At 36.7% G+C, this 144179-nt stretch overlaps 1 pseudogene; it reads right to left on the bottom strand.

Moving 5' to 3' along the window:
- Nucleotides 1–40394: 40394 nt before the first annotated feature.
- Hspa8-ps11 (heat shock protein family A (Hsp70) member 8, pseudogene 11) lies at nucleotides 40395–42540 on the bottom strand (annotated as a pseudogene).
- Nucleotides 42541–144179: the final 101639 nt, after the last annotated feature.

The raw sequence follows: 144179 nt of genomic DNA, 5'->3' as shown, positions 1-144179 counted from the left end.
ATAATTGCAGGTATCTTGCAGACTAACTGTGAAATTAAATGGAGCCAAATTTTGTGATGGCACTTGGTGTAAATATGGATAATTACACGTATATGGGATGGTAGTATTAAAGCTAATTTTACTCTCAGGTATTGTGTAAGTGCATTTAAGTTGTCATGTTAATATGTTAATTCTGCAATGTGAGATAGAAAAAGAACATTGAGAATTAAATCAAAATGTGACTACAAAATATTGCTTTGTGGGAAACAAGAAGTTCAAAATTTGGAAAAGTCAATAATCAAAATACTAAAATATCACTACCCTGTGGAAAATTCAAGCTCTGCGAATGTAGGCCATATTGAAATCCTAGAAGTTCTTTATCTGATCTACAGCAGCAAAGCAGTTTCTATTTCTTGATGAATAGTTTGTCCTTTATAAAATCCAATATACTCTACAATGCATTTTGTTCTCCTTTTTATAACAAGGTTTTATCAGGTCGAACATGTAAGGATTAAACAAAAGGATTTCTTTCAGAAGTAATGAAAATATTCTAAAGTCAATGATTATGGTAGTTGCCCAACTCTGCCCTTATAGAAAAGCCACTGTCATGATAGCGGTGTTTCTAGATACTGGTATCCTAGTACTCATCACCCAACTCTATGCAAGTCATTGTCCTTTTGTTGTTCTCTTTATAATTAAGCATGCTATGTGACTTCTTTTGTTCAATAAATTATGAATGGGAATCCTGTATGCCACATAAATTTCATGAGTTAATATGATATTCAATGTATGCTTAGGCCCTCATTGTAAAAACACAACAAAACAGAACAAACAAACAAACAAAAACACTACACCATCTTTATTAGGCTAAAACTATTGGACACTCAGTATCTCTGGGATAAATTCACTGGCTTGTTTCTATTGCTTGGGACCTAGAATTATCTAGTCAGTTCTTACAACTCAGTGTGTAGAATTACAAACTATGGTGGAATTTTATAAATTTTTGCCATAGAAAGTTTTCAAAAAGGTTCATAACACATCCTGAAATAGGGTCAATGTATAGCCATCACTGGTAAGAATCACAACAAGTATTAAAGACAAGAAGTATCTGTTTCTTCTTCAAAATGTACCAATTAAAAAAGCTACTTCCTCCTGAAAGGGGAAGAGGGTAGAGAAACACCAAATCTGTCAAGTAAAGGTTGCATCACAGATACCAGCCTCCAGGGAAATCTGTTTCTCCTCAATAAATAGCTAGTTTGCCTATAACTTATTAAGGATTTGGGTACCTCAGAGGCATTATGAAAGCCCTCCACCCTCTCATTACTTTCTATCACTTTTCCTTTCTGCTTCTCATTTTCCTAGGGTTTAAATGAGATGATTTGCAAGAGTTAGGTCACAGTCAATAGGGTACAAAGAGATTTATTAATATTAGTTATTACCTTTAATACTTTCAAACTAATCTAACATTATCTGTCTGGTTTGCATTCCAGAATAATACTGAATTCCATCAAAATATGGTAGCAAAATTACCTCATAAATTTTAAATACCTTAACTCATTACTACTAATTTATTATGTGTTCTTATTAATAGTAGATGTGTCTATTTCTTACCATACCCTATAACTTACTGAATTTCTAACACTGAACTTGTTATTTCTCTGCTGAGAATTGTCTTCCTTTCCTGAAACATGGTAAGGAATATGGAGCCTGTATATTACTAAATGAGAGATAACCTTTAAGTTTTTCATAGGATCTCTCCTTTTATCCTTTCTCTTGAAGCAGCATCTTTCAAACTCAACTAAACTTTTCATACAAAATTATTTGATTAGTTGAGATAAAACAGCACAATTAAATTTGGAAAAGACTATCATGGATAACCTCTCAGTGAGCATCTTGTAGAAGTAACTACAAAGAGCTGCTCTTGCCATCTGTTGAGTTATGCTCCTATCTTTTCATTTGTTTTAAAATTCATTGTTAGATCAGGTATCTGAATGCAGTATGTTTCTTCCAGTTGTTTTTGGGCATGTTATAAGTAACACTGAGTTGTTAGTGTCATTTAGTATCCAACACAACACTTAAACATACATCTGGACATGGAACAAGATGACTTTGTCAAGTAGAACACAGGAAAGATGTTGATTGAACCCATAAATTTCTAGTATACTAGTTAATAGAGAAGACTAAAATGACATAGCTTTTATTTGGACATTTTAAACTACCTTTTTTAACAAAATTGTGGCTGGACTTCTTAGGAAATGTAATGACAAACAAAAGAAAACAAAAAACAATGGGACAGAGAAAATAAATGAAGCCTGGGAATTTCAAAGCTGATCTGTATGTGAGCTTGTTTCCATTCTATCTATGATATTTGGCATCCACAGGTAGCACTAAATGAAGCTGCATTTCTCTGCAACAAAGGGAAATAAAACCAGCACTAAAAAAATTGTAGAAAGCCCTCCTGCCACCAAATAAAAGAAATCAGGCTGACGAATCCAAAGCTCCTTTCAGGTTTAACATCACTGGTTTGATTTTTAATTTAAATCTGGGCAAGGGTCAGGAAGAATGCTGCATTTTCATCTCTTTCTTTTGAAGTTTTCATAAGAAAACCTTGCAATTTTAAAGGATCAGGGGAAAAACAACCCTTCCACATAAAGGGAATTCTTTACTTATAGAAATATCAGGTAAGTTTGGACACAAAACTAAAATATGATTGAAGCACTCATACCAGACAGGCAATGAAACAATTCATATGAACATATTTATTAAATATAAGACTTAAAGAAGGTACTTGAAATTTTTGTCAATTAAAGTCAGCTTATATTTACTGATGAGCAAAAAATGGAGGTATATAACACTTTGTGAGAAGCTGCTCTGTGGTAGAATATATTTATATGAGAACTATTCAATAAACTTTCTTTAAATATTTTTATGATCATTCATGAAGCTGATTTTTACAACTCATATTTTCTTTTTTGTCTTGCTAAATTTTTGAGTTTATATTTTAGGCTTTCTAATATTTAATTGTCAAACTAAAATTATATCTACTTAAGATATAGTACATGTCATCCTGATACACACTGTACGATTACTACTGTAAGGTAATTAACTGATCAATATACCTGTCCCCTCCCATAATTGCCATTTTCCAATGGTAACATTTCCTAACTTATACTTTCTATAAAATTTCAAGTAAAAAAAAGTATTGTAAATAGTTAACAATATGCATAAGATCTTCAGAATATATTCACTTTAAAATGGCATGTTTGTATCTTTTTAATCAACAAGACTTCCCATGTTCTTCAGTTTTATGACCTGTGTGTAGATCTGAGGGCAACTTGTGGGAAGTGATTGTTCTCCCTCACACTCTGTATGTCCCAGGAATTGGACTCAGGCTCCAAGTTTGGGAGTAACTTCCTTTATTTACTGAGCTATCGTTCTGCTTTTAACTCTATCCCTGGGAGTAAGACATGTCATAATTCTCTTGTTGTCTGTGTCTCCTTTTACATAACACTATGTCCTTCATGTTATGCATAATAAAGTTCCACTAGAACTTTACACAAAAATTAAGAACAAAATGTTAAAAGTCTGTGAAATGCTTAGAAACCCCAGGTAGTCAAAATAATCTAAAAAAGAAGAGTTAAGCCATACAATTAGCACAATTGTCTTCTTTATGTCTGTCAGTTTGGGGGGATGAAATCCCCAATAAAAGCAACCTAAGGGGCAAAGAGTGTATAAAACAACATGTCACTGGAATAAAAAATGCATATAATACAGTTGAACAGGGTAGTCCTGATGTAAATTTATGCATATATTATCAAGTGATCTTCAACAAACAATATACATAATAAAATGTATCCTATTTTTGGTACGTTTGGCTTTATTTGGTGCCATTTTGAACTCTGCCTAACTCATTATTGTAGACTTCATTAGTATCCTCTTCACATATTTTAGAAAGTCTCTAGTGCACTAGATGTTTATATCACTCTTAAGTAAATGTTCCTTAATTCTAGGTGTTTCTTCCCACATTCTCTCCCTCAAATTCTATCTCTGCCTATTCCCCACCTGAATCCTTAAACATCCCAGGCTATTGACAAGACAATAGTTTGCCATCCACAAACTGACACCAAGATCTTCTTGGTGAAGACAACCACAGAACTCATTGAACATGGAAAGGTGGAACATTCACTCCTACATTTTATTATCTTTGGTATGGGAAAGTACTCTAAAGGCAATACAAAGCACCAACCCAGCATCAACTCTTTTTATCTACAATGCTGTTCTGCTGTAAACTATGTTAGGGCATTGGCGGCAGTAATTCTGAGGGAGTAACCAATCATTGTTTGATTTGATTTGAGACCTACACTGTGTGAAGGAACTTATAACTGACTCTGATGGGTGACCAAGAAACAAAGAATAGATAGCTCAGAGACCTATGATAAAACCAAATATTATTGGTCCTGAAAAAAATTAGGCAATGATAAAATAATTCCTTGTGATATATTGTTATACTCACAGATTACTTATTCATTCAGCCATCATCAGAGAAGCTTCTTTGATCTTCAACAGATGAGAACAAATATAGATAACCATAACCACAGTCAGATATTACAGAGAGAGAGAGAGAGAGAGAGAGAGAGAGAGAGAGAGAGAGAGAGAGAATTTCAGGAGCAGAAAATTCCATAGAAATCATTGATACAATGGTCAAAGATAATGTAAAACAGAAAAAGCTACTGGTCCAAAACATACAGGATATCCAAGACTCAATGAGAAGATCAAACCTAAGGATAATAGGTATAGAAGAGAGTGAAGACTCCCAGCTCAAAGGACCAGTAAATCTTCAACAAAATCATAGAAGAAAACTTCCCTAACCTAAAGAAAGAGATGCCCTTAAACATACAAGAAGCCTACAGAACTCCAAATAGATAGAACCAGAAAAGAAAATCCTCCCGTCACATAATAGTCAAAACACCAAATGCACAAAACGAAGAAAGAATATTAAAAGCAGTAAGGAAAAAGGTCAAGTAACATATAATGCAGGCCTATCAGAATTACACCAGATTTCTCACCAGAGACTATGAAAGCCAGAAGATCCTGGACAGATGTCATACAGATTCTAAGGGAATACAAATGCCAGCCCAGGTTACTGTATCCTGCAAAACTCTCAATTAACATAGATGGAGAAACCAAGATATTTCATGAAAAACCAAATTTACACAATATCTTTCTACAAATCCAGTGCTACAAAAGATAATGAGTGGTAAAGCCGAACATAAGGAGACAAGCTTCACCCTAGAAAAAGCAAAATAAACTAATCATCTTGGCAAAAAAAACAAAGAGAAGAAAAGCGCACAAACAAAATCTCACATCCAAATACGAAGGTAACAGGAAGGAACAACCACTATTCCTTAATATCTCTCAACTTCAATGGCCTCAACTCCCCAATAAAAAGACATATATTGACAAACTGGATACTCAATGAGGACCCTGCATTCTGCTGCCTACAAGAAACACAACTCAGAGACAAAGACAGACACTACCTCAGAGTGAAAGACTGGAAAATCACTTTCGAAGCAAATGGTCTGAAGAAGCGGTAGTAGCCATTCTAATATCGCATAATATCGATTTTCAATCAAAAGTCATCAAAAATATAAGAAAGGACATTACATATTCATCAAAGGAAAAATCCATCAAGATGAACTCCCAATCCTAAATGTCTATGCTCCAAATAAAAGGGCACCTACATACATAATAGAAACCTTACTAAATCTCAAAGCACACATTACACTTGACACAATAATAGTAGGAGATTTTAACACCCAACTCTCATCAATGGACAGATCATGGAAACAGAAATTAAACATAGACATAGAAAGACTAAGAGAAGTCATGAAACAAATGGACTTAACAGATGTTTATAGAACATTCTATCCTAAAACAAAAGGATAAACCTTCTTCTCAGCTCCTCATGGTACTTTCTCCAAAATTGACCATATAATTGGTCATAAAACAGGCCTCAATAGATACAGAAAGATAAAAATAATCCCATGCATACTATCACACTACTATGGGCTAAAGCTGGTCTTCAACAACCTTAAGGGAAGAACCCCCACATATACGTAGAAGTTGAGCAATGCACTACTCATTGATAACCTGGTCAAGGAAGAAATAAGAAAGAAATTAAAGACTTCTTAGAATTTAATGAAAATGAAGGTACAACATACCCAAACTTATAGGACACAATGAAAGCTGTACTAAGAGGAAATCTCATAGCTCTGAGTACCTGCAGAAAGAAACAGGAGAGAGCACATATCAGCATCTTGACAGCACATCTAAACGCTCTAGAACAAAAAGAAGCAAATAAACCCAGGAGGAGTAGAAGGCAGGAAATAATCAAACTCAGAGCTGAAATCAACCAAGTAGAAACAAAAAGGACCGTAGAAAGAATCAACAGAACCAAAGGTTGGTTCTTTGAGAAAGTAAACAAGATAGATAAACCCTTAGCCAGATTAACAAGAGGACACAGAGAGTGTGTCCAGATTAACAAAATCAGAAATGAAAAGGGAGACATAACTACAGATTCAGAGGAAATTAAAAAAATCATCAGATCTTACTACAAAAGCCTACATTCAACAAAACTTGAAAATCTGTAAGAAATAGACAAATTCTTAAACAGATATCAGGTACTGAAGTTAAATCAGGAACAGATAAACCATTTAAACAACCCCATAATTCCTAAAGTATTAGAAGCAGTCATTAAAGTTCTCCCAACCAAAAAGAGCCCAGGTCCAGATGGATTCAGTGCAGAATTCTATCAGACCTTCATAGAAGACCTCATACCAATACTATACAAACTATTCCACAAAATTGAAACAGATGGAGCACTACCAAATTCCTTCTGTGAAGCCACAATTAGTCTTATATCTAAACCACACAAAGACCCAACAAAGAAAGAGAACTTCAGACCAATTTCTCTTATGAATATCAATGTAAAAATACTCAATAAAATTCTTGCAAACCAAATCCAAGAGCACATCAAAACAGTCATCCACCATGATCAAGTAGGCTTCATCCCAGGTATGCAAGGATGGTTTAATATATGAAAAACCATCAACGTGATCCATTATGTAAACAAACTGAAAGAACAAAATCACATGATCATTTCATTAGATGCTGAGAAAGCATTTGACAAAATTCAACACCCCTTCATGAAAAAAGTCCTGGAAAGAATAGGAATTCAAGCCCATACCTAAACATAGTAAAAAGCCATATACAGCAAACCAGTAGGTAACATTAAACTAAATGGATAGAACCTTGAAGCAATCCCACTAAAATCAGGGATTAGACAAGGCTGCCCACTCTCTCCCTACTTATTCAATATAGTTCTTGAAGTTCTAGCCAGAGCAATCAGACAACAAAAGGAGATCAAAAGGTTAAAGATTGGAAAAGAAGAAGTCAAAATATCACTATTTGCAGATGATATGATAATATATTTAAGTGATCCCAAAAGTTCCACCAGAGAACTACTACTAACTGATAAACAACTTCAGCATAGTGGTTGGGTATAAAGTAACTCAAATAAATCAGTAGCCTTCTTCTACACAAAAGAGAAACAAGCTGAGAAAGAAATTAGGGAAATGACAACCTTCATAACATTCCCAAGTAATACAAAATACCTCAGTGTGATTTTAACCAAGTAAGTGAAAGATCTGCATGATAACAACTTCAAGCCTCAGAAGAAAGATATTGAAGAAGACTTCAGAAGATGAAAAGATCTCCCATGCTCAGGGATTGGCCGGATTATTATAGTAAAAATGGCCATTTTACCAAAAGCGATCTACAGATTCAATGCAATCCCCATCAAAATACCGATCCAATTCTTCATAGAGTTAGACAGAACAATTTGCAAATTCATCTGGAATAACAAAAAATCAAGGATAGATAAAACTATCCAGAACAAGAAAAGGACTTCTGGGGCAATCACTGTCTCTGAACTCAAGCACTATCATAGAGCAATAGTGATAAAAACTTCATAGTATTGGTACAGAGACAGACAGACAGACCAGTGGAATAGAATTGTAGACCCAAAAATGAACCCACACACCTATGATCACTTGATTTTTGACAAAGGAGCCAAAACCATCCAATGGAAGAAAGATAGCATTTTCAGCAAATGGTGCTGGTTCAACTGGAGGTCAGCATGTAGAAGAATGCAGATCGAGCCATGCTTATCACCCTGTACAAAGCTTAAGTCCAAGTGGATCAAGGACCTCGACATCAAACCAGATACACTTAAAGTAATAGAAGAAAAAGTGGGGAAGCATCTGGAACACATGGGCACTGGAAAAATTTCCTGAACAAAATACCAATGCTCTAAGATCAAGAATCTACAAAAGGATCTCATAAAGCTGCAAAGCTTCTGTAAGGCAAAGGACACTGTTGTTTGGACAAAACAACAACAGCAGATTGGGAAAAGATCTTTACCAATCCTACAACTGAGAGAGGGCTTATAGCCAAAATATACAAAGAATTCAAGTAGTTTGACTGCAGGGAGAAAAAAATAACCCTATTAAAAATGGAATTCAGAGCTAAACAAAGAATTCACAGGCAAGGAATGCCGAATGACTGAGAAACACCTAAAGAAATGTTCAACATCTTTAGTCATAAGGGAAATGCAAATCAAAACAACCCTGAGCTTTCACCTCATGCCAGTGAGAATGGCTAAGTTCAAAACCTCAGGTGACAGCAAATGCTGGCGAAAATGTGTAGAAAGCAGAAAGCTCCTCCATTGTTGGTGGGATTGCAGACTGGTACAACCATTCTGGAAGTCAGTCTGGAGGTTTCTCAGAAAATTGGACATTGAACTACCGGAGGACCCAGCTACAGCTCTCTTGGGCATATACACAAAAGATGCCCCAACATATAACATAGACACATACTCCACTATGTTCATAGAAGCCTTATTTATAATAGGTAGAACCTGGAAAGAACCCAGATGCCCTTCAGCAGAGGAATGGATACAGAAATTGTAGTACATCTATACAATGGAATATTACTCAGCTATGAAAAAAACAACGACTTTATGAAATTCATAGGCAAATGGAAGGAACTCAAAAATATCATCCTGAGTGAGGTAACCCAATCACAGAAAAACACACATAGTATGCACTCAGTGATAAGTGGATATTAGCCCAAATGCTCGAATTACCCTAGGTGCACAGAACAGATGAAACTCAAGAAGGATGACCAAAATGCAAATGCTTCACTCCTTCTTTAAAAGGGGAACAAGAATACCATTGGGAGGGAATAGGGAGGCAACGTTTAGAACAGAGGCAGAAGAAACACCCCTTCAGAGCCTGCCCCACATGTGTCCCATATATACAGTCACCAAACTAAATAAGATGTATGAAGCAAAGAAGTGCAGGCTGACAGGAACCGGATGTAGATCTCTCCTGAGAGACACAGTCAGAATACAGTCAATATATAAGCGAATGTCATCATTAAACTTCTGAACTGAGAATGGAACCCCTGTTGAAGGAATCTTAGAAAGGATTGAAAGAGCTTGAAGGGGCTTGAGACCCCATATGAACAACAATGCCAAGCAAACAGAACTTCCAGGGACTAAGCCACTATCCAAAAACGATACATGCACTGACCTTGGAGTCCAACTGCATATGTAGCAAATGAATAGCCTAGTAAGAGCACCAGTGGAAGGGGAAGCCCTTGGTCCTGCCAAGACTGAACCTCCAGTGAATGTGATTGTTGGGGGGAGGATGGTAATGGGGGGAGGATGGGGAGGGGAACACCCATAGCGAAGGGGAGGGGGAGGAGTTAGTGGGATGTTGGCCTGGAAACTGGGAATGGGAATAACAATCAAAATGTAAATAAGAAATACTCAAGTTAATAAAGATTAAAAAAAAAACACCAAGGGGGGAGCTTCTTTAACAAGTAATGTTTAGAAATTTGAATATATTTATGCAAAACAGAAAACAAATGAAGTGAGTCTTTACTTGTGCCTTTCACAAAGAGTCAAAATCAAAGTCTAAAGACTTGAATTTAGGGGTTGGGGATTTAGCTCAATGGTAGAGCGCTTGCCTACAAGTGCAGGGCCCTGGGTTCCGTCCCCAGCTCCGAAAAAAAGAAAAGAAAGAAAAGAAAAAAAAAGAGTTGAATTTAAAGCCAGAAGCAGAATTTTTTCTTAAAAAAATTAGCAAAAATACCCATATGTTAATACATTCTTACTTATGTTAATATGTAAGAATGGTCAGGGAATAAGGCCCAAATAAATAAACAGGACCACACAGAACTTCATGTTTTTCACAGTAACAAAAACAATAAACAGAAAGAAACCTCAACTTAATGCTGCGAATACCAAAAATTCCAATTTTTGCCAAACTTAAAACGATTAAGAGGCATGGTAGAGAAAATGTGTTGTGTTAGCATTAAGGTGATTAAGGAAGAGGAATCATAAGTTTGAGTCCAGCCAAGGCTACATAATGAGACCCTCTCTCAAATAAGCAAATGGTATCAAGAATATACAAAATTTTGAAGTGCCTTAACCTTTAGCAAAACCACAATATGGTATCTTCTCACACTTATATTGAAGTTGCTTTCAGTCTCCGAATTTGGCAGTCTGAATGTAAATTTCTTTAGCCCTTACAGAACTTCAACCCAGTATATGAATATCAGAATGACTGATGACATCAATGGGATTCCATGAACTTTCAAAGTTGAAAGGTATTTAACTTTAAAAGCTCCACTATGTTCACAGCAACTTTATCTGTAATAGCTAGAAACTGGAAACAACCTGATTGTCCTACAACCCAGATGTCCCACAACCTAGATGTCACACTATGGAAGAATGGAAACAGAATATATGGTTCATTTACACAATGGAATACTACTCAACTATTAAGAATGAGAACATCTGGAGTTCTGAAGACGAATAGATGCGCCAAGAGAATATCATCCTGAGTGAGATAACTCAGACCCAAAAGAACATGCATAATATGTACTCACTAATAAGTGGATATTAGCCAAAATGTACAGAATACCCAGGATACAAGCCACAGAACTCAAGAAAGTTAACAAGCTGAAGGGCCCAAGTGAGGATACCTCAATCTTACTTAGAAGGGAGAAGAAAGCAATTACAGGAGCAGAGGGAAGGAGGAACCTGTGTGGGAGAGGGAGAGGAAAGGGAGAACATGATCAGGTACTCTTGCCAGCAAACTCTGAGAGCCAGCAGAAAGAATGAAATTAGGCAACCTCCAAAGTTAGGAGAGGAGGTGTTGGTGGTATGGAGGGGACTTCCAGAATATAGCAGAGACTTTGGAGATGAAAGAAACTCAGGAATCAAAGGGAGGGACCTTACCTGAAATTTCTAACAGTGGGGAGAGGGAACTTGTGGAGTCTACATCCAGGGGAAGGACAGGGCATCAAATGGAAGGATTTGGTTGCCATCCCACAATCAATAGCTCTGACTCAGAGTTTTTCCCATCAAAAAGTACTGTCCAGACAGAGATGGAGAGGATTCTGAGGGAGAGAAGTTTTACTGACCTGCCCAAATTGGAATCTAACTTAGTGGGAGGCTCTGAAGTCTGACACTGTTTCTGATGCTGTGGTGTGCTTACAGACAGGAGCCTAGTGTGGCTAACCTCTGAGAGGCCACAACAGGGAGCTAAAGGAGTCAGATGTAGATACTTACACCCAACCAATGAATTGAAGCCAGGGGCCTCTGTGATTGAATTGAGAAAGGGCTAGAAGAAGCTGAGGACGAAGGTAACCCCATGGGAGCACCAACAGACTCAACTAACCTAGACCCCCAAGATCTCTCAGACACTGAACCACCAACAGGCAACATGAGCCAGCTAATATGAGGCCCCGACACATATACAGCAGAGGACTGGTTGGTCTGGCTCCAGTGAGAGAAGAAGCAACTAACCCTTGAGAGACTTGAGGTCTCAAGGAGTGGGGATGTGTGGTGTAGTGGGGGTGGAGGTTAGGGGTGGGTATGTCCTCTTGGTAACGGGGGAGCTGTCAGGGAGCATACTGGGAGGAGGATGGTAACTGGATAGTGAAAAAAGACTAAATAATAATAATAATAATGATATAATTAATAATAATAATAATAATAATAATAATAATATAAAGTCTCCAGATCTTACTTGCAAGTTTTTGTAGTGGTAGTCATAGGTATAAGCACATACTCATAAATGCATATAAAATAAATAAAAAGGATCAAAATAGCTGACATTACCCGTGATTTCAATTACAGGTATGGAATGGATAAATCAAGATAAATTAAATACACACATGCCTACAGGATGCAGTACAATTCACCTTTTTTAGAAAAAGAAACCTTTGTCTTATTTCATTGCAATTATGTATCTGAGATGTCCTTCTACTTTCAGGGAAGGAAATATGACCTTTCAAAAATACAAATGAATCCTAATCAATCTAATAAGATTTGAATCTTACTCTGGTTAATATACAACCAGGACAATATCCAGTTTTCAAATGTTTGTACTCTCATCTAATGGTAGAATAGGATTTTCCTAGGGACCTTCTGCTAGCATACCACTACTACTAAGGGGAATAAGAAACAGGCAGAGCTAAATTCCAAAGAGTGTTTTCCTAACATTGGAAGAAAATAATTTGTTTTGTAGCAGCAGCCACTTGTGCTAATGGAATCATTCAGAACAATACAGAAAAATAATTCTAGACTGAAAAGTACAAAATAGCTATTGGTCATTCTTCCCTTGGATATTTCCTTACCCCTTCAATCATTAGTTAAATGTTCCTTTAAACATGATGGCTGAGAAGGGACCACTCTCCTTTGTATACCAAAATGGGCCTATTTAGTATTCAATCTTTCCTTGAGGAAAGCATTCAAATTCTGAACTTCGCTATAGGATTCACAAAGCAAATTCTATACTACTTAAGACTTCTCTGTTTATAGCCATCTGCATTTCCCAATTTGCCAAAGAAGTGATATAAGTTTTCTTGGGAAAAAATGACATTTTGTTGACACACAGTGGACAATAAAATGACATAATTATGTCCAAGGCACATGAATATTTTAGAACTATGCCCAGAGAATGTTAAATAAATCTCTTAAAATTCTGCAACTGCAGCAAGCTTGTAATTCACCCATTTCATTCTGCTTTCTGCTTGGTGACTCTTTAAATTAATTTTGTCACTAGAATCATGCGGGCCATTCTGTATATTTAGTCATTTATTTCACTTCTCTCATTCTCTAAGGAGCTCTATGTATTTATCCTTTTGACACTCATGGATTATTTATTAAACACAATTTTTCAGATTGTGACTTTTAATGTTTACAATTTGGATATTTTATTCAGATTGTGGAAAATTATAGCTTAAAGGCTGGGCAGAAAGAGATTTCTTTCTTTTTCTAAACATCATTACTCTGTATACCTCAAGTGCCCATTAATACTCAAAAGATATTTCTGCAATTACATCTCTTCTCTTAGACTTCCTTACATGTAGGAGACAGCTTTCAATAAATACTAAGTGAAACAAAGTTATGAGCAGTCCGATCAATGAAGAAAATCTTGAATAAAGAAATGGCAGAAATACAGATTAAGTCTTTAATTTTCACTGTTCTCTCATTTTCAGAAGGCTGGATCTTAAAGTATATCAGTAAGTCCAGCAAGATTTTCAATATGTTAACATTTCCAAAACCTAGAATGAACTTTCCTTTGTCTTCATTCTACCCATTTTCATATGACATCTTCCAAATCAGAGTCACTTTTCTTATTGAAACTCCAGGATTGATGGAGTTTGTACACGTGAGAAATGTCCATATTCAGTCTTACTTGGAGTACTTTTTCCTCATAAAGCTTAACATCTTACCATAAACACTTATTTGTCCCACTTTCCCATGGGACTGCATGGTTCCTTATCCAAAGACACAGAGAACATAAGAGCTAATGATGAAGTTCATTTTAAGTGTGACTGATGTTTGGAATAGCATCTTCAGGTGGGTAAAGCCGCTTTGGCCATCTGACTTAATGGTCTACTCTTAATGATATGAGATCCTAGTGCTCTATCAGTCCTAAACAATTTTCAACAACCTTTATGACTCTCTTAGTATGATTGCTTGGTGGTAACATTTCCTCCTATCTTTTTTTGTGTTTGTAAATCTTTTTCTTTGTGAATCAAGGAGATTGAGTTGAATAAAATAACCAAGAACTAGTTTCTGTGTTTGCCTTTAAATCCAGACCTTGCTAACCTGGAAGCTGATTCTTTATCATATCATATTGACTGCTACAGATGCTGAATTGAAAGAAATTTTAAAAAGAAAATTTACAAAACAATATACAGTGAAGTAACTTTACTCAGGATTTCTGCAATAAAAATATCAAAACACTAACAGGGGCAACACTATTAATGATGTATAGCAACTCAATGAACAGATATAACAAAGCCCTTGGAAGCATTCCCATGACATCGACATTCCTACTTTTCCTGGGTTAGACTTTCAGAACTTAATTTTTTGTTATTATCTATGTTTATAGAGCTATCATCCTATCCTCTGGAATTCTTCAATTTCCATTAATCTTACTGATCACATCCAAAACTGGTATTAAAGAACATGCCCAGAGAAAGAACTGGAAGAGCTTGAAGGGGCTCGAGACCCCAAAAGTACAACAATGCCAAGCAACCAGAGCTTCCAGGGACTAAGCCACTACCTAAAGACTATACATGGACTGACCCTGGACTCTGACCTCATAGGTAGTAATGAATATCCTAGTAAGAGCACCAGTGGAAGGGGAAGCCCTGGGTCCTGCTAAGACTGAACCCCCAGTGAACTAGTCTATGGGGGGAGGGCGGCAATGGGGGGAGGGTTGGGAGGGGAACACCCATAAGGAAGGGGAGGGGGGAGGGGGATGTTTGCCCGGAAACCGGGAAAGGGAATAACACTCGAAATGTATATAAGAAATACTCAAGTTAATAAAAAAAAAAAAAAAAAAAAGAACATGCCCTATTCATAGCTGAGCAAATTTGGTGATCTCCTTCTGCTTAAAGGTTTAAGATTTCTTGTATTGTTTCAAATTGCACACAGTCACAGAGGGCATCCTCTTTGCAATATTCTTCACTTAAAATATTAGTAGATTTCATATCTCTTTTGTCATGTCATATTTAAACACCTTCATAGTTTATCACTCTCTGTCTCTGCCTCCTTCTCTCTCTCTCTCTCTCTCTCTCTCTCTCTCTCTCTCTCTCTCTCTCTCTCTCTTGCTTTCTCGCTCTCTCTCCATTGACTTTGAATAATATTTCAAATGCTTGCTTCCTCTCTCTCCATCTCCAACAATCTTAATTACAGGAAATTAAATGTATAAAACTTCCATAGGGAAGCCAAGATTTGTCTTTTGTATAATAAAGTTCAGTTATTAGATACCAAGTTTTTAATTATACCTTTTCTCTGGGACACATTAATTGATTCAGAGACTAACAATAGTCATGACGTTTGTTCCTTTCCTTTGGTCCTCGTAACAATCCTAACTTTGGCTATTGTTAAATTTGGTGATGTTCTCAATTAAATCTTTTTATAGATTGTTTAAAAAAACTTTCTCTTTCAATCTTAAAAATTTCTAAAATTATTTACAATATTCTTTTTTACTTCAAGTTGATCCTTTACTGGAATTATGCGTTTTGTGATATCTTTGCAAATATTGTGAACTATACCAATGTTACCCATCAAACACCATTAGAATAATAAGACAAATAATTGTCACAAAACTCTTTAAATCTCAATGTCTAAACATAAATCCAGAATAACTTTGTGCAGTCTTCTACTTACTGTACTCTTTTGAAGTCTAGCCACCTGAAAATTCATGTATACACCTCTGACACAGTTTCCATTGTCATTGAATAAAGCAGAATAGCCTTAAAGACAGACAGGCAAACTATAAAAGCCTGCATCTAGAGGAGATACATAATGCTTCCTTCACATTCCACAGATGTACAAGTACAAGAAGAGACATGGTGTTAAAATATGTTCTCATAAGTAAAAGACATATTTAGGGATCAGCCTAATGACCTCAATACCTGATAAAACTAAAGCACATTATGTATTTCCTTTATTTTCCATTCTTTTTTTTCCCCTCTGGCTTAACATAGCTTGACAGGATATTGACCTGAGGAGGGCAGTGGACCATTCACTGAGTTAGTGTCTTCATGCCTACAGAGGTAAAATAAAAATGTACTTAAACAACATGATTATTAGTGTCTTCATGCCTACAGAGGTAAAATAAAAATGTACTTAAACAACATGATTATCGTTTAAAGATTGAGTAACTTTTGAGGATTTTTCAGGTAAAGGTGAGTGAACCGGCTATGTACAAGCATTGAGAACTGATAACCATGCTAACTGAAAACCAACAAGTGCCACACTGGAATTAGCTTCATGAACTGGATTTCCGCTTTCTTTCTGGATAAGCGGAGTACTTTGAACTACCTTGGCCAGGCTGAATTGTTACAAAGGTTGAGTTCTGCTGAGGGATGTTATTTTGTATAAGATGGGCAGGTGAGTCAAGATGTTTGGGTTTAGGTCAATTGCTAGGGAATATTTTACCTGTCACAGGTGTGTGTGTGTGTGTGTGTGTGTGTGTGTGTGTGTGTGTGTGTGTGTGTGTGTTCAGATGAGACTGGAATTTGACCACGGGTCTTGGCACTGTTCTAATCCTCAAACCTGAAATAAAAGAATACTGAGATTTTGACCAATAAGAATGAAAATTACATATCTTTTTATAAGATATGTAATTTTAATATACATTATTACATTTTAATATAACTACATTTTAATGTAATTATAGACTTTATAATCTAAATAATGAAGTAGATAACAATAAAAAATACAATTGTCACCTGAAAATAAAAAAAATGATGGACACTGCTGAAATTTTATAGTCAAATGGTGCATAAAAATCATACTATAAATCACTGTCCCTTTTTTCATATTATATAATTAATTCCATGTATTTCACAACATAATACATGAAGATAGGAGATAATAATTGAATCTCCTCTGTTTGCATTAGAAAGCATAGTTGTTTAAATAGTTAAAATAATTGTGTGTTTCCCTCAGAGAAATCCATTAGAGAAATTGTATGGAATATATGAGGAAAATTAATATGTTTCGAATCAGTACACTGTCTATTTATGTATGAGTAGCAACATATATCTTTGCTTCGCCTTTAGAGATCCATTAACAGAATTTATTTTGACAGTATGGGTTGGTGATGATATTCATTGTTTCAGAATATTTTGCAAAATTCTACACAAGCAACACATGAAAAGATGTTCTATCAGTGATTGCTGGTAATATGGAACAGGTTCTTGGGGAAAAAACTTTCTGGCTCAGGAAAAAGTTCGATATAACAACTGGATGTGATGTAAATTGAAGCTTTCCTGGAAATATGACGAGTAGTTTAGCTGCCGGATGAACACAGATGGATTCCTTTAGGCTTGCTCAATTCCAAAATGATCAGAAAAACTGCTAACTTCAATGCATTGCAGAGTTGAGTTCGACGAATTCATTCACACTGACAGTCTTGTCAGTTCCTAGCCATGTGACCTGGGACTTTTCATTTAACTTCTACTTTGTCTTTAACTCTCTGAAATCATTAAGTTTTCTGCTTCATTCAGAATTCTATCGAGCGACAAAACACAATGCCTCAAAAGCTGCAACAGGTTAGGAAAGTTGGCCTCTACTTTTAATCGATTCGTTCTTACATAAAATATTTATGCAACTGCATATCTTCAATTTTTATACTGTGAATTATCTAGAATTTAAAAAAATGTGTTTTGTCCAGTCCACAAAATGATTTATGAAACCAACACTGTTGGTTTTGAATGGGCTTATTAAGGACAAAGCAGGTCACTGTCAAAGAATATATAACAAGTAACGGTAAGGAGATTGATAAACATATATGAATAATACATGATAGATGGGTTGATAGGTAGACATACACAGGCATACAGACAGACAGACAGACCGACAGACAGATAGATAAATGTTAGATGATAGATGATAGATAACTAGATAGCTGATAGAAAAACATCATAGATTCAAATGCTCAAAACATCCAAGAGAAAGTTAACTAGAGAAGCCCTGTTGCAGCAGCCAGCTGGAGTTCTGGCTCAAGAGAAGCTCAGACAAAGAGTGTTCCCTGTCCAGAGATAAAAAACAAGTGGCATGCCAGTCAAGGAAAGAGTTAGGCATTAATTCCAAAGGAAAAAAGGAAGCCACGAAGCAATTGATTTTGTAAGTCAAGCTCAGACATGCCAATTTCCCTGAGAATATTGAGTATCATGGCAGACAGAGAAAAGAGAGTATGCAAAGAGATAGAGACATGCATAGTAGGAGTTTAATAACTTCATTTGAAGGCTAGCTGAGACATCTATTTCTGAATATTTGTATAATTTGTATAATATACATGTTTTGCGTATTTTGAATAAAGATTTTCTTGCACATGTTGAATAATAAGCATATAAGGATTTTCTGAATGAAGTGTTTGTAAGTTATTAAACTCAGAATGACGAAGAAAAAAATCCTTAAAATACTTGATCATCACAGGCAAAAGCAAAAGAAAACAAGCTGACAACAGTCACAGATAGCAACTAAAATAAACAGCATCATCACAATCCAGGCGTGCAACGTCTAGTAAAACCAATTTGGGCAGAGGAGGCAATCTGCTGGGGTTCTGCACTGAGCTTCCTCTCCTCTCATGAACTCCCAGCTTCACTTTCCACTGTGTGCACATTTATGTCATTGGATAATCAGTAGTAACAACTAAAAAAAATATTTTCTTTTCTAGCTCTTTTTATGTATGCCATATTTTTACTCCTGTACTGCCCTGTTATCTACTCCTTGTATCAGAATGAGGTGGGGGGCAGTCCATTCTAAGAAAAAGGGGCATTGGATGACACATTGGGACAAACATTTTTAAATCTGACATAAGTTAGGGATCAACCTGGATTGCAGAGCCAAATTTTTGGTAAACTCAAACAGTATATGGTAATTTATCAATATAATGTAACCTAAAGGTATAATTCAGGACTACTATAAAAAACAATAAAAGAAGCAATATGAAGGCTGACATTGAATAAACACCTATTACATCTTGGCTTGTTGAGGCAGTATATCGTGCACTCACAATTTTAATTAATAAAGAAAATATCAGAATCCTGTGCAGATAAGAAACATCAGTGCTTGATAATGAACTTTGCTCACTAGTTATAAATTTGAGGCTCATAGCAATATGATAAATGTTCAACAGTATATCGCCTCTGATTTGATAGCTCCAGAATAATTAATATTTACTAAATATACAATATATATGAATAGTTTTAGTGACTGATGAGTGAGTACATTTCCTTAAAATTGGGCTTTTAGGTATTTTTTTTTGTTTGTTAATTTGTTTTGAGACAAATTCTTGTGATGTTCGAACTGTTGAGTTTAGGCTGGAATCAAAATTGTGGAAAGTTGCTGACTTTAGCCTCCCAACTGCTACTGTTACAGGCATAGAACTCATCTGGCAGTTTTTGAGCAACTTTTAAAGATTTCTTTTAATTCTCTCTCTCTCTCTCTCTCTCTCTCTTTCTCTCTCTCTCTCTATCATGTGTGTGTACGAGAGTGTGTACATGTGAGTGCATGTGGCTACAGAGGTTAGAACAGGGATTGTAATATCTAGGAGCTAGAATTACAGACAGAAAGAACTGACTGACTTTGGTACATGGAACCAACCTTGGTTCCTCTACAGTAGCAGAACACATTCTTCATTGCTCAACTGTCTCTCCAGCCGCTTTGAATACATTTCTAATATTTAATTTCTACTTCTCCAATATATATCTCTTTAAAATTTCTCATTACATTGTATTATTTTATTACCAAATGTCATTAATATCATACTTATTTAGTTTAGAATTTCATAGTCTCAACCTCAGTTTTAACTTGTTAAACATGTATTACATTTAATCTCCACATACTCAGTATCTAAGCAAGCTGCTATACACTAATTCTTAATATCATTTGCATTATTTCTGTTATATACACGTAATAACTGAGCTATCAAGTCCTACATAAACTTGAATAAATTCACGTAATTAGTAAGTGATGGGACAGAGATTCAGTCTCAAGGAAAGTGACTTTAACATTCATAAATTGGACATTAAGTGACACTGTTTAGTTTGAGATGGAAAAATTTATTATGACACCAAATATTTTTGTTAAATCAGGGAAAGTTCTTTGATGAGTTACACTAAAAGAATCATTTCTATCAATTCATAAGAGAGAATATGCAGAAACATAATTCTTTTCACACAGATAAATTTTCATGGGTAGTAGAGAAATGTAAAAAGAGAGACAGAAAGACAGAGATTGCAGAAAGTTTTGTAAAATTAATAAAGATAATGAAAAGGCAATTAATTTTTAAAGGTAAGATTATTACCATGTTGAAGTTACTTTGATAATGACTCCTAGAGGTTGGGGTCAAAAAGTCTGGAAGTAGGCAGACCAAAAATGAAGCCATGGCAGAAAGTCTCAGACAATCTAGAGGAGGATGAAGGTTCCTGGGTAATGAGCTGTGAACCAGGGGATGCCCAGAAGGATGAAAATGGAATGATACAAAGTATAACAGGCAAGAATAGAGATGGGGAGAAAAAGAACTAAAGAAACAATGACTGCTACTTTGCATATCTGAGCAGCTGTTTATTAACATACTGAAAAGGTTGTGGTTGGAAATGAGTAGTGTGCTGTGAGATAAAGGTGGTTTCTACAAATCGAGTTGGTAGTGCTTCAAAATGACCATTTAGAGATTTCTATTAAGTACTAGTTCCCATTTTCCTCCCTTCAGCAGAACAGGCTTTTAGGGATAGCACAATGGCTCAGTAGGACAATTGCTTGGCTATCAGATATCAGGATTTGAATTCAGATACTTAGAATTTATGCAAAAGACTATTTTGAGAATGGATATTCATTTGTAATTCTAGGGGTGGCAGTCAGAAGTAGGAAGATACTAGGGGCTTGCTGGCCAAGCAGTAACCTGTAATTAGATGTCTTCATTGACAGATTTTTCTCAAAATATGAAGTGACAAAATATTGATGATACTTAGCATCACAATCTGGCCTCTCCGTTATGTGATTGCTGTGTGTATGCAACATGTGTACATGAGGATGTGTACACACATACATACAGGCACACACACACACACACACACACACACACAACTATTCCTCTTTGCTACTGCATTTCATTAGACTCTATAGTACAGGAGCTCCATTATGATATGTGCATGACCACTACTTCAAGGAAGAAAATTTCTCAGACCTTGTCTATCAAAATTTTACCAGAATGTGAAACTGCATTTCCTTTATTGATACAGTTCTCACTGACATCTGTAATTGTTGAAAAATAAAGCCTTTCCTCCCTCTAAATCATAACTATCATAACACCTTACAGTTGCAATCAAGATGTATAGATTGATTTACAGAGTACAGATACATAGGCATCTCCAAAGTTCAGATGGCCACCATTGGTTAAAGAGGTTTGCAAGTTATTCCTGAATCATTATGTCTTTGAAGTTCACATTGCCTACCCTGAATCACCAGTTCTGTTCTAAAGTTCGATTGTCTGGCCAGAGTTAGTGACTACTACCCTCTAATTATATGAGAGTCAGATACTAAATTGCATTTGACTTTGTAACCTATGGGAGCAAGATTATTTCTCAGGTGTAAGTACCCTTCAAGATTTTAGAAACATCTGTAGTTGAAGTATGCTCAGTGTTTATCTTTTGAGATATTTTTGAAATGTTTTTACTAAAATGCATGCAAGAAGAAAATGCATTTCTGTATTAATGATGTTCTCTGAATCTCTCAGCGTGTCATCAAAATAGCCTGCTAAATTCACATTGTGTAAAGAAAAAAACCTACTGTTATAATTTTCAGTGGGGATGGTGAATGCCTTTGTATTTGACAAAATGATCTGAGTCATCTTTGTCTGTGTCTTCTAACAGCCCAGCCTCTATAATCTCCCAGCTGCCACTTCACCTCTTGAACCTTCCAGATCTGGCTCCCTTCCTGACATCATTTACATTTATGTTTTGCTGAGACAGAAAGGCACAAATTCAGTTACAGCAGAAAGCACAGATAGAGAACCATAGTGACATTTCAGTTGAATAAATTGAGTGTCATATGGCCTAGGACTTTGGTCAGGCATCTGCACAACTGAGACTTCTATTGAATTAAAATATACTGAAGTGAGGTCAGCAAGGAAAGATGATATCAGATATTATACCAGAATGGGGAAACTGGACTGGCCAGAAACTTCCATGAGGTAGTGTCCAGTGTCTGTCGAACAATTGACTTCTTTGATTTTGTACAATATTTTTGTACAAAAGAGATATATTTGCAGCCTGTGGGATTATTAAGTATCATTAATAATATTGTCATGTTGATCAGATAAAACTTATCAATGATAGCAATTACCTGGAGATGACGAGCACTAGTTATATTGTTTTAGATATCAAAAACAGCTATGATTATAACTTAGTCCTTGTCTAGCTCCTCCCTTGGAGACCCCATTCTTAGTTCAATGGTTGGCTGTGAGCATCCCCCTCTGTGTATGTTAGATTCTGGCAAAGTCTCTCAGCAGACAGCTATATAAGGCTCCTGTCAGCATGCTCTTCTTGGCATCCACAATATTGTCTGGGTTTGATGTCTGTATATAGGATGGATCACCCAAGTGGGGCTGTCTATGAATGGCCTTTCCTTCATCTCTGCTCTACTCTTGTCTCCAAATTTTCTCCTGTGATTATTTTTATTCCCCCTTCTAAGGAGGCCTGTTGCATTCACACTTTGGTTTTCCTTCTTCTTGAGTGTCATGTGGTTTATGAAAATTTTCTAAATAATGAATGTAATGGTTAATTACAAACTGTCTTATTTCTGTTCTAAGTCTTTTATGTAAAGCTTAACAAAGACATGTCAAGGCCATGTGTACCTATATACTATACGAATACAAATATATTCTACTAAATATGTGAAATTTATATTACATTATATATAGACTATACTTGATATTTGTTTATACATATGTATCCTAATTCATGTATAATGAATCAAAATGTGTGGGTGTTATATGTAGATGAAACACTGGTTATATGACCAATGTATATTTTATTCCTTTTCAGTCACTATAACAAATTTCTTAGATTAACTTATGAAGAGTAAATGGTTTACTTTTTATCATTTGGTTTTAACCTATGACTTGTTTGCTTTGTTGCTTTGAAAAAGGCAGAACATCAGGTGCCAGTGCAAGATGGAGAATACCCTCACTGTATGACAAAGAAGTAGAAAGGAAAAACATAAATTCTGTGATGTCATTGCTTTTAATAGCTGTGTAGTACTCCATTGTGTAAATGTACCACACATCTGAGAATTCTTAGGCAAATGGAAGGGACTAAAAAATATCATCTTGAGTGAGGTAACCAAATCACAAAAGAACACACATGGTATGAATTCACTGATAAGTGGATAGTAGCCCCAAAACTTAAAATATACAAGGTATAATTTATGGACCACTTGAAGCTCAAGAAGAAGAAAGACAAATATTTGGATAATACAATCCTTCTTAGAAGGAGTAACAAAATACTCACAGGAGTAAATAAGGAGACAAAGTGTGGAGCAGAGACTAAAGGAAAGGCCACGCAGAGACTGCCTGACCTGGGGATCCATTGCACATGCAGTCACCAAACCAGTCACTATTGAGGATGCCAAGTGGTACTTACTTACACCAGCCTGATACAATTGTCTCCTGAGAGGCTCTGCCAGAGTCTGAGAAATACATAGTTAAATGCCCACAGACAACCTTTGGATTGTGCATGGGGTCACCAATGAAGGAGTTAAAGAAAGGACTGAAGGAGCTAAATGGATTTGCAACTTCATAAAAAGAACAACACTATAAACCCGCATGGCTCCCAGAGCTTTCAGGGACTAAACCACCAACCAAAGAGTATACATGGTGTGACTCATGTTTCCAGTCACATATGTAGCAGAAGATGGGCCTTGTTGGGCATCAATGAGAAGAGAGGCCCTTGGTCCTGTGAAGGCTGGATGCCTCAGTTTAAGGGAATGACAAGGTGGAGAGGCAAGAGGGATTGGGTAAAATTTTATATCAACTCAACTAACATCTGAGCACAGTTCTGTGAATTCAAGACCCTAAGAATTATTTCACAGCTTTTGGAAGCCTGCTTAAACTGCTTGATTTCATAGCAATTCTTTTTGATTTGTCTCTCTGTGTCTTCGTGATTTAGAAACTGAAGGAATTTGGGCATGAATTAGTGTGGGAGAAACAAGGAAAAAATTAAAACAACCAGCAAGGTCTTTACTAGTGAAGTTTGTTATATTGAAAAAGTCTAAGTCTTTGTTTTAATGTAGAGATTTGTAAAGTGAGTAAGGAGATACCAAGAGAAAATGGCATCATGTAAGATTTTAAACTGGAGCTGTAAATTAAACACGATGTCTGAATTCCATAGAAAGAGTTTTAGATAGTGATATTGGATTTGCCTGCTCCTGGGAACAATGAGGATAGAAATTTATCCTATTGAACATTATGTCTTGAGTACTCTTAAGTTTTTCAGACATTATTTCTAATAATTATTAATTAATTAATCACTTCTGAGAGAGTGTCTTGATTTGTCATCCAGAGTTATGGCTTGAATGTAAAATACACACAGTAAGAATTCTGTGTTTAAGCTCTTGTTTACTTGCTCTTAGCATGTTATGAGGATTGTTGAACATCCTGATTTGCACAAACATGAGGAAACTCTGCCATGCATCCTGTAAAAGAAATCATTCTTGCCTTAAATTTCTTCTGTCTTCTGTCCACTCATTTGTCACAATGATGAAGGCATTAATAAACAATATACCTAGACTGGCATCAAATTCATTTCTATATCCCAAGTTGGATTCAAAATTCTGTTTTCTTTCTGGTTTTGCAGAAATGCAACCCCATGTCCAGGACCATTAACCTCACATCTTAGTACAAAGACAAATACAGTTGTAATTATTCTTATCTCCTGAGCAGAAATGTCAATAGTCAAGAACACTTTAATTTGAGAGAAACATATATGTTTATGGAAAGTGAGATATTGATGTCAATCTTGAAAATCATAAATATCTGAGCATGAGACTATAAAGGAGACACACTAAGGCAGCAACCATAAAGAAAATATGGAAACCCAGAGCTAATAAGGTACCGAAGAGTTTGGGGCTGGTGGCAATCTAATATGTAACCCTCAAATCTTGTTTTAAGGTGAACTGAAAGTTGAAAAGTTGCTCAAACGTATTCTGCTATATCTATATGTATTTCCTCTTGCAATCTTGAAGTTTCAGCTCCACAGAGGAATTTAAACAAGGTTTTCTGTCACTGAATTGGAAGAACATCTTATAAAACAGCTGTATCTTTATCAAAAGACAACATAATATTAATTTCTCCCTGGTCCTAGGAGCTCATGTAAAATGTATGGGCTGGTTTTTAATTTTCTCTAGTGCAGGTGGCATGCTGTGGTGAGGGGAGGGAGTGGATGCAAAGGAAGTCTCTAGCAGAATCAGTGAAGTCACGCAAACCCATGCATGGAATGACCTTGCTTGCGTGCCAAACTTCAGGCGGAACAATAATGAGAAGGTAGCAGAACTAATCAATTTGGAACAGGGCCCATTCCCTCCATCACTAGGGCCACTTAGAATGCAGGCAGTGTCCTAAGCTTTTCCTCAAGCTTGCCCTTTGATCACAAATACAATGCATTCTCTTACATACCTCAACAGAAAATGAAGATTTGCCAGGTAAAATGAAGCAGGAATTATGTCCTTGTTATTATTACATTTGTGTCTCTTAATCTCCTTCAACTTTTTCCTTTCTCAGACTTCATGGAAATTTTACCTCATCTTCCTATCTTCCTATCCCTAGCACCATTGCCTTAGTGATTTAACAAAATATAAGTTTTAAATGTGCTGTTATAATATACTTGTACAAATTCCATGGATGAGTATCAAATTTCTCTGGATCTCTACTCATCTACAAAATAGGGAAAAACATCAGAGCCATTTTTTAAAAGTATTGGAGTACAATGGGATCTGTTTATATATATATATATATATATATATATATATATTACCTATCTATCTATCTATCTTTCATCTACCTATCAATCATCTATCTAACTTTCATCTATTTATCACATATCTACCATCTATCTATTATCTACATAATTGTATCTGTGTCTGTCTATCATCTATCTATATTTATCTATGTTTCTTTCTATCTATTCATTCATACACAAACACATTTACACTTATATACATACACACACATATCTATATAATTTATAATTATGATGTAATTTTCCCTCCAGGCATATACATGTTTGGCATATAAATTTTATACTCATTTACTAATCTTTGGTAAATTTACCAATTATTCCAAGCACTTATTTTTGCCTTTTATAACAACTGTGTCAATCTTTAAAATTGTTGTGTAGATTAATTGGAGCTTGTGTAAATTAAGTGGTGATATAAATATTTATTCAATTATTAATAATTTCTATAATTTTAACAACTATTTTAAGAGCACATATTCTTAGTTCAGATTTAAAGTACTAAATTAAAAAAAATAATTCAACAGTCCTCAGTTAAGGCCTCAGTTAATGCCTGAAGATGTCTTATTAATGTATTCCATTTCATTGCTGTTGCAGAAAAATATATATTTTTACTCACATGAGTGCTTTTGTCATTGACTGCATGGACAGAAGCCCAAGAGACCCTTCCTCTTTGGGATTGCTAGAACAGAAGGCTTAAAGCTGACTAATCTCTTGTAGTCAGAGGACAGTGAGTGTCTGGTCGATGGCTCTGCTCTGTCATGTTCAGACAACTACTGTGGAAAACACAAAGATTTGCAAAGAATACAAATTAGATTTTAAATACAGAATATTTTCTGCTTAGAGACCTTCAAAGACTGGCATTTCTAGATAGGGACAAATGTTTGCATTAAAATAAAACATGAAGCCTCTGTCCAAACTAATATTACAGTGCTGGCCTACACAGTGTCAAACCAGGGTATGAACAAAAGAGTGCTACAACAGTCATTTTGAACATGACATGGCCTTTGTTTAAAAAAATTCAGTAAACTTTCAGGGAGTCATGTTCAGTAGCTACATCTCAGTCATGCAGGAAAAAGAATGAGTATGACATGAGGGTTCTTTATTTTTAATACTCAATTCTGGACTATTTTGCACTAATTTTAGGTACGATAATGCCATTTAGGTGATTGACAGGAAACTGTGGAGAAAGATAGGTTGGAGTATGCTTGCCACACAAGGTTAAAGATTCTACCTTGCTCTTTAGCATACAAATAAAAAGTATATTTTGGTGATGGACAGCTGTGATCTTAGCACTGAAGAAATGGAGACGGTAGATTCCTGAGCTCAAATGGCAGTCAGGCTAAATACAGTTTCAGGATTCAGTGAAAACAACATCTAAAAAGCAAAACAAACAGACAAAAAACAAGATGCTCATTCTCTATAGAGACCTCTAAAATCTATACATATGCAGGTACATAAGCATGTACACCCCATGTATATGAACTTGCACACACACAAATACAAACACATACACACACACACATTTATGCACATGCACATGTAAAAATACACATACATACATGCACTCCCCCCACAAACAGAGACACCAAATATCCTCCTCTATATTACTGTAAACATTATGAATCACCATAAAGAAGGAAATACAGAGAGAGCTTCAATGAAACTATTACATGTTGTATGGGAGAAAGATCCTTTTTCTATATGTTCCCTTATAGCAACTATATAAGGTAAATATTTTTGGAGCATCTTTTAATGATGGTTTGGATAATTGAAGATTAGGTTAATGATGATTTGACACAGTGTGATTTGCTGGTCAGGCATAAATATATAATATGCACAGGATGCATTTTCTAAGGATGGGAGGTTCTGCTAATTAGATAACCCTTTGTTTAGCTGAACAACTGTGATTATTTTGAATAAGCACAATTTGAAGAAGGAAATATTTTGTAACAAAAATTATGGTTTCTAATAGAGGGAAAAAGAATTTGAAATGCATAGAATAAAAGAATTGCAAAGAAAAGTAGAAAATAAAAATGAATCTGTTCTTCCTCATACTAAGAAAAATAAAAATTAAAAAATTCAGGCCAAGAGTAGTTATTAGTATTATCTTGTTGTAACTCTGGCATGTGAAATTTAGAGGTCAGTAACTTCTTAACTTTGAGACCCCACCCCCACCAACCCCCGGGCATACATTGTAAATTCCAGGCCATCATAGGCTACATGAAAGCATAGGAATTTTTAGTCTTGAATTAAACACAGAAAGAAAGAAAGAACTAAAAAAGTACTCAATCAAAGCCTAAAGGGATGCTATCTAAGTGCACATTGAGGTCCTCATTTCTTTTTTAGTGAAATAGGATTCTTAGGTATACTCATTTTTACAAAGTCCAATTGTGTCCAATTCTGTTCTTACACCAATACACTATGGCATATATTGAAATGCCAGCAAGTCTGCTCATCTAAGAGTCCAGTCTATTGGGGCAGCCAAGAAACAAGAGCCCTCTAATCTCTAAAGATTTTATGTTAGTATTTCCAATATGTATCATACTCCTTATCTTGACAGATCAGTTCTTTGGTTCCTGAGACACTTGCCAAAGGTTGAACCTGTTTTTACTCTGTGACATTATTAAGATATGAACTGTGCTCCCTCAACTTTCTAATGCATTTTAAAAGCAATGTTGCCACAGAATAGCAAGCCTCATAAAAGGAATGTTGTCATGGGAAATAATACTTAGCATTTTGTCTGAAAATAAAGTCAAACAACTAAATCATTTGCATATTTCTCTGTCTTACCAAACATTTTTTAGGCTAAAAGAGACACATTTCCTGACCATTAAAGTAAAAAAAAAAAAACACTACCTCTTTCATTTTATTTCTTAAGTCTTAAAAAGATAATAGACAAAAATAATCAAATAATAGCAACCCAGGGCAGTGGGAAATGGTTTGAGTCAATGACTTATACAGTCATAGCAAACAGACAATCCAAGCACAGATCAAAGTGTCAGGTAATTTACAAGGAAGATAGTGGCACTGAGTGTTGAGAACATTAAAAGTTATTTATCCTGGATATGTCATAGATCTGGTGAGAAGAATTGAATAAAAACATGAGAGAAAAGGTCAGACTTTGGGAACCATTTTAAGATATTGGACTCGATCTCATAAGCACTTAGCAATTATTGAAAGGTTTCAACAATGGAAAAAATACTACAATATGGAATTTCAAAAGTTCATCTTGCCAAACTCTAAAAAAATGTTTTGAATGACAACAAAAGTAGAGATCTGGTAAGAAGAAAGAATGCTGCTGTATATCAGCATATATAGATACCAAGCCAATTTCAGGAACATTGTTGTTTAGACTTGTAGTTTCCCTCAATGCTTCCCATATCATTAAGGCTTGATATGCTAATGGTAGCATTTTTCACATGTGATTGGATCATGAGGGAAATGACTCTATCAATAGATTAACACACTTATGAGCTCATCAGTTTATGAGATATTAGGGTTAGAACCTATTTGAAAATACTAGGATACTTTGCACATTCCCTTGAAGATTTATCTTATTATTAGTCTCTTCTTTCTTTTTATCTGTTCCATGGATGCTATGAGCTATGCAGCCTTATTCAGCCTTGCTATTCCATATCAGAATATCTCACTCAGAAACACTGGACCTAGTGAAACTTCTGAAAACGAACACCAAAATATTTTATCCTTTATTTTATCAATCATTAGACATAGAGAAGATACAATTAACACAAAATAAAATGTATATTCTACATGTGAGTTTGGTCATCTTACTAAAATCCTCCATTCTCTTCAATAAGAGAATAAATTATTGATTCTGTATTTACAAAATTACGCTTTTTATAATTATGCTATTATGCCAGACAAAAATAAAGATATTTGTTTATATTGTATATTCATTGCATTTTTTGGTCTTAATAATCTAGTTAAATTAATCATTTTTATAAAGATTGTATACTTTTGAGTTCCAAATTTTAGTAGATATATATGTAGGTTGATGTCTATATGCAGGTAAGGCCTGGTACCAGTTAGTTCATGGGCATGATTGAAAAGTAAAAAAGTAAGATAGGGACAAAGTTTTTATAAGGTGGGAAAGAAGCAGAAGGAAGGAGAATCAGGATGGAGACAGAGAAAGATGAGCCAGCTCTGGGTGGTCTTGTATTGCCAAGGTATTTGACATGGATTTTTGTAGGCAAATTTATCTTATCTAGGTGAGTGCTTTACATCCTTATCAACTGATTTATTGTGTGGATGTATTGTGATTTGAGAATTTAATGTATAAATCTGGTTGTTGGATTCTAGTTTGTTGAGTCTTGATTTTAACTGGTTTTGGGGGGTTTATACCATAAATATTAGGGATCAGATGTTGGGAATGTAAACAGAGGAGTGCTAGGGTTAGGAAAATGTAGCTGCTTCTGGGAACAGGAGGTAGATGCTGGGAATCTGAACAGAGTCCATAGTAAGAGAGTCATGAGATAGGCGGTATCTCTTTGAAACTGGAGAGGCAGCAACCGGATTGGTTGGTCAGAGAGTACTTGGCGGCAGCATGGAGCCACTGAGATAAATTAGCGATAGATCCAATGGTCCTGTAGTTCTAACAGTAAAAAAATACCAATCAACCAGAGCTCCCTAGGACTAAATCACCATCCAAAGAGTAAACATGGAGCGTCCCATGGCTCCAGCTGCATAGGTAGCAGAGCGTGATCTTCTTGGGCACCAATGGCAGGAGAAGCCCTTGGTCCTGCAAAGGCTGGAGCCCCCATTGTATGGGAATGTCAGGGTCCTGTGGTGGAAAGGGGTGGGAATGGGTGGGGGAGCATCCTCATAAAAGAAGGGAGAGAGGGGTTGGGGGTTTATGAGTGGGAAACTAGGAAAGAGAATAACATTTTAAATGTAAAGAAAAAAATCCGATAAAAATAAAAAGGACATTCCAACAGTAAATTAAGGACATTGGTCTTATGAAGCCTACCATCTATGATAGTAAATACAAAATAAAGAACAAATGAATAAATATGTATATGAATGAATACAAGAATGAATAAAATATATTCTTAGGATTGAGTATCATCATAAAAGAAGATAAAATAGAGAATTTCACATTGGGGAATTCTATAAGAAACTTTGTAAGGCTTCTCAGAGAGTTGGCATGAAGATGAGACTTAAATTCTGAAAACCTTACACAAATATCTGGGTGAAAGGTATTTTATCAGACTGAACAGTAAGGGAAAATTCATTAAGCATAATAGGTCTCCTAACAATATTTATTTCACACTTAGCACTCTCTGAAATTTAAACCGGAGTCCATTAGTGCTAGCTGTATTTTTATTCTCTTTCTGAAAGAAGTTGTCAACACTCTTTATTGGATATTTTTTGTATTTACATTCCACATGTGATCCTCTTTCCTCCCTCTCCCATCCCTCTTTCTCTGCTTCCATGAAGATGTTCTCACTCCCACCCACCCACTACCACCTCAACACCCTGCCATTCCCCTATACTGGGGGAAGGGGGCTTCACAGGACCAAGGAAGGGTTTCTCTTCCTAATGATGTCAGACAATGCTATTGTCTGCTACATATGAGCTACGGCTGTGGGTGCCTCCATGTATACAAATTCTGATATTGCTTATTTTTCACATTCATTTCCTTGATTACTTACCTGCTACTGAACATAAGTTACCAAGGGCTTCCTTTAGAGACATTAATCTAATACCTAAGTGAGCTCTAAAATAATTGCTGCTCTGTATTCATTGTTTCAATGCATAAAGAATCAATAATAAGTGATGAGAAATAACATCACTTTGGAAATAGATAGACAATATGATAAAAACATTCCAAGTGTTGGGATATGTGATTATATCAATATCAAAACATCAGGATCTAGAATAATCCTGGAGATAAATTTCTTGGTGTTTTTGTGAAGGCTTTTCTATATTAGGTTACTAAAGTTAGGAAATTCCACTCTAACTTCTAGATTACATATAAACAAGAAAGCTAGCTGATCCCTAACATTTAGCAACTTTTGTTTCTTGACACAATACACATTGTGTCTAGTTACTCCAAGCTCCTGCCACTCTGATCTTGATCCCATGATATAGTGTATCTTTGAATTGTGATCCAAAATAAACCCTCCTTCCATTAAGTTGATCTTTTGAAGTGTTGGATCACAGCAACAAGAAATCTAAGTAATGCAAGAAGTAAGGATAATGAAAAATGGAAACAAACATGGGTCATGAAAATTTGTGTAGACCATATTGTAGTCTTGTTCTTATTTTAAATGTGTTCAGGCTCCACTGGAGGGCTTGTGGTGAGAAACCGAAAATACTGGATTTAGAAAATATTAACAGATGACTTTGACAATTGGCTGAGGACCGAGAGAGATGACAGGAGAAGAGATATCTTTGTGAAAGTGAGATTTCATATCCTCAGCCCTAATGTATTGCCTGATGTTCTTTCTCCCTCAAAGAGAGTTTACATTAGCTTTACAACCATGCTTTATAGGGGATCTGCCAACTTCCTTTCTGCTGGCATAGCCAAAGGTAACAACAGCCTGGAGCCCAGTACAAAATTAATTTGTGGGAGCATCTTAATGCCAAGAAAACATAAACATGCTTCAGAGATGCAGCCTTGATTAAAAATACATGGATTCTCTGTGGATCTGAGCTGAAGACATATGGCCTTTGATTGCTTGGCATTTTCAATTCTTACAGGATCATTATGTGGCTGCATTATAGATGAGAAGACACATTTCACTCTCTTATACATGGGATCATTAGGTGTTTTCATTTCCCCTCCCTATCCTCCATATTCTGTCTCACTCTTGACTCAGAGATTGAACTCTTCAATTAAGTCCTGATTAGCAGTATTTCCAATTTTATTATTGAATGACTTCCATGCCTTACTTAGCTACTTTTTCCACAGATAAGAACTTCTTTAATCCAAAAATAAAGAAAGCCCATTCTACATGCCTTTTTTTTATTGAAAAGGTCTCTTCAAAGTTACTTACTGTTCTGTAAAAGAGTCAGGTGTTATTCAAACTTCAAAAAAGTGAATTAGCTAAATTTAATATGAAGTATACTTACTTTCTATGTCTGCATGTGTTTACCCAAGTCTTGCCATATATTTTACTACTTTCCTAATTATTGAGGCCAAGGCAGCATAGAGGATATGAATATAGTCTCAATCATGGTTAAACACCTATACATCTATACTCATACTTACATAAACAGAGATGTAGATTAAAATATTGATCTGTTCCAAGTTATCTGGGAGATTCTAGATCATGGTGATGGATATTGCTGGGCATTAATATATTTTCTGTGAAGAAAAGAATTATATTCTTGTTGTATATAACCCATGATTTCACATTTTATAAGGGCCAGAAGTACAATAATATAAGTCCTGGTCAGTGAGATTTCTGTGTTTCCTATGAACCTATTTGATGCCTGTTAAACAAAGTCATGATCAATTATAGTTTCATGCTTTAAATCAATTATCTTTCTCAAGATCTTCTTTCCCTATTGCACCAAATAGAGACCTTTCTTCTTGTCTAACTTGTGTCTGCATCCTTCATTCAAAGCTTAGAAATTAATACCAAAACAACAGAAATCAGATTGTGTTGATTTAAAGTACATTTAAAAATAAATGTGTCTCTGAATATTTATTTACTTACAAAATTATATGATTGAACCTCATTCTCCAATACAGAGGTAAGACTTTGCATATTTGGAATGAGATTAGTTCCTGAAGATTCCACATTAATAGATAGAATTAATTCTTGAACAAAGAAACCTATGGAATCTTGTTCTTTCCTTGTGCTGTGCAACCATGCATCTAGGTGCCATTATTGAGAAAGAAGAAAGAACTCTGCAGACATTTAGTTTGCTAACACTTTGAGTTTGGACTTCCAAACCTTCAGATTTGTGAGCAATTATTTCTATTTCTATTGTTTATAAATTATCCATCTAAGATATTCATTACAGCACCTGTATTGAGGTAAGACACTATAAAACCTGAACTCAGATAACCTGTTCAAACTTGAAGTAATTTATCTGATAAATGAGAATAATAGTGCTATTCACTACATACTGTTTATATGAGGCGAACGGATAGTTCATATAAAACTCTCATGATATGAGCTGTAATATTGCACATGATCATTGCTGTTGTTATTATTATTCATTAATTTGCTTTTTCAGTTTTTATGCATATGTAGATATTAGTTCTATATTTTGAAATGTTTGTATTCTGTCTTAAAGAGGAATGAGCTTCCAGTAAATGGAACTTTGTTGGAGTAACAATTGCTATACTCTGTTGTCTGTGAGTAATTCATGTTTACAAGGACTGCTGTGTTTGGTTGCCTGGAACTATCTAAGTACTAATGTTTTCCCATCAAGTATTAATGTTGTTCCACCAATCATGAAAAAATTAGAATGCTAGATCACTTGACAGGTTGTAGAAGATTAGAGACAGAAACCTGATTTATTATTGTATTTTTTATTGTGCCCTCAACCACAGTGTGCCTTACTGATTTTTCCATCAACATGGTGTCATTCTCTAGACTGTCTCTCATAGCTGCTTTCAGGGGGAAATGTATGTAAAACTGACTGTTTCTATAATAGTAGTACCACTTATTTACTCACATATTTGTGTGCTTATTTATTTTATTAGATATTTAATATTTGCGCTGGAGAAAAGGTAAAGAAATTAGAAACACTGGCTGCTCCTCCAGAAGACAAGGGTTTATTTCTGCGTGACAATCCAGTTTCAGGGTATCTGATGCCCATGCATATGATGCACATTCATATATACATCAAAACACAAATGCACATAAAATACTTATTCATTAATTCAAGTTTTATGTATATATTCACTGTACATTTTAATATAGTATAAAAGACATTTCTATACAAGTATGTATTGACTACTGAGCTTTTCCACTGAAGTGTAGTACTATTCACCCAACTTCTTTCTCCCATAACTTATGTTTGTTTTTCTTAGAAACATCTGTCTACTTTCATTTTACACAAACACATACACACTCACACACACACACAGACACACACAAACACTCACACACACTCACACACATATTATATATATATATATAATTTTATTTATCTCTAGCAAATCAAGAACCCATATTTTAGAAAAATCATATTGTGCATATCTTTCTGAAACAGACTTAATTGCAATAGTGACTTCTTACAGATAAATGTGACCCACTCAGAGCAATATCGATACTATTATTTCAAGACCTACATACCCATCCCATGTCTGTTTCTATTTTTATTCCCCTTTCTTTAAAAATATTCCTTCTGTAATAACTCCACAGAGATTTTCGAAGGGAAAAGCACAATCATTACAGTTGAGAAACTGCTTTTGAAACTTATTAGCTTGTGACTCATACCCCTGAAAAGAGCTAATACCTTAATTTCATATTTCTCTGCTCAAATGCAGACCAAGGCGTAAACTGGAATGAAACTTTACACTAATGGTTTCTTAATTATACCCATCTAAAAGCAATTACCTGAGTTTTAGCAGATACAAAGTTAGGGTTGATGGGACCAGCAGATGAGAAATGAGATGAAAGGTCATCTGCACAAAAAGACCAATAGAGAGGAGATTAAACCCAGCCAGGAAAGGAAAAATGGTACCCAGGTAAGTGTAGATTGATAAATTACAAACAGTGGTCTCTTGGTTTCTGAAACACTTGACCTTTTATACCCAGCTAGAAATGAGGCTAAAGCAGAAATGTTTTATTTAAAGACAGAAGTTCGATAGATCCAAGACCTTGTTATCTGCATTTGAATTACATTTTTTACTATGTTTTGAGAAAACAATTAACCCTGGAATCAGAATTCTCAGTCAGAAATTATTGAACAAGCACTTGTGGCATGTAGTAACTAAAAGCAACAAACATATGTAGCCTGAACATCTGAACATCGTGCATGTGTGTGCATAAAAATGAAGAGTTTTCACTGAGATGGGCAATTTATCTTTAACTGAGAGCTTTTGATGACAGTCTATGCTATGCACATTTGTGTGTGTGTGTGTGTGTGTGTGTGTGTGTGTGTGTGTGTATGTTAGGGAATTTGCAGTAACTATATATTCACTTGTAGAAAAGGGGGTCTAAAATAAAAGTCATCAATGAGCCATTCTAGTTGAAAAATATCAAATGGATTGAATTTATCTTGATTAAAACCTAGGCTGGTGAGCAGATTTGACATCAGAAGCAGGTTTAACATTCTTTTCAACATAAAGAAGTGAGTCAAGTTGAGATTCAAGGGTCAAGGTCCATTCCATACAGAATAGACTTTATTTGAGTCTGTAAGAGCATTAAGTATTTTCTGAGTTGAATGTCTTTCTAGAGTCTTTTGAATTCCTTTTCTTTTCCATACATTTGTCTTTCATTCTTCCTTTCTGTCTACTCAACCTCTCTCCCTATCATCTTTCCTCTTTTCTTCCATTATCTACCCCCCCACACACACACAAACACTTCATTTTTATCTTTGAACTTTCCCACACTTACCATTGTGATTTGTAGCCCCTTGCTGGAGCTGCAACAACTGTTATTATTCTTAAAGTGTGAAGTCAAGATAATGTGGAAGTGTGATTCTTTGGTAAAGCCACACACTTGCTAGTTCACTTCAATCATCCATTTAATGATATCTCGAATTAGCAGGGAGGCAGTCCTCTGGACATGCTATGAAATATCTGTTTATGTTACCTGATCTGGTAAGGTTCAGCCCATTATGTGTGACACTATTTCTTGGGCAGGATCCAGAATAATGCAACCAGAAGAGCGAGTTGAGAAGAGCCTTCAAAAGGCCGCCCCTTTCCTGTGCACTGGTTTCTTTGCTACGATGAATGTACCCTGGATATGTGAATCAATACGAACCCTTTCTCCCCAAAGTTTCTCTCTTTCAGGCGATTTATCGAAGCAACTGAAAAATTAATTTAGACATTGAACAGTTGTGATGATATAATGTTGAATCTCTGGAGTCCTAGTAAAAACTGGACTTGTATCAGGAGCATTTCTAATCCTTGTACTCCTAAAGAGGTAGCTGAGGCAGAGATAGAAAATTTTCTGGGAAGTCGGTGGTCACCACACATGGCATGCATAATGGAAGAATAACAAAGATAGAAAAAGACCAGAAAAGATCCCCCAAGGTTATCTTGTGATGTCCTCATGACGCATAAGCATGCAAATGACTACATGTACACACACACAAACACACACACACACACACACACAGCAAACACACATGCATTAATGTTCATCAAATTACGTAGTGTACACATCATACCCACAGATATAATATACACCACTAGCAACACAAGAACATATATATCACACCCTCATGCATAATTGACAACACACATACACACACCTACATCATTACTACCATAAATACACACACATGTGCAAGGACTAAAGCCAATGTGTAGCTGAAGTCATGAGCAAGAAAACTGATTTATCACCAAGCCTTCCCAGAGTTTTCAACATTTTCTCTAATACTTTAATCATTTGAACAATCTCTTTACAATCTCTGATTTTGTTACTTATATGCCAATATCATTTCTTCTTCCCCATGGCTAGGAACCAATTATGGATTATGCAACATGAGCACAATACAAATGTCCAGTTATTGACATATATTGGTACCCTGTCATCTTGTAATGCTTCCATATGCAGAATCTGTAGGAAGAACTGGTTTCTATAAGATAATATTTCATCTACTATTAGAAAATTTAGATTCATTTTAATTTCAATGACATAATTTCAGGCAGAAAAAGTTTTCTATCAATATACACAAAATAAAACAATGATAACATATGTTATTTGTTTTGCATAGTTTATTTTGAGTGTAGCATTATAAGTGATAATTCATTTTAATTTTTGTATCTGTCTTTGGCTATACATTTGTCTCCCCTATTTTACAGATGATGACACTGAAACTCATGGAGATAAATAAAATTCTGAAGATAGCACAGATGTAATTGTTATTAAAAAATTCACAACCTAGATTAATATACTCCCAAAGATTGAACTTTTTGGTGGGCAGAGAAACAGATATCCTGAGAGAGGCATGAAAGAATTCAGCCTGCTTTAAGGGTCTGACTTTTCATCCATTCATCACCCCTTAGTCAGTGATGTTATGTTAGGAACTTCATGGACTCCACCATAAGAATATGTATACTCTATAAGTTGACATGCACTGTGATTTGAGATCTGTTTGGAGAGGATAGATATTTATTACACATTTACTAGCCTAACATTCATTTTTAAGTAGAGTCAAATAACTTTCATTCATTTACCAAAGGATGATACCAAACTAAAATGATCACTAACTTCAGAGTTAAGAGATTAGTAAAATTTAAATGGAAGACAAGTAGGGATTATAATAAAGAAAAGGCAAAAAACAAGAAGTAAAATGTCACCATTTTATTCATCAAAGAAACATAATTCCTGTGTGTTTATAAAATAAATATAATGTAAAATGTATTTCTGTAACAACAAACAGTGGCATAATCATGAAATGCCTAGAGAAGTACAGGCCTGGAGATGAAAAGTGCAAAGATAACACAGCTACAGGGTGAGACAACTGTGGCTACCTGAAGCCACGTACAAAGAATTATTCTATTGGGAACAATTAATTCTTATAAGTCAAATGATAATAAATGCAATAAAATAGAAGGCATTTTATATCTTGATTATTTTACTGTTGTTGTTTTAGTTTAATATATCTACTCAATTTCTTATATTATCTGTAATTATTGACTTCCGTATGAAATTTTACTATTCAGCTTTACATATATCTTGATATCCATCATCTGTCGGTGTGTCGATATCTTTAATTAATTTTTAATTCATTAATTTATTTTTACACTCCAACTTTTATTCCCATCGGTCCACCCTCCAACTGTTCCACATCTCATACCTCCTCCCTGTCCCTACGAGCTTCAGTTCTTCTCCGCCATCCAATACCAGATCATGTTTTCCTCCCCCATTCCCTTTCCCTCCCAGGTCCCTTCCTTTCTTCTCACTCTGGTTGCTTTCTTCTCCCTCATAAGTGAGACTAAGTGAAAGGAACTCACTTGGGCTCTTCAGCTTGCTGACCTTTTTGAATTCTATGGACTGTATCTTGGGTATTCTGTACTTTTTATTTTTTTATTTTTTTTTTACTAATATTCACTTATAAGTAAGTATATTCCCTGTCTGTCCTTTTTGGTCTGAGTTACTATCAGAATGATATTTCTAGTTTCTGCAAAACTTAGGATGTCCTTGTTCATAATAGCTAAGTAGTATTCCATTATGTAAATGAACCACATTTTCTGTATCCATTTCTTTGACATGGGACATCTAGGTTGTTTCTAGCCACTGCCTATCACAAGTAAAGCCACTATGAACATAGTGGAACACATGCCCCTGTGGCGTGATGGGACATCTTTTAGGTATATTCCCAAGAGTATTATTGTTGGACCTTTAAGTAGATATATTTCCAATTTTCTGAGGAACATCCGAATTGATTTCTAGAGGGGTTGTAACAGTTTGCAATCTCACCAGCAATGGAGCAGTATTCCTCTTTCTCCACGTTTTCAACATGTGGTTTCACCTGAGACTTTGACCTTAGTCATTCTGATTGGTATAAGGTGGAATCTCATGGTCTTTTGAGTTGCATTTTTTTCTGATCACTAAGGACTTTGAACATTTCCTTAGGCACTTCTCAGCCATTAGAGATTCCTCTGTTGTGAATTCTCAGTTTAGTTCTTTACCCCATTTTTTTATTGGAATGTTTGGGTTTTTTTGGGGGGTGGCTAGTTTCTTGAGTTCATTATATATTTTAGATATTACCCTTCTATATGATATGGGGTTGGTTAGTGACAGAGTCTTCCAAAACTGTAAGTTGCTGATTTGTCTTTTAGACTATATCCTTTGCCTTACAGAAACTTTCCAGCTTCCTATGGTACCATTTATCAATTCTTCATCTTAGACCATGAGCCATTGGAGTTCTGTTTAAGAAATTTCCCCCTGTGCCAAGGAGTTCAAGGTGCTTTCCCACTTTCTTTTCTATTAGATTGAGTATATCTGGTTTTATATTGAGGTCCTTGAACAACTTGGACTTGAGCTTTCTTTTTTTGTGCCAATTCAAATAGTTTTATTATTCCATGTTACTTGTTTTGGGTCTCTGTGGAACAATGCTATACCCTCTACTTAGACTTATTCCACCTCTTCAATGGTGGGGCCTGAAGAAGCACCACCAGATGGAGGAGCACCAGGGAAGCCACCAGGCATTCCTCCAGGCATGCCACCAGCACTCTGGTACAGCTTGGTGATGATAGGGTTGCAGACCTTCTCTAGTTCTTTCTGCTGATACTCAAATTCTTCCTTCTCTGCAGTCTGGTTCTTAGCCAGCCAACTGATGATTTCATTGCACTTGTCAAGAATCTTCTCTTTGTCTTCATCATTGATCTTGCCTTGAAGTTTCTCATCTTCAACAGTTGCTTTCATGTTGAAAGCATAAGTTTCCAGTGAATTCTTGGAGGAAACCTTTTCTCTCTGCTTCTCATCCTCAGCTTTGTATGTCTCACCTTCTTGGACCATGCGCTCAATATCCTCCTTACTCAAGAGGCCTTTGTCATTGGTGATGGTGATCTTGTTCTCCATTCCTGTGCTCTTATCTACAGCAGATACATTGAGGATGCCATTGGCATCAATGTCAAAAGTAACCTCAATGTGAAGAACCCCACGGGGTGCCAGAGGTATGCCTGTGAGCTCAAACTTCCCAAGAAGGTTTTTTCTTGGTCATGGCCCTTTCACCTTCATACACCTGGATGAGTACACCTGGCTGGTTGTCAGAATAGGTGGTGAAAGTCCGGGTCTGCTTGGTGGGAATGGTGGTATTGCGCTTGATGAGGACAGGCATGACTCTGCCAGCACTTTCTTTTCTTTTCTTTTCTTTTTTTTTTATTAACTTGAGTATTTCTTATATACATTTCGAGTGTTATTCCCTTTCCCGGTTTCTGGGCAAACATCCCCCTCCCCCCCCTTCCTTATGGGTGTTCCCCTCCCAACCCTCCCCCCATTGCCGCCCTCCCCCCAACAGTCTAGTTCACTGGGGGTTCAGTCTTAGCAGGACCCAGGACTTCCCCTTCCACTGGTGCTCTTACTAGGATATTCATTGCTACCTATGAGGTCAGAGTCCAGGGTCAGTCCATGTATAGTCTTTAGGTAGTGGCTTAGTCCCTGGAAGCTCTGGTTGCTTGGCATTGTTGTACATATGGGGTCTCGAGCCCCTTCAAGCTCTTCCAGTTCTTTCTCTGATTCCTTCAACGGGGGTTCTATTCTCAGTTCAGTGGTTTGCTGCTGGCATTCGCCTCTGTATTTGCTGTATTCTCTGCCAGCACTTTCAATGCAAAGGGAAAGAGGAGTGATATCCAAGAGCAGCAAATCCTGAACATTCTCAGACTTGTCTCCAGATAGAATGGCTGCCTGGACTGCTGCATCATAGACAAGTTTCATCGGGATTAGTGCTCTTATTCAGTTCTTTTCCACTGAAGAAATCTTGCAGAAGTTTCTGGATCTTGGGGATTCTGGTAGAACCAGCCACCAAGACAATATCATGGATCTGTGACTTGTCCAGTTTGGCATCCTTCTCTATAGGGTCCAGTGTGCCATGGAGCAGGTCAGCATTCAACTCCTCAAATAGAGCACGGGTAATGGAGGTGTAGAAGTCAATTCCCTCATAGAGAAAATCAATCTCAATACTGGCCTGGGTGCTGGAGGAAAGGCTGCGCTTGGCCCGCTCACAGGCAGTGCGGAGATGCCTGACAGCTCTCTTGTTCTCACTGATGTCCTTCTTGTGCTTTCGCTTAAACTAGCAATGAAATGGTTGACCATTCGATTGTCAAAGTCTTCTCCACCCAAGTGGGTGTCTCCAGCTGTTGATTTGACTTCAAAAATTCCATCCTCAATATTGAGGATTGACACATCAAAAGTGCCACCTCCCAAGTCAAAAATCAGCACATTCCTTTCAGCTCTAACCTTTTTTATCTAAGTCATAGGCATTAGCAGCAGCAGTTGGCTCACTGATAATTTGAAGTACATTGAGGCCAGCAATACTTCCAGCATCATTTGTTGCCTGCTGCCGAGAGTCATTGAAGTAAGCTGGCACTGTGACCACAGCATTGTTACCAGTCTTTCCAAGGTAAGCTTCTGCAATTTCCTTCATCTTTTTCAGAACCATTGAGGACATTTCCTCTGGGTAGAAACTTTTTGTCTCCCCTTTGCATTCAACTTGGACCTTGGGCCTACCTGCGTCATTCACCACCATGAAGGACCAGTGCTTCATGTCAGACTGAACAACAGCATCATCAAACCTACGCCCGAGCAGATGTTTGGCATCAATAACAGTGTTGGTGGGGTTCATTGCAACCTGATTCTTGGCCCCATCCCCAATTAATTTTTCTGTGTCAGTGAAAGCATCATAGCTCCGCATGGTGCGGTTACCCTGGTCATTGCCAATTATTTCCACAATTCCATGCTGTAAGGCACCCACACAGGAGTAGGTGATACCAAGATCAATGCCAACTGCAGGTCCCTTAGACCTGGTTGCTTGCATGTAGGCCGGGATGTGCTGATGACGAGAACACACAGAGACCCCAAGAACTGGCTCCACGTTCAATGAGACTATTTCCATTTTTCTAAATACAGACAGCCAGTTAGAGAAGCACCATTTATTGAAGATGCTTTCTTTTATCCATTGTATATTTTTGGCTTCTTTGTCAAAGATCAAGTGTGCATAAATGTGTGGTTTTATTTCTAAGTCTTCCCTTCTATTCCATTGATCAACCTGTCTGTCTCTGCACCAATACTATACAGATTTTTATAACTATTGCTCTGTAGTAGAGCTTGAGGTTAGGAATGATAATTCCCTCAGCCGTTCTTTTATTGGTAAGAATTGTTTTTGCTATTCTGGGTGTTTTGCCTATCCAGATGAATTTGAGAATGGCTTTTTTTCATGTCTTTGAAGAATTTTGTTGGGATTTTGATGGGGATGGCATTGAATCTGTAGATTGCCTTTGGTAGGATGGCCATAATACTAGGTTAATTCTGCCAATGCATGAGCATGGGACATCTCTCCGTTTTCTGAGATCTTCAATTTCTTTCTTGAGAGAGCTGAAGTTATTGTCATACTGATTTTCACTTGTTTGGTAAGTGTTACCCCAAGATATTTTACATTATTTGTGTCTATTTTGAAGGGAGTTATTTCCCTAATTTCTTTGTCAGCCTGTTTATCATTCGTATAAAGGAAGGTTACAGATTTGAGTTAATTTTCTATCTGGCCACTTTGCTGAAGTTGTTGATCAGTTGAAGAAATTCTCTAGTAGGATTTTGGGGGCTGCTTATGTATACTAACATATCATCTGCAAATAGTAATACCATTATTTCTTCTTTGCCAATTTGTTGCCCCTTGATCTATTTTTGTTGTCTTATTGTTCTAGCTAGCACTTCAAGTAACATATTGAAAATACATGGCAAGAGTGGGCATCCTTGTCTTGTCCCGATTTTAGTGAGGTTGTTTCAAGTATCTCTCCATTTATTTGATATTGGCTGGTGGTTTTCAGTTAAATGCTTTTTATTATGGTTAGGTATGGACCTTGAATTCCTGATCTCTCCAATACGTTTAACATAAAGGGTGTTGTATTTCGTCAAATGCTTTATCTGCATCTAAGGAGATGATCATGTTATTTTTTTGCATTGGTTCATATAGTGAATTATGTTAATTGATTTTCATATATTTAACTAACCTTGAATTCCTGGGATGAATCCTACTAGATCATAGTAAATGATCGTGTTGCTATGTTTTGGATTCAGTTTGCAAAATTTCTATTGAATATTTTTGCTTGATATTCATATGCAAGATTCGTCTGAAGTTCTTTTTGGATGGGCCCTTGTGTGGTTTAAGTATTAGACTAATTGTGACTTCATTGAATGAATTAGGTAACATTCCTTCTGTTTCTACTTTATGGAATAGTTTGACGAATATTGGTATCAGGTCTACTTTGATGGTCTGGAAAAATTCTGAACTAAATCTATCTGGTGCTGAACTTTTGTTGTTTGGAAGGTTTTTATGACTTCTATTTCCTTATGGGATATAGGTCTGTTTCGATAGTTTACCTGCTATTTATTTAACTTTGGTGTATAGTATGTATGTAGAAAAACATGCGTTGCATCTAGATTTTTCAGTTTTGTTGACTACAGTCTTTCTATGATGATTTTTTTAATTTTCACTGTTTCTATTGTTATGTCTCCCATTTTATTTATAATTTTGTGAATTTGCATACTGCCTCTGGGCCCTTTTGTTAGTATGGCTAGGGGTTTATCTATCTTGTTAATTCTCTCAAAGACCAGCTTTTGGTTTTGTTGACTTTTTGTATTGTTCTCTCTGTTTCTATTTGGTTAATTTCAGTCCTGAGTTTTTCTGTTTCCTGATTTCTACTGCTCTTGAGTGAATTTGCTTCTCTTTGCTCTAAAGCTCTCAGGTGTGCTGTTAAATTGCTAGTGTAAGGTCTCTCCAGTTTCTATATCAGTTCACTTAGTGTATAACTTTTCCTCTTAGCACTGCTTTCATTGTGTCCCATAAATTTGGGTATGATGTGTCAACATTTTAATTAAATTCCAGAAAGTCTTTAATTTCTTTCTTTATTTCTTCCTTGACCAAATTATCATTAAGTAGAGAGTTTTTCAGTTTTCAAATGTTTGTGGGCTTTCTGATTGTTTTGCTTTTATCGAAGACCAGCCTTAAGCCATGGTGGCCTGAAAAGGTTCATGGGGATATTTCAATTTTCTTATATTAGTTGAGGGTCTTTTTTGTGACCAATTATCTGGTCAGTTTTGGAGAAGGTACCATAAGGTACTAAGAAGAAGGTATACTTTATTTTAGGGTGAAATGTTCTGTGGATATTTGTTAAATCCAATTGGTTCATAACCTATATTATTTCCACTGTGTCTCTGTTTAGTTTCTGTTTCAATGACCTGTCCATCCTTGAGAGTAGGGTGTTAAAGTTTCCCACTATTATTGTGTGGGATTCACACTGTGTTTTGAACTTCAGTAAAGTTTCTTTTATGAGTGTGTGTGTCCTTATATTTGGGGCATAGATGTTGGGAAGTGAGACTTTCTTTTATTGAATTTTCTCTTTGATTAATATGAAGTGTCCTTCCCCATCATACTTGGTAACTTTTGGTTGAAAGACTATTTTATTGGATATTAGAATGGCAACTCCAGCTTGTTTCTTGGGACCATTTCCTTGAAGACATATCCTTTTACTCTGAGATGAAGTCAGACTTTTTTTTTTAATGTTTTTTTTAATGTTTTTTTTTTCTTTTTTTCCGGAGCTGGGGACCGAACCCAGGGCCTTGCGCATGCTAGGCAAGCGCTCTACCGCCGAGCTAAATCCCTGACCCCAAAGTCAGACTTTTAATTGAGGTGTGTTTCTTGTATGCAAAAAAAAAAAAAAAATGATGGACCTTGTTTGTGTAACCAGTCTGTTAGTTTATGTCTTTGTATAGGTGAGTTTACTCTGTTAACATTGAGAGATATTAAAAACAGATCACAATTCCTATTACATTTGTTTTTGTAGGTAGCCTTATGTGCTTCTGTTTCTCTCCTTTTGGAGTTGTGAGATGCTTAATATCTTGTCTTTTCAAGGTGTAGGTATTTTCCTTGTGTTGGAGTTTTCCTTCTAGAATCCTCTGTAGGGCGATTTGGTAGATAGATCTGTTGAATTTGATTTTGTCCTGCAATATTTTGGTTTCTCCATCTATGTTGATTGAGAGTTTTGATGAGTATAGTAGCCTTGGCTGGCATTTGTGTTCTCTTAGAGTCTGCAAGACGTCTAAACAGGCCGTTCTGACTTTCATAGTCTCTGATGAGAAGTCTGGTACAATACTGATAGGTATACCTCTGTATGTAACTTGCTTCTTCTCCCTTACAGATTTAAATATTCTTTCTTTGTTCTGCACATTTAGCGATTTGACTATTATGTGATGAGAGGATTTTCTTTTCTGGTACCATTTGTTTGGTAGTCTATAGGCTTCTTGTACTTTTATGATCATTTCTGTCTTTAGGTTGGGGAAATTTTTTTCGATGATTTTATTGAAGATGATTTCAGAGCCTTTGAGCTGGGAATCTTTGTTCTCCCCTATTCCAAGTATTCTTAGATTTGGTCTTTACCTGAATATTTTGGATTAGGATTTTTTTATGTTTTGCATTTTCTTTGACATTTGTCAATCTCTTCTAAGGTATCTTCTCCCCACTACACCCAAGATTCTCTCTTCTATCACTTGTATTCTGTTGGTGATAACTTACATCTATAATTCCTGACATCTTTCCTAGGTTTTCCATTTCCAAGATTGCCTCCATTTGTGTTTTATTTATTCTTTCCACTTCTCCTTTTAGGTCTTTGACTTCTTTATGTCATTATTTCACCTGATTAATTGTGTTTTCCTGTATTTCTTTAAGGGATTTTTTTTCCTCTTTAATGTCATCTACCTGTTTACCTGTACTTTTCTATATTTCTTTCAATAAGTTCTTTATATCCTCCTTAAAGGTCTGTATTATCCTCATGAGGTTAATACTATTATACTTGGTTTTTCTGTGTTTGTGGCTCAGTTAGGTATTAATGTTGGAGATATTTGGAAGGTCAGTGGTTTAACTCCACTCTTGATTTGGCATGTAAGTAAAACAAACAATCCAAATAATTGTCAGTAAATAATAAATATTTAATGGATGTTTTTTGGAAACAATAAAAAGAAATTTCTTTATAGACATAAAACCTGGAAATGGAATAACATTTGAAATGTAAATAAAAAATATCCAATAAAAAATAAAATAAAACTTTTTCCTAATTGCAAATAGAAATTTACAGATGTTTGCTCACTGAGGTTCCAACAGAGAAAAGAAGACAGCTTCTTGCCTAACATATCTTTTGGAGGCAAGGATGCTCTTTTTTACTGGCTATGATTAAGCACCCATGGATTCATTCCCAGCCCTGTTGTCACAGATGTATGTCCAGTAAGAAAACACAATTAATCTTAGGTAATGAAATGAGAGCCCACTGCCACATGGTGCAGACAGTGACCAGGGGAACAAGTAGAGATTCAACTGCTTCCATAGGAACATGGGTAAGTGGAGGACACCCAGAGACCAGTCCTTTGTGGGAGCCACTACAATGTTCAAGTATGTCATTGACAGGTGCGAGAGGAAAAGGAGAGTTTCTCGATTGTTATGAAGAATGGTGAGACTGTAGATGTGAATTCAAAGAGGAATCACCTGTTGTGAGATGGCTACCCTGCCACCAGAAGCCATGGTAAAGTCCTGATCCTTGTTGTAGCTGGGGGACATGTCTGTGTCCATGGTCATTCAGTGGCGGGGGTCTGTGTTGATGTCTCATATTATCATTAATGTCCAGGTCGACATCTCTGTGATGGGCTGCATCGTGATAGATGTCCAAGAACTCTGAAGACCTGTCTTCATCCTTCACTAGCTGCCACACGTGGGAGAGCAGACACTGCACCTTCCTTTGGCAGAATAGTAAAGTTGGCCCAGTAAGGTGCACAAGTAAGCAGACGGGGCATTAAGATGGGAGAGTAGGTCCCATCACTCATCTGCCCTGAGGTGTGTGGTCACCGGGAAGATGCTCACCCTACTTCCTCCACTAAGGCAGACAGGAGACCTAGCCCCAAGATCATTAGAATGAGAGACCTGGCTCTGCCCCGCCACTGAAGCATTCTTGAGGGCAGGCCCTGAACCTCATCTATCCAACACAGTAGTACCAGCCCTCATGGTGAAGGCACAGGTGAGTCAGTCCTGAGGATATGTGAGCAGAAGAGTTGGCCCCACTCTCTCCCTGCTGTATCATTTTAGTGAGCTAGATGGAACAGTGCTGGAGAGAGCTCACCTTGGGGATGAAGGCACAGGACAGCTGTCAGGCTGAACAACTCAGCTTTCACCAAGGCCCAGATATACGACATTGGTTCACACTTCCCAAAATTCATCTCATCTCTGAATTGATGGAGCATGTGAAAAGGCAGGTCTTACAAACCCAAAGTCATGGGACCTCTATGAAACAGGGTAACAAGAAGATATCCAGGATTAGTCCAGCATTAGGTGAGGATCCACTATTGGTACAGCAGAATCCAGAGGCCTCAAATAATAGTAATGAACATTGGCAAATAAAGATGCATAAATAAAAGGATATCTTGATGGACATACTGTGACATACTAGAGCTTCCATAGTGAGATGTTTTCTGTGCTTCATTTTGTTTCGTTTATTTTTATTTTTGCTTTAAAATTTTCATTTTTGAATAAGGTTGCAAGGGAGAGGTTGGATATGAAGGAATGGGGAGACGAATGGCATTGGGTTACGTGATGTGAAATTCAAAAAGAATCAATAAAACGTTTTAAAAAGGTAATGAAATGAATCATAGAATGGGGTAAAATCACTATTAGCAAATTCGAAAACTGTTTAAGCAGAACAGATGAAGACTTGGAAGTGAAACAGTCGAACCCCGCTCTCTAATATCCCCACCACACAAATTCTAAAAATTGCATTTGCTTCTACTGTGTTGGAGGACACGTGGAGTTCCTTGACCAATGGCTGCAGGATGGAATACCAGCACCGTCAATTGGACTCACTGGGCCAAACAATCAAACAAACTATGTAACAAATCTATGAAAAATAGATTTGCATTGTTTTCAATTTTTCTCAGAGATGTTTCTTTTCATATTGAGTAGTATCAATTGTAGAATCTCACATATATTCAGAGTAACTGGTTCTGCCCAGTTATGGTTAAGTCACCTATAACTATACTTATGATATCTTTCTCAAAACCCAAAGCTCTGTGAACTTCTTGAGAAAAGGGACAGAAAGAATGTGAGACCCAGAAAATGAGAAGATCTGTGCAATGCAGGTTTCAAGACACATGGCATGCAGTTGCAAACGTCAGCTCACACTAATCTGGTTACTTGGATAGGACATGTGCAAAATTATGGTTCTTTGGGGCCTAACCCTCTGCAGTATACTACTGGGTCATAGCATTGTGGACATGCCTACCATAGGTTGACTAGGTTACACTGGATGGCCACATAGCCATGTGCAAAAGGAATATGCTAATTAAATCAAGGGATTGTTAACAAGAGAGAAAAGAATAGATGAATTTGGAGAGCAACACGGTGCAAGGCACTAATGGGAGTTAGAAGGTACTAATGGCATTTGATGAAAAATAGATTGCCTAAATGTATAAACTTTGGGGTGAATAAATAAAAATATTGTTAAAGCAAACAAGCATCTGTAAAGTTGGGAGGAGGTATGTTTTAGATGGTCCAAGAAGAGTTGCAAAGGTCAGAAAGTAGATATTAACAAATTGTATAAATTGTCTATGAAACTCTAAATTAATACTTAAAACATTTAATCTAATACTCTCCAAAGACAGTGCATAGAATGGACAAATAATGTGGGTACATTTCTGCACTTCTTCCAAGTTATTGAGGTTCAGATTCATGAGTTTGTTTACTCTGCATAACTCAGATTGAAATTAAACTGACAGCCGACTCACTCTCATTCCCTTTACAAAATTTGATGTCTTATTAGATGGATTGGAATGGCTTTGAAAGATTCTCCACACCTCAAAAGCACCCAACTGACCCTTTAAAGATAGGAAGCTCCATTTTAAAGTAGACAGATTCTTAAATGTGGGTCTTAGTATACAAACCAACCATTAAACACGGCTCTATGTATAATTCAGAAGGAGAGAAAGCAGAACATTTCTTCAGATTTATTTTTTGTTATTGTCGAGTTGGGAGGATTATTCCCTTCACCAATTGGTTTCATGTTTTTAAGTTTTCTTGATTGATGCTCCGGGTAAAAGCTTCAAATGAACAAAATTTCTGCTAAAAGCTGTACTTATGTGATTCTCTCAAACCACTAGCATTCAAAAGCTAGAAAGCACTGGTTTCTAGGGTATAGAATAAAAAGGATTTAGGAACACAATTAGGAACTTGTTCCAGCAATTAGAGCTGAGTTTAATTACAAACTAACCTCTCGATAGACCATTTGACAGCCAGTGCGAAGTGAGAGAAAAGGTCAGGAGGCTGCTAGAGGCGGTAAAGGAAGGCTGCCCACTTATTCGTTTTTGTTCACATTGTCTCCGGGCTCAGTGTTGCTTTCGTGAGGAAATAGGTAAGACATTTTAAATAATAAAATAACTCTTTAACTCTTTAAACATGGTTTTATTTTTGCATGCTTCATATTCTACCCATTCACCATGCAGGCTGAAATTCTGGATTTATTCTCTATCTAATGTGGAAGGTACACATGTGTCCTTTCTCCATCTCAAGGGATGTACCTTCTTAACAGAGCAACGAGCACCAAACTTGTTCAGACTCTAAGGTATTAAAAGCATCACAGGGCTTATTGATCTCTGGATCCCATTCAAGTATTACAGATGTGCATGACAGAGTTCTTGAGATGTTGCTTCTCTAAATCCCTGCTGCAGGTCTAAAGCTATGATCTCCACGTGGTTAAATGAAACAAAGGCCACTCTGGAATTGAGGACCAGTTTATAATTCTGGTGTGTACACTGGAGTCATTCATTTTCTTCCAGTTAACACTTCCCAAAATGGAGCTCTCAAAAAGATAAATAAGAAGCCATTGTTCTTATGTTGCAATTTTTCCCTTAAGAATCAAGACTCAGATCCATTTGCTGGTCAAGTTACATGGATACAGCTCTATGCAGAGGTGTGCTGGCTCTGTGCACTGAGCCAATTACATTAGAGGCAGACCTGAGCCAAGTGGGAGAAAGCATGTGGCTTAGGAACTGGCACTATGCACCACTCTGTTATTTTTTAGCCATAAGCAAGTCTCGAATCACTCATTTTGCTTCTCTTGACTTCATCATTGGAAGCACAATTTCTTACCACCAAATAGAATGAGTTCAGTATTTCTGAATGCATATAATGTTACAGCCATAACATGAAGTTCTAGAAAAATGATAGACACCTAACAATGACTGTCATACCACAGGATTTATATTTGTGTTGGGACAACCTTTTACAAAATAGAAGACTGAGCAGAGAAATGAAGAAATTAATGATGTGCCATTCCAAAGAATAATTGTACCAAATCCAAAGAGGCTGATACTGTACAGCAAGCTATTCAAGTAAAGCAAAAAATAAATAAATAGAAAGGAATAAAGAAAAAAAGAAAGAAAGAAAGGAAGAAAGAAAGAAAGAGGAAGAAAACAAACTTTACATAAAAGCTTGACACAGAAAAGAGCAAAGAAATGACGTTAAAAAACCCATTCTCACAATGTATGTTATAATTTTCAAGATAATTATATTCTCATTTTAAATATATAATTTTGAAAATGTTTACATATAAGTAATAAACTGTGAACATAATACTTGGAAACTCTCCTAGCAACTGCCCACATCCTACAAACCTCTTTGCAATGAGTCACTCTCCTACTTTCTTGTCTTATTTTGTCATGTATTTTTATCAAGCCTCTACAGGATTGGATACATTTTCTCCCACTAAAGCCCTGTAAGGCAGTAGTCTTCTGCTACATATTTGCTGGTAGCCATGGACTACCCCATGTATCCTCTCTGTTTGGGGGCTTCCTCTCTGGGAGCTCTGAGATGTCTGGGTGAGCTGATACTGTTATTCTTTGGTGTTGTGTTTGCCTTCAGTTCCTTCAAGCCTTCCCTTAACTCTTACATAGGAGTTACCAACCTCCATCCAATGGTTGGCTGTAAATATCTACATCTGTCTCAGTCAGCTACTGGTAGAGTCTCTCAGAGGACTGTCATGCTAGGCTCCTGTCTGCATGTACAACATTGCATCATTCACAGTGTCATAGTTTGGTGCCTGCCAATGGGATGAATCCCAGGTTGGGCCAGTCCCTGAATGGCATTTTTTTTAAATCTATGTCGATGTCTGTCCCTGCAATTCTTTTAGATAGTAAGAATTCTGGGTCAAAAAATTTGAAGGTAGGTTTTAATGTTCTAGTGCAGGCTTTGTGTGGCAAGCCACATCTTTTGTGTGTTTGTGGATTTATATTTTCCATACTATAAATCACAGACATGTTATAATCAGAATGTTATAATCCATTCTTCAGCTTTGGCGATCTTAACATCTTTTTGTCTGTGATGTCCCCTGGATCTTGGAGGGCATGGTGTTAATATCCTATTTAGGGATAAGCGCTAAACAGTCACTAGTTTTCTAGTATTTTGACCTGTTATGATTCTGTTTGTTAACTGTTGCCTATTGCTAGCTACATATCCTTAATGAGTTCCACTTCAGGCCAATGAAATAAATCATCAGCTATCAGTTACTGTCCAGATATGCAGCACTCAGTATATTATTTTATAATTTTATGTCAGTGACAGTATTCTGAGATATTCAAATTCCATGAAATGAATATGATACTAAAATTCAATTTAAAATTAATTAAAACAGCATTTGCAGCTAATACAGTATTTAGAAGGGAAGTGCTTAAGTGCAATTGTGTCTTAGCTTTCTATGTACTTTTTTCTGGCTTTATGGATTTAGATGTATTTTTTTTGAAGTCTGCACTCTAGGTTTCCTTATCTCAGAAGGAGACTGAATCTCAGAAGGATTTTGCTGGGACTTAATGATATACGTAAAAGTCAAGATAACATCCAAGGGGTCAGAGTTGGTGTTATGCAATTGTAGCTTCAGCCTTCCATGAGACTGAAGCAGAAGAATCCCATAAGTTCATAAAAATGGAGTAATTCTAGGCAACAGAGTGGGACCCTGTATCCAAAACTAAATAGAAGGAAATAAAAAGAAAACAAGGGGAAAAGACTGATTCTGTACTAACAATTGTATTTATCAACAGAACATATGATTACTTTAAAAGAATATACAGTCACAACTCACTGAGTAATTACTATCATCTATCTATCATCTATCAATCATCTATTTACCTGTCTGTCATTTGTTTATCATTTACTTATCTACCATCAGTTTATCTATTTTATGTCAATGATTCTTGCTTAATACCAAGAATGCCTATAACCATAAGAGTCTATGCCCTTTAGTAAGGCAAATCTTTTCAGATTTTGAGTAATATATACTTTTGAGAATCAAACTGAAATCCAAGTGTTAGATTGTCCCTTCACCACCAAGCACCCATTAGGTATACACATTCTGCAAAGATTTTGAGAGACCACAACCCTTAAAACGTCCTTTGCCTTCTAGTAAAATAATTTTCCTCCCAGTTGGCTCTTTTCTGGTTTTGGGGGATTTTACCATCTGTTGAGTAGCTGGGCCCATTTTACTGTGGTGCGGGCTCCTTTTAACCTAGAACACAGATGGGATACTACACATGTTAGAAGAATCTCTATTATCTGACTCGGCCTACTTGTTTCAAAATTCTGAAATCTCTGGATTCTCTGGAGTCACGAAGTCAAAGAAGACACTTTATTGAAATGATATTGTGAACTAAATTGTTCAACAAATTCTTATTTAGTTGTTTTAATCCATTGCACAACATGTATCAATTTTAGTACATTAATAAGCTTATATATCCTTTAGTGCACACAATATAGGTGATTAATTATCTGCTTTCCTTAGAAGGTATGCAGGTAAATTAAATTACTTTTTATGATTATTAATATCATTTTACATTTAATTAACATGGATAATTCATAATCAATAAAAGCACCTACTTAGAAAATCAGTTCACACATCTATTCTTGAAAAGAATCATCAAAGTAAATCCATGAGTTTATGCTGTGGCAGTATTTATTCTTTGATCACAGATGAGAACAATGAGCCATAAACAAGGTAAATAGCCTGCACAGAACACACATCTTCTGAATGGCACAACTTTCAGCTGACATAATAGTTCTTTGCTCCTGACCGCTATCTGAACCACTGGGTTGCAGTCCTGCTCTATCTCTCTCTTAGATTGTGTTCTTTAATTTAAAATAGTAATTGTTGATGGTAAGTTTCATTATGGGTAACCCTTTTTTAATGACTGAAGAAATTATATTTTGGGCAGGTAAATTATTTCAACAGAAATTTACCCAGTAATACATGCAGGCTCAGAATCCAAACATCAAGGTCCTACTTTTAGAAATTTAGACACACACAGTCAGACAGACACATACACACAGAGCCACTGAAATTTTGCAGTGAAAATTTATATATCAAGAAAATGAAGATACAAGATGATCAAATAAAAAATGACATATTTACTGAACAATCAGCGATCAGGAAAAAAAATAACCCGAGTTCTGGTCAAAGTTCTGTTACCATCACTGTGTTACTAAACACAAGGCTGTATGTATGGCTATAGTTTTTCCCACACTGTACAGGTCATACACACTGTGCATTGATAATTGGTTCTCTAGTAATAAAGAGAAGACCTGAAGATAATTTCTTTTTCTTTTTCTTTCTTCCTTCCTTTCCTATCTTTGTGTGTTGTATGTGCCTACCTGTTCTTAAGTATTTGGGGGAAGCTGTGTATCAGTTAGGGTCTTATTGCTGACACCATGACCAATGTAAGTTTTATAAAGGACAACATTTAATTGGGGCTGACTTACAGGTTCAGAGGTTCAGTCCATTATCATCAAGGAGGGAGCATGGCAGCATCCAGACAGATATGGGGCAGGAGGAGCTAAGTTCTACATCTTCTCACAAAAGGAAGCCAGGAACAGCCTCATCATCCTAGGAGGAGCTAGAAGTAGGATCTCCAAGCCTGCCCCACAGTGACACACTTCCTCCAACAAGGCCACACCTTCTAATAGTGCCACTCCCTGGGACTAGAATATGCAAACCATCACATTTCACTCCGTGGACCAGAGATATGCAAACCACCAGACTGTGCTTGTCTAAGAAGATACATGTGGCAGAAAAAAGTTAATTTATGTATCTTCCTTCATTGAATTCCTTATTATCCTTGAAGACAAAGTTTGTTTATCAACTTTGTACTTACCCTTTCCATTTTGGTGTCTGACATGCCAGTCAAAGCCCTTAGAAAGCACTTGTCTTTGCTCCCACCTTTAGTACGTGACTAAGAGTTGCATGCAGCCGTGCCCGAATTTCACATGGGTATTGGCATCTAAATTCAGTTCTTTATGCCTGTGCAATACGCCCTCTCCAGATGGAGGATTTCCCTAGTCTTAGTAATTCTTTTCTTCTTTTTTTCTGCTCTATCACTGCTAACTATTTCTTCAGTTTTTTTTTTCTTGTTGTTATTTTAGTTTGGTTTTGGTCCATTCTGGCTTTTTCATAATTGTTTTGTTTTTGATTTTTGTCTTACTTTTCATCCCAGGTTTCCAAATATTTTTCTATTAGGCCTAAGGTAGGAAGAAGGCATTCGTTAAATCATTTGGGGTTAGAAAGATTAGGGAGGCATACAGAAATGGCTTGAAGATAATCGCTTAATATTGTCTTGTTCAGATACTTTTGTTTATTTGTTTGTATGCTTGTTTTTGGTTTGACTTGTAATCTGTTGAGTTTTCTGGTCCTTCAGTTCCTCCCTGGATGTGAAAATGTTTACTTTAACATTTGAAATGGTATTATCTGAGATTTTGTGGTTTTCTCTTTATACAATAGGGAGGAAGGGATTCAGAAAAGCGAATGTTCTAGGTTGCCTCTATTAAAATTATTAAGACTCTGATCTAAAACAATTTAGAAAGAAAAAGGTTTACTTAATCTAATAGATGAGAGTTCATCATCAAGGTAATCAAAGGCAGAAACTTTAAACAAAAAGTACTGAGAAATGTGGATCACATGTTTACTTTCAGGATCACATTTATCTACCCTTGTGGGAAACCTAAGTTTCCATGCCTAAGTTGTAATTCTACACAGAGACAGCTGGGCTCTCCCAAATCAAGGGGCAATCAAAAAACTTTCCCCATTAGCTATGACCACAGGTCAATCTGGTAGAAGCAGTATATTAGCAAGATTTCCACTGAGTCAATGATCATATGGCATAGCACTGCATCTTGTCATACCTCTATCTCTTTCTTAAACATGATTCTTTTGAGAGCCTCTCCTTTTCTTTCCAGACATCAGGGTGTTGTATGAACAGAAATAGGTTCCTTGACTCTAATGAAAACACTTTGTTTAGAACTGACATACTTATGTTGTGCCTCTTACTTGTTATTAGAACACAGTTTGTGTCCAGTGAGTAACGGAAACATATATGTAAGATTCCCTCCAATATGCACCATTGCTGGAGTTGTATATCACAAGTGATCATACAATTGCTTCCTTCCTGATCTTCATAAAAATTTTTTTATTAAGTACTTCAGATGTTTTATTTTTATTTGGCTTATTTTCCCACTGGGTAGATACTCTTCTCATATATATATATATATATATATATATATATATATATATATATATATGACTTAAAAGACAGACAGATGTTGGATTGGTTAACTAGTTATGCTGACTTCCATTTCCCTTTTCATTATGTATGCAAATGTATACCAGAGTGAATACATATTTAGATTTGTTCTTTGAATAATTCCTGGGATAGATTTCAGGGGTTTCTTTCACCCTATGCAAAGTCTAAAAGTAAACCCCAATCCTAAGGCTCTTTTTCTTCCAAAAGATTTTATCCTTTTTTCATATGGTGAGTAGGCTAGGATGAGTAACATTAAAAATTATATACTGCTTTTTTCTGGAAGAGTTTACATTATCCCTTCTCTTACCAGTGTTTTGTAATGATCATAAAATTGTTGCTAAGTGGAAATAAACACTTTATCTCCTAAATCCATAGTATCCTTTTAAGGATCAAGCATAAATATACACTGTTCCCCTGACAATTCTATACATATACCATATTTTTAGTAGGTTAATAATACATTGAAGGAAACAATCTAGTCATTTGCTACCTTATAGTCTTTATTCAAAACTACATTCAGCAATAGGGCTCAGTGTGTCAGTTGAGAAGACATTCAGTATTTTCACCTTTCTCAGCCCTTATGTCTACCTAACGTTACTGTTACCCAACACATGCTTCTCTAAGACTGAGTGGACTCATACTTGATTCTTTTATCAAGGAAGAAAAATTTAAAATGTTAGCAGGACAAGTCGAAGAAGCTTAGTGAACCATTACATATATTTGTACTCCTGTGAAATCACATGCTTAGAACAGAGTTGAGAGTCCAATTGTTGACAGTTGGCTTAATTCTGTTATCAATAAATGGTATGGGTTATTATTTATCCCAATTATCCCAACTCAGTCTTTTAATTGAGAGTAGTAATTGTGCCTGCCTCAGTAGGAATATTATATGGAAAAAAGACACATATATTGTTTATAATTAATTATTACTGTTTTTAATGCAGCATGGTAAGTTAAATGTTAGATAGTCTCACCGTTCTTTAGAAAGAATTGAATCTTAGACACATTTAGTAATAACTACGAATTGATAACTTTCTGGAAGGTAAGAGTACTGACAAATATAATCAGAATTACAAATACTCTCATGATTTATTGAGTTTTATCTATGGCAAGAGATATGTTAAGTGTTATCATTTCATTTTACATGCAACAGTAAACTGAAGCCATTTCTATTGTTGGCTAAATTTTCCCGGTCTTGACATCTTGTCTCAGTCAGATATGAAAACCTTGCCTAGATGAGACAACAATACAGTAGTGTAATTCAAATCTGGCTTGTGAGCTCCTCTTGATTCTGAGGCCTATGTGGTCTACTTCAGCTTTGCCTAGGTATCTCCCAAACTGAAAAACCATTTCTTGCACTAATAAAAAGAACCTCCAGAGATCTTGAATGTGGGAGAATCCAGGGTGTCTATGAATAAATACTGCTTTATTCTAGAAAAGTTCCTAGCAGTAGGGGATATGAAGTCTTAAGTAGTTACCTTATGTAGCCAAGCAGGACTTCGAGTGGAGGGATAAGGACAACAACCTCCCCACATATCCTTAGACCCAAAATTTGTCCTTACAAGAAGTGCAGAGAAAATGATGGAGCAGAAAGGGAGGGAATGGCCAACCAGTGACTGACTTGAGACCCATCTGATGGGTAAGACCCAATCTGTGACATTATTCATGATCTCTGTTTTGCCTGCTAACAGAAGCCTGGCATAACTGTTTTCTGAGAGGCTCTACCCAGAAGGCAGACCTAGGTCCCTGAATTTATGCAGCAGATGTGCAGCTTGGTCTTTATATACGTCCCTCAACAACTGGAGTGGAGGTTGTCGCTGATTCTGTCACATGCCTGTGGATTCTGTTCCCTTAACTGGGCTGTCTGGTCTGGCCTCAGTGTCCTGCAGTGACTTGGTGTGCTGGGTGGGTTTGTGTGCAGTTGGGGACTAACCCTTCTCAGAGTAAAAGAGGAGGTAAGGGAGATGATGCTAGGTGAGCGAGAACTGGGAAGAAGGAGACTGTGATTGGGATATAAAGTAGATACAGAAATAAATAAATAAATAAATAAATAAATAAATAAGGAAAAAATCAAAACAAAAAACAAATCAAAACAAAACAAAAGACAACAGAAAATGATAGTGTGAGCTGGCTAAACTGGTCACTGGTTAAAGACTGAATATAAACAGCATTTGAAAAGGAAACCTTCATAAGTAACATTTAGAGCCTCCTTGCAGATTCTCCCAGAGGATATATTAGAGAGATGACAACTTGCAGGCAACTTAAGGAAGGGTGAGATCAAATGCACTGGGCTCTGTGTGGTTTGGATGCACACTGAAAATTAAATACACCTTGGAAATGTTAATATATGCACACACATGTTCTTCTTTGTAGTGTGCTACTCATTTATCTAGTTTTCCCCATGTTAGTACAACCATGTGCACAGGTCTTAGAAGCATCTCCAGAGACCTGCCTTTCTCTGGCATTTTTTTTCTTTTTGCTCTGTATTTCTTCCCATCCAGCTCATGACTCCTGAATGTCATTTCACAGCTTGTGATGTCCAGAACCCAGGAGTGGGAGTGTGCACAGTGAATGAAGAATGAGAAAGAACTTTCTTTGGATTTTGAGACCATGCATGATTCAATTGTCATAGTGATGGTCAAAGCAATGGCATAATATTACTCCCTATCTGAAAGGCATCAGACGATTTTCTATGGTCTGTTCAATAATGTACAATTACTTCTTCAAGATGTCCAGTCTGCCCTCCCTGTACCTACCTTGCCATTATACCTTTCCCCATTCTCTGCTGTTACCTTGGCCTGTTTTTTATCTATACACAATTCAAATGAGATCTTACTTGCCTTCCTTTCCTTTGTAATTTTGCAGTGAAAACCAGTGACCCTAGGATGCTGGTTTATCTTGTACTTCATATTCATATACTCACAAATCCCTCCTGTATTAAATACATAGAACTGAAACAAAACAAAACAAACAAAAAGAAATGCACCTTATTCAATGATATTTTTATATTAACATTTCTGATAACATTCTTATATACATTTTTATTTACATTTTAAATTAAGATTCGGAGACTCAGATACATCTGGCATATGTTTATAGTCAACAATGAGGACCCAACAAAGGTAAGAGTAACTCTCTGGTTCCTCTCATTTGAACACTTATGCAATCAGCAGATAGCTATCATTTTACATTAGTTAATAGTATTTACCTGGCTTAGGGATTTTGTCATTAACTCCAGATTACAGGATAGAAAAGAAGAAAAAGAAAGAACACTATGTTTTAAGGAGACACAAATCTGCTTAACACTCTTGCTGAACTCTTAGCTGTACGACTTAAAACAAATTTCTGAATCTCTCTGCAAATCAATCTCTAAACACACTATTGTAAATAATACTGAGAATTTTTTCTTTTTCTTTTCTTTTCTTTTTAAATTACTTTTATTTTTATTGGATATTCAGGCTGACAAAGAAATACTGAGATATTGTAGAACAGAAGAAAAATATTTCACTTGCCTCCTTTTAAAATTTTAATTTATTCTTCACTTGTATACTATACAGGGCCATAATTTCAAACACTTACTTCTCCCTGTTCTCACACCCCACCACCTCAATACACATTCCTTCTTTATTTCCCTTCAGAAAAAAACAGGCCTCCCAGGGACACCAACCCAACAATGCATAACAATTCACATTAAGCTTCATATCAAAGATGGGGTAGCCAACCCAATAGAAAACAAAAATGGTCCTAAGAGTGGAAGAGTTAGAGAAAATATTGAGGTAGCTGAGGGGGTTTGCAACATAGGAAGAACAACAAAATCGACGAACCAGGCACCCCAAAGCTCCTAGGGACTAAACCATCCACTAAAGAGTACACATGGAGCAATCCATGGCTCCAGCTGCATATGTAGCATGGGATGGCCTTGTTTGGCATAAATGGGAGGAGAGGCCCTTGGTCCTGTCAAGATCCAATGCTCCAGGTATGCCAGGGTGAGGAGGAGGGAGGGAGTCCTGGGTGGGTAGGGGAGAATCCCTTACAGAAGCAATGGGAGGGTGATGGAATAGCAAGTTTCAGAGGGAAAACCAGGAAAGAGGATAAAATTTGAAATGTAATTAAGAAAATATCCAATAACAGAAAAGAAAAAACAAAAAACAACAAAAAAAAGAGAGAGACTTCTTTGCTAGTTGCCTACCTTTTAACTTAAGAACTGTGTATTTCTCCAAGATCTGAGAAACAGATCAGAAACAACGCCCAGTTAAAGATTCATCTGAAAAAGAAATGAAGATTTCACAATAAAGGCTTATTTAATTCTATAATTAATTTCTAATGAGAAACATGGCTACATTCATGAAGAGTGATTCCCTGTGCTTTTCAAACATCTTAGTTTGCTTTTGCCATTCAAGTAATGTTGTGGAGAGGTTTTGAAAGTGGAAATATTTTAAGTAAAGTATATGGCAAGAAAAGATAGGCAGTCAGGAAGGGTTCTCGTCAGGGGGAAGAAAAAAACCCCACATTTCCAGAAAGAGTTCATCATAGGAGAGAAATTTTACGATGTAGGCATTGGCACATCACTTGTGTTTAAAGGGTCCTGGGTCCAAAAGGAAGTATAAGCTATACTTAGTGGACCTCAATAAACAAGTAGGCAAACTGGAATCTCCATACACTGTAGGTCAATCACTGCCATGTCACCAAACTCCTCTGAGACAAAACATTAATTCTTTACACATAGCAAAGTAGAAAAAGGAAGACAATACCTATCTTAAGAAAGATAAATGTTACAAAATAAAAACAAAGTTCTATAAAATGACAACAGTCATAACATTCTAATTTTTGTGGCATGGGACTTTGGGTAAATGTTTTTTTCAGTCCTGGTTTGCCTTTCTTCTAGCCTCTCTTCCTTGCCTTATAGTTACCTCCATGAATAGGAAGTGAGGAGGTGCCTGTACTGTGTGTGTGTGTGTGTGTGTGTGTGTGTGTGTGTGTGTGTGTGTATACATACATACATACATATTAAAAGAAGGACATACAAATATCCATTATCAGCTTACCAAGACTTTCAGTGTAAGTCCTGAATCTATTAACAATGCTGTTTTTACCTTCATTGCCACTGACAATTTCTGGGCCACCCCCTACTCCAACACACACTTTTTCACACAACTGTTCCCATATTTAATCAAGGTAGCTCAGCCTTAAGAAATCATAGTCGATATGACTGAATACAACCTATTGGTCAGAACTTAAATACAGACATTCCAAGATAGCACTGGTGGCTCCCATTGAAATACCATTAATTTGCTCTCTTGATTACTTTTCTTTAGTATTTTATGTCTGAGAAACAAGGATATTCTTCAGGAATTTGATGGGTTCTTCTGTTCTTCCCTAAACTATTTTTATTCTCTGCTACTTCTATATGTCATGTACATTTGTATTATTAATAATGTAAATATATGCATATATTTCCTAATAGAGTTGTTCTTCAACTGGATTGCACAATAGAGCCACCTGGGAAGTTAACACACAATAAAACTATACCTTGGGCTTCACATTCAGTTTAGTTACTTAATTACAATGCAGTGTAATCTACACAGAGCTTAAAAAAATGTCCCGGTGATGGTAATATATAATCCGGTTAAAGACCTACTCTTGGAAGCTAAAAATTTTTCATTTTTATATCTAATTCCTGTATCTCAAGAGTTCTACATTTCTTCTAAAACACAGCTAAAATGAAAACTAACTGGGAAAAAGTATCCTAACCACAAAATCAGACTCATAATGTAGTATACTTTTAAATTTCTAAATGAGAGAAGTCCATTGAAGAAAGTAATTTCCAAAAATGGTTGTAAAATGGTAAAGAACTGAGATAGATATTCAATAGTTAATAAAGTCACTACATCTGACTCAAAAAAAAAGAAAAGAAAAGAAAAACAAGTAAATATATGTAATTAGGGAGAGCCATACCTAAGTCTAGAGGAGTCTCAGATGCATTGCATTGTCAGTAGAGGAATCTGAAGACAGAAAATACAATGATAGAACATCAGAAATATCATCAAGATGGAAATGAAGTTGCTATGGCAGTATTTTATAAAAGATGGCACTAAATTGACAAGAAAAACTAAGAAGATAAATTCAAAATTTCAGCCCAGTTTTCTAACTTCCATCAATTCATTCAAATCCATAAACACTGATCATTTTTGTTGATATCATTTATCAGAAACAATAATCATAAGATACTAAAAGAAGCTTGGGAAAATGTCTAAGAAAAGAATCCAAAATATGGGGTAACCCTTCGCAGTGATTTGTCAATAGTCAGACATGTTGAAGTCAGTATACATAAAATGTGATGATTACTAATAATTCTTCTTGTTGAGTAATGTAAGAAATATCTTAGCTGATGAGAAGTTCTTCCAATATCCCAGACTTCTAGATCTACTAATATAGATAAAAGACTATCTAGAAGGTAGGTACATGTTTTTAATATGTTAATATATAGATATTGAAAATCACCTACCAACTAGACAACATCAAGGCTAATAGTTTTATTTTTTAATAAATAGAAAAACTAAGCTTCATTTTGGAAGTAAATATATAGGTACTGATACAAATGTATATGCTGAACTGTCTTCTTTGTGACCCATATAATCACAGTAAAATCACCAAATTAGTGAATATTAGACATTTTCTCTAAGCCCTTAATTATTCTCAAATCCATATATAATCTGTATATAGGCTTGCCAACTGTTGCTAGGAGAGGCCATTAAGTTTGCGCTGATTAGATAAGAGTAATTTTCAATTAGGCTAGAGATTGTTAGCATTAAAAATGCGCTCATCTAAATTTCTTGAGTATTCTTGAAGCTGATGTTCTTTTTAGTAGTCTAAATAGTCACATGTCAGTATTGATATACATAATTAATTTGATTTAGGAACTTTAGTTTTCCAACATCTTTTTTTAATATCAAAACTTCTCTGTGAAAGTGATCACAAATTATTCCTAACAGACGAAAGGTATAATTATGCTTAAATTTGTCTATATAAACTCAAAAAGTCCTGAAATAAAAATTATCAAAGGCAAAATATTTATTTATTTTTACTGAAGTAATAGTAATATAGGGATTTTTTTGGTTACGTTTCATTTTATTTATTTATTTTTTATACTTGTATGAATATATACACATGTGTGTGAATACATGGATGTATCTCACAGGTCAAGATTGTGGCTCCCAAGTAATTGTCAATTTTATATTTAAGGCAAGTTCTCTTACTGCGATGTAGGTTAGGTGAAACTGAATAGGCTAAGCTCACGGGCCTGACTGTTTCAGGGATCCACTTGTCCCATTTTTTTTCCATCATTATTAAATTTACATTTCGATTGTTATTTCCTTTCCAGGTTTCCAGGCCAATATCCCCCCTCCCCCTACCCCTCCCCTTATACATAGGTGTTCCCCTCCCCATGCTTCCTGCTTTATCGCCTTCCCCCCAACAATCACCTTCACTGGGGATTCAGTCTTTGCAGGACCAAGGGCTTCCCCTTTCACTGGTACCCTTACTAGGCTATTCATTGCTACTTATGCAGTTGGAGCCCAGGGTCAGTCCATGTTTAGTCTTTGTGCAGTGGCTTAGTCCCTGGAAGCTCTGGTTGGTTGGCATTGTTGTTCATATGGGGTCCCAAGCCATTTCAGCTCTTTCAGTCCTTTCTCTGAATCCTTCAATGGGGGTCCCTTTCTCAGTTCCATGGTTTGCAGCTGGCATTCACCTATGTATTTGCTGTATTCTGGCTGTGTCTCTCAGGAGAGATCTACATCTAGTTTCTGTCAGCCTGCACTTCTTTGCTTCATCCATCTTATCTAGTTTGGTGGCTGTGTATGTATGGGCCACAAGTGGGGCAGGCTCTGAATAGCCATTCCTTCAGACTGTGTTCTAAGCTTGGACTACCTATCCTCTCCTAAGGGTATTCTTGTTCCCCTTTTAAAGAAGGAGTGAAGCATCCACATTTCGGTCATACGTCTTGAGTTTCATGTGTTCTGTGCATCTAGGGTAATTCAAGCATTTGGGCTAATAGCCACTTATCAATGAATGCATACCATGTGTGTTTTTCTGTGATTGGGTTACCTCACCCAGGATGATATTTTCCAGTTCCATCCATTTTTCTATGAATTGTTTTTGATAGCAGAGTAGTATTACATTGTGTTGGTGTACCACATTTTCTATATCCATTCCTCTGTTGAAGGGCATCTGGGTTCTTCCAAGCTTCTGGCTGTTATTAATAAGGCTTCTATGAACATAGTGGAGCATGTGACTTTGTTATATGTTGGAGAATCTTTTAGGTATATGCTCAAGAGAGGTGTAACTGGGTCCTCAGGTAATGCAATGTCCAATTTTCTGAGGAAACTCCAGACTGACTTCCAGAATAGTTGTACCAGTCTGCAATCCCACCAACAATGGAGTGTCCTCTTTTTCCACATTCTTGCCAGCATCTGCTGTCACCGGAGTTTTTGATCTTAACCATTCTGACTGGTGTGAGGTGGAATCTCAGGGTTATTTGATTGGCCTTTCCCTTATGACTAAAGATATTGAACATTTCTTTAGGTGCTTCTCAGCCATTCACCATTCCTCAGCTGTGAATTCTTTGTTTACTTCTGAACCCCATTTTTAATAGGGTTATTTGTCTCCCTGCAGTCTAACTTCATGAGTTCTTTGTATATTTTGGATATAAGCCCTCTATCAGTTGTATGATTGGTAAAGATTTTTTCCAAATCTGTTGGTTGTTGTTTTGTCCTAACAACAGTGTCCTTTTCCTTAAAGAAGCTTTGTAGTTTTATGAGATCCCATTTGTTGATTCTTGATCTTAGAGCATAAGCCATTGGTGTTTTGTTCAAGAAATGTTCCTCAGTGCCCATGTGTTCATGATTCTTCCCCACATTTTTTTCTATTACTTTGAGTGTATCTGGTTTGATGTGGAAGTCCTTGATCCACTTGGACATAAGATTTGTACAGGGTGAAAAGAATGGATTGATCTCCATTCTTCTACATGCAGACCTCCAGTTGAACCAGCACCATTTGTTGAAAATGCTACCTTTTTTCCATTGGATAGTTTTGGCTACTTTGTTAAAAATCAAGTGACCATAGGTGTGTGAGTTCGTTTCCGGGTCTTCAATTCCATTCCACAGGCCTATCTGACTGTCTCTGTTCCAGTAGCAAACAATTTTTATCACTATTGCTCTGTGATAGTGCTTGAGTTCAGGGATAGTGATTCCCCTGGAAGTCCTTTTATTGTTGAGGATAGTTTTAACTATCCTGGGATTTTTGTTATTCCAGATGAATTTGCAAATTGTTTTATCTAACTCTATGAAGAATTTGATTGGAATTTTGATGGGGTTTGCATTGAATCTGTAGATTGCATTTGTTAAAATGGCCATTTTTACTATATTATCCCTGCCAATCCATGAGCATGGGATATCTTTCCATCTGAGATCTTCAATTTATTTCTTCAGAGGCTTGAAGTTCTTATTATACAGATCTTTCACTTGCTTGGTTAAAGTCACACTGTGGTATTATATTATTTGGTACAATTATGAAGGTTGTCATTTCCCTAATTTCTTTCTAAGCTTTTTTCTCCTTTGGGTAGAGAAAGGCTACTGATTTATTTGAGTTAATTTTGTACCCAGCCACTTTGCTGAAGGTGTTTACCAGGTTTAGTAGTTCTCTGGTGGAACTTTTGGGATCACTTAAATATACTATCACATCATCTCCAAATAGTGATATTTTGACTTCTTCCTTTCCAATCTGTATCACTATGATCTCCTTTTTTTCTGATTTCTCTGGCTAGGATTTTGAGAACTATATTGAAAAAGCAGGGAGAGAGTGGGCAGCCTTGTCTCGGCCCTGATTTTAGTGCAATTGCTTCAAGTTTCTCTCCATTTAGGTTAATGTTATCTACTGGTTTGCTGTATATTGGTTTTACTATGTTTAGGGGTGGGCCTTGAATTCCTGATCTTTCCAGGACTTTTATCATGAAGGGGTGTTGAACTTTGTCAAATGCTTTCTCAGCATCTAATGAAATGATCATGTGGTTCTTATCTTTCAGTTTGTTTATAGAGTGGATTACATTGATGGTTTTCTGTATATTAAACTATCCCTGCATACCTGGGATGAAGCCTATTTGACCATGATGGATGATTGTTTTGATGTGCTCTTGGATTCGTTTGCAAGAATTTTATTGAATATTTTTTCATTGATGTTCATAAGGGAAATTGCTCAGAATTTCTCTTCCTTTGTTGGGTCTTTGTGTGGTTTATGTATAAGAGTAATTGTGGCTTCATAGAAGTAATTCGTTATTGCTCCATCTGTTTCAATTTTGTGGAAGAGTTTGGACAGTATTGGTATGAGGTCTTCTATGAAAATCTGATAGAATTCTGCACTGAATCCATCTCCACCTGGATTCTTTTTGGTTGGGAGACTTTAAATGACTGCTTCTATTTCTTTAGGAGTTATGGGGTTGTTCAAATGGTTTAGCAGGTCCTGTTTTAACTTTGGTACCTGGTATCTGTCCAGGAAATTGTCCATTTCCTCCAGATTTTAAAGTTTTGTTGAATAAAGATTTTTGTAGTAGTATCTTATGATTTTCCTCTGATTCTCTTGTTATGTCTCCCTTTTCATTTCTGGTATTTTTAATTTGGACACACTCTCTCTGTCTACTGATTAGTCTGGCTAAGGGTTTATCTATCTTGTTGATTTTCTCAAAGAACCAACTTTTGATTCTGTTGATTCTTTCTATGGTCCTTTTTGTTTCTACTTGGTTGATTTCAGCTCTGAGTTTGATTATTTCCTGCCTTCTACTCCTCCTGGGTGTATTTGCTTCCTTTTGTTCTAGAGTTTTTAGGTGTGCTGTCATGCTGCTGATATATGCTCTCTTCTGTTTCTTTCTGCAGACACTCAGAGCTATAAGTTTGTCAACTTAGCACAGCTTTCACTGTGTTCCATAATTTTGGGTATGTTGTACCTTCATTTTCATTAAAAATCTAAGAAGTCTTTAATTTCTTTCTTTATTTCTTCCTTGACCAGGTTATCATTGAGTAGAGCCTTATTCAACTTCCATGTACATGTGGGCATTCTTTCCTTATTCTTGTTTAAGACTAGCTTTAGCCCGTGGTGGTCTGATAGAACGCATTTGATTATTTCTATCATTTGATTATTTCTATCTTTCTGTATCTATTGAGGCATGTTTTGTACCATGAGGTGGTGAGAAGAAGGTATACCCTTTTGTTTCAGGATGCTGTAGTGTTTGTCTTTGTCTGAGGTATGTTCCTTCTAGGCAGCAAATTCCTGGGTCCTCATTACATACCCAGTTTGTTAATCTGTGTCTTTTTATTGGGGAGTCGAGTCTATTGATGTTGAGAGATATTAAGGAATAGTGATTGTTGCTTCCTGTTATATTCGTGTTTGGATGTGAGATTATGTTTTTGTCCTTGCCTACTCATTGTTTTGTTACAAAAAGATTAGTCTCGTGCTTTTTCTAGCATGTAGCTTGCCTCCTTGTGTTGGGCTTTACCATTTATTATCCTTTCTATGGCTGGATTTGTAGAAAGTTGTGTAAATTTGGTTTTGTCATGGAATATCTTGGTTTCTCCATTTATGTTAATTGAGAGTTTTGCTGGATACAGTAACCTGGGCTTTCATTTGTGTTCTATTATGGTCTGTATGACATCTGTCCAGTATCTTCTGGCTTTTATAGTCTCTGGTGAAAATCTGGTGTAATTCTTATAGGTCTGCCTTTATATTTACTTGACCTTTTTCCCTTATTGCTTTAATATTCTTTCTTTGTTTTGTGCATTTGGTATTTTGACTATTATGTGATGGAATGAGTTTCTTTTCTGGTCCAATCTATTTGCAGTTCTGTAGGCTTCTTGTATGTTTATGGGCATCTCTTTCTTTAGGTTATGGAAGTTTTCTTCTATGATTTTGTTGAATATATTTACTGGTCCTTTGAGCTGGGAGTCTTCACTCTCTTCTATACCTATTATCCTTAGGTTTGATCTTCTCATTGTGTCCTGGATTTCCTGTATGTTTGGGGCCATAACTTTTTTCCATTTTACATTATCTTTGACACTTGTGTCAATGATTTCTATGAAACTTCTGCTCCTGAGACTCTCTCTTTTATCTCTTGTATTCTGTTGGTAATGCTTGTATCTAAGGCTCCTTGTCTCCTTTGGTTTTCTATATCCAGGGTTGTCTCCCTTTGAGCTTTCTTTATTCTTTCTATTTCCATTGTCAATTCCTTCCCCTGTTTGATTGTGTTTTCCTGTAATTCTTTCAAGGATTTTTGTGTTTCCTCTCTAAGAGCTTCTACTTGTTTACTTGTATCTTCCTGCATTTCTCTAAGGGAGTTCTTTTGTCTTTCTTAAAGTCCTCCATCATCATGATCATATGTGATTTTACATCTAGATCTTGCTTTTATGGTGTGTTAGGATACTCAGTGTTTGCTTTCGGGGGAGAATTGGGCTCTGATGTTGTCATGTAGTCTTGGTTTCTTTTGCTTGCGTTCCTGTGCTTGCCTCTCGCCATCAGGTTGTCTCTGGTGTTACATTTTTCTGCTATATCTGAGAGTGGCTTGACCGTCCTATAGGCCTGTGTGTTAGGATTGCTATAGACCTGTTTCCCTGTTTTCTTTCAGCCAGTTGTGGAAACAGAGTTTTCTGCTTTCAGGCATGTAGTTGTTCCTGTCCACTGGCTTTCAGCTGTTCCTGTGTGAGTGTGTCCTGAGTCCACCAGGCAGGTCACTTGGAGCAGAAAAGTTGGTCTTATCTCTGGTCTCGGTTCTGAATATGCTTCTTGGGGCTCTGTTTCAGCTCTCCATGAGGGCAGCTACCAGAAGGACCTGCCCCTCCTTCCCCTGGGTCCCTGTGCACAGAGGGCCCAAATGGCAGTAGGTGTTTTCCTCGAGAGTAAGAAATGTGGGCAGAGAGTAGTCTTCTCTGGTTTCCCAGGCCTGTCTGCCCCTCTGAAGGTCTACCTCTCCCTCCCATAGGATTTGGGTGCAGGGAGCTGTTTGACCAGGTCCGTTCAGATTCTGGTGGTGTTTGGACTGCAGGGCTCCTGCAGCCCCTATTTTCCTGTTCCCAGAGGCCCTACACAGTTTCCTCTTGGGCCGGGGATGTGAGCAAAGGTAGGCAGAAGTGGAAGTCTCTCCTGCCCTGCAGTTTCAGAATTGCTCAGATGACTGGGCAATGTGCTCTCTCTCCCACAGGGTTTCGGAGCAGGGAGCTGTGGACTGGGATCAGTGAGGTTCCAGCACCAGTTAGAACCTAGAAGTGTCTGGTCACTTTGCCTTTTTTTCCTGAGTCCACCAGGCAGGTCACTTAGGGCAAAAAGTTGGTCTTAACTCTGGTCTCAGGACCGAAGTTGCTCCTGGGGGCTGGGTTTCACCTCTCTGTGAGTGCAGCAACCAGAAGGGCCTGCTCCTACTTCTGGGTCCCTATGCACAGGAGATGCTGATGGCACTAGGCGTTTTCCTCTAGAGTCAGAAATGTGAGGCGAGAGTAGTCTCCTTTGTTTCCCAGGCGTGTCTGCCTCTCTGAAGTTCTAGCTTTTACCCACGGGATTTGGGTTCAGGGAGCTGTTTGACCGAGTCTGTTCAGATCCGGGCACAGTCTGGACCTCAGGGCTCCTGCAGCTTGACTGTCCCTATCTTCCTGTTCCCAGAGGCCCTATTCAGTTTCCTCTTGGGCCAGGGGTTTGGGCAAAGGTTGGCAGAAGTGGCAGTCTCTTCTGCCCTGCAGTCTAAGGTTTGCCCATGCATCTGGGCGGTGACCTCTCTCTCCCACGGGGTTTGGGAGCAGGGAGTTGTGGGCCAGGATCAGTGAGGTTTGGACATCAGCTAGAAACCAGAAGTCCCCAGTTTTTATAGTAAAAGGTGACTAGTGTGCTCCAGCAAGTCTGGTTTTGGTACTTATGATCTGTAGCCAAAACTCTGCTTTTGAGGCACTTTATTGATCAAGCTATCTCCCTGGCTTACTTTTAAAACTTTCACTTGCCAGATGTGTTTTCTTCCATGAAACTTCTTCCACGGTTTCAAGCAACCCTGACATTTTTGTTACATCAGAAACATTCATGGTATGAGTTATTAATACCAAAAAGGCAAAGAGGAGTGGGAATGGGGAATGGGATGTGGGTTTATGGAAGGGTAACCAGGAATGGGGAATATCATTAGAAATGTAAATGAATAAAATGATTAATTTTTAAAAAGAGATAGAAAATGTCTCTTTAGTAGGTAGGAAGTTTTCATAATTCATGAATGGTATGGGACAAGTGCGTTATGGGTAGTGCTACCCGTTGCCTTAACAGTCTGGTTGGTATAAGAAAGCAGGCTCTGTAGTTTACCAGGAGCAAGACAGCAAGTGACATTCCTCCATGGTCTCAGTATCAGTCCTTTCTCTCAGATTCTTGTTTGAGTTCCTGCATTGGCTTCCTTAAATGATGAACAGTGATACGCAGCCATAAGCCAAATGAATTTTATTCTTCCCAATTGTTTTTGGTCATGGACTTTCATCACAGCAATGGTAACTGTAACTAAGAACCCATTTTTACTTCAGCTTCATAAGAAAATAAAATTCTCATCTCCTCTAACGATGGAAAAACTGCTGGCACCTACTCATCAGCAGGTAGCTCCTCAGGCTTTCAGGAAACTCACTTGTTAAATAGAACCATCATTAAAACTAAATTAGAAAAACTTACAATTAAATAGCTTGGTATTTGTGACCAAGTTAATAAATCTTTAAAACCCATCACTAACTAATCATCATTCCTACATTTGCCACAATCCCTGTCCATAACATCTCATAAGCCCAGCGTCTGTGTGTGTGTGTGTGTGTGTGTGTGTGCGCACGTGTGTGTACTACCTAATTACAAACTAAGATGCTGTAAATTCTGTGTCCCAGTTGTCTAGTTGGCAACTAGTGATGAACAACTGCCAGAGTCTCTGCTCCACAGACACTGGCTAGAGCTTGAGCCAGGGCTTTTCTCATTTGTTCCCCCTGACTAATGGATGCTAAACATTTGCCATTAAGTCCCCTGAAAGGTCTCTTCCCCAGAGTGTATATATATATATATGTGTGTGTGTGTGTGTGTGTGTGTGTGTGTGTGTGTGTGTGTGTGTGTGTGTAAAAATAGCCTATATAAAGCTAGTTAAATTACACCCAATAAAGCAAGTGCAGACTGTGGAAGGGAGGAAGATTTCCCAGGAAACTGTCAGAATACAGATACACACATGCTTTTTGAATAATGAATTTAATTTCCAAGTTTCATGTAGAGTTCTGTCTTCCCTTCCCTCTTTCAGGCTCTCCTTTAACCTTGGCCCATTTTTTCTCCCTAGGCCTTTTACCTGAACTTCTTTAAAAGCTACAGTGCTAACCTGTTCCATCCCTCTCTATTATTCTACTAATCTGTCTCCGCCCACATAATTAAGGCAATCACTTCCTTATACCTTCTATAAAGCAGGCTTAATCACCCTTTTTGTAACTGGCACAGCGACCTTCAGCCTACAGGATCTGCTAACAATATTTGAGGCCCATCCTACACTGTCCCTTCCCTGCCCTCCTTTTCCTTCCCTCCTTTGTTGTAGCCAAGTCAGGCCTGCTGCTTAGAAACTACATTTAGCTTTCCAGTACTTTGTAACCACTGAGTTGTTTATCAACTTTGGTCAGAAATCAAACCTCTTTCCATCTTCATTTTTCTCTAATTACCTTTCCAATTCTGTTCTAGGCTCCCAGGAAACAGGATTAATTTGATTTAAAAAAAAATCTTAAGGAATTATTGAAGGTGTGGGTGTTAACACACTAAAACAACCTGAACTCTTCAATTTTTCAAGAAGGAGAAGGAGGAGGAGGAAGAGGGGAGACCAAGAAGAAGCAGAAAAAGAAGCAAAAAAAGAAGATGAGGAAGTCCTAAAGTCCTAAGTACAGTTCAGCAGTCCCTGAAGAACAAACTGAGAAACACTGTAAAAAGAGAGTCAGGTCAGATTCACATGTCTGGGATTGTTTAAAGATGCCTGGGTAGATAGTAAGTTGGATTAGAGATTTTATAAAGTTTTTTTCTACTCTAAAATCAACTATGTATCTCTTGGTTGTAGCTAAAACATCAACCAGGGGACCAATATTTTTGACTTGTATTCATCTTTCATACCTCACCAACCCCTGCTTTGTACAATTTATGGCATAATTTCATATCCCTGCTTGAAAACAAAGTAGGGCTTCCTCATTACCAGATCCCCACTGGATTTTGCTCATCTTTGAAGCAAGCCTGCATCAAGTTGTCTTCAAATGGAACAAAAGGGTAAGTTGTCCCCAGTGGTGACTGAGTTGTCTCTCAAAAGCAAAGAAAGTAAGCAAAAGTAAAATAAACTGTAAAAAGCAATCTTTAATCAAGGATTTCACAGGCAGGAAGAAATGGGAGAGGAAAGAGTGGGCCTTGAATCTGCAGAGGTAACAGCATTTCTTACAGTGTCTCCCATCCCTGACTATTAAGCACCATGTGGAGCAGTATCAGTGCCCTCATTTTTCATCTCCCTATTATTTTGCATCTTTATTTATAGGGAGATTTTTGAAGGTTGTTTTTTATTAGTAATTCCTCTTAACCCTTCAGTGGCAAACAGGTGGTGACCTTTTTAGAGTTTTCACAAAATGATTGGGAAGGCATATAGTGCAGACTCTGATCTAGTTTCTGTATGTCAGTGGAGGACTAAATGTTGATAGTCATGAACTTCACCCCTGCTACGCAACTCTGAAATAGTGATATACAGGCTATTCCTTAATATCAAGTATTACACAGTTGAAAGGACACTGTGATTTTTGAATCTGGTGGTGTAGTTGATATTGTTCCTTCAGTTTTGTGTGGAAGAAATGAAATCCACACCTTTACTTATACGATTGCTTTGAGAAGGCACTAGCATAGGGCATTTAAGTAGGAGATATGTCTTTGAAATACCTTATGCCAGCTTGTTTATACATATGAGATATGGTTAAGTTCCGTTGTGTGGACTAAGTGATTTGTGCTGAGAAAACACATATATATGACCTATACCTTCCTCTCATGCTATACAGATCTCTAAATATAGCCAGTGAACTTTGCTGGAAAAGTCAACCATCTGAACCCAATCCATATGCCCAAACACATAAATATACGCAAAACATTTATATGGAATGATACTGTGCTTTATATAAGATATTACACAGCAATAGATGACTGTAGCAATAGGAAACTATTTAATAAAAAGGAGGAAGGAAGTTGGATGTCTACTTTCAGCCATTGTCAACATTATCAATCCAATACTCCAAACTTCCTCAATATTTTATAGAACATAGGCTTTTTTGCATATAAAAGGCACAGCTGCAAGACTTTTACATATGTCTTTGGGACATCTCCCTCAATTGAGTACATTCCACAGTTTCTATGACTGAGAACAATACTACTGTCTGATCAAGAAAGCCAAAAATACTCTTAAGATATAGCATGTCAAAAATTCTATGCATACCAACTAAAGCGGGTGGGCTAAACCTTAGTCTAAATAGCTTTATTCTTGAAACACAAGAGTCAGCTCATGCTGGCAAGGTATTGCTAGTAGAAGCATAAAATTACAGCCACTGTGAAAAATCAATATGGCAGTTTCTCAGAAAATTGGTAATCTATCTACCTCAAGACCCAGTTATACCACTCTTGGGCACAAACCCAAGAGACCTCCAACCTAACACAAGGATACTTACTTGATAGTCACTTTATTTGTCATAACCAGAAACTGAAAACAACATAAATGTCCATCAACTGAAGAATGGGTAAAGGAAATGTTATATATTTTCACAATGGCCTAAAGTTGACTACCATTCAACTGTTAAACAAAAATAACATCATAAAATTTGCAAGAAAATTAATGGAACCAAAAAAGAATCATCCAGAGTGAGGCAATGCAGACCAGGAAAGAAAAGTATAGTATATAATCACTTGTGAGTGGAATGATAGCTGTTACAAAAAAAAAAAAAGATAATTATACCGTAATCCATAGATCAAGAGAAGATAAGTTATTAAGGAGGGCTCAAAGGGCAATAGAAGAATCTTGTTGGGAAGGAGAAATAGAATAGGTTTTGTGGGTGAACTGGGGACAGGTTGGGATGCAAGGATGGGGGATCAAGTAGGGGAGAGGACAGAGAGAAAGGGTAAAGGGAGAAACGTATGAAATAAAGAGATATTTAGTGGGAAATGTGCAAAACCAGTGCACTGGAAACTTCCTTGAACCCATGATGGTGAATCTAGTGATGACTCCTAGTAGTGGAGAATGTGGAACCTGTCCTGGACATTATTTTTAACCAGGCAAGGCTTCCTGTGGTGGGACTGGGACATCAACTCAGTGACAAATCATTCCACTCACAACTTTCCTGCTTGCAAGACGTGCCAAAGTAATGGTGGCTCAGTACTTGTTGGAGCGGCAAGCAAATGAGTAGTCTAGCTTGAGATTGAAACTAGTAGAAGAAGTCAGTGCCTGACATTGCCTGGAGGGCCAGGAACCAGAAGCTGGATGGCCCAGAGACTTAGGATAGACACAAATATGACTGACCGAAAAAAAAAAAGATTCCTCATGATATTTTGCTGTATTCATAGATTGGTACCTAGCCCTATTATCATAAAATATGATTTCTCAGGTAGCTATTGAGAGCAAATGAAGAGACCCACTGGCCATCATTAGGTGGAGCTCAAGGAATTCTGTGAAAAAGACTGTAGTATCCAGTGGTTCAAGGATATCAGGAGAACACAGTCTATGGTATCAACTAAGTAGTGTTCATAGGGGCTCACATGATTTCTCAGACAGCTATTAAGAGCAAATGAAAAGACCCAATTACAATCATTAGGTGGAGCTCAAGGAGTTCTGTGAAAGAGTAAAGATTTTAGTATCCAGAGGTTCAAGGATATCAGTCTTTGGTATCAACTAAATAGTATTCATAGGGGCTTACGTCACTCACAGATTCTGCATAGGTCTCTGCAAAGTCATCTGAATACACGCCACGGTTGTTCAGGTTGGAGTATTTGGGGGACTCCTAATAGTGAGATTGAGGATATCTCTTGACTTTTTACCTATTCTTGGGACCCTTTTCCGTCTAGTGTGTCATCCACCCTTACCTCATTCAGTCTTGGTTTGAAGGTTATGCTGTGGTTGGTTGATATTCCTGGGAGATCTTCCTGAAAGGAAAAGGATAAAGAGTGGATCTTGGAAAGAGGTGAGGTGGAGGGTAACTGTGAGGCCTGGAGGGAGGAAGAACTGTAGAGATGTATTGTATGATATAATAGAAGATAGAGAGAGAGAGAGAGAGAGAGAGAGAGAGAGAGAGAGAGAGAGAGAGAGCGCAGACAGAAGTCAAAGTTGCTTACAACTTGGTTTCTCTGTCTTCATACTTTCTTGATATTATTTACCTGACCTGTTCCACTGAGTTCAGTGACTGAAAACAATGCACAAGCCTAGTATCTTATGAGATTCACAGGGAGATTCTGGAGACTGTACGATAATATTTCCTTTATTCTATATCATTTAATGAAACTACATGTATAAGTAACACACAACTGAGTGCATATACCACATCTCTTGTTATTGAGATCCATTTCCATGATCTCCACTCTCTAGAGTAATAACTGGAAAATGGCCTGCATCCAAAGCTGATCCTGTGACACAGTTCTCTGTAAACAAATCGCATGGGGAGAGAGGTAGATTCTCAGAAATGCCAACCATTCAGGGAGCACAGGTAAAGCCACAACTTCTGCTCACATTTCTGGCCCAAAAGGAACTGGCCTAAAGCACTCTGGACACAGGAACCAAGGAGCAGGCTGGGACAGAATCTTTATGGTTTATACCTGCACCTGGACACAGGTTGTAACTGACCCTGGGACACAGCTCTCTTTGCCCAGATCCTGCAGGGAGAAAGTCAGTCTACAGGAGTGCTGACACATTTGAGAGTACAGGTAAGAACACCACTTCTGCTCTGAAAGACCTGCCTGGAGCCCTCAGTACACAGAAAATCAGGAGACCTCTGGACAGGATCCTTCTGGTTTCTGCCTGCTCCCAGGGCTAAAACTGTGCCACAGCTCTCTGTACCTAGATCCTGCTGAGAGAAAGTTGGTTACCAGGAGTGATGACACACAGGCTAACAGTAAGGCCAAACCAGTGTCAGAGATAGCAAGTCCTGCTAACCCCAGAGACAAGCAGATGGCAACAGGCAAGGACAAGAACCTAAGCAACAGAAACAAAAGCCACTTAGCATTATCAGAATCCCATTCCGCCATCACAGCAAACCATTGATACCCCAACACATCTGGTAAAGAAGACACTTTTCTAGACAGATAACAGGTATCAAACTGAAATCAGGATCAGATAAACTATATAACCAGTCCCATAACTCCTGAAGAAATAGAATCACTCATTAAAAGTCTAAGACTGAACCCCCAGTGAACTAGATTGTTGGGGGGAGGGTGGCAATGGGGGGGAGGGTGGGGAGGGGAACACCGACAAGAAAGGGGAGGGGGGAGGGGGATGTTTGCCCGGAAACCGGGAAAGGGAATAACACTCGAAATGTATATAAGAAATACTCAAGTTAATAAAAAAGAAGTCTCCCAACCAAAAAAGCACAGGACAAGATAGATTTAGTGAAGAATTCAATCAGACTTTCATAGAAGACCTAATAACAATACTGTCCAAACTATTCCACAAAGTAGAAACAGAAGGAACACTACCCAATTCATCCTATGAATCCCAATTACACATATGCATAAACCACACAAATACTCAGCAAAGAAACAGAATTTCAGACCGATTTCCCTTATGAATATCGATGCAAAACTACTCTATAAAATTCTTGCAAACTGTATCAAAGAACACATCAAAATGACCGTTCAACATGATAAAATAGGCTTCATCTCAGGGATGCAGGAATGGTTCAATATATCAAAATCCATGAACATAATTCATTATTTAAGAAAAACTCAAAAAAAAAACCCACACATGACTATCTCACTGGATGCTGAGAAATCATTTGACAAAATTCAGCACCCCTTCATGTTAAAAGAATTCCTGGAAAGGTCAGGAATTCAAGGCCCATACTTAAACATAGCAAAAGGAATATACAGCAAACCAGTAGCCAACACCAAACTTAATGGAGAGAAACTTGAAGAAATCCCGCTAGAAACAGGAACTGGACAAGGCTGCTGACTTTCCCACTACCTATTCAATATAGTATTCAAAGTCCTAGTCAGAGCAATCAGACAAAAAAAGGAAATCAAAGGGATATCAATTGGAAAAGAAAAAGTCAAAATATTACTATTTGCAGATAATATGATAATTTAATTAAGTGACCCAAAAAATTTGTCAGAAAACTCCTACTGAATATAAAGTTAACTCAAATCAGTAGCCTACTCAAAGGATAAACAGGCTGCGAAAGAAATTAGTCAAACTTCCCCCTTCAAAATTGTCACAAAAAACAAAAAATATATCGGTGTGACTCTAACAAAGCAAGTGAAAGATCTGTATAACAAGGACTTCTTTTCATTCTTCTCTGAAGAATGCAATTAAAGATCTCAGAACATGGAAATATCTCCCATGCTCATGGAGTGTAAGGAGTAATATTGTAAAAATAACCATATTGCCAGAAGGAATTTACAGATTCAATGAAATCCCCATCAAAATTCCAACTCATACAGTTAGAAAGGACAATTTGCAAATTCATTAGGAATAATGCAAACCCAGGATAGCAAAAACTATCCTCAACAATTAAATAACTTCTTTGGGAATCACCATATATGACCAAAAGCTGTATTATAGAACAATAGTGATAAAAATCTGTATGGTATTGGTACAGAAAGAGGCAGGTAGATCAATGGAATAGAATTGAAGACCCAGAAATGAACACACACACACCTATGGTCACTTGATCTTTGACAAAGGGGTTAAAACCATCCAATGGAAAAAAAAGATAACAATTTCAACAAAGGTGCTTGTTCAACTGGAGGTCAGCATGTAGAATAATGCAAATTGATCCATTCTTATCTCCCTGTACAAAATTCAAGTCCAAGAAGATCAAATACCTCCACATAATACCAGATACACAAAAAATAATAGGAGGAAAAAAGGTGGGGAAGAGCCTTGATCCCATGGGCACTGGGGAAAATTTCCTGAACAGAACACCAGTGGCTTGTGCTCTAAGAACAAGAATCGATAAATGGGATGTCATAAAGTTGCAAAGCTTCTTTAAGGCAAAGGACACTGTGGTTAGGACAAAATGGCAACCAACAGACTGGGAAAAGATCTTTACCAATCGCACATCTGATAGAGGGCTAATATCCAATATATGCAAAGAACTCAAGAAGTTAGACTCCAGAGAATATAATTACCATATTTAAAAATGGAGTACAGAGATAAACAAAGACTTCTCAATTGATGAATATCGAATGACTGAGAAGCGCCTAAATAAATCATCAACATCCTTAGTCATCAGGGAAATACAAATCAAAACAAACTTGAGATTCCACTTCACACCAATCATAATGACTAAGATAAAAAACTCAAGTGACAACAGATGCTGGCAAGGATGTGGAGAAAGAGGAACACTCCTCCATTGTTGGTGAAATTGCAAGCTGATATAACCACTCTGGACATCAATCTGGAGGTTCCTCAGAAAATAGGACATAATACTACCTAAAGACCCAGCTTTACCTCTCCTGGGCATATATCTAATAGATGCCCCAACATATAACAAGGACACATGCTCCACTATTTTCATAGCAGCCTTATTTATAATAGCCAGAAGCTGGAAACAACCCAGATGTCCTTCAACAGAGGAATGGATACAGAAAATATGGTAAATTTACACAGTGGATTACTATTTAGTTATTAAAAACAATGACTTCATGAAATTCATAGGCAAATGAAGGGAACTAGAAAATATCCTCCTGAGTAAGGTAACCCAATCACAAAAAAACACACATCATATGCACTAGTGATAAATGGATATTAGCCCAATAGATTAAATTATCTAAGACAGAATTCACAGACCACATGAAGCTCAAGAACAAGGACGACCAAAGTGTGGAAGCTTCAGTCCTTCTTAGAAGGGGAACAAAAATACTCATAGAGGAGATACAGATACAAAGTTTGGAGCAGAGACTGAAAGAAAGGCCATCCAGAGACTGCCTCAACTGTGGATCAAGCCCATATACATACAATCATCAAACCCAGACAATATTGCTGATGCCAAGAAGTGCATGCCTATAGGAGCCTGATAGGGCTGGCTCCTGAGAGACTCTGCCAAAATATGACTCTGTAAAAATACAGCAGTGGATGCTTGCAGCCAGCCATTGAACTGAGAATGTTGCCCCAATGGAAGAGCTGGAGAAAGGATTGAAGGAGCTAAAGTGATTTTCAACCCTATAAGAACCACAATATTGAACAACCAGAGCTTCCAGGGACTTAACCACCATCCACAGAGAGGACAGGCCCATGGCTCCAGCTTCATATGTAGTAGGAGATGAAATAAATAAGTACAAGAAGCCTTTGGTTCTCCAAGGCTGGTCCTCCTAGTTTAGGGGATGGACAGGTACGTGAAGTTGGGAATTGATGGGTAGTTGGGTGGGAGAACACCCTTACAGAAGAAGGGAGAGGGGTCATGAGATAGGGGGTTTATGGACAGGAAATTGGGAAAGGGAATAATATTTTAATTGTAAATAAATAAAAAACTATCCAATACAAATCATAAAAAATATGGAAAATATAACTCTCCTGTGGGATATCAAGTTTGAAAAGCATTGGTAAGATCCAAAGTAGGTAGCATTTACAGCTCTTCCCTATAAAACCCTATTTCTTTCTAGATGTAGCCATCATTTGATTCAGAAATCATCACTTATCATATGTCAGGAACTATTCTATAGGCAAGAAAATTTCTGAAGGATATCCTACTTCTTTGAATACAAAATAACAACTAAACATAAATAAATAAAAGTGACTGTGACCCCTTCAATCTCTGCCACATCACTCTTGTCAGAAGCAGTTTGTTTTAATTCTATCTGAGTGCAGAGTTATGGTAGCAATGGGTGTTAAAACCAATCCTACTGTTATATTGTCCTATGTTTTCCAGCTTGTGGGATCAAGATGTTTACTTAAACTCTCTGACTGTCTGTTTCCATATAACAAGGTTGGCACTACCAAGCCTATCCAGAGAGGAAGTCTCAAATAAGTATTTCACTTTTTCTTGCAAGACATCTCCTAAAAACATATATTCTCTGCATTCAAGTTGGACAATCCCTTTATTGTGGGCTTGGCAAACATTTGTAAATTTATGGTATTTTCTCTCTTCCGACTCATTCTGTTAGTTGCTTTGCAATTCTTCATATTGTATCTATAGACAGTGAAGACTGATATAGTAGAGCTAGTATTTTTTAAAAAATCTCATTTGTGATCTTTCCTCTTCTACTCTACAGAAGTACTTGATTCTTATTTTCTGTAATATAGTCTTGCATTGGCTCATAGGTTTCATTGGTGGACTTTTTTTGACTCCTTGTGTAGTAAAGCTCTGCCATCATTATCTTGTCATTCCCTGTCAAGTTGTACTCAGTCTTTTACAGTTATTTTTATTTCATTGTTATTTTGTATTAGAAAGAGCAGCAATTGCCCCAGAATGGTCTTCGTCTATACAATATTTCCTGACATACAAAAAGTTATTATTGCTAACTCAAATGAAGGCTACATATAGAGAAATAGCATGTGTGATGGGAAGGAAATGACATATTCACTCTCTTTGAACTAAATAAATATATAATTCAAGCAATAATAGAAAAGTGTCTGTTCAGACTTCATTGTCAGGTAAATAACCTATAAGCATAATATTATTAAAGTGTTAACTAAAATTCCCTAGAGGAAGGAGGTATTTTATGTTAATTGTGTGCCCCTTCTTTTACTTCTTTGTTTGTTTTTGATATTTAAAATAAGCACTTTCATGTCAGGCCACCAGTGTTTACACTGAAGCTGGAAATCGTTACCTTGACTAAAATCGTCATCGAATAAATGAAAGCCCAATCAGCAACTGAGATATAAGTTTGAAAATTACATCTTCCACTGTGCTATTCTACTGTCATTGACACCCTGCAAACATTTGTTTCTTTCCTTTTAAATTTATGACAAAGGGATAATAATTGATATTATTACAAGGAAGGAAATCAGTGAATATGAGGGGAAAGGGCCCAATAGATAAGGCAGGTAATAGAGAACAAAATGAAGGAGAAACCTTATGTGAATCAAAGTAAAAAAGATTGAAAAAGCATGGGTATTTGACTGATTGAGGTATGTGGACCTACACGATTTACCCACAAACTAATACAAATTCATGCCTTAATATAAAATGACTGCCTATTAACAGAATTATACTTAAGTAATGAGCTTGAAAATAATTTCTGCCACTATAATGTCTTGATATGTATACTTAGTATTGAAAACCAAAGAAAAGACACTATAATGATTCTTTTCCTTAAGAATCAGAATGAAGTAGTTGATTTTTATGTGTTTGTTTATGTGGTTTCTCAGAAACCCCCAAAGGGTTGTGTGTATGTCTGTTTCCACAAATGATAAAAGCAGACAATAAAGAATCATTCATGCAATTGTAGCACTAAATGTAAGTCAAGCTATGTGGTCTTAAGTGAGACCTAAGGCTATTTGTTTTTACCAATGCCTGACAGTTTTCTTTGATACTCCTATTATTGCCATTTGTGATTGGGTATAATTTGTTTTCCAGTTATTTTATTGCACAGGATGAGGAGATCTTGCTGAATGTCTTCTATTTGTCAGTATATAGTTACTTAATCATAAACACTTAATGTTGAATTAATGAATAATACACTTGGACATGAATGATTAATTTTGTTATGCACAGAGTAGTGAATACTTTGAATGTTCTGACCTGCTGTTATCTCTGTAGATGACAGTGGGCATTGGATTGGTGGTAAGGATTGTATTGTCACATAATTGTATTTATGTCTATACATGTGAACACTACCCATTACTGGATGTTGGTTAATTCAAGTTATAATTCTATTTATTAGTATATGACCTTTCAGTGTCTTGCTGTGACTCTCCACTGTTCATATTTGGAAGGATAGTGCAAGGGGAAATAATTATTGGAGTGGAGAAGGAACTTGTGATGAGGAATGAAAGTATTTCACCCTGGAGAGAGGAAAGATGAGGGCCTAACTTATTAGTCTTCAAGTGCCTAAGAGGATAGCACAAGAAGGAAGGTGACCAAGTTCATATCAAGAAAAAAGAACACAGGTTAGATTACAGCTTGAAGACTTAGAGGTGAATTAACAAAGATCGCTGAGCCATGTGTTCTCAGGCACAAAGGTAAGTTGTATGGAATAGTCTGTTCATTGTTGTTGTTGTTGTTGTTGTTGTTGTTGTTGTTGTTCTGTTCCTAAGTAGCATCATGAAGTGAATATACATTCTTCTACCTTATACGAGAATCAAATATTGGTGTCTTATAGCTTAAGTCCAAGTGGATCAAGGACCTCCACATCAAACCAGACACACTAAAACTAATAGAAGAAAAACTAGGGAAGCATCTGGAACACATGGGCACTGGAGAAAATTTCCTGAACAAAACACCAATGGTTTATGCTCTAAGATCAAGAATCAACAAATGGGATCTCATGAAACTGCAAAGCTCTGTAAGGCAAAGGACACTGTGGTTAGGACAAAACGGCAACCAACAGATTGGGAAAAGATCTTTACCAATCCTACAACAGATAGAGGCCTTATATCCAAAATATACAAAGAACTCAAGAAGTTAGACCGCAGGGAGACAAATAACCCTATTAAAAAATGGGGTTCAGAGCTAAACAAAGAATTCACAGCTGAGGAATGCCGAATGGCTGAGAAACACCTAAAGAAATGTTCACCATCTTTAGTTATATGGGAAATGCAAATCAAAACAACCCTGAGATTCTCACACCAGTGAGAATGGCTAAGATCAAAAACTCAGGTGACAGCAGATGCTGGCGAGGATGTGAAGAAAGAGGAACACTCCTCCATTGTTGTTGGAATTGCAGACTGGAACAACCATTCTGGAAATCAGTCTGGAGGTTCCTCAGAAAATTGGACATTGAACTGCCTGAGGATCCAGCTATACCTCTCTTGGGCATATACCCAGAAGATGCCCCAACCTATAACATAGACACATGCTCCACTATGTTCATAGCAGCCTTATTTATAAAAGCTGGAAGCTGGAAAGAACCAGATGCCCTTCAGCAGAGGAATAGATAGAGAAAATGTGGTACATCTACACAATGGAATATTACTCAGCTATAAAAAACAATGACTTTATGAAATTCATAGGCAAATGGATGGAACTGGAAAATATCATCCTGAGTGAGGTAACCCAATCAGAGAAAAACACACATGGTATGCACTCATTGATAAGTGGCTATTAGCCCAAATGCTTGAATTACCCTAGATGCACAGAACATATGAAGCTCAAGAAGGATGACCAAAATGCGAATGCTTCACTCCTTCTTTAAAAGGAGAACAAGAATACCCTTGGGAGGGAATAGGGAGGCAAAGTTTAGAACAGAGGCAGAAGGAACACCCATTGAGAGCCTGCCCCACATGTGGCCCATACATATACAGCCACCCAATTAGACAAGATGGATGAAGCAAAGAAGTGCAGGCCAGCAAGAACCAGATGTAGATCTCTCCTGAGAGACTCAGCCAGAATACAGCAAATACAGAGGCTAATGCCAGCAGCAAACAACTGAACTGAGAACGGGACCCCCGTTGAAGGAATCAGAGAAAGGACTGGAAGAGCTTGAAGGGGCTCGAGACCCCAAAAGTACAACAATGTCAAGCAACCAGAGCTTCCAGGGACTAAGCCACTACCTAAAGACTATACATGGACTGACCCTGGACTCTGACCTCATAGGTAGCAATGAATAGCCTAGTAAGAGCACCAGTGGAAGGGGAATCCCTTGGCCCTGCAAAGACTGAACCCCCAGTGAACGTGATTGTTGGGGGGAGGGTGGTAGTGGGGGGAGAATGGGGAGGGGAAGCCCATATAGAAGGGAAGGGGGAGGAGTTAGGGGAATGTTGGCGTGGAAACTGGGAAGGGGAATAAGAATTGAAATATAAATAAGAAATACTCAAGTTAATAAAGATTAAAAAAATTGGTGTCTTGTAATAACGTCATCAAATGCTTGTGTTTTGGTCATGTGTCTGACACAATGACTGAGTTAGGCTATTGTCCTACTATTTATTAAAGAAATTATTATATATAGTTTTAAGTGTAAGGCAATTTAGTCTCATAAGTAATGGTTAATTTCCTCCCAACTAAGAAGGCTAAAAATGGCAGAGATCTTTCTGGATCTAATGAACAATTCTGCAAACAGTGGTAACAGTAAACATTCATTGATGACTTCCCTCATGGAAGAAATTTTTTGATAAAGCCTTTGTGTATTTCATATTTGAAATTTTTCAAACTTGTTTTCAAATGGAGCTTTAAAATCCCTAATTTTCTAGCAAAAAAAACCCCTACTTTAAAATGGTAGTTAACCATTCAAATAAATTTACTTAGTAAGATACAACATGAGGATTCAAACCCAGAGCAGTCTTCCTTTCCTGCCTACAGTATTCATTATACACAAAGGACCACAATCCGGAATCTAAATTTAAGGAGATTAGTTTTCCATAAATTGTATTTATTGCCTGTCTTGTAATAATGAAATAAATATTTCCATACAGTATGGAAAGACGTCTTATTGGAATAGATGTAATGGGGATGAAAGAAAGCATCAGAGTAGAGTCATTTACAAACAGCACTTTAATAGGGAAAAGTGTTTTCTGAGACACATGGAGGGAAAGAGCAAAGAGATAAAGTAGAAAGATTTATAGTAAGGCAAAATCTATGAGATTGATGAAATGCAAACTGTTGAGATTGAGCATGACAGATTGAGCCTATCTGAGAGTTTGAGGATGGAGTTTAACACGATTCAGAGTGCCATGTGTGGATGAGACAGAAGTTTAATTTTGTTCCTATATAAGAAATAAAAATGTATTTTCTTGTTGCTTTTGTTTCCAGGACACTTGGACTGAGTTTTGGCCAGTGGCATGTAGCAAAAATATCCTGTCCTCCTACTTGACTCTTTGTGAGATATTTTTATTATTTTTCCATCCACAGCCTTTCTTTCCATATCATGTCCTTTAGTACTAGGGCCTAAATATCTGTGCTCACAGATGAGCAGCCAGCTGCCTGGAAGAAACAAACATTAAGAGAGTTCAGGTAGGAGGCTGGAAAGTAAGAGTTGTGTTCTGAGGAGTTCTAGCTTGAGAATTTTATCACTTAAGTAATATTTTTTCCAAAGTGTCTTTGCTGTAATATTTAATGATATAATTAAATGCCATTTTATTTTTGTTAAATATAACTAAATACTATGCATATTATATCACTGTATCAATGCAGACATTCCAAGGATTTTGAGAAACTATGGAATAAAGAAGTCATCAAATCTTTTGACTTAATTCCCAATGCCATTTTCCTGTAGAATCAAAAGTCATGTGACCTCTGTATTTGCATACCTGTCTTTCTTTCTATACAAACATGTTCATGGAATATCTTGCTTCTTTTTCAAATGATCTACCATTTTATCCTTTTTTTCTCTCCTTCTGTCTTCTCTCCTCCTCTTTGCTACGTCTTCTCTTTGTATACTTCTCCTCTTTAATCTCTTTTTGATCCTCTACTTTCTCCTCTTTGTGAGTTAAGCATCATGAGAAGTAGAGAATATTTCTCAGACCTCATTTTTGTGACACATATTCAAGTTTCATTTCATTTTCAACAGTGAGTTCTTATATTGCTGCCATTAAAGCAATTGTGTTCCTTTATTACCTGCTATGATTTCTTGACTCTTGTACAACAGAATTCTATTTCAAGTGAAGGGCCTGCTTGCCCTAGTACCTAAAATACATTAGTAATTTTGTTTGATTGATTTTTTCTTGCTTAGGACAGAGTCTCAGTATATACTCCTGGCTGCTTTTCACATTGCTATACAGATCAGACCAACCTCAAACTGGAAAATCCCTCTGCCTCTAACTTCAGAGTTCTAGGATTCAAGGTGTATCCTACCATATTGAATATGTTAGCTACTATTTTTAAATTATGCTTGGAACTATATCAGAGAGACCTAAAAGCATAGGTAAATTTTTAGTAATTAAACAGCACTGAATGTATGTTTATTTAGTTCATGGAAGAAAAAATTTCTACAAAATGTTAACAACCTTAAGAAAAAGGATGGGTTAAAGAGTTGTTAATGTTAACCACACTTTTCAGACTTGCAAATGACCTGTGTGATGGCTCACAACCATCTGTGATTCCTATTCTATGGGCCCTCACATGCAGATGCAGGGGTAAAACATATACTTAAAGTAAAACAAATTTTATTTTTAAAAAAAAAAAGTACTGTCTAGATTATGACCATTTTTTAACAGATGGGAAGATGAAGTCAAGATAAGTCAAATGACTTTCCCAAAGATTTTAGAATAGTTGGCCCACAATCTCATAATCGCAAACCCGTCTTTTAAAGTTTCCCTCCTATACCACTGGTAACATGCATTGTAGGCTCCTTTGTGATGTAATTCATCTCTCCCCTCGCCCAGAGCTTCAGAGACATATGTTTCCTTACTTTACATCTACTGAGTTGCCAGAGATTGTAGTTGACATCAAATACAAAATTATTTTATTTTCACCATCTTTATTATTAATAATGTAGATATTAACTCAATATGCATTTTCTGCTTTGAAATAGGTACATTTTTCCTTTTAACATGTGTTCAAAAGTAACTAAAGAAAATTTGAGAGGATTCTAATTTACCTCTGAGTTACATTTTTATAGAAAGTAATGTACTGTTAGTTTTATTCTTTGAAAGTATCAAGGGTTTTAAATGACAGTAACCCCTACTCTAGAGGAGGCTCACACAATGTTGGAAGGTGGAATGTATAATGATAATAGCCTACATTTGAAAAATTCTATTGCATATGATTATTTTCTGTGTCTCAAATTCAGTGGTGTAACAGAGAGGTGAGTGGACAATCTCTTCCATTTCTCTGCAGATGAGAAAATCAGTCATTGGGAAATTCAACAATTCTCCTGAGATCACAAAGCCAGTAAAATGTTGAATTAAAATCTATAGTAAAGTCCCTTCTAAGTCTCATGTCTGTTATGACAAGGACAGTGGAGAGAGACTACCTTTTCTATATCATATGGGTATGGGATCAGCCTCACTATCTCCAGCTGCATAACTTTGTGCCCGAGAGAAGAATCACTTGATCTCCCAAGTTTCTGTTCATTTATCTGTAAAACCTGAAAAGAATACTGACTTCATTGTTTCCAGTATTCAATGAGACAGTGCACAGCAAATTGACACATTGGAAGTTCTTAGCACACACTCATCCTGTTGAAATGGAATGAGCCTAGGATTGTCATTATTTTGAAAAAATTTTATTGCCATAGATGAAATGAACTTTATTATCTTCACCTGCTTGGGGAGAACATGGTATTACCTGGGTGAAGATGCATTCTTAGCTCCCCGGTGCTGACTACAATGAATGAAATTTGCCTAGTATACAGTAGTTTTATGAACATGTAAGGGAAATATGTGACTCTTCCTCCTATATTCTTTAGTGTTCGCTTTTCCTACTATATATACGATAGTCTACCCAAACACTAGAGTGGAACCAATGAGGCTTTAAATAAGATCTTTGGCACAGAGCCCTAGGGAGCATGTGATCAACTACAGGAACAAACATAAGTGCCTTTGGAGGCATGTACCAATGAGAGGGAGACCTGGAGCACAGGGCATGAAAATTCATCCCCCTTTGTTCCTGAAAGTACCAAAGGACCAGTTTGTCAAGAGACTTCGTATCATGATTTCCCCTGGCCTTTCCTTCTGCCAGTGCTGTTTCTGTGACACCAGCCTCTTATTTTAAAAGCAATATGAAGACCTCAACATTCTAGTACTTGATAAATAAGCCACCGTCTCTGCAAGTTTCAGTGACAGATAAATCTGTACACCCAAGGGCATTTCCCATGTGGGCCAGGCTGTTTAAACCCCTTACCAGATTGCATCTGGCATCGGCCACGTTGATTTTTCATTCTTATAATTATAATGGGATCTCAGCAATAACGATGGATATGTTCATTTCCATCCCCTTCTCACTTTCTCTTTTAATCACTGTTGAGCATAAATTAATTTTAGCTTAGAGATTCCATCATTGTCTAGGGCACGTTAAGGTCAAAAAACAGGCGCTTCTGAAAATGCTTAGCAGTTGTTTGGGCTGTTTGTCAGAAAAAAGCTTTGAGAGCTTGAGAGCGAGCGAGTGGGAAAGGGAGTGGGGGAAAGAGGGAAAGGCAGGAGAGAACGAGAGGGAGGGGAAGTGAAGCCAATAGAGACTAGAACTTTAGACTACATAATAATTTGTTATACTACAAATTATTTTTCACCATAGTATGTTATGATATAGATTATGTTCATTAAGGTCAGTCTAGAAGCCATTCACTCCTTTGAAGACTAAGTTTTGGAGGCAAATGAATATCAGTAGACTTGTTTAATGCACAGTTCTGCTGTATATTGGTCTGTGTGCTTGAGATAAAATAGTCAATATATGAATCCTTAGACTTTGAAAAGATCATTGATTCTGTCCACATATCTTAGAGTAATTCTATGCAATGGATGCAACAAACATTTTATTTTTACTGTTTTTAAAAATGTTAAAATGATCTATTTTAATCAGTTGGTTTTTCTTTTTTAAAATTTTTACTGGATATTTTTAATTTATATTTCAAATGGCATCCATTTTCCTCATTTCCCATCCATAAAACCCTTATCCATCCCCCTCCCCCTTAGTAAAAGGGTAGTAAATGAGGGTATTCCCTAACCCCAACCACCCACCCCTTCCCACTTTACTGCCCTGACATTTCCCTATACAGGTCCAGCATTGGCAGGACCAAGGGCTTCTCCCATTGGTGCCCAACAAGGCTACCCTCTGGTACATATGCAGCTGGAGCCATGGGTCTGTCCATGCATACTTTTTGGATGATGGTTTAGTCCCTGGGAGCTCTGGTTGGTTAGTATTGTTGTACTTGGGGGATTGCAAGCCCCTTCTGCTCCTTCAATCCTTTCTCTAACTACTCCAATGGGGATCCCATTCTCAGTTTAATGCTTGGCTTCAAGCTTCCACCTCTGTATTTGTCATGCTCTAGCAGTGTATCACAGGAGACAGCTGCATCAAGCTCCTGTCAGCATGCACTTCTTGGCATCAGAAATATTACCTGGGTTTGGTGGCTGTATGTATATGGGCTGGATGCCCAAGTGGAGCAGGCTGTGAATGCCTTTCTTTCAGTTTCTGCTTCACACTTTGTCCCCAAATCTCCTCCTACGAATATTTTTGTTCCCCTTTTAAGAAGGACTGAAGCATCTACAATTTGATCTTTCTTATTGAGCTTCATGTCATCTGTGGATTGTATCTTGGGTAATTTGAACTTCTGGGCTAATATCAACTTATCAATGAGGGCATATGATGTATGTTATTTGTAATTGGGTTACTTCAGTCAGGATGATATTTACTAGTTCCATACATTTGCCTCTGCGTTTCATGAAGTCATAGTTTTTGATAGCTGAATAGTACTCCATTGTGTAGATGTACCACATTTTCTGTATCTATTTTTCTGTTGAAGGACATCTGGGTTCTTTCCAGGTTCTGGCTATTATAAATATGGCTGCTATGAACATAGGGGAGCACATGTCTTTGTTATATGTTGGAGCATTTTTTGTGTATATGCCCAGTAGTGGTATAGCTCGGTCCTCACATAGTTTTATGTCCAATTTTCTGATGAAACTCCAGACTGATTTTCAGAGTGGTTGTACTAGCTTGCAATCCCACCAACAGTGGAGGAGTGTTCCTCCTTCTCCACCTCCCCTCCAGCATCTGTTGTCCCCTGAGTCTTTTGCCTTAGCCATTCTGACTGGCAAGAGGTGGAATCTCAGTGTGTTTTGATTTGTATTTTCCTGATGACTAAGGATGTTCAACATCTCTTTAGGCACTTCTCAGCCGTTTAATATTCCTCAGCACAGAATTCTTTGTTTAACTTTGTACCCCATTTTTAAACAGTGTTATTAAATACTAACTTCTAGAGTTCTTTGTATATATTGGGTATTAGACCTCTATTAGATGTAGGATTGGTAAAGAACTTTTCCCAATCTGTTCATTGCTGTTTTGTATTAATGACAATGTCCTTTGACTTACAGAAGCTTTGCAATTTTATGAGGTCCCATTCATTGATTCTTGATCTTTGATTATAAGCCATTAGTGTTATAGTTAGGAAATTTTCCCAGTGCCTATGTGTTCAAGGCTCTTTCCTACTTTTTCTTGTATTAGTTTGAGTGTATCTGATTTTATGTGGAGGTTCTTTTGCCACTTGAACTTGAGCTTTGTACAGAGCAAAACAAATGGATTGATTTGCATTTTTTTACATGCTGACCTCCAGTTGAACTAGCACCATTAGTTTAAAATGTTATCTTTTTTTTCCACTGGATGATTTTAGCTCCTTTGTCAAAGACCAAGTGACCATATGTGTGTGGGTTCATTTCTGGATCATCAATTCTATTCCATTTATCTACCTGCCTGTCTCTGTACCAATACCATACAGTTTTATCTCTAGGGCTCTGTATTATAGCTTGATGTCAGGTATGGTTATTCCCCCAGAAGTTCTTTTATTGGTGCGGATAATTTTCACTATACTGGGATATTTGTTATTTCAAATGAATTTGTGAATTGGTCTTTATAAGTCTGTGAGGAATTGTGTTGGAATTTTGATGGGGATTGCATTGAATCTGTACATTGCTTTTGTCAAGATGGCCATTTTTACAATATTGATCTTGCCAATCCATGAGCATGGGAGATCTTTCCCTTTTCTGAGATCTTCTTTAATTTCTTTCTTCAGAGACTTGACGTTCTTGTCATACAGATATTTCACTTGCTTGGTTACAGTCACAAAAAGGTTTTTCAATGTTATTCGTAATAATTGTGGACGGTATGTTTCCCTAATTTCTTTCTCACCCTGTTTTTCCTTTGAGTAGAGGAAGGCTACTCATTTGTTTGAGTCAATTTTTATATCCAGCCTGTTTGCTGAAGTGGTTTATCAGGTTGAGTATTTGTCTGGTAGAACTTTTGGGGTCTCTTAAGTATACTATCACATCATCTGCAAAGAGTGATGTTTTGACTTCTCCCTTTCCCACTTGTATCCATTTGACTTCCTTTTCTTGTCTGATTGATCTTGCTAGGACTTCAAGTACTATATTGAATAAGTAGGGAGAGAGTGGGTAACCTTGTCTAGTTCCTAATTTTAGTGGGATTCCTTCAAGTTTCTCTCCATTTAGTTTAATGTTGGCTACTTCTTTGCTGCAGCTTTTGCTATGTTTAGGTATGGGCCTTGACTTCCTGATCTTTTGAAGACTTTTTTTTTTTGGTTCTTTTTTTCGGAGCTGGGGACCGAACCCAGGGCCCTGCGCTTCCTAGGCAAGTGCTCTACCACTGAGCTAAATCCCCAACCCCTTTTGAAGACTTTTAACATGAAGAGATGTTGAATTTTGTCAAGTGCCTTCTCTGCGTGTAATGAGATGTTCATGTATTTTTTTCCTTTGAGATTGCTTTTATAGTGGTTTATGTTGATGTATTTCTGTATATTGAACCAACCCTGTATCCCAGAGATGAAGCCTACTTGATCATGATGGATCATCATTTTGATGTGTTCTGGGTTCAGTTTGTGAGAATTTATTGAGTGTTTTTGCATTGGTATTCATAAGGGTAATTTGTCTGCAGTTCTCTTTCTTTATTGGGTCTTTGTGGGGTTTAGTGTACACATAATCATGGCTTCATAAAAGGAATTGGATAGTTTTCCTTCTGTTTCTATCTTGTGCAATAATGTGGACATTATTGGTATAAGATCTTCTATTAAGGGCTGACAGAATTCTCCCCTAAACCCATCTTGTCCTGGGTTATTTTTTGGTTGGGAAACTTTTAATAACTGCTTATACTTCTTTAGCAGATGTAGGACTGTATAAATAGTTTATCTGATTCTGATTTAAGCTTGGTACCTGGTATCTGTCTAGAATAATGTCCATTTCACCCACATTTTTTCAGTTTTTTTAAGTGTAGGCATTTGTAGTAGGATCTATTGATTTTTTGAATTTCTTCACATCCTGTAGTTATGTCTCCTTTTCCTTTTTGATTTTTTTTAATTCGGATACATGCTCTGTGACCTCTGGTTAGTCTGGCTAAGGCTTTTTCTATCTTGTTGATTTTCTTAAAGAACCATCCTGGTTTTGTTGATTCTTTGTTTAGTTCTTTTTGCTTCTACTTGTTGGATTTCAGGCCTGAGTTTGATTATTTCCTGATGTCTACTTGTACTTCATTTTGTTGTAGAGCTTTTAGGTGTGTTGTTAAGCTGCTAGTGTACTCTCTTACCAGTTTCTTTTTAGAGTAATCAGTGCTATAAGTTTTCCTCTTAGCATTACTTTCATTGTGTCCCACAAGTTTGGGTGTGCTGTGCCTTCATTTTCATTAAATTCTAAAAAGTCTTTAATATCTTTCATTATTTCTTCCTTGACCAAATTATCATTAAGTAGATAGTTATTCAACTTCCATGTGTAATTGGGCTTTCTGGTTTGTTTGTTTTTTATTTGTTTTTTTGTTTTGTTTTTTGTTTTTGTTTTTGTTTTTGTTTTTGTTATTGAAGTCTTGAGTTTGCCTGTGGTAATCTGATAGGATGCATTGGATTATTATCTTTGTTCCCTTCTATACCTATTATCTTTAGGTTTGATCTTCTAATTGTGTCCTAGAATTCAAGTATGTTTGGCTTAGGATCTCTTTGCATTTTCATTTTCTTTGATGGTTGTATCAAGTTTTTTAATGGTATCCCCTCCTGTAGATTTTTCTCTTTTCTATCTCTTGTATTCTGTTGGTGATGATTGTATCTATGACTTCTGATCTCTTTCCTAGGTTTTCTATCTTCAGGGTTGTCTCCCTTTTTGATTTCTTTATTGGTTTTATTTCCATTTTTAGATCCACTATAGTTTTGTTCAATTCACTCATTTGTTTGGTTATGTTTTCCTGTAATTTTGTGTGTGTGTGTGTGTGTGTGTGTGTGTGTGTGTGTGTGTGTGTTTCCTCTTTAAGGGTTTCTAATTGTTTACCTGAGTTGTCCTGTATTTCTTTAATGGAGTTATTTGTGTCCTTCTCAAAGTCCTCTATCATCATCTTGAGATGTGATTTTAAATCCAATTCTCACTTTTCCCATGTTTTGGGATTTCCAGCATTTGCTTTGTTGGGATTATTGGGCTGTAATGATTCCAAGTAGTCTTGGATTCTGTTTCTTAGATTCCTGTGTTTGTCTCTTGTCCCTGGTGTTAGTTGGTATTACTGTCTTTAATATTTTCTTTACTCTCCTGTAAGCCTGTGCGTCAGTTCTCTTGGAGACTGACTTTCTCCCAGGGAGATCTAGGTACAGATATCTGTGTCACAGGGTCAGCTCTGGGTGCAGGCAGAAATCAGAAGGATCCTGTTCCAGACTGCTCCTGGGTTTTTGTGTTCTGAGGGCTCTAGGCAGGTTCCTCAGAGCAGAAGTGTTGGTCTTACCTCAGCTCTCAGGTAAGAGCTCCTTCAGACTGGCTTTCACCTTTGGGTGCAAGCAGAGACCAGAAAGAATATGTATCTAACTGCTCCTAGGTTCCTGTGTCCATGGCTGTCTTCTGAGGAGCTCTACAAGCAGCTGATTGAGACCGATGCAGATACTTACAGCCAACTATTGAATTGAGGTCAGGGACCCCTATGTAAGACTTATGGGAAGGCTTGAAAGAGTTGAAAGGGATGGCAACCCCATAGGAATTGTAATTACATCAACTAAACAAAAGCCATCAGAGCTCTCAGAGACTAAGCCACCAAACAAATAGCATACATGAACTGGTCCAACTGCCTTGTCTGGCCTCAGTGGTGGAGGATGTGATTAACTCTACAGAGACTTGATGCTGGAAAGGGGGACGCTGGGGAAGCAGAACACAACTCTCAGAGGCAAAGGGGAGGGGTGAGGAAATCTTAGAGGGTGTATTGAGAAGAGAGGTAACATTTAGTATGTAAATAAATAAAACAATTTAAAAGCTAAAGTATAGTCTGAGGCTTAATATTCACGGACTTTACGACTCCACCACTTATGGGATATTTGGTGTTGGACAAGTGAAATGAACTTTCTGACATCTGCTTCTACACATATAGAAAAGGAGATACATAATTTTATGCATAAAATCACAATATTGGTTTTTATGGTTTTCAGTAGCAGTTGATGGAATATTACATAAAATGCATTAGAGAGGTGAGTGGCACATAAAATGTTTGTAGGTTCTACCTATTGCTGTTAAAATTTTTCCAGTTCATTAGAAATTTGAATATTGAAAGACACATAAATCTTAGTATTTTTCTTTATCTTCAGCTTATTGATTACATGCATTACATCAATTGATCCTTATCAGAATTCAAATGGGGAAAATTTTCTCACTCACTCTTCATTTCAGAAACATAATGGTCATGGGTAAAATCATCTTTTCTAGATCATATATGATTAAGAAGAAACAGCAAGAAGAGCTTTCATTGATCTCAGTAGCATTAAAGTTGATTCTAATAGCGTCTAAAGAAAGACACTTAAGTATTTACAAGTAACAAACAAGGTATTCCAATCAGTCCCTAGCTCATCATAAACTCCTACATGACTGATTTGTAAAGGAAATATTGTTCAATTTAGTTATACTGGGATGTGGGGAAACTCAAAAATCCCAGGCCAATACACATCACTTTAAAAAATTTCTTTTGTTGTTTCTACATGTGCCTGGAGCTGACCTCATCCTAAAGCTCTCTGTACTCAAATCCTGTGAGGAACAGAGCTTGTCACTCAGAAGTTTGGACACTCCTGAAAGCTCAGGGGAGAACACCACCTCTGCTCACATTCATGGCCCAAAAGGAACCCACCTCAGTTATGATAAAGAGAGAAGAATATAGGCTTCTTATTAAGTTCATAATAATATTTTCTTTATTTCTATTTTGTTTTTCTTCACAGTAGTCATTCTACGACTATTGACTGATTATCAATAATTCTTTATTGCAAGCAAACACAATGAGAACTTCTATGTTCTGGTTGTATAAGCTATGGGGCAGTCTAGAATTCCTGTGCTGACTTCTAATAACTATATGTTGAAAGGTTCATGACTTCATCCTTATGTCAACCTTTGGAGGCGAATAACTCTGAAACCCATAATCTGCATTTAAGAAAATTACTGCTTATGGGATTGGAGTCACCAGTATAAGAACATGCAAAGAAGCACTGAAACTATATTTTGGAATGAGATCCATGCATATTACCTGGTAAGGGGATTTTTATCATTCCTGCTGCATTATAACCTTTATTAACAACAACAACAAAAACAACAACAACAAAAGGAGAATGGGGAATTCTTTTACCATAGGGCGTGTGTGTGTGTGTGTGTGTGTGTGTGTGTGTGTGTGTGTGTGTGTGTATACACTCTCATGAGCATATGGAGGTAAAAATCAACTTCTAGCAACTTATTTAATCACTTTGTTTTTTGTGACAGTGTATGTCATTGAACCAGAAATTGACTGATTAGATAAGGCTGGCTATAGGGGAAGGTCAGAAATATCAAAGGAAAGCAATTTCTTACTTCTCAGCCATGGAATTATAGGTACATTACACTGTACCCATTCTTGTTTTTTGTAATTGGTAGTGGGTATTTGAACTCAGATCTTTTTGGGTATGTGATAAGTTCAGTAGTGATGAATTACCATACTAGCCCGTCATAGCTGTTCTGGAGTAGTTAAAAGGAAATTTCACTTTCTAAATTAAATTTTACTTATATTTTTTCATTCTTAAGTTTTAGCTCCTTTCCAGCCACTATGGATTTTCCAAATTTGAAGATTTGCAAAAAGCAATGAAGAAATAATTTCTAATGATAATTCAAACTCAGAGCATCAGGTATGGGCATTATTTTCTCAACAACCTATAAATATAGATATGAACATTTTGAAATTCTTCTTTTGTGCTGGCAGGAAAGCAAAGGTCCAGGGAAATTGAAGTTCAGGATTTTGAAAATGTTATTTAACTAGATTTGGGGCACTTTAAAGATGATTTGTCTTATGTTTGAACTTGGGGTGTTTTATTGAACCAAAGTCCACAAGAAAAGCCATTAGTGTTTCTAATGCATGTTATAGCAATTGTACTTGGCTCAACCCAATCGGTTTCAGATTCTTTTGAGCTATTAAGGAAAAATTTGGGTGATGGCCATGTCTTACATTTACTCATATGGCAAGTGCTGGAGAACATAGTTTGGGATTTAAGATTTGTTCGCAGTCATTACCTTATCTTAGTTTGCCTTTATAACAGCTTTATCACTTGCTCTGCATTATCTTCACTTGTCAGTGAAGAATAAAAATTGTTTCTATAGATAATCTATCAAGACTTAGTAATTGTGCTAAGCCACTCCAGAGGCCTCTCCTAAAGGGAAACAGGGTAGAGTAGATGGAAATGCTCCTCTCTGTCATCAACCAGAGCAAAGCTTCTTTAGATTTTGTGCAATATTTATTGAGGATCAACTAGTTTCAAATGACATGTTGAGTTCACATATATGTAATTAGGAAGATAAAGTTTGGATGAAGATAGAATGGTAAGTCCTTTCCTCTAATGAGAGATCAGATATGTAATTTAACCACTACTTAATTATATTTCTGAAAATTAGTGTGAAGATGATTGGGTTTTAACAGAAATGGTTCTGTATAGTAAGTGTAGCAGGGATCCTTGGTGAATTTCAGTGTTGGTGATGTGCTTCAAATGTTCAAATAATTTGAAATCCAATCCACTGAGAAGTAAGATCACACTTAAGGATACATGGTACACAATTCTCAACAATATCTAAATCTGTGTGAATCTTTATTTTAGCTTTGAAATGGATGGTTTATAATGACATTTATTTCCCACAGTTAATGGAGGCTTGGAAGTTTCATTTTAAGTTATTGAATGAGAGATGTTAAACTTTAGTGTCATTCCACATTTTCTAGTCTTGCTTTCTGATACGGGGGCTCTCATTAACACAGGCATGTTGGAGGGATTACAAACATGTGGCACTTCCTCTTGTTCCTTTGCATAGGCTCTGAGAATTTAACTCATGTTTCCACTAATACCTAAGGAAAAGAACTTTATGGACTGAGCCAACTCCTTAGCCTCCTCCTTCAGGGCGTTTGTTTTTTTGTTTTTTTGTTTGTTTGTTTTCTTTTTTTCTTTTTGTCCCAAATCTCATTTGTAAAGATCCCTCTTCTTGACATAGTTGCTTTTCAAAATTGTCTCACTCCTTATTTATTACCTTAAAAGGTCAAACTCCATTATGAAAATGTTGCTAGAACACTAAGCTTTACATTATAGCTCAAATATTTCAAGTAATAAAAATACTATTGAGGCATAAAGAAAAAAACAAATCTCACAGTAACAGAATGACTGAATATATCATAAAATTTGTTTTTAAAAAATGAGTCTATGTTATGAAGTAGAATTTATCATATAAACACACCCTTCTACTGTTGAATTCTTTTTTCATAATGGAATTTCATGAGAAACAGTTGTGGTATTGATATTTGTTTTGCCTTTCTCTTTCACTGTGCTGCTTGTATCTCATAAATAAGTTGATTTGTTGGGAGAGGCAAACAAACAGAGCTCAAAGACTATGTCTAGACCTACGCTTGAGTAATGTTATAATGAATGTAATTGAAATCTTGGTGGGTGGTCCACAAAAAAACATTGTTTACTCTTTAAATGGGGACTATGTATTCACTGAGTTTGCACTTGAGAATTACGGAAGGCATTGAACTATTTTTGGCTGAGAAGAGAGAGAAATAACACATGTACAAACTGTCTTCAATGTCTTACTGCTCAAGTCTGATTTTTACTATGGAAAAAACACAGCTCTCATTCAGTAAAAAGTATACTTTGAATGCTGATGTCATCCCAGGCTACCAGTAAAAAGAGCCATTTTCTTTTATCATGCTGGGCAACAGCAGTAAACCACAGCTTCCAGTTAGCTAGACATATGAAATCAAGGACAGAAACCACCTCTCTGTGGCATATTGTATTATTAAGTCTTGATTTTTCTGGAGATGTATGACAGGCTTTTTTTAATAGTCCACATAAATTAATTATGCTATCTTAACTTCTGATGGGTTTATTAAGATGAACTTTTATATTAAACTTAGGAGTATCTATGTTTTAAGTAATTGACCACTATGGAAAGGATGCAACAGGAAAACTAATCATCTGCAGCAGTGAAACCAGATAGTAGGAACTCCATATTTTGAGAGAAACCCAAGATAGGCTGAATTAAGACAGTGACAATTGGAATGGAGACAGGGCCAGATTCTGGAGATATTTTGATGCAATAATGAGTGCTTGTTACTGGTAATGATGATGACTCTTTTGCAGCACAGAAGTTGTACCCTTGTGCCAAATACTTCTAGGGTCTGTAGATTTCATGCCAGAAATTAGCACAAGGGTATTTTATCAAGCTCACTGCCTTGTATAGTTGTCCTCAATGAATATTTGTTGATTTGATTTGATTACTTTATAGCAAGTACAACCCAGTTAAACCAAGTCATATCTTCACAGAGAATCTTGTTATGCAGAAAATATATACATGCCAATACACAATATTATCATTTCATCTTTAGGGTTCAGGATGAGAGATTTGTTATGAAGTAGATGGTACGCATGGCAATAGATAGGATAGGTGCATGGTAAGAAAGTGACCAGATTCTTTCTTTCTGATACTATAAGGTCTGACAACTGCAGGAGAGAGAGAGACTACCAAAGGGAGAATCTGCTCCCTCTCCACAGATATGAATGAGTAAATGGCAATTCTCCTTCATTAAAATTCTATGGAGATAAAGAATGAAAATTTGTAGATAATTAGCCAATTTCTCTATTTGCAGAGAGTCGGTTGAGCATAAATAAAGAATGGCCCTGCTATCCATGCATGGGGACATCATCTACAAATGGAAAAATCTGCTCATCACCATTACAGAGGATTTTTCATGTCATTTACTTTGAAGCATTAGCAAAAAGGAGTGCACAGTTAGCCAAAAGGTGTCTGCTTCTCTGTTCATTGACCTCGACTCTTGCTTCAGTTACAGCTCCATGAGAAATGAGACTATTGCTTTGAGCACTAGAGACACAGAGACCGGCCCATGATCTTCCTAATAATGTAATCTGGTTAGTAGTACTGAGATCCAGAATGACCCCAGAAAAAAAGCAGTGGCTCACTAATTTCAACCTGACTTGCCTTTGCAAATCGCCATGGTTTTTCCCTGTCTTAATGTGATCATTCAAATACCTGTTCACCATTTCTGATGGTCAGCCTTTCTCTAGTCTTCAGAGTGACCACATGCTTTGGGTTGGACTTTTATTCTTTAGTCCTGAATAAGTATAAAATTTATACTGCAATGTGTCTTAATCATTAGCCTTGAAGAAACTAAAACGATCCATTTGACTAGAAGCCACCTCTGAGATACTTGTTTGTATTTGTTACTGCTTTAGTCACACTCCACAAATGTGTCAGTAGAAACCCATTCTAATTTACTTTTGTTATTATTATTAATCTTATCTGATCAGAGGTATAAAGTTGTGTATATATCTTGTCATTTTTAATCTTTTTAAAAATGATTTTTACTATTTTCTGGTCATAGAGGAAAGTCAACCTGTAACACTACAGAAGGTACTAGAGGTGTGTCTTTTGTTACATTTAGCTTTCTCGGATGCTTTAACACAGGCTGGATCAGGCATAACTTACCCCAATTTTATAGCTGAGGTACATGTTTAGCATCATAAAGTTCCAGATCACAATTTGCATAGTAAATCAAGTTACCATTGTTTAATACCACAATATAAGTATGTTTTCTTTTCTGTCAAGAATGTAAATTTGGCCACATGTCTTAACTGACACATAGTACAGACTATGTTTCCCTGTTATTATGTGACTTTAAGCCCCTTTCTTCAGAAAATTGAAGAAATCCTCCTTTCTTAATGCTTTTCCTCAATAAACATGTCATTGATTATTATCTGTAACCTTGTTTCCTCTTGTCTTAGTAAGAGTTGGCATGGTTTTAAGAATAAAAGCTATTTCTACAGCAAAATTGAATGAGTTGAGACTAAGGATAGCTTCTTAAATACTGTAGACAGGACTGGAACTAAGTTCTAAGTCAACGTACTATTTAAAATAATACAGAAGTAAAATTGTTAAAAAATTGGAGAATGGTTCAAAGATTGTTTCCTCACTTCTCATAAAATGTTCAGAAGTAAGCAGAAGATGAGGTTCAGGCAGCCTTCCATTTCGTAAATTAAATATAATGAACTTTCTAGTACTCATTGCCACTGAGAATGTATGAGACACAAGCCATAAGGCAAATACATCCATAAAACAGACAGTATACTCTGGGTGAAGATGTTGTGAGCATTGATTGTGATAGCAATAGAAGGTTCTTTTCCCCTCTGCTTATGTACAATGGGCACGTTATTAAGCTCATCACTTAACTTTGTTCTTTTTAAGTGTTAATCTTTTTCTACACTTTCTTCTATCTTTCTTTCTTCTATTATCCTTATTCTATACTTTTTATTTAATCAGAAAATATGAGGTAATTAGATAATTAAAGATAGATAGGCTAGAGAAAAGCCTCCTCAGGTAGGATCACTTCTTGCTCTTGCAGAGGACGTAGGTTCTGTGGCCTGTACTCACTCTGTTGTTTACAACTGTATGTAACTCCAGTTCCAGAGGATCTGATGTTCTCTTATGATCTCCATGGGCACTGCATGCAGACATGCAGACAAAATACTCAAAAAATAAAATAAATCTAATTTTTAAATGATATATTGAGAAATATTCTAAGATTTTTATAAAATGATTACCACTTTCAAGATGAATTCATAGACAACATACAATGTGACCAGAACTTAAGTAAATTCAATGTAACATTATGTTAATTCTACCACATATTCTAGAGCTATCTGAATTTTTATTTAATACACATCTAAAATTAATATGTCTATACATTCATTGTTTTCCAGGTACAGGGTATACTTTGTTTGCTTTCTGCCATTAGTTAGGAAGCTGTTTTCTTTTCCACGGTATGACCAAATTGGTTTCGTCACCTATTCTTAAGTAACTCCAGCATTAGAAAATACTTAAAAATAATGAAGAAATTTCTGAATTGGTATCTATGCAGTCTCATATCTCTCAGCTTCTCCTTTTTTAATTCTATTGAAGACTAGTAGCATGCTTTCTTTGAATAAACCTATGCTGTTTATCACCCTTTCACACACAAGTGTGTGTGTGTGTGTGTGTGTGTGTGTGTGTGTACAAGTATTTGTGAATCATTTTTCAAATTCTCACTTACAAAGTTAGGATATTCTGGGATGGGCCTTTTGGAAGTAAGCATACTAGAAGAAAAGAGCTTCCATAAATGAAAGAATTCCTTTAGAGCAAAATTGTTAATTTCATGATATTGTAATTTTGCACAAAGAAATGTTCCAGTTGAGAGGAAACATGTAGTTTTTCAAAAGATTACACTTAACCTTTGATTTGTAGTACACAACTTATTGGTGGTTGACAAAAATATTTTTGGTGAGCTGTGAACTGAAATTTAAAACCATTCCATTTCTTCATTGTTCAAAATTTTGATATAAATATAATGATATAAATCTCCAACATTAGGTGTTAATAAATTAAAAATGAGTATCTAGCTAATTATTACTGATAAATATGTTAGATTCTTAACCTAATATTTCTATAATCAGCTTACAGGTAAAATAGCAAGGGAGAGGCTACCTCCATGAGATCTGGATATTGAGAAGTGTGGATTCTTCAGTGCTACTTAGAAGGGGGAAGAAAACAATCATGGGAAGTAGAGGGGGAGGAATCTGGGAGGGAGTAAGGAGGGGGAGGGAAAAGGAGGGCAGGATCAGGTGTAGGAAGAGAGAAAGGGGAGAAGTACAGAGGGTCAGAGGGTCAGAAATTTGAATGGAGGTGTGTAACGGTGGGAGATGGGGAACTGGGGGTAGCCACTAGAAAGTCCCAAATGCTAGGAACAGCAAGAGGTTCCCAAGAACAAACATGGGTGACATTAGCTGAAACACCCAACAAAAGGGTGAGAAAAACTGTAGAGATCATATCCAGTGAATAGGAAAGGGCCCTCGTTGAAGGATGGGGCTACCCACCCACGTCAAAAATCTTAATCCAGAAGTGATTCTCTAAAGAGGAAATGCAGGGACAAAGAGTGAAACATAGACTGAAGGAAAGGCTATTCAGAGACTGCTCTATCCATCCCATATGTTGACACCAAATCTAGACACTACTGCTTGTGCCAAGAAAAGCTTGCTGACAGAAGTCTAATGTAGCTATCCTATAAGAGGCTTTGCCAGAGTCTGACCAATTCAAATGCGGATGCAAGCAGCCAACCATGGGATTAAGCATGAGGACCCTTAGGGGAAAGACTGAAGGAGCTGAAGGGGTTTGCAACCCCATAGGAAGAACAACAATATCAACTAAGCAGACCCTCCAAAACTCCAAGGGACTAAACCATAAACCAAAGAGTATACAATGCAGGGTCCCATGGCTCCAGATGGATATGTAGCAGAAGAGTGCCTTAGTGGCATTAATGGGAGAGGAGCCCCTGTGTCCTGTGAAGGCTTGATGCCCCCAGCACAGGGGAATGCTGGGGTGGTGAGATGGAAGCAGGGAGTTTAGACATAAACATGGGCTTTTTCATACAGGCCCCAGCTCCTGAAGAAGCTTGTTATTAAAAATTGCCTAGGCCATAAACTTTGGCTTGTTTTCAGACTAGTTCATAACATTTATTAACCATTTATATTATTCTGTGACTGCCACCTGGCTAGTTAGATGGCTGTGCTCCACATTGGGAGTCAGCTGTGGTATGTGTTTTTGGACCAGCTTTCCTCCACTTCTCTCTCAGGATGTCCAGATTGCTGCATACCAGGCTGGAAAAGGATGAAGTGGAGTCCAGAATAGGTGGGGTTCTACAGGAACCTGGTCCAGTTAGGAGTGAGTGCGAGGGTCTAAAAAGTAGGGGAGTAGGCCTTCTCCAAGCGTCTTAATGTTACAGCTATTTTAGGCAAAGGCCTTCTCCACCTAGCTTCAATAAAACTGCTCTCTGTGATGATCTTAACTTATGCACTTTTATTTGGGGTGAAGCAGAGGTATATATGGGCATTGGAGAGTGGGATGGAAATTTGAGGGTAAATAAAAAAATCATTAGTTGGAGCTTAAAATTCAATTATTGCTGGGATTTTCTCATTGAGAGAAAGAAAGCTGAACCTACATTCTACAGGTAGAGGGTTTGGATGTTTCAGGCTATCCAAACAATGTCAGAGAAGAAGTCACAGTGGTGAATGGAGTCCCCCATTTTGCATTGAACTTAGAGAGCTATCCAGACAATGGTAGACTGGGACCTTAATTATCCAGCACAGCAAGATACCTCTCCTCATTCATGACTGACTTCCTCTCAGTTCATAAAAGGAATTTTCTCCCATACCTGACTATCTCTCAGGGTTCTTCTCTCTCTGCTGGATGTCCCCTTACTATTCTAACCTTCCTTATATTTTTCTTTCTTGACAAGTGAAGTTTCCATGAAGTATATTAGAGAATATGCTTAAAAAATGCCATCTCAATCTAAAGAACTGTTCATTTTTGCCACTTGTCCCAAGGATACGGGGTTTGTATCTAGAACATACAGGCACATAGAAACACACAAACACTCACACACACACACACACACACACAGAGAGAGAGAGAGAGAGAGAGAGAGAGAGAGAGAGAGAGAGAGAATGCAAAAATGAAACAGCAAGATAAACAATCTGAGCAGAAAATTGGCTAACGAACTGAAGGGTTTTGAGAAGTATAAATACATCAACAATAAATAATGCAAAAACAGATCAACATTCATTGCTGTCGAAAAATTTCAAATATATACTGCTTAGAGATTCCATCTCATCCAATCAGAATAGCTATTAAAGGTGTTGGAAATAGATATTCTTTCTTAAAGTCTACATGTGGGAATGTAAACATATACAAATATCAAAATTCTTGTGGGGGTTTCTCCAAAAACTAAAAATTGAACAGTCAGGTGACCCAAGTATGCCATTATAGATATGTATAGAAAGGACACTATGCATAAACGTGTTTATAACTGTAATACTCAAAATAACTGATAAATTTAAACACCCTCTATAGCTATCAGTGGTTGAATAGATAAAAATGTGTGACATATACAAAACTGAATTTTATTCAGCCATAAAAAATGAAGTGATGACATTTGCAGAAAAATGATTTCATCTGGTGATCATTATATTAAAATCAGTCAGGCATTAAGAGAAAGATAATCCACATTTTTTCTCAAGTTCAGATATGATTTCCCTTCTTTCTAGTATAGAGTTTAAATATGTCTTCCCCACTCTCAGAACCTATTCAATTCCTTTAAGGTTAATCAACTCAGCATTTGTCCCAGATGTAATGTCTACTTAAACTGATGGCCAAAGCTGCAACACTTGTACATCTATATACATATATATATATATATATATATATATATATATATATATATATGAACACATCCTATATGTACATTCAAATGTAGAAATTAAATGTTAATGAATGAATATACACAAATATAGATCATGTTGTAAATTGGTACATGGATAAATATTTAAATTGTTCACTTAGATTTATGTTACTTCATAATATTTTCGCTTCAAAAATTCATGATTCTTGGAGCTGGCCTTCATTGTCTGGCCTCAGTGAGAAAAGATGTTCATACTCCTATAGTAACTTGATGTGACAGGGTGGGTTGATATCTAGGGTATCCTTTCCCTTCTCAGAAGTGAAGGGGAGGAGTACTGGGGGAGTAGCTGTGTGATGAAGAGGACTGGGAAAATGGGGACTGTAATTGGGATGTATAGTAAATAAATACATAATTAATGAAAAATGAAAAATAATTCTTTTTTTCTTCATCTTTATTAACTTGAGTATTTCTTATTTACATTTCCATTGTAATTCCCCTTCCCGGTTTCTGGGCCAACATCCCGCTAACCCCTTCCCCTCCCCTTCTCTATGGGTGTTTAAAAATAATTCTTGTGAAAAGAATATTATTCAGAGAGAGAGAGAGAGAGAGAGAGAGAGAGAGCGCAGGAGTGCAGAAAGTGGGCAGAATATCATGAAAAGAAAAAGAAATCCTTAGGAAATATTTAAGGTACAATTAGGAACAGGAAGAGGAAGAAGGAGAAAGAATGGTAAAATACATGCTTGAGGGAAGCTCAGTGACTGACATTTTGAGAAGGAAAAGCAATCAGCAAAGAGGGGGACAGAATGTGCACAAGACATGTGGATGTAACTGGGACCTTGTGACAGCTTAAGAGTAAAAATCTCACAGTTCTGTCTAGAACCCAAAAGCTAGGACCCAAAGAATCTATGAAACAATTACTGTGTCATCAGGGTTACCTGAAATAACACACATCCCTCTGCTTTGAATTTGAATCTGAATCTTTTGTTGTTAACATTTATCCTAATTTGTTCAAAGTAAATTTTAAAAATCTTCAAAACATTTTTATTTAGAGATGATTTTCTGAAGCTTAATACCACTACCCATTTGCTCTTTACAAAATAATTGCATAGTTATATTTCCTTAAATAGGTTTTAATTCCCTGGAGCTGATTGTTTTCTTGTTTATTTCTGTGTTTGGACAGAACTGAGGGTTTTACAGATGCAAGAAACATGCTCTACTCTGAGCCAATTGTACATTTTCTATGTAACCCATATTCCGCTTCGTTTTCTTAGAGATTGTTTTCATAAGAAAATTCTGATATGAAATTTATTTCCATGCCTAAGTCTTATAACAGAGATTCTGTGAAATAGTCTTTTGACTGGGGTTTGGTTAGGTTTTTGTTTGCTTTTGATTTTTTGTTTGGTTTTGTTTTGTGCCCAAAGAGAGTTTACTTTCTTGGAGAACTCAATTGTCTGTGTGTGCTTAAAACAGTTCTTAGCATGCAATAAAATTCCCATGAAAATATATTAAATGAGTGAATGAAAGCCAGAAGGATGTCTCTCCAGGTAAAAGTGCTCGCTGCTAAGTCTGTTATTCAGGAGATATGGGCTCCTGCAAGTTGTTTTTTAACCTCTACCTTTGTGCCATAGCAAATGTGCATGCACACGCAAACACAGTACACTAAATATATGTTAAGAAATGAAATGAATACATACACGCACATATAAATAGATGTGCAAATTGAGACACATGTACATATTTTTATCTTTATTTTATTAACCTTAAGTTTCTGTTGCTTCCTAATATTTTCAAATTCAAACTTTTTCTATTTAAAGGACTATTATTCCGTTAGGAAGGCAGCTGGTGTTATGATTTCATACATCTTATGAACCTGTAACTGAAGACTGAGAATGGTTCCCCAAGGTTAAGATTGTGTTTAGTGCCCCAGCTAAGAGTTGAATTAAGATTTCTCAATCCTGTTTTTGATGGTATTTGGTCATTTATCGCTCAGTTCTCAGTTTCACTGATTCATATCAGAGACCCAGAGGGTTTCTCTGCTTCCTTTGCCATGTGTCCTTTCCTCTCCTTCTCTCCAGAGGCACACTGAGCTACTTCAGAGTCTCCTCCCACCACAGCATCCTAACAGCCTAGAAACAAGGCACTGCTGGGCCTCCTCATCAGCTAGTTGGCACACTTTCAAATGAGCCACTGAATGGCAAATGCACAGATAACACTGGGATAAAATGAGTTCCTCTTATTGATTTTCCAAACCAATATGGCACGGGTGCTCCCTCTTTGTGCCATCTCCTCTCTCTGCCCGGAGGCATTCTGTGACTGTCCATCATTTTAATTAGACATTACACCTGGCACAAATGCTGAGTTGATTAACCTTAAAGGAACTGAATTTGTTCTCTGATAGTTAACATGGGGCCCCTGATATCTTATAACTCATGTTAACATGTACTGTTGCACAAACTCACAGCTACTTCAGCCCACGTTCCAACGCTACAGTGCAGGGTAATCACATCTATAGAGAGCTCTGTCTGAAGCATGCTCTCATAAAAATGTCATGGAATATAAGCTTTACACGATGGATTGGCGTGGACTCTGCAGATACTACATTTTAATGTTTACATAAATGCACCTTCTGTGTCATGGGGGTTCTAAGGGTTGGACCTTTGTGGCAGAGGGTTGCAAAGGAAGGGATGCTGCTTTTGGAGTCGAATGGCACGAGGTTGCATCCAGTTATAACTATTATCTTTGACTGCTCTTTTGATTTTTCTGTTCTCACACTCCTCAGATGAGAAACAGAGAAGGCTGTGGCAACTTTCTTTTGTTGTCTCAGTGTCCATAATGGCTAGCTACCAATGTATATCTCAGCATGGTGATGATCCTGGAGAGACCTTATTCTACAATGCTGGTAAAGCTGAGATTCTGCTTCAATTTTCTCCGTTGTAAGTGAGATAATGGATCACAGAGGAGATAAAGAGCCCACATGCTTCTCCTATAATTCCATAGATGATACTATAAAGATCAGCTGTCCTGTAACTTCCTGTGATTGTCCCCTCAATGTTCTTCATCGTTCCAGAGCTGCAAGCAAAACAAAACCAATGATGCTCTTGGGACACTTTTTATCCTATTAAATCTCCTTGTAAAGCTTGGATATGTGGGCTATGCCCTTGTCTTATTGTACCCTGTTTTGCTGTTTTGTTTCTTGAAGCCTGTTCTTTTTGGAGGGGAAACTGGATGGGGAGTGTATCCTGAAGAAAGAGGAGGTGGGGAGGAGCAGAGAGTAATAGAGTGAGGATCAACTGTGGTCTCTATGTATTGTATGAGAGAATAATGGTTTTTTTCAATTAAATAAGACAAGGCAATGAAATAAAAGAAAAGAGATGAGAAGAAAAGAGAAAGCAAACTGTTCATGAAAGCTCCTGTTGCTGTTAAGGTACTTAAATTTTTTTTTTAATTTTCGTTATTACTAAACCTAACAAGTATGTTTTTTTTCTTCTTTTTTCTTTTTTTTTTTTTTCCGGAGCTGGGGACTGAACCCAGGGCCTTGCGCTCTCTTGGCAAGCGCTCTACCGCTGAGCTAAATCCTCAACCCCCTAACAAGTATATGTTTAAGGGTACATGGTACAGTGTGTGTTTAATACAGTTCATACGAAATAATAAAATCAGTGTATTTGTTACATCTATTACCTTACATCTTTACCATCCCTTTTGATGAAAATATGAAAATGCATTTTCATGCATTTTTAATTTTCACTGAAATATCATTGACCACAGTCACATTACTATGCAAAACTCTCCAGTTCAACTCTATCTTTACACCTAATTTTCAAACTTCCTCTGTCTTCCTTCTCCAAAATTTTTCTCTTAGCCTTCCATGACCCATTGATCTTTTTTATAACAGGAATTAAACTTTGAAGGTAGGAATGACTCATTGCAATTCTGGTTTATATATCCATGAAAATCAATACCATAGACTAGTTTTCACAGGTCATTTCTGTGTCTTCATTTAAGAAGTTCATAGCTGCCTTATTTATAATAGCCAGAGCGGGAAAGAACTCAGATGTCCATCAACAGAGGAATGGATACAGAAAATATGGTATATCTACACAATGGAGTACTACTCAGCTATTTAAAAGAATGACTTCATGAAATTCATAGGTAAATGGATGGAACTAGAAAATATCATCCTGAGTGAGGTAACCCAATCACAAAATAACACACGTGGTATGCACTCACTATTAAGTGGATACCAAACCTCGGATTACCCAATGATACAGTCCTAAGACCACATGAAGCTCAAGAAAAAGGATGACCAAAGTATAAATGCTTTAGTCCTTCTGAGAAGGGGAAACAAAAATATTCATAGGAGGAGATGCAGAGACAAAGTATGGAGCAGAGACTGAAGGAATGGCCATTCAGAGCCTGCTACACCTGGATACAGTCACCAAACCCAGACAATATTGCTGATGCCAAGAAGTTCATTCTGACAAGAGCATGATGTAGCTGTCTCCTGAGATGCTCTACTACAGCATGACAAATGAGGAGGTGGAAGCTCGAAGCCAACCATTGAACTGAGAATGGGATCCCCATTGGAGGAGTTAGAGAATGGATTCAAAGAGCTGAAGGGATTTGGAACCCCATAAGAACAACAGTACCAACCAATCAGAAGTCCCAGGGAATAAACCACCATCCAAAGAGTTCACACGGACAGACCCATGCCTTCAGCTGCATATGTAGCAGAGGATAGCCTTGTTGGTCACCAATGGGATGAGAAGCCCTTGGTCCTGCCAAGGCTGGAGCCACCAGTGTAGAAGAAAGTCAGGAAGGGAGGTGGGAAGGAGTGGGTGGTTGGGGGGTACACCCTCATAGAGGAATGGGAATGGGGATGGGATAGGGAGTTTATGGATGAGAAACTGGGAAAGGGGATAACATTTGAAATATAAATAAAAAATCCAATTCAAAAGAAAAGAGAAATAATTATTCATGTTTTCCACACATTTTAATGGTGTTATTTATTATTTTACTCCTCTTTGATTTAATTTCAGATGAAATAATGATATTTAAAACAAAGCAAAGCAAAACATAAAAAAAAAAGAAAAGAAAACATAGAAAAATATTTCCCAGAACATATGCCTGGGTAGGTATTCTTAGATAAAACCCACAAAGCACAAAAAACCAATGGAAGAAAAGTGTTATTACCTTTATATTTTAAACATTTCTGCATAGCAACAGAAGCAACAAAAGTGAGCAACTGGGAGAAAATATCTGTGAGACATTTCCCTTACATAACATTTGATAAAAGGAGAGGTTATATTTTTGTGACATCTGACACTTGACTCACAGATCCAACTTTAGTTTTGAATCAGTGGTACCTAGGACCCTTTGCTTTAGGACAATAGGGGCTGTTGTGTCTGTGATGCTAAGAACACTGGCACCCACACAATAGGGGTGAAGCATGAATGACACCCAGCAACCACAAAGAGTGCTCTTGTCTGGGTAGCATTTTTTGTCTCTTAAACAGTGCTGTTTACTAAAACTGTACCAATTTACCTAGGGTCAACTTCTGAAATGATAAAAATTAGGAAATTTGCTGACAAGAAGAAAAATCTGCTATCTATGAAAGGCAATTGTTTCTTTAGTTGGACGTGTGTGTGTGTGTGTGTGTGTGTGTGTGTGTGTGTGTGTGTTTCTGGAGTCTTAATCACTCAGTATTAATTAAACAGTAATTAATATTTGTGTGACACATTATAGTGGCAGACAAAGAAAGGAAGCAGTAGAGAGCTTGAAAGAAGTAAATTAATTTTGTAAGTGAATAGCATTAAGTAACGTGTAAAGTTTTCTGGCTTTGCCTAAAAATGTAGAAAGAAATTAGGTTCTCCAAAACATTTTTCGAAATGAAAATTTGTGTTCTGTTGCACTGATCTTATTTTTTATATTCTTGTGTGGAAATCAAAGGCAAGGCCTAGAAGATAGGCCTAAAAGCACCTCGTTTTATCTTTCAAAACTTAAATACTTCAAAGGTGGCCTACTTAAATAAAATCCCTGACCTCTAATCCTGTCCATTTCTGTAAAAAAGAAAAAAAGAAAAAAAAAGGCCAACCTTTCTCTGACTTATGCCTCATGGCAAACAGAAACATCCAGACACACAAGAACATGGACACTTCCCAGACTACTTACAGTGTACTGAGCTAATAGGCTTTATTTCTGAGGGACACAGAACCTAGGATTTCTTAAAGAGAAATCATACCACACCTGCTTAAAAAAATCAAATTTCTTTAAATGACATAGCACACATGCAGGACCTGAGCTCTACAGTCACATGAGCAGGATGCCTTCCTTGGCATCATCTCTTACTCTTGATCTGTAGTGCCATCCATAGATTGCAACACCCAAGAGTCACTGCATCTTGTATTAGCACCCCTGGTTTTTGTTTACGTTACTCTTCAACTAATCCCTTTGAAGCATAAAGTACTGGCACTTCTCTAAATTGCCGTCTGGGCAGGTAATGTAGACTATGAATTGCAGTGTTAACTAACAAACAATTAGCATTCAAAACCAGACGATACTAGTTAGTAGGTGACTATCAGCACCTGTTAGCATTTTCTTTTTTTATAACATTTTCTTTCTTAATTTTATTTTTCTTGGATATTTTATATATTTAGATTTCAAATGTTATCCCCTTCCCCCCTCTCTCAAAACTCATCCTTCTCCCCTTGCTTCTATGAGGATGCTCCCACTCCCACCCACCCACTCCAACCTCAATGCTCTGGCATTACTCTACACCTGAGAAATGAGACTTCAAAGGACCAAAGGCTTTTCCTCCTATTGATGCTGAACAATGCCCTACTCTGCTACATATATGGCTGGAGTCATGAGTCACTCCATGTGTACTAATTGGTTGGTGGTTTAATCCCTGAGATTTCTGGTGGTGTCTGGTTGGTTGATATTGTTGTTTTTCCTAAGAAGTGGCAAACCCCTTCAGTTCATAAAGTCTTTTTTTCTAACTCCTCCATTTGGGTCCCCTTATTCAGTTCAATGGTTGGCTGTAAGCATCCTCATCTGTATCAGTAGGAGTCTGGCAGAGTCTCAGTCCTCTCAGGAGACACCCATATCTGGCTCTTGTCAGCAAGCACTTCTTGGTATCAGCAATAGTGACTAGGTTTGGAGGCTGCATGGATCCCCTGGTGGGGAAGTTTCTGGATGATCTTTTCTTCAGTCCCTGGTCTACTCTTTGTCCCTGTATTTCCTCATGTGAGTATTTTGTTCTCCCTTCTAAGAAGGAATGAAGCAGCCACATTTTGGTCTTTCTTTTTCTTGAACTTCATCTAATCTGTGAATTTTTCTTTGGTAGCCCTATCTTTTTGGCTAATATCCATTTATCAGTGAGTACATACCATGTGTGTTCTTTGTGACAATGTTACCTCACTCAGGATGATATTTTCTAGCTCCATCCATTTGCCTAAGAACTTCATGTATGTTTTTAATAGCTGAGTCGGAATCTGTTGTGCAAATGTACCACATTTTTTGTATCCATTCCTCTGTTGGAGAACATCTAGGTTCTTTCTAGCTTCTGGCTATCATAAATAAGGTTGCTATGAACATAGTGGAGCATGGGTTCTTGTTATATGTTGGAGCATCTTTTGTGTGTGTGCCCAGGAGTGTTTTAACTGGGTCCTTATGTAGTATTATGTCCAGTTTTCTGAGGAACCACCAGACTGACATACTGATTTCAAGTCTTTGTACCAGCTTGCAATCCCACCTACAATAGAGTTGTGTTCCTCTTTCTCCGTATTCTTCCCATCATCTATTGTCACCCGAGATTTTGATCTTAGCCATTCTGACTGGTGTGAGAACGAAACTGAACATTCACCTCCCTTATCATTTGGGGATTCTAAGAGAATGTCTCAGGTTAAGAGAACGAAGAAAAACAAACCTATCTTCTTGTATGTGCTTACTAGTTTAAACATTGTGTTTCTCTTGCTGCAGTTAAATCCATTTCTGAGACACCTTACCATGCTCAGAAGACCCCAATTGTTTTTATCAGACACCATATTTTAAGTGACCACAGGTGATTGGTTCCTGACTTGACTATGACTGAAAATGATCAATTAGTAGAACTGTGCTACATGTGGGCTGTGATATTCAGTAGGAACAGAGTGTAGTGTTAATCTGTAGGGTGTTAAGTAGAACATTAAGTAGGACTATTATTGATTACTATTATTTTCTTGCCTCATTTAGTAAAAATGCATATATCATGAAATTTAATGTTGCATACGGAGTACAGAAGTATACTATTCCTGATCATAAGTGTCTGATATCCCTATATAACCATCACAACTATACATCTCAAAACTCCACCATTGTGCTAAACTAAAATGACCGTAGCCCTAAGACAAATGCCTCCATTATACCCTCACCTCATAACTGCTCTGCTGCTTTTGTTTATATGATTGCCCAATAACATTACAAAAATATAATAATCAATATCCTTTTTATATCTTTTAGAAAAATGCTTTCAAGATTAAAGTGTTATTGTAAATACATTATATATCCTTAATTTAAAATAGGATATTAATTGAACTTTTCAAAGACCATTTGTTTTTGTTGATCCTCATCTCTTTTCCCCATCCTAACATTACTCAATTTATAGGAGAAATAAGATGAAGTGGTCTTAATTCTGCTCTTGTTATCTCATGAGTTCCTTTGTCATTTGATTTTCTCTAATTTCTTTAAAAGTTGAATTATTTTCTTACAATCATATATTGCTCTTTACTTACTTATTTTCCACTGACACAAATGGACAGTTGAGTTGTTTGGCCCTTGTGGATATTGTAAATAGTAATACTGTGAACATGGGCATACGTAACCCCTAGAATTTTTGTTTTAATTCTTTGAATATATGACTGGTTCTGTGTTTCTGTAATGAAGTACGATATTTAGAAGAAGAAATCCACTCCATCAGGTACCTGTACAGACTTTGTGAATGGAACTTTGTTGATATTTCTGCATAGAAATGAATCAACGGTTGGTTGTGAACTTTGCTTGTGTCTGCCAATGACAACAGACCAAAAACTGACCATCTTTAACCACAAGAAATACTCTTCTCTATTTGTTCTAGAAGCTGAGCTATCTAGAATCATGGCACAGAAAGATCCATTCTCAGGCAGGGAAAGCTTCTCTCGGGTTGCAATTTCGTGACTGTGTCTTCATGTGTTAGAAAGAAAAAAAAGAAAAGAAAACTTTCCATGGTGAGTCTTTTTTATATGAGAACTATTCTCATTCATAATGGACAATCTCCAAGAAGTCCTACCTATAAGTAATACAATAAATCATATAGGAGTATAGGCTTCAATATATGAATCTATAATGGGAAACATTAATATCCAATACATGATATGCCTAGAGAGAAAGGCATTGAAACATGTAGCAGAGCAAGTCTATATTATGTAACTGACTCAGATTGTGCTCAAAACCATTTTATTTCTCACAAATAATGCATCAGAGTTCCAAACTTGATAATGTTTGTAGATTTCTGATCTTTTGCATGAGAGTCATTCTAATATTCATGGTAGTATCTGGCTGTAGTTTTGTTAGTAGCAGAATTATTAATGTGCAAACACCTTCCAAAGTACATTACTTCCTACATTACTCTGCACACACATGTTGTCATGGTAGAAATGGGAAGATTGAATTGAGAGTGGTGAGTTAATTGATGGTATTCTCTCTTAAATTTTAATACCAACAGCACTATTATGCACTGCAGCATGAAATGAACCCTCCCTTTTTTGTCTTTTGAATTGCCTTTGTGTAACTGGAAAAGCTGGACTTAGAAAAAAATTCAGTAAATTTGGAAAGGCAGCATAGGAAAATAGCAGAAAAAATATGTGGAAAAAATTATTTACTTGCAGTCTAGCTTCCTAAGATGTTTTAAACATTATTTGGCTAAGCTTAGTTTTATATAAGTTATTAAGTATCCACAAAAGCACAAGTATCTTTGGGGTTGCTAGAACACAATTTAAATTTGCCATGGGCTTTTGCTAATGTCCTCTTCCCGGGCCTAGAAACTACTCACTATCAGATACTATATGGTAGATTACTCTGATGTTCTAGGTATGTCTAGGGTAATCTTTATATGGCACACTGGAAATGCCCTGTGCTTGCATTGAATGTCCAGAAGTAAAATGTTTCTCAGTATAGCATGGTACGAAAACCCACCCAGAATCTGTATGGCAAGTTCTACACACTACTAGGTCAAGATCTTTTTTCCATCTTTATTAAATTGGGTATTAAAAACAGGATTATTCAAGTAAATCCATATTTTCCAAAACCTTCAAAATGTTTTTATAAAGGATTCTTTGTTTAGGAAAATACCTTGAAACTCATTCTGGGTGCTGCGTTCCTGAAGATAGAAACTTAGAGTAAAACAAGAAACAGACAATTCAGTGATATAGAGCTATGGAATGAAAGGAAAAGCTAGAGAAGAAAGAAATCCAGAGAAGATATGTGAACAAAGGAGAATCCGAAAATGCATGAAGCAGAAAGCCACTGACACTTGCAAGATAGAGCTTATAGACTCTTAGAAACCAAAGAACTTAATTGTTAAAATATGGTGTGTGCTACAGAAGGGCAGTTCTCTGTTATCTTCAAATTTCCCATATTCAAGCCTGCATATCTACCTGCATTCAATCATTCCTTAAGGTTTTCATTGTGCCTATTTTCTTTTTTTTATATCAAAGAAGATAAATCTTGATCCCATGTAGAAGAGGGAAGCATCAAGCCACAGTCTGAAGAAATAGCCTTAATTTGTATTAATGGAAGTAGACACTTACAATAAAAAAGATTAGAGGAAAGAATTCTCTGGGTACATTATAAAAAAATTAACAAACTTTTAAGGTTGTTAAAAATTATGACATGGGTAGCAGAAACAACAATACTTTGGTTTCAAATGCCAGGTTGACAAAACAAACTTTTCAATTTGCTCTACTGTATTAGTTAGTGAAAAAATATGGTCTTTCATTACTCTTATTCAGAATAACATTTATTCATATTTATTCTGCTTATTTGGTTTTGAACATACTGTTTTTGATTCTTAGATATTCAGGGTTCTTTGTTTTTAAGTTATATTGATAATAAAAATCAGTTTGATGGAGTGTTCTAAATTTCAATTAGCAATGAAGATCACACCAAAAAGTGAGACCTGATGTTAATATATCATGTATGTTATTAACTCCTTTTTTATATTCACTATAGGGATTAAGTTATAAAATCCTGCTACCTCGAGTCCTCTCAGGGATATACACACAGAATATATTTTCAGTATAAAGCACATTCTACCTTAGCAGTAGTTCTTAATCTTGCCAATGTTGTGACCCTTTAATACTGTTTCTTATGTCATAGTGAACCCCACCTATAAAATCTTTTCTCACTGTTACTTTATAACTATAATTTTGATATTGTTATGAAATATAACTTAAATATGGTTGTTTTCTTAGGTGACCACCTGTAAAAGGGTCATTTGAACCATGAAGAGGTTATGATCCAGAGGTTGAAAAGATATGACCTATAGACTTTTGTTCATCATTATACTTATCTTTCCTAGTGCTAACTGAGAAGTTCTAGGGAATGTCCCGAATCTGATTGCTACATGCCATCAGTGCTCGGTGTGTGTTGACGCTAACCATAGCAAAAAATGATTCGGTGAGTGGGTAAGAGACGGGTTGAAGAACAGAAAGATGATGAAAGGGGTACATTTTGGACAAATGAACAGATATAATCCATGTGCCTGTATATTTACTTTGGAAAAAACTCTAGGCTAGTACAGACTGACTGAGACATTGCCAAGCCTTCCATGGCTCTCCTAAGCTTCATCTCCTGTTACTTTCCCCTGTGTTGTACTTGGTCAGTAATTCAGACTGTGAGGGAAAAATTTTAATATATTTTAGCAGTTTGAATTTCTCATAGACCAAATAGATTGGGTTCCTTTAGTGGCTCTAGGCCACAATATTTTGTATATTGGTTGATTATATGACATTGAAGAAAGAATCTAATGACTGCCTTATAGAATTAGAAGACAAAAGAGACCCTTTCCCTGGATTCTGTCACATGGGGAAAATTGGTGGCATCATGATACCTTAGCTGTTGAAAGAAATGTCAGATTGAGATACTCTTCTGTCATATGGACAAACGATCCTAAAGTTCTAGTGGCACAAAATTCAGAATCAATTATTCCTCAAGTCAGTGTTATGTCTTATTCATTAGCATCCATAATAAAACATACATTGCCTCTAGTTAACTTATCAGAAAGCTCACCTGAAAATCTATATTTGAGAACTGATATAGAAAAGCCGTTGTTGGCTTTCATTTCTTGTAACCATTCTTTCAGGTTATTTTTAAAAACATTTTTCCTGGATATAGAATATATCTTTTCATTTTGGAAAGATTATTTCCTATAGCTTTGTGAATTTAGTTTCACCTCTTCCACAGCAGGTGCAAATGAGATTGGCTTTCAAAGTCCAATGTCTATAGTGTAGGTGTAAAAGTTGTTTTGGACTTTTGGTAACTAGAGAAACACTGAAAGCTAGAACCATTTTTTGTGGTTCTCTCTATATACTTAGTTGAGAAAATACACAGTGACTTTATTTACAAAGTAATTTCAGCACTAGATGCAGAAAAATTGGATTTTGGTGAATTAATTTGTTACTATATCTGAAGTTGGGAACAATTATCAAAACTTTCAGCAATAACCAGTTCACCCTTTTTAATGATTGGCATGGATAGAGCCTCTTCCTAAATCTATGACTCGCTTTCTTTCCCCTCTTTATGCCATTTGATTTAGCTTTGTGTTTCATCGTCATTGGTGTCTATTCATTTCATAAATTTCTGGGTCTCATCGTAAGCATTGTAAACATGTACACTATACACTTAGCTTACATTTAGCACCTTTTTCTAATGTTTCATTTTTCTTCTTCCATGGACCTCTTTCGTCCTGTCATATTGTCCCTGGTCTGCTTTTTTGACTTGAAATCAAATCTAGTTTTAGCATACAGAAGAAATTGCATTGTATTTATTTGTCCTCTGGAATCTGGCTTATTTCTTTTAATACATATTCTATATATCTAAAACATTTCTATAGGTGCTTTACCATAAATGACATAGTGTCTAGTCTCATGTTTCTTCATTACTGAGTGAAAGTGCTGTTATACTTTGATACCCCAAATTTTCTTTGCCCATTCTTTTGTTAATTACTTATGGGCATCTAGGCTGATGCTATGATGCATCTACTGTGAATTTGACCACAACAATCATGGATATTCTGGTATTGTTGTTGTTGTTGTTGTTGTTGCTGTTGTATGCTGACTTAGATAAAACCTGTGTGTTACATTTGAGTTTGAAATTTCCTCCACACTTTCACCACTTGCTAGTTGTTTTGTTCTAGAAATTTCTTAACCCTTTAAGAAGTAGGTTCTGACATTTTGAAATAGGTTAGGAATATAACATCCTCTAATTCTGTTTATAGTCAAGGTTTCCAGGTCTACAGTCATGTGATAACAGACAAAAAATCATTTGAAGTAATGAATATAAATAAATAATTCCTCCTCCTGTGAAGTTTCACTCAGGCTTATGTCATAGATATACAAAGTAATGACAAAGGAATGGGTATTGGGATATGCACAATGATGAAATTGGATTTTGTAATAGTTTTTGTTTATCAGATTTTGGGGGAACTCCATATTGATATATCTGAAGTCTAATTTACATCTCCACCAGCAACATGTTTTAATTCCCCTTGATTCCTTACCAGCAACTTTTGTAACTTGTTTCTTTTTGACTTGCTTAAATGGAGCTGTAGAGAAATTGTGGCTAGAAGCAGAGCCATAAGAATGAGCCTCATTTTAGTGCACATATTAATCTTGGCTTCCTTATTTTAAAATTGATTATTTGGAATGGTGGGGTGCGGACTGAGCCCCATATATTTATCATCCATAATAATTTAGCCATTCTGATTTGTACAAGATGGAATGTCATAGTTGTTTTGATTTGCATATCTACAATGACTAAGGATGTTGAACATTTCTTTAAGTGTCTCTTGGCTATTTGAGATCCCTCTGTTGAGAATTCTTTTTAGTTTTATACTCCATTTTTTATTACTTTTATTCTTTTACAGTCCAGTCATTACCCCCCTTCTTTCAGTCTACCCTCCCACTGTTCCTCATCCCATTCTTCCTTCTCCCATCTCTAGAAGATGTCCTCACTTCCCATCCCCCACCCCTTCCAGGCTTTCTCACTCCTTGGGATTTAAGTCTCACCAGGGTTGGGCACATCTTTTCTCACTGAAGCCAGACCAAGCAGTCCTCTGCTGTATATGTGTTTGAGACCTCTGACCAGCTAGTGTATGTTTCCTGGTTGGTAGCTCAGTGTCTGAGCTCGGGGGTATAGGTTAGTTGAGACTGTTGGTCTTCCAATGGGGTTGTCCTTTTCCTCAGATTCTTTCAGCCTTTCCCTAATTTAACCATAGAGGTCCCCAACTTTAGTCCATTGGCCGGATATAAATATCTTCTCCTGTCTGTAAGAACACCATAGCATCAATAATAGAATCAGGCCTTGGAACCTCCCCTTGAGATAGACATCAATTTGGCCCCAATTTTTGCTGGTCACTGGTCCTCCTTTCCCTCAGTCTCTTCTCCATTTTTGTCCCTCCAGTTCTTTTAGACAGGAAAAATTCTGGGTCAGAGATTTGACAGTGAGATGACAACCCTGTCCCTCCACTTGATGCCTTTTCTACTGCAGGTGGATTCTACAAGTCCCCTCTCCCTACTGTTGGGCACTTCATCTAAGGTCCATCCCTTTAAGCCCTGAGAGTCTCTCACCTCCCAGCTCCCTGTGTACCCCACTCCTAAAACTGGGTTATTTGGGTTGTTGATGTCTAACTTCTTGAGTTGTTCGTAAGTTTTGGGTATTAGTCCTTTGTCAGATGTAGGGTTGATAAAGATAATTTTTTTTCAATTAGCAGGTGCTGGTTGATCCTATTGATGGTGTCCTTTGCCTTACAGAAGTTTTGCACTTTCATGAGGTTCCATTCATCAATTGTTGATCATAGAATCTTAACCAATGATGTTCTGTTCAGGAAATCATCTTCTATACCAATGTGTTCAAGGGTAGTTTCCACTTTCTCTTCTGTGAGATTTAATGTTTCCAAGTGTTATATTGAGGTCTTTGATCCACTTGGACTTCAGTTTTGTGCAGGGTCACCAAAATGGGTCGTTTTGCATTTTTTTTAACTATAGGCATCCAGTCATACCAGTGTCATTTGTTTTTCCATTGTACCGCTTTATCAAAAATCAATGTCCACAGGTGTATGGGTGTATTTCTGGGTCTTTGTTTAGATTCCAGTGATCAATGTGTTCTTTTTGTACTAATACAATGCAGCTTTAATCACCATTGTACAGCTTAACATCAGGAATAGTGATTTCTCCTGAAGATGTTTTATTATTCAGGATTGTTTTGGCTATTCTGTTTTGCTTTGTTTTTTTTTTTTTTCCATATGAAGATGAGAATTGCTCATTCAATGTCTAAGAAAATTGTGCTGAAATTCTGATAGGAATTACACTGAGTCTGTAGACTGCTTTTAGTAAAACTTTCATTTTAACTGTGTCAATTCTACAGATACATGAGCATGAGAGATCTTTCCGTCTTTTGATATCTTCTTCAATTTTTTTTTCTTCAGGAATTGAAGTTCTTGTCACACAGATTTTTCACTTGCTTTGTGAGAGTTACAACAAGATGTTTTATGAAATTCCTGGCTATTATAAAGGGTGTTCTTTTCCTAATTTATTCCTCAGCTGGTTTATCATTTGCATATACAAAAAGTGGTGATTTGTATGAGTTAATTTTATATCTAGTCACTTTGCTAAAGGTGTTTATCAGCTGTAGGAGTTCTCCGGTAGAATTTTAGGGCTATGTTTGTATTCTATCATATCATCCACAAATTTTCTTACTATCCAATTTGTATCTCTTTGATCTCCTTCATTTGTCTTATAGCACTGGCAAGAACTTCAAGTGCTTTATTAAGTAGATAGTGAGAGAGTGAGTAGCCTTTCTTGTTCTGTATTTGAGTTGAATTGCTTTAAGTTTCTTTCTATTTAATTTGATATCAGTCATTGACTTACTGTATATTACTTTGATTATGTTTACCTATGTGCTCTGTATCTCTGAATTCTCCAATCTCTTTAATATGAAGGGGTGTTGGACACCCAGTATAGGGGAACATGGGGGGCAATAAGGGGGATGGATGGGGGGGAATGTCCGTATGGAGGAGGGGAGGGGATGGGATCTTATGGACTGGAAACCGGGAAAGAGAATAACATTTGAAATGTAAGTAAAGAAATATATCTAATAAAAATTATAGTAATTTGGCTGTCTTTTACCCCCACTAGGCCCAGCACTGCAGTGCCCCAAGATAGCTCATAGATATCTTAATCTCAGTCAGCAAAGCCCACTTTGCTCCATCCCATATCACACTGCTGAAGACCTCTCTCTGAGCCTGTCAACAATCTCTCTACCCATCCAGTTCCCAAGGCAGGCTACCACCATGGCAGAAATATATATCCTAGTTCCGTAGATGCTCAGTGTCCCAGCCTCCACATATTTTCTTAAACTTAAATCACAGCAAGAAAGAACACACAACCCAATAAACTTTGATCCAATTGATAAGATGTAATTGCCCACTTAAACATACAAAGCCCTGTACACATCCATCCCTTAAGAACATTCATTAACAACCTGCAAAGGTACAGGGTGGAATCTTAACCTCAGTTTCCATGTCCTCTCCATGACTTCTCCACAGCCTTCTCCTGTTTCTTCCTCCTTTCCGGTCCAGTCTCCTTCCCTTCCCTCAAATTTTTCTTCCTCCCATCCTCCCTTCTCATCCAGTGACAGGCCTCATTCTATCCCGTACTGGTCCTCACCCGTCTGACATACTACAGGTGTTGGATTTTACCAAAGGCTTTTCTAGCATTTAATGAGAAAATTACATGACTTTTTTTAAATTTCTTTACATGGTAGATTACATTAATATATTTTCTTACATTCCTTGCATACATGAGAGAAGCCTACTTGATCATGATGGACGATGTTTTTGATGTGGTCCTTGATTTAGTATGTGACTGTTTCATTGACTATTTTGTATCAATTTTCATAAGAGAAATTGTTCTGAAGTTTTCTTTATTTGTTGTGTCTCTGTGTTTCAGGTATCATGGTGATTGTAGTTCCATAGAATGAGTTAGACATTGTTCTTTCTGTTCCTACATTGTGAAGTAGTTTGATGAATATTGGTGTTAGTTCTTCTTTGAAAGGCTGGTAGAATTCTGTACTGAAACTATTGGACCCTGGCCTTTTTTTTTAAAATGACAGCTTATATTTCATTAGAGGTTTTAGGGATGTTTAAATAGTTAACCTGATCTTGATATAACTTTGGTAAATGGCATTTGTAGAGAAAATTGTCTATTTCTTTAAGCTTTTTTTTTTAATTTTGTGAAGTATAGGCTTTTGAGGTTAATACCTAATTATTCTTAGAGGCTCCTCAATGTCTGCTATATCTTCCTTTTCATTCAGGTTTTGTTTATTGGGATACCATTTCTTTGACTTTGGTTATTTTGGCCAAAGATTTGTCTATTTTATTGATTTTCTAAAAGAACAAGCTCTTGGTTTTATTATTTCTTTGTATGTTTCTTTGTTTCTAACTGATTGCTTTCAGCCATGATTTTCATTATTTTCTGCCTTTTACTTCTCTTTGGGTTGTTTGCTTCTCTTTTTATCTTAAGCTTTCAAGTGTACTTTTAAATTCCTGATATGAGAACATTCCAATTCCTTTATGGAGGCACTTAGTGCTATCAACATTCCTCTTAATACTGTTTTCATTGTGTCCCATAAATTGGTATGCTGTGCCTTCATTTTCATTGAATTCTAGAAATTCTTTAATTTCCTTATTTCTTTCCTTACCCAGAAGTCATTGAGTACAGAGATGTTCGATTTCCACAAGTGTGTATGCTTTCTGGTGTTTCTGTTGCTGTTCAAGTACTGCTTTAAGCATGGTGGTCTGAAAGATACAAGACCATGATTCAATTTTCTGGTATCTGTTAATGCTTGCTTTGTGACCAACTCTATGGTCAATTTTGGAGAAAAATGCATGAGGTGCTGTGAAGATGGTATATTCCTTTGTGTTTGGGTGAAATATTCTATAGATGTCTGTTAGGTGCATTTAATTTATAATGACTGTTCGTTCTTTTATTTCTGTCTTAGGTTTTGTCCAGCTAAACTGTCAGTTGGTATGGGGAAATGAAGTCTCTCATTATTAATATGTGGGTCTCTATGTTCAATTTAAGCTCCAACAACTTTTCTTTTACAGTATTAATGGATTTGCATTTGGGGCAAAGATGTTCAGAATTGAGATATCATCTTGGTATATTTTTCCTTCAATGAGTATGCAGTAGCTTTCTTTGTCTCTTTTGATGATTTTATTAGATATAAGAATGGCTGCTTAAGTTTTTTTTCTTTATTTTGGTCTGTTTGTTTGGAAAACTTTTTACCCCACTCCCAACTTTTGCCCCCAATCCATCCCTTTACTATGTGGTAATGTCTTTGTTGAAACACAACAATCTTTGCTGCTGAGGTGTGTTTCTTGTAGGCAGCAGGATGATGGATCATATTTTCACATCCATTATGTTATCCTGAATATTTTTATTGGGTAATTGAATTCATAGAAGTTGAGAAATATTAATGACCAGTGATTGCTTTTTCCTGTTATTTTGATGTTGGCAGTGGTAGTGGTGTGTGTGTGTGTGTGTGTGTGTGTGTGTGTGGTGTGCACGTGTGTGTGTATGTATGTTTTCCTTGGTTTTGTTGTTATGGAATTACTTATTTCCTGTGTTTCCTTGAATGTAGTGGCCTATTGTTTTCTGATCACACAGTCTATATGGCACAGGATCCACAGGTCTGTGTTTCAGAAGCAGTAGATAAGATAAAGTTTGGTAGAGATGTGGTATGTCAAGGACAAGCCTGAGAAATAGTACCTAAGAGCTGTGTAAAAAAATCACTTGAAGTCAAATCATGGGTCTAGGCTGATAACCTGTGTTCTGCTTTTCTCTATTTTTTGCTTTCTCTCTGGAGATCTCTGTTTCTTTGCTATACTAAGAGATCTCTTTGTCCCTCTCTTGCTTGCTTGTATGTGTCAGTTCTTAAAGTAGTTCATTCTTTTTATCCTAAAAAAAAATTACCTGGATAGTTCATCCCCTGCAGAACACAGGTCCAGTATTTTATGATTTCATATCTATTGAGTTATGTACTTCAGATTTTCTTTTAATTATCTTATGAATCCCATCCCTTGACCCCAGCCCTTTGATGAGTAGAAGACAAAAAGCATACTTTTTTTTTAATTAACTTGAGCATTTCTTATTTACATTTTGAATGTTATTCCCTTTCCCAGTTTCTGGGCCAACATGCCCCAACCCCTGCCCTCCCCTTTTATATGGGTGTTCCCCTCCCCATCCTCTCCCCATTATCACCCTCCCCCCAACAATCACCTTCACTGGGGGTTGAGTCTTAGCAGGACTAAGGGCTTCCCCTTCCACTGGTACTCTTACTAGACTGTTCATTGCTACCTATGAGGTTGGAGCCCAGGGTCAGTCCATGTATAGTCTTTGGGTAGTGGCTTAGTCCCTGGAAGCTCTGGTTCGTTGTCATCATTGTTCATATGGGGTCTCGAGCCCCGTTTTTTCTTAACATTTCAAAATAATTCAGAGATATGTCTACCTTTGTTAGGCAAAAAGGAAAAACTAGTTGGGTGGGACAGCCATTTCTACCATATCTAAATCTATCCTTGCTCTGTCCTGGACTGATTTTGAACCCAGAAATCTATCAGCATGTATAAGTAGACAAACAAACAAACAAATGAAAAACCTTAGTTCAGTGGAATTTCCTGAAATCAACACTCCCAAAATTAATTTCTTTCATGGAAATTTTCTAATGGGTCGACTCAGAGCCCAGCTGTCTTTGTTCCCTTAGATTTGTGCAGCCCCTCATATAATACATATTGCATCCTTGTTTATTGCATACTTGAGAAATTATATTTTTTCAAACTCATAGTGTTTACCATTTTTCAGAGACAGCCACATCCTCAACTCATGGATGACTATTTATAATTACCATGGAGTCATTAACATTAACTGTGAGGATATTCCTTGTTAGGAAAGAGACCTCTCCACTGCTAGTGGGTCTAGAAAATATGTACATTATTACAGGAATAAGCATCATGCCCAAAACAGCCATCAATATTCATTCAGACTCATATCACACTGGAGCTCTATCCCAGAGGCAGAAACCTTGTCACTCTGTCCCCAACAAGTCTATGCCAAGATAGGTAGTGGCAGGAGAATGGAAGACCACCCAAGCTATAGAACTCTTCTGGGTAGCTTGGCACACACAGAGGATTCATCAAGGAGGGGAGATGGATGGAGAAAGGGAAGCTTAACTGTATGGTACAGATGGTTCAGGATCCACAAGACTGATGAAATCAAGTAGAGGTGTGTGTGTGTGTGTGTGTGTGTGTGTGTGTGTGTGTGTGTGTGATGGGGGGCTGGGAGACATGAAGGTCACACTGTGATAACAAACTTCTCAGGGCTGCTTGACTTGTTCCAGAGGACTCAGTAATCAGAGAAGATGGGTAGGGGGACGGAAGCTTACCTGTGTGGCTCAGGATCCACAGGTCTAATGAAGGTAGGTGGAGATTAAGGTGGGTGTGGTGGTGGGATAGATAGCTTTTTCTTACTATTCCCTATTTAAAGGTATACACATCATCCCTCTAAATTTTCCACCAAATTATTTTATATATGTTCTAGCAACCTTTTTTACATTCTTTTACATACACACACAAACACACACACACACACACACACACAGAGAGAGAGAGAGAGAGAGAGAGAGAGAGAGAGAGAGAGAGAGAGAGAGAGAGAGAGAGATGGGAGAAGGGGATTTGAAAACTTGAAAGCTTGGGTTCAGGGGAAAGTTAACTACTAGTTATCATTGTCAATCACCTCTTACTGGATCTCCCTTCTTGAGTTGTAATACAGCTCATCTTGCCTGTGGCTAGACACATATAACATCTGGACAAAACCTCTTTTTTGTTGTTTTAGTTTATAAACATATTTTTTACTCTTGAAACACTTGGCAGACGGATGGATGGCTCTCTTATCTGTAAAATCTTAGTAGTAATGTAATTATTGTACAAATTGACTTCTATTCAAAATGTGTGTCTTCCCTTTGAGATGAGGAAAGGTCAAACATTTCTCATATGTACATCTTGAGTCCCTAGTACTACTGTTTGAGGGTAGGTTCACTGACGTAGGCATGGACTTATTTTTGTATAGGCATTGTCTTCTTTCTTTAAAAATGGCCACTGAGGTAGCCCAACTGTGTTCACTGACAAATCACACCATGTTGGTGGTATATAACAAAACCTAAAACCCTCATTGTTGAAAGTTAATCATATTGGAATTACCTCATTGCAACTTCACCTAAATAAATCAAATATATCTGTTCTAAGGGCAGATACAGAACATGAGAGTTCTGATGTCCTTTTATGTATCAGCAGGGTAAAAAAAAGGTAATAAATAAATAAGGTTCATATAAAAGAGCTGAAGTGATATGGTACAAACTAATCAATTTGTGACTGTGTATACGGGACATTCAACAGTCCATGCCAAAGAGTAGACAGAAAAATAATACTATAATTTCAGATGGAAAAATTATCAGATACATGATATCTGATTAAATCTCAGGCAATGATTTCTAGTAGTAAATTGTCTGTTACTGTATTATTTGCCACATATATCCCTATACTTATATATGAATGCATAAGTTTACAATCTTTATTCTTGTTTGCTTTTATGTGAAGCCTCTACCTTGGCTTTTACCCAACCTGAAGGAAATACATAAGAGATTCCTCAGTCACTGTTCATTTGTGCTGGGAAAAATGAGGATGGAAATTAGAATAGGTGACGGGGTCCAGGGGAAAGTGGGTAACTGAGAAGCTCCTGTAGAAAAAGAATCAAGTTTAGATACGGTTATTGTTAGTGATGACACTGTCTAGAACTTTCTATGTTCTACAAAGTGCTTAAAGTCAAGAAAATTTTATTTAGTCATCCACATTTCTTTCTCAGTTAAATATTATGTTTCTTTTCTACTTTAGAGCAGATAAGCAAGACATAAACTTTAGAATTCCAAGGTGTTATAGTTGATAATTGTTTTCTATCAGAGTTCCGCATTAAGAATATGGTCCTTGATAAGATATTTTTAAGAAATGAAGAGATCTCCACAAGTAGAATTTTGTCCATGGTAATGAGATCATTGGATATACTTTCTTAGGTAGAAATTAATGTTTTGTTACAGGTAATTAGTGGAGTTCCATGAGAATAGATTGGTAAAAATAAAAATGAACGTGACCCCTCTTTTACCTCCAGTTTCTTGTTTCATTGTGTGATCCTCTGCACAATTTCTTCCTATGATATCAGGATAAGCCTCAGAAGAAGGTTAACTTGGGAAGTTGTCTGACCTTGAATTTTCAGTTCCACAAATGGTCAATTAATAATTTCCTATAATATAATCCTCTGCTTCAGGTACTTACTTATAGCAGAATAAAATGATACACAAATAAAATATTAATACTGGTATGGTTTTGTTGTAGTAATTATAGTGACAATAACTAAAATCATCACTTCAGTATTTATCAAATCATATCAAAACTACTATTTCCCTGTCATGCTTGAGACTGTGTCATATTGACATCAATCTATGCATTTTACAGATAAGTTGGTGAGGGCTGAAGCTAATTGGTATGGTCAGTGTCAGAGCTGGTATGTACTAGGTGGCAGAGCTCATGAGTGGGAATACTGGTCTCATACTGCAAACTGCTTTTGTTACAATAGAAATTCCTTGCTAAACCCATTTGAGCATTAAAAATGAAGTAGGCTTTTATATATTATAATATTTATACATTGAAGAGTGACTGTTCCACATATTGTCCTTTACACTTCTTTTCCTTCCACATTACTCCAGTAAAATGCAATTCAACTACATTTTTATAAATAAAAATTAATTTCTGGTCTACCATATCTTAACTCTCCCTTTAATTTATTCCCCACTGTGATGGCAGTCTTTTTAAAATGTCTATTTGATCATTTCTATGATCTGTCCTTAAAATATCCAGTAACTTCAAATTAATTTTGTATAGCTTAATAGTTTATTTTCCTAGCAAGCATTTACAATCTTTGATTACTTTCTATGCTCAAATTAGTCATGATGTTTCTCACTTCCTTGAGTTTATAAATGTGTTCTTTCTCTTGTCTACTGCAAAAAAGTATCTAAGCTTAAATTTTACACTTGAAAATTCTATTCATGTGTTCATTCATTAAAGCTGCTATGTATTTGCCCTTTCATTTAATCTTCCCAGCACTAAAATAATATTCTTTGTGCACCAATCATATACCAGTGACCATAGTCCTTATCAGAGAGATAACAATAAAGAAAAGTGATAGTCTTTGATATTGTGGGACAACCCGCAAGCCGAACTTAATTGATAGTGGCCAAGCATTTCAATCTCCTAACTCATGTAAACTTTTAGCATCATAAAATTCAGGATTATATTTTAACATATGTTAGATATTTTTTGGAAGTATGGTTCTCCAATTCCAGATCCTTTAGCAAGTCAAGGGACAAGAGTCCATTGACCTCTTAAGCCTCTTCATTCTCAAGAACATAGAATTATATGCATTAAGAGCTACATACATACCCACTAAAAATTTTTAACCTAGGACAGGGAATCATGAAATTGATTTATTTTCTTAATTCTTCAATAGAGACTTTGTAATCAAAGATCCAGGTATTCTGTTGCATATGCTGAGTTCAAACCTTAGCTTGTACAATTGTATAATATTTAGTATAATATTTAGACAAGACAGCCTTCAACATTCCATCTATACAATTAGGAGCAATTATATATCATGCTAGTTATGTCAATGTCACTTATGCAAAATAACACAACTCCCACCATAACACCTGGCACAATATGCATGAAGTAAACATTATATAATATCATCAAAATAATTAAGCCAATGACATATTTTTCCCAGACAGAGTTTAAAATAGCAGCTTCTAAATACCAAGTATGTGAGTGCAGAAGAGCAAAATCCAAAAATTAGATTTTTCACACACAAAAAAATGATTGTTTTCCTCCTCATTTATTCTGGCTTTATATATCTACTTCATGAGGCTGAGAGTCCTCACACCCCTCCTCTGGTCCCATCCTCTTTTCTGTAACCCAGTTTTAAAAGGCTCATCTTAAATGCCATGAGACAGTCAGAGGAGTGATGGAAGTAGGTCTCATTAGCAGAGCGGTCCAATTATGTCCAGCTTTCCCCACACCTTAAAAGAGCCCATTTCATGGGCTATACAGAGATACAAGGGTTTTCAGGGTTACAACGAAGGTATTTGTGCTCAGGGTCATTGAAAGAGGCTTTAAATGGAAAATATCAAAAGAATGAAGGTCTGTGGCAGCTTTTCCTTCACAGTATCCTGCTAAATGATGACTTCGTGTAATTAAAATGAACAAAGTATGTGTCGACATTACATCTTCGCAATCACAGCACTTTCTCTCTCCTTTTGTTTAACTGCTTTGTTCATCTGAAACTGGTGTTAAAAAAATAACAGAAATAGAAGTTGAATGTATTCCTGCAGGGCTGTATTTTTAGTAGCTCATCACTTTGTAGAAGTAGCTTAGAGGTTGCAGAGTCTAATTATGAACCTAAGAAGTTGGGATTGAGGAGAAAGGGGACATTGGAGTAGGAGAAGTTGAGAATAAAGCAGGGCAGGTTTGAGTGGGTGAACTGCTTTCTGCAAAACTCCAACCTGAACTCCTCATCGGCTCCCTGCTGAGTAGGAGAATAAAGAACATTGGAAAGCAGGGTGAGTCCTTGGCTCAAATGTCACCAGCAGAAGCTTTTGATGTGCAAAATTTCTAACTGGTTTTAACAAGAGAGGATCATTTTTTCTAATGTAACCACCAAATTAATAATCCATGGGAAAATGCCTGTAGATTTAGGAGGACCAGAGTATAGGATCATGAGACACAATAAGCAGTCTGACTAATAAAGTAGACAGATTCAAAGGAATCAAGAATGTGATATAGAGACAATATGAGAGGTGAGCTTTTTCTGACTTTACTGATGATCAAAAAATTAAATGACATGTGAGTGCAATTTATTATTGCTATTGATTTATGAGTACACACATGTTTAGAGCACTGTCATAGCTGCCAAGTTGTTTTCTATTTTCATTTACAGTATTTCTGCCTCAAAGATGATACATGGAAAAAAGTATCTGACAGATATAATTGCCATTTATTATATTAGAATCTTGTGGAAAGGTAAACTGAGGATGGATTGTGATAAGCTGCATCACAGAGATTCTCTGAATTAAGAACTGGGACAGAAATAAAGTAGGTCAGGTAGAAGAGCGTTAAGAAAAAAAAAACGAGTTAAGTGTATTGATCTAAGTCTAAGTGGACAAAAATAGGCACTGGGAAATGTGTGAGCAATGCAGGAAAATGGACCAAGTTGCAACTAGATATAAAGGTGAAGAGAAGCTTGTATTGAACTGCTGAGCAGAGCTGGGCTCAGAGCAGTTGATAAAATTTGATTAAATTAGCAATTATGTGTGTTCCCTTAAATACAAGATGACAAAGATGTTTTTCTTAAAGACAATAATATGTATCCATTTCTCTCTAGTTTATTTTAAAGAAAGCAGATGCTTCTTATGAAAAAATCATATTTAGATTCCTAATTTATTATTTCTTTAAGCTTACTTCAAGAACTTGAATGAATGAATGATAACCAATTTGAATGGACAATAAGGGATAACATTTCACATTTATTGCTGCTTTCTACCTCGATCACTGCACTATCTTTGTGTAATAAGTCACTCTAAAAAATTCCCAATAGCCTTCAATGACCAATTTCTATGTAATATTTTTCATAAAGCCTATAGATGATTTGAGTGTCTTTGTGGATCTTTGACAGCCTGACTATTTTGGTTGGTTTGTTTATGTGTATGTGGAAAGACTATAGCTTGACAAAAGAGGGCAGGTCTAAGGATTCACATAGTTGGCTGACCAGCAATGTCATTAAGTGGGCTGTATCTTTGCTATTATTTCACCTGAGAGAGACATTCAGATTGTTCATATGACAATGACAAAGACTAATGGAGTAACAGCATGCTTTGTTTCTTGGTGTTTAAACTCAGATTTGTTCAGATTAATTCTTCTACTTCACTGCTATGAGCTTAGTTTAAAGGAAGTAAAAGTAGTCCCAATCTCTTAATGGAAATTACTCTCAAATCACTTGGCATATAAGTATGAAGAAAGAAGTGATCAGTTTGACTTTGATAACTATCTATTATACCTGGATTGAACTTCTTGACTCTCAAATACTGATAAACATCATTCTAGCAAAGTGTCTATAGGCAGCACAAAAAGTTAGACTGAGATAATTAAAGCATCAAGTATATTATAAAGGACTCATATATGTATTTATAGATATATGCTAGAAAGGCATTGCGATCAAGTGTCACTGAGACAAAATAGGTAAGTTTATGGGCACAGCGTTTATTTACTAATAGAATAATTTGTTTTCTTTACTCTGGAATTCACTGATTCATATGTATTCTCTATTTCTAACTTTTAGTCTAAAACATTAGTCACCTAAGAACCTGGCATGTGGATTTGTCAGAGAGAATTATATAGACTAATTTCAATATATTTTTAAGGATAGAACTTTGACAAGAATGTGTGTTACATATAGATTTTTATTGTTATTATCTTTAAAGATGTATATCTCACTAGAACGCAAGAATGAAACTCATATAGAATATGCATTTTATGTAATTTTATCGTTTTATCGATTTGCATATTTTTCATATAGCACAATACTTTTCCAGCCATCTCTAAGCTAAATCTTATCAATATCCAGGATCAAAATGGAGCACAAACCAATAAGGCCGGGGATCACTCTTCATCTTGTGAGCATAAAAGCTCCTAGACACAGCTCCATTATCTGATTGATGGCTCACCCTGATATTTTCCCATTCTATCTTGTAGGAGAATGTAGGCAAGGATGATGGTTGTATTCATAACATTTTAGAGACTTGAAACTAGACTCCCTCTGTTCCTGGAATATTTATTTGGTTATGAGGTATGATTTAATTGCACCACAGAAAGAGCAAGCATGATGCGGAAGCTCAGATTCTACCTTTTTAAAAGATTGGTGACAGCATAAATAGTAGAAAGGAGGAAGAGAGGACATCTCTGAGAGCTCAGCTGCAGTGTCTGATTATTTGTCTTTATGAAATCCATGATTGCAAGATGAGCATATGTTCTGAAAAAGTAAAGTTAAGCAACTGTCCTTTTTAAATAAGCACAGTTCAACTATTCACAAAAACAGAATCAGAGACTCTGTAATGTTAACTTGTCAAATATAATAAAGCCATTTTCATGACTGGAATACATTCCTCCAAACACAGTCTTAACTTCATTTTTGTAAACAAAAGTAAAGAGAAACAAGAGAGTCTTCTTTACCATCTTTGATTTTCAGTCTTTCCTCCCTGATCTTCTGTGGCGTTCCCTAATCTCCAAGTGTAGAGACTAAGGAAGACTTCTAATTTGAACTTTCTCACCATAATGTCTGTCTGTGAGTCTCTGTACCAGCTTCCACTGCAGGAATAACCTTTCTGATAACAACTGGACAAGAGTCCTAATTTTGAGCAAACTAGAATGTTATTAGAAATCATTTAATTGATTTTTCTGGGAAGGGGCATGGAAAGGGCAGTCACGGTTAGTTTTACCTGAAGTCTGTGGGCTATCAAGTTTCTAGTTCTTGGTCATCAAGTCCATGTAGGGTCTGGACACCTCAGGTTAGGGTTCAATTTAAAATATTCTCATTAGTTCTCTGTTACCAATACCCCAATGCATCTTTCAGTCAGGACAGATTATAGATGCTAATTAAGTTCACACTCAATCATGACCTGATAGCCTCTGGCTCTGTACTCCCTTCATTGGTGGGGCTTCTCCTTCTCTGACATTGTCTGGAGACTTCTAAATCCCCACATATGCCTCTACCTGAGGAATGCTATGTAGCCTCAATTAGATTACAAGAACCATTTCTTTTCTCTTAATACATTCTCTTCAACTAGCACCTGAGATTTTTTTAAACGCTTTTCCATGCTAATGTGTCATGTCAGGTATCCTAAGCCCCCAGACAATGACCTTTGTCCAACCTGAGTGTTCCTACCCTCAGTTCCTCAAATCTTTAAAAGCCTTGGATTACCCTAAGTAAAGTTGATCTGCCTCCTGATAGCTGGTCCCAGTGTGGTTATTTACCCTATGTACTCAGAACTTTTGAGTCTCCATTTGTCTTCTCTGCTCTCACTCCCTGCATGGACCTCACTAGGGTGGGGAGATACATACGTCTTGTGACTGAGTTGGTGTTCAAGTTTCTTTTTCTGTATTCGCCAGAAGATCTTCATATTCCAAAGAGAGAAGAACATGGGTAAAGGCTACATGAGGCATTTGGTTAGCCTCTCTATGTTCAATGAGCTATGGGCTCACAGACACTAAAACATTAAGCAGAGGGTTTACATGAGTTTTCATCAGGTATTCTGTATGTATTATGGCTATTAGCTTGGTGATTTTTAGGAACTCCTAACAGTAAGAAGAGACATATGTCTGCCTCTATTGTCTAGTTTCAAGACCATTTCCTTTCTACTAGTTTACCTTGCCTAGTCTTTTAACCCAGTACTTGGAAGGCAGAGCAAGGTAGATCTCTGAGTTTGAGGCCTACAAGTAGGCCTACACAGAAAACTGTGTAAAACACCAACATGACACTCAAAAGAAAAAGAAAGAAAGAAAGAAAGAAAGGAAGGAAGAAAAGAAGGGGAGAGAGAGAGAGAGAGAGAGAGAGAGAGAGAGAGAGAGAGAGAGAACTACGGGCAACTAGTGAATGCCGAGATAGGGAGAAATTATCTGCCCTAGGAAAGAACTCACTAATTATCTTTTAACATGTATGCTTGTATGCATGCATGTTCATGCATTTCATGATGTTTGCATGTATGAGAGATTTCTGTTCATATATTTGAAGTATATACTTTTAGAGTCTATCTATAACTTATCAGATTTACTCATTTTAGATAATAAATAACCTTAATTGCACTAATATTCATATTTCTTCATTGATGGAGATGATGTGGTTGAATGGTTTTATTTTATTTTTAATTCATATCTCACCTACTCTCTTATCATATATGAGTTATGTTTTTCTTAATTCTTCTCATTTGATGAGATTAAACATAGATGAAGGTTTTAGGTAATCCACATAGACCTACCCTGGAGTACATCTTCTTATTTTGCACAGTGCAGCCTGTGGGTTTTGGCATTAATGGGGCTTTCTTCATGATAAAATTCTTCAGAATTAGAATCCTTACAAAAGTATAATATTTTCATCTTAACAACATTTTCAGAAAGTCAGTTTATGATAAAGCCTAGGAGGCATTATTAGATACTGCTGGATTAAGATTTATGAAGATCTAAATGAGCCATTATGTACATAGGCAGAACCTGATGACATGCATGAATAACAATTCTTTATGGATAAAGGGCCAATTGTTTTAATAAGAATGCTGAGGCAACAAAGCACAATATAGAGTTTTACCTCAAATATCTCACTGATTTTCAATCACATAGTGTCTTTCTAAATAGCAGGGAAATTTGTTTTCTTAATATTTAATAAGAAGGTTGTGTGACCCAAGAGCCAAGAAAATGAAAGCACAGAGGAAGAAGATCTAAAAAGGAAGAGTGTAAAAGATGACAGACGCGAAGATGAGAAGGGGATGAGAAATAGAAGGAAGTGGGAAAGAGGTGAAGAACTGAAAAGGAAAGACCAAAGTAGTCAATTCCACATTGGAAGAGTTAGCAAATGCGATGGACAATTGATCAACAAAAAGAGTAGTAGAAACATGAAGGGCAGGGTTTGAGGCTATGTATAAGTAAAGTTCTCTTTGACACATTAAAATTGTCCACTTTCGGGGTTGGGGATTTAACTCAGTGGTAGAGCGCTTGCCTAGCATGCGCGAGGCCCTGAGTTCAGTCCCCAGCTCCGAAAAAAAAAAAAAAAAAAAAAAAAAGAAAAGAAAAAAGAAAAAAAATTGTCCACTTTCTGTTGAACGCTGATCTTCAGGTCTGCAAGAAAACTACATGTAACATGATTCTTCTAACATGTTGGAATTTTAGGATTGTATACATGAGTTTCTCTTTCATAGAGCACTGAGATGAATTTTCAGTCTTTAAACAAAGGAGTTGGCCTCTTCATACTGCTATAACAGAGGGAAAAAAAAACATGAATTCTTTTCTTTGGAATTGGATTGTCTACATTTTAAACACAGACCACATAGCATAATATGATATTCTTTTGTAGAAAACATGGTTAAATTCCATAATAAAGGTACTTAGAAATGTTTGAAATTAAGAAAAAGGAAGGAATGTTATTGCCTTATTTTCTAATTGTTGTTGGTGAGCAAAATATCCGTCCTTAAAACTTGACATGTGAAGGAAGGAAAAGGTTGAGAAAGTCAATCCAATGCCATATTAAAGCATACGCCAAGGGCACTAGTTGATCTGCAAATTACCATGAGCTTTGAAAAAAGCATTAAATACAAAATTCCAGAGAAAATAAAGTTAAAACAATTGAAATAGCTTTTGATTTTCTGCAGGATTTTTTTTAGAAATATTACTGTGCATTAGCAATTTTAAAGTATTCATTGTTAAAGGGCAATGAGCATGCATCCATTCCTTAGTAGAATTTATCATGAGTACCTTTTAATTTTTCAGTATTACTATGCCCAAGGAGAATTTACTTTGAAAAATTTGGTTTTCCTTTAGGGAAGCTACTCATCTTTTAGTGTCATTTTCTTTCTTCTGTACAAATGAAAGGGTTGGGTTAGAAATTACTAATGTTCTTTCAAGGTATAAAATGGTACAGTTAAATAAAGTCTGAAAAAAATCATTAGTTGCATTTGAGATAATAACGAGTAAGTGTATGATACAGAACAAAATAATAAGTGTGCCAATTTGTGTGGTACAGAAGATCAATGCTACAGAAGATCAGAAGCACTGGATTTCAGTGGCTCAAGCTGTTAGAAAAAAGGGCTTATAAGCAGAGGAGAGGTAAAAGGAAGAGTATATCAAGAAAAGCTTTTAGTATCAAAAATATCCTTCTTGTCATGAAATAGATCCCTACTTGAGCCAAATAGGAAAGGAAGAAAGTTTAGAGTATATAACTGTGAACTATGGTTAGAATAGCATATGGATTTCAGTGCAGTAAAAGCCAGCAATACTACTCTTGGTAGTAACCCAAAAGATGGTCGACCATGCCACAGGGGCATGTGTTCCACTACGTTCATAGTGGCCTTATTTGCTATATCCAAATAAGCAAGAAACAACCCATATATCCCATGACAGAAGAATGGATACAGAAAATGTGGTTCATTTACACAATGGATTACTACTTAGCTATTAAGAAGAAGGACATCCTGTTTGAAGGCAAATGGATAAAATTAGAAATCATCCTGAGTGAGGTAACTCAGACCCAAAAGGACATGCAGTGTATGTACTCACTAGTAAGTGGATATTAGCCAAAAAAAAAAAAAGTACAGAATATCCACGATGCAGTCAACAGAACTCAAAAATGTCAACAAGCGGAAGAGCCCATGTGAGGAAAGCTCAGTGCCATTTGGGAGGGAGGAGAAAGCAACCACACAGTGGGGAGAGAAGAGCCTGTGAGGGAAAAGAAATAGAGTTGGGAGGAGAAAGGAACATGATCTGGTATTGGGTGGGGGAAAAGGCCTGAAGCCTTGAGGGCAGACTGAAAGAGTAGAAACTGGTTACCTTGAGAGGTAGGAGGTTGGGAATATCCTACAGAATGTACCAGAGACCTGGGAGGTGAGAGACTCTCAGGACTCAAGGGGGTACCCTAGATGAGATGCTCTACATTGAAGAGAGAGAACTTATAGAGCCCACCTCCAGCAGAAAGACAGGGCATCAAGTGAGGGATGGGGTTTCTATCCCACAGTCGAAACTCTTACCCATAGTTCTTACTGTCTGAAAGAACTGCAGGGTTGGAAATGGAGAAGAGCCTGAAAATAAGAGGGTCAAGAGACAGACCCAAACTTAGATCTAGCTTAAGGGGAGACCCAAAGGTCTGTCATTACTGAGGCTATGGAGTGCTCACAAATGGGCCCTATCATGACTACCCTCCGAAAGACTTAACAAGAGTCAGATGCAGATATTTCCATACAACCAATGGACAGAAGCTGCTGACCCCTGTGCTTGAATTATAGAAAAACTGGAAGAACCTGATGAGGAGGGCGACCCTGTAAGACCACCAGTGGTCTCAATTAACCTGGACCCCCAAGATCTCTCAGATGCTAGATCACCAACCAGTCAGCATAGACCAAGTGATATGAGGCCCCCAACACATATGCAGCAGAGGACTATAGGGTCTGGGCTCAGTCAGAGAAGATACACCTAACCCTCAAGAGACTGGAGGCTCCAGGGCGTTTAGAGTTCTGGTGGGCTGGGGACATCCTGTTTAGACAGGGGGGCAGGGAGGAGGTATGAGATGTGCAACAGTCAGAGGGTAGACTGGGAGGAGAATAAAATCTGGAGTGTAAAGATAGATAGATAGATAGATAGATAGATAGATAGATAGATAGATAGATAGATAGATAGATAGATAAACAGGTAGGTAGAATGAGAATCACCATTAGAGTGCTTGTGTTCCATTTTGTGTATACCTGCTTTGTCCACTCTTTGACAAATAATTTTGCTAACTAGCAGGGGACATAGCTAGCAGCTGCAACCCTGTTATATACTTCTTTTCACAGTTTCTATTGCTGAAACAAAATACAAAAGTTGGGGGGGAAGGTTTGATTTGGCTTACAGTTTCATATCACTGTCCATCACTTAAGGAAGTAAGAAGAGTAGAGCTGAAGCAGAGGCTGTGGAGCAGTACTGCTGACTGACTTGCTCACTCAGCCAATCACTAATTAAGGAAATGCCCTACAGGCTTGCCTACAGCCAAATCTTATGGAGAGATTTTTGCAACTAAGGATCCCTCCTCTGATGACACTAGCTGTGTCAAGTTCACATAAAACTAGCCAGTACACTAGAATAAAAGACTTAAATATATTTTATTCATAGGTCAGTCTCCTGAGATCACCCTATATTTCCAAAAGGTCATTGACCAGACCACCTGCCAGTCTTGTAACATGCATTTTAAAAAATAAAGATTGTTGCTGAGATTTTAGAATGCCCTTCATGATAGTGAGATGAGGTGGATAATGAACAAAAAAATGATGTAAAAAAAAAAAACACAATTCTTCCCTGACTTCAGATCTCATTTCCAGAAGATCCAACTCTACTTATCTCTCTTCACTGGAAATGAAACACCACCCATAGTCCATGTTCTAGAGAAGATAGTGTAAATGTTTCCTTCTTTGAAAAAAACTATGTTGCTATCTTAATTCTGTTAAAAGTTTGTCCCTCAGATTCCTTAGACTGTCAAAGATACTTATAGCATAAAAAAATTGAGTAGCTGGTCTGAAAAGTGCACTTTATGAAAGTACATTCGGAAAAGGGAACAACATTTCTATATATTTTGAGTTTTAAAAAGAGCATCTAAAGCAGCTCATTGCCGGCTTCTGAGCCATCGTATATAGATTTCTCAAATTTCACTGATATTCTGTCTAACAGAGCCAAAAACTTAAAGAAAAAGTCAATGTAACCTTGATGGTTCAAAACTGACAGAAGTGAAATTTGCCCCAAACCAGTAGTCAGAATGAAAGCATCTTGCTTATGGGGAGATAAGACTTGTCTTCCTCCTCTGAATATAATTAAAAGAGAAAGGAAAGAAACATGAAAAGAACCTCTATTGCCTCTCATACATGCTACAGTGATGTATCAAAGATATGGGAACTGACACCTTCCATCTCTAGGACACACAGAGTAGAAATATAGTCAATAAGACAGCATGTTCATTCATGTGCAAGGCCTCGAACCCTATCTGAGGAGACAGATAAAAACTGACAACTCTCCTCTCACTAACTCTTTACCTCTGTCCTTCTCATTCCTTCTACTGGTCAGAGATGCCTTTGGGTAAAAAAGGACTTGAAGTTTGGAGCTAAGGGCTCTTTTCATGAGATGTTTCGTCTCACAGTTTAGTTAAAGATGTTTGTGTATGTTCATTTACAGCCTCCTAGTAAGAAGAGTCTATGAAAGTCATTGTGTGAAGGAGGGCATCTCTGTTCAGATATGAGGAATTACAGCAATACCACATACTCTGTTCTGTTTTGTTTTGTTTTTCAATATAAGAGATTGAATACTGTAGTTCGGCTTCCTTATTAATATCCATTCCATGACATTAAGTCAATGCAAAAACAGAGTCTTACTATTCATATATATATATATATATATATATGAATGAAATCATATGTGACTGAAAACACTTTTGTCTTATTATTTAAAATAATTGACTTTTAAGACTCTTGATATATCTGACTTGCCAATATCACTATTTTTGCATTTTGTGACTCTAGGTATTAATCACAAGTACAACATTTGATGTGTCTGACATGAGCTACTGGGTAGCATATATTACACAAAAACACTGGACAGATGATTTATCATTCCAGATATTAATAAGCCCATGTGAAGGCTATAGTCTGTTTCTATAATTTTTACTTTGATATTTAAAACGTTTTATTATTTCTTTTATAATTTTGTATAATGTATTTTGATCATACTTGTCCCCAAATACTCTTTAACCTCTGACAAATGTGCTGTTACTGTTGTACATTTCCTGCTTGTGTTCTCCTTTAAAAATATGAGAACCTACCTATTCCAATTTCTGCTGTTCAGTTTTTGTTGATGTGAGTCCATTTGCTGAAAATGCTGACTGACTTGATGACTATAACTGTAGCTAGAGCAAGTTCAGGAATGAATTAGTGAATCAGTAAGTCCAGTTATATATAGCAATACTGTTTTTCATTAGTCCTCACTAACTGCTGGCTTTTCCAACCTTTCAATCCACTCTTCTGTAATGAACCCTGAACCTCGAGGAGGCGTTATGGTGGAACATTTCTTAATTAATACCATGCACTTTACAATGAAATTTCTCTGATAAAGTCTATGAGCTTCACTAAAACACACACACACACACACACACACACACACACACACACACATACAGATCAGTATGAAACTATGCCCATTTATTTACTGTGCATAGAAACCACAAAGATGCCATGGCTATATGCTTTTTGTGTGGCATGGGTCAACTCTAAAGATGTGGCTGTGGAGCTGGAAAGAAATCTCAGGGGCTGAAAGAGAGTACGTAATGTTCTTGCAGAGGACTACGTTAAATTTCGATCATATGTGTCAGAGGGCTCATAACTGCCCATTACCTCTATCTCTAAAACCTTATGATGATTCTGACTTCCCAAGTATTTCTCTGCTTGTGCATGTACCCATGTGCCTATAACATTAATTCATAAATTCACATAATTGAAAATAAAAATTCTAAAATTTATAAAGGTTTGAATGAGTCTTGCTTTGGGTAGATGGTAATAAATATTCTTCTATAACCTCATTGTCCAACAAGTAAGTAGCAGGGCATGCATGTGTTTAAATGCTCTGTGGCCATTAAATAATTCAATGACATGGAAAATGCTCACAGAAAGTTTTTTTTTCTATTCAGCAATCAGCTTCAAGTTTCATTTCGTCTTGTGTGAGATGACATCCTAGCATTTTATAAGTTTCTGTAGAATATTTTTACTGGAGATTTATCTTAAATTATTTAAGAGAAATTTGGGGTCTAGAGTTATGGGTCAGTCAATAAAGTACTTGCCTATGTAACCATGAGGAACTAAGTTCAATCCTGAGAACCGATGTAGAAAAGACGGTGTGGTAGTGCATGCTTGTAATTTCAGCTCTTGGGAGGGGAAAATAGACAGATTCCTAGGGCTTCCTGGCCAGCAAGCATAATTAAATTGACAGATTTATGCTAGGGAGAAATCCTGTGTGAAAATAACAAGGAAAGCACCTGAAGAATGGCATCCAAGGTTGGCCTCTGTGGGCCATATGTAGGCATATTTCTGTGTGGAAAATCACCTTTAAGGACATACCTTATCTTGTGACTAAACTTTGCATCAGGAATAAGTAGTAATCTCAGAAAATATAACCAGCTGAAGTCACAGTCCCTTGGTGTAGTTTCAACAAAGTACTGTTGTTGACTGTGACAGCACCAAAAGTACCAGTGTTCACAAATGATGGTTCATAGGCAAATTATAAATTTAATCAGAATAATTATAATGCTCACAAAAGTCCTTTGGCTCATAATCCAAATGCCTTAGGAATTGACAGGAAACATGAAACATCATTCAAATTCTCAGACATATGGCACAATATTTAGAATGAACTTCTCAAAAGTCAAAATGACATTCATTACAAATTAATGCCAAAGGTGAGAAAAGAATAAGGTCTTAAAATGTATGCATTATATACATTTTTTTTTAAATTTCACAGTAACAATCAAGGTGAGATTTGTTTAAACAAATCCTCTTGTAGGTGTTTGTTTGCTGGTTAACTTCATATACAAAGGCCATAATAGTTGACTATAAACACAAATTAATATTGGTTAAGAGGTGAAATTGAGTGTGTGCTGATTTTCAGAAAGAATATTGCTAACAGAGAATAGAAAGGCAACTACTCACCAAGTATATATAGACTTTTACAAACCCAGACAAAGAGATGTACTGTGGGCTTGCTTTATCTAGAGTCTATGTTGCTTGTGGTTGAAGCAGCCCTTCTGCAGAAATTCTATGGTTCAGTTACTTATTTTCTTATGGAAGTGTCCCTATGCATGGGTGTGAAGATATTTTATAGGATATCGGTTCCAGTGCTGACTTCTTTGTTTCATCATGTGTGAATGTGGGAACATAAACAAAGTCCAGCCCAAATAAAGCCCTCAATTTCACAGCCCTTAAATTCTTCTGAAACATGTGAATGCTTGACAGTGTTCTTACATTAATCAATGATTTTGTTAAGCTTAGAGATCTCTGTCTATTAAGACACTGGATATTTTCATGAAGACACTTGCACTCCCCAATCATCATGACACTAACACTAAATCTGCATGTCTAAATGTACTGTTTTTCTACCATGAACTTTTCACCCAGTTCAATAAACCTTCTATGAAGCCCATTATTCCACTACATTGGATGTCCTTGTTAATTTGAGTTTTCCAAAATTCATAATCTAAATATTTTCTTGGAATTAACATTTTCCAACTTTTCATAATTGTGTATATTACCAGGGTAGTTGTCCGGCATTGTGTTCAGTTTTTATAAGTAATATTCTATTTAATTCTATTACTGTAGATGCTTTCTATGTGAATATATTATGTGTGTACAGAAGTCATTTAATTATGCAGTTGCTTGATGTTTTCTTTTATGACTCATACTCTTTTTATCTTTATACAAGTTCTCTCAGTAAACGAGACTCCTGCTATTTGGGCTAAGAAGGCTATCCAGTGAGATTTCCAGACCAGTGTGCCTCTCTGCCTTATAATGCTGAGAATGAAGACACATGGAAGTCAAGATGGATATTTCCCCCATGCTCATGGATTGGCAGAATGAATAGAGGGAAAATGGCCATTTTGCCAAAAGCAATCTACAGATTCAGTGCTATTCCACATCAAGATTCCAACAGAGTTCTTCATAGAGTTAGAAAAAGCAATTTGCAAATTCATTTGGAATAACAAAAAACCCAGGATAGCAAAAACTATACTCAACAATAAAAGAACTTTTAGAGGAATAACCATCACTGATCTCAAGCTGTATTACAGAGCAATCGTGATTAAAAAAATAAAAAAAGAAAAGAAAAGAAAACTATATTGTATTGGTACAGAGACAGGCAGGTAGGTAAATGGAATAAAACTGAAGACCCAGAAATGAACCATCCATCTATGATCACTTGATCTTTGACAAAGGAGCTAAAACCATCCAATAGAAAAAAGACAACATTTTCAACAAATGATTCTGGTTCAACTTGAGGTCAGCATGTAAAAGAATGCAAATCAAACCATTCTTATCTCCTTGGACAAAACTCAAGTACAAGTGGATCAAGTACTTCCACATAAAACCAGATACACTGAAGCTAATAGAAGAAAAATGGGGAAGAGCCTCAAACACATGGGCATTGCAGAAAATTTCCTGAAAAGAACACCAATGACTTATGCTTTAAGATCAAGAAAGACCAAATGAGTCCTCATAAAATTGCAAGGCTTCTGTAAGGCAAATAACACTGTTATTAGGACAAAACAGCAACCAACAGATTGGGAAAAGATCTTTACCAATCCTACATCTGATAGAGGGCTAATATCTAATATATATGAAGAACTCAAGTTAGACTACAGAGAACCAAATGACCCTTTTAAAAATTGGGGTACAGAGCTAAATAAAAAATTCTCACCTGAGGACTATCAAATGGCCTAGAATCACCTAAAGAAATGTTCAATATCTTTAGTCATCAGGGAACTGCAAATCAAAACAACCCTGAGATTTCACCTCACATCTTTCCGAATGGCTAAGATAAAAA

This window comes from Rattus norvegicus, chromosome 5, assembly GCF_021556685.1.
Source record: "Rattus norvegicus strain SHRSP/BbbUtx chromosome 5, alternate assembly SHRSP_T2T, whole genome shotgun sequence".
Taxonomy (NCBI): Eukaryota; Metazoa; Chordata; class Mammalia; order Rodentia; family Muridae; genus Rattus; species Rattus norvegicus.
The sequence above is the reverse complement of the archived record's forward strand: the minus strand, read 5'-3'. Positions and strand labels throughout refer to the sequence as shown.